This window comes from Haliotis cracherodii, unplaced genomic scaffold (assembly GCF_022045235.1).
Source record: "Haliotis cracherodii isolate W230 unplaced genomic scaffold, xgHalCrac1.p SCAF_1, whole genome shotgun sequence".
NCBI classification, from domain to species: domain Eukaryota; kingdom Metazoa; phylum Mollusca; class Gastropoda; order Lepetellida; family Haliotidae; genus Haliotis; species Haliotis cracherodii.
Window position 1 is genome coordinate 66,801,364 of NW_027266264.1, and position 144,179 is coordinate 66,945,542.

General features: G+C 38.5%; 2 protein-coding genes across 4 annotated transcripts; one reads left to right on the top strand and one right to left on the bottom strand.

The window, feature by feature from the left end:
- Window positions 1-40,961: 40,961 nt before the first annotated feature.
- Window positions 40,962-86,187, top strand: LOC139459794 (semaphorin-1A-like). Of its 3 annotated transcripts, XM_071241508.1 has the most exons (19): window positions 40,962-41,042; window positions 52,805-52,926; window positions 68,586-68,685; window positions 68,992-69,037; window positions 69,250-69,312; window positions 72,118-72,228; window positions 72,426-72,513; window positions 74,364-74,474; window positions 74,813-74,901; window positions 75,120-75,261; window positions 75,395-75,488; window positions 75,736-75,883; window positions 77,781-77,902; window positions 78,514-78,593; window positions 78,728-79,013; window positions 79,396-79,451; window positions 79,677-79,790; window positions 80,293-80,358; window positions 82,360-86,187. In XM_071241508.1, the coding sequence occupies exons 2-19, from the start codon at window positions 52,827-52,829 to the stop codon at window positions 82,707-82,709; spliced, it is 2,166 nt and encodes a 721-aa protein (XP_071097609.1). In that variant the 5' UTR covers window positions 40,962-41,042; window positions 52,805-52,826; the 3' UTR covers window positions 82,710-86,187. The 3 variants fall into 3 exon arrangements, with proteins under 3 accessions (XP_071097609.1, XP_071097686.1, XP_071097766.1); XM_071241585.1 differs by lacking the exons at window positions 40,962-41,042; window positions 79,677-79,790 and having other exon boundaries at window positions 52,544-52,926; XM_071241665.1 differs by lacking the exons at window positions 40,962-41,042; window positions 79,677-79,790; window positions 80,293-80,358 and having other exon boundaries at window positions 52,544-52,926.
- Window positions 86,188-127,798: 41,611 nt separating this feature from the next.
- On the bottom strand, window positions 127,799-128,371 carry LOC139456904 (dynein heavy chain-like). Its single transcript, XM_071238397.1, has one exon. It carries the CDS (start codon window positions 128,369-128,371, stop codon window positions 127,799-127,801), a length of 573 nt encoding a protein of 190 aa, XP_071094498.1.
- Between the last annotated feature and the right edge of the window lie 15,808 nt (window positions 128,372-144,179).

A 144,179-nucleotide genomic window follows, 5' to 3' on the forward strand; every position in this document is an offset into this window, starting at 1 on the left:
ACCTCCACACTGACTCTCGGTTGACTTGAGTAAAACATTTGACATGCAGATGTCACTGCATGGAGTTTTAGGATGTACAGATTTAGCAGCTGCTTGTTAACTTCCTTTGCTATAAATGTCCTCTGTGTTGTCAACAAGAATACTCACAAACCTATTGTTGGATGGTTATGTACTTTTGAAAGTATTCAACGTGTTCGCATAAGAAATATGTAGTTGGTTTATTGATGCCCCCATTTTAATTCCATCACCTGTCTTATCCTCATGGTTGTAGATAATCCCAGCATGGGAGGATTATGTTTGAGAGGGTTAAGCTTATGTGATTTAGCTGGGTGAAATTAGGGAGGAGGTTCACCTCAGCCTGGATAAGGGAGTGAGATATCGGACCCAGGGGACTTTTACAAGGGGCTCCAGCTGCTAAGGAATCTCGTAGTGAAAATATTGTGACACAAATTCCTAAAACAATGTAGTACAACCTGGTATTAGTGAGGGTGACATTTCTGTGTTGTGATAAAGCTGTCCTCTCAAGTATTGCCCTGTTGAGACAGGTGTGAGGCAGGGTGGTGTTCTTGCCTGGTGTTTTTTCTCACTACAGGGGCAGAATACCAGGCCTCTTACTTTGACTTCTTGAAATTCATATATCAGACATGGAAACTTCTGCATAGAAACTTTTTTTTTTTTTTTTTGACATTTTTTATTCCTTTCAAAGAGTTGTACATCAGGTTCAGAGGTTACACAGTAGGTTTAGGCAATTGTAGTGATAATACGTTACATAGATGTACATTTGTTGTGATATAAATATAGCATGCATAATTGAAACACGCACACGCACACGCACACGCACACGCACACGCACACACACAGTACATAGAAACTTTAACCATTTATGAAACAAGAGCTCTCTTTCAACCATTTATAAGAAAAAAAAGGTTCAAAGTGTTGTGCTTGTTTGTGTCAGGGTGATATTGATTAAAGACAATAACAATGATATTAAATGGGTTTTATCACTTTTCAAACAAACAGATTGGATAGCGGTGATATGAACATATTCAAGATATTTTTTATTTGTGAACATAATAACATATTCCCAAGCCATGCTGGTTCTTATTATAATATATGCAAAGTATTATTTGACTGAGCAAAAAGCACATTGAATTCTACCTCTTACTAATTACTTTAGGACATGGGAGTGAGGTGAGTACTGTGTTTTATAACAGTATTTAAGTACATTTGGGAATAATGGAATGAGTTATTTTCTGCATTAAGGGAATTCAACAAAATTATCAAAAATAGTAAATAAACTTGTCAACTGTTTCATCTATACATAAATAGCAAAAACAGATACATGCTCTTTAGAGAGATTTACAAGCTTAATGATGTTGTGACTTGCTTCAATTACTCAAGTGTCCTTATCAGGATATAATTGAATGTTTGCAGTCAGTAAAGTCTTATTTGTATGTCTTTTTGAAAATCCAGGTGTCATAATTGCTGTTGAGATAATCCATGTCCTTCTAGCCCATAGTTTGGACAGGTGAATCATGTACCTGAGATTGTCAGGTATATCCTCAAGGTGTGGTAATTGACAGCCCTGTCACCATCAATCAGGTGCTAATTTCATCTTATGGTACAAGTGTCAAAAACTCAGGCTAATGATCATTATTGTCATAGAGGAATAGCCACTTGTTACTGTCACTCCAAAACTGTAATTAGTTGGATGATTAATCACAATTAATGTGGCGATGTTTTTCTTCCTTATTGGTTTTAGTAGTTGGTAGGAATGTATCATGTTTTTTCCACATAATAAGCAGACAGCAACAAATGTTTACAGCAGTGAGCATATAATAAATATTAACTGTTCCAGTTTGTTTTAACTTAATTAAAAATTGAGGTCAGTTTGGATGGGTTTATTGAAGTGTGAACGATTTAAAAGCACTGGTTAAAATGTGTGAACCTCCGGGCATGCGATAAAATGTTAAAAGACCAGGCAAACATACTATAATTAATTATAATGCTGATAAATGCAGGGATTAAAAGTGAAAAATAAAATAGAAAAATCAGTTGATCATAAGCACCGAGAGTTCAGGGAAACCCTGGAAAGTAGTTCCGTCCAAAAGTTCAGACTTCAATTACAAAAAATTTGTTCACATCATGTAAACTTTTCTGTCTGTTCACAGGTGTGAAATATCAGATCAGGTGACTATCCATTCAGCCAATCAGCATGAAAGAAACAGTGTATACTTTCAAGTATGAAATTATTTAATCTTATTTACAATTTAAACTTAATTGCAACAACTGAAATATGAGTGGAAATTCTTAGCTTATCTTTATAAGTAATCTTAGGTCATGTTAGTAAAAGTTTTGGTAGGGCTTTTAAATTGTCATAATGCCTTTTCAAGGCAACCATATTGAAAAGCTATTCATGGCTATTACTCAGCCATGTTTTGACAAAATGTAATGGATTTAAGTGATAGGTTTTAGTTTAGTATTAATGAAGAAAGAATTTCAATACTTTGTTTGAATTACTTCTTAAACAACTTCTTTAATACTGTAAAATGTGACGTTTCAGTATAGATCCTTATACCGTTGTCAACATTCAAATTGAACATAAATGTTACTTTTAAAAAACAGAGGTCACACATATGAAAGAGTTTAAAATATAATAAGAAAATCACAAGATGCTGTCATGCATAAAGCAGGTGAGGACAATGGAATTAGAAATAGATTCAAAATGTCAATGGCAGAAAACTATCAGTCAAAACAGATTCCATTGGGCACAAAAGGCAAACTAGTGATGACAAATATATGAATGGATCACCGAAATTCAGTGATGACACCAGGTGTTTGCAGTTTTTTGTTGATGTCATTGAACCTCATATATCAAAATTTATCATACCCCAATGGCAGAATGATAAAATACTAAGTATCCCACCTTGGAGGGAAAACAAATTTTCAGCGGGAGAATAAATCAGTTATACCCCGCCATGAACAAGACAGGCTGTACATGGATTTCCGAGAGGCCTTATGCCCCTCTTCGAACAAAAAGCCTCACGCTTTATCTGAGTCAATGAAAGTCATGTGACATAGCACAAGTTAAACTCAGCTCAATTGAACAGGTGCTTTTTATCAATTTACAATTTTTTAAAATTCTTTTACAATGTCATCTGAAAACATGTTGGTAAGATAAATTTAGATTGCAGTATCACGAGGGCCTCCAGCTCCTGGTTTAAAACCTAACATGGGACTCATAAAACCACATGTACCCCTCAGGATACTGATTCAACTTGTTGTATTCACTTGCCGTGTGACATATATAGGTCATGAAAAAAAAAAACAACATTTTTTCAAATAAGGTAAATAAATACTTGCTATTCTTGAAATTGTTTTTTTTATTGTGATAGAGACACAAATATAGATATCCTTTGTATATTTTGAGGTATTTAACTGTCAACAAAATTGACAAGGGGGTAGCCTAGTGGTTGAAGCATCCACTTGTCCTGCTGCAGGCTTGGGTTCCATTCTCCACATCACTGCAGTGTTATAGTTGGAATATTGGGGGCGGTCAGATAGCCTAGTGGTTAAAACGTTTGCTCGTCGTGCCGAAGACCAGGGTTCGATTCTCGACATGGGTACAATGTATGAAGCCCATTTCTGGTGTCCCCCGCCATGATATTGCTGGAATATTGCTAAAAGTCGCGTAAGACCTTACTCACTCACTCACTCACTGTTGGAATATTGCTCAAAGCAGCATAAACTCCACTCACTCACTCACTCACTCACTCACTCACTCACTCACTCACTCACTCACTCACTCACTCACTCACTCTAGACAAAACCAGGAACACTTTATTGAAGACTCACAGAGCTGTTGTTTTATTGCCATCAGTGTGTGTAATGTACATTGGCTGGAACTGACTGGGTGTCAACAAAGAGGGTCTAACCCACACATCTGTGACAAGGGAATCAGACATGGAAGATCTAGGGATGAAAGAGCACCTGAAAAAAAATTGTTTTGAAATAATTAAGGACTGGCCTCCAGTGTATAGCTTTCAATTAAACTTGAAAAGTGCAATGTCTTGGGGCAATATTTCACAGATTCATGCAGTAATGGGGATAGTCACTTCTGTGATTGAGGGGTCAGACACGCAAAGGCGTCTCCAATCCTCGGGCTATGGGTACCCTCTTATTACCAAACACAGATTCCAGATACACATGCTGATTGTGTTTTGATGAACTCTGCCTAACTACCACTGAACTGGGGTATAGAACAACTTCAAAGCTACCTGTTGATTGTCATATTGATGAACATCAAAGATTTGTAATCCAGGTAAACCAGGTGTGACACAGGTGAGGGACAATCGCTAGGTGATAATAGGAGACTCTTGGCCAATTAAGGTGTAGGTCAGGTGTGAGGTGTGACCGCCAGGTGTGACATATGCTAATTGTCCCAACACTGCCCTCAGGTGAGTCCAGGTCCCTGTGATGCAGCTGATGGTTCCAGGAGCCCATGGTTATTGTTTTACCTTGATAAGGTGATGACTGGATTTACAGATTTCTTTGTGAGCCATTGACCTGTATCCTAAACCTTCTTCCCATCACCTCTGCCGGATCCACTACAAGAGATGAAAGTGATGGCCTCTTGTTTCAGGTGTTAACTAGATTAAAGGGGATGTCCTTTAGACAATAACTACAGGGCCAGTTGTATAGGGCTCTTGCAAATAAGAATCTGAAAAGTATTGTTACATAACGAAAATGCATGTTTTGTGCCTGCAGGACTAAACTATGATGTATGGTATTGATTCTAGGAATAATTTCAACAATACGTCTCTTCCATCTGGTACACATGATTTACCTTCAACCTTTTTCTCAGGATCATATTACATTATATAAATTAAATTTTGTCACTTAGACCATTCTGCACAAAATATTGTTTGTGATCTCCTGGTAGAGTGTTTGTCAGAGGGGCTGATTCCATCTGTCGATACTTGAACATAAATTGAGAAAGTGCCATGCATCAGGGAATATGTTTTAGTGTGTAAGCAATTCTTGTTGTTGAAAAGTTGTGTCAAAGAATTTTATTCAGAATGGGATTTTTTCATGATAGTTGGCAAGCAGATGATTGTCTCCATCTCTTTCTGAAAATTGTTTCATGATATTGGGTGTGTTAATTATCTTTTAGTGTCAATTTTAAAACTGTCACATCAAGGAAGAAAGAGTTGACTTATTATTTCAAATAATAAATATGATAACAAATATATAAATATAATAAGCTTGTTTAAAATATGTTATATTTTAGGAAGACACTCTCGTAGTGAAATACAATTTCTAGTACCTTTTTTGGCGGAGACCCATCCTGGATTTAGACCCACCCTCTCAGAATAAGGTCAGCGATCTATGTATGAATAAATAAACAAATAAAAAACGAAGAAGTCGAAATCCATAAGTCACCTTGTAGGTAAATTGTGTGCATCAATAACTAGACACAATTTACTGTAGCTTCTGTGTTCATATTGTAAGGGACATGTGAATTTTAGGATTTCATGCCAAAAATATGATCGACTCTGAATCAAAGGTTTATTTAATTTATTATTTTAGTTGTTATATATTTCTTTTATCACTGAGACTTGCCTAAACACTTACATTTTGAAAAATCTTTACTGAAGAAATTGTCAACATATATGTTGGTATATTTTAGCTTGTGCTTAATATATTCTCACAGATGCAGCTGTTTTGATTGTACATTTATTGCATAAATCATGTACCACGTGTGACAAAGTTGACACAATTTATGGATAACAGCTTCTTTAATCTACTGTTATCCCGAAGTTGTTATCCATGAATTCCCTCTATTTTGTCATCCATCAACAAGGAATGCCTGTCAAACAATTTACACCACATCCTTCGAAAGACAATAAAAGGTTGATTATGTAAAAAAATGTTTGTTAACTAAACTTTTAATGAGCTTTTGCAACTCATGTTGAAATAACATTTTGAAGAAAAATATCTGTAGTCACGGTAACTGGATTTCAGCATCAACATCACATTTACTGGATGACTTCTCTCAAACATTTACTGATACTTTATCAATAAAATGGCTCCTTATGATCTTAGTGATATCTTTCAAACAATTCAGTTCATAAACAATTCAATGGGCCGTATAATCCTGGTGTTATATGGATCAGTTGGTGCAGTATGAAGACAACCAACCATGACATGCTAATTGTTTCAGATCACTTGATCTGTATGGACTGAATGAACGGGACAATGCTAATTGTTCTTTCCTTACAGGTGCAACAAGGTGTGACCAATTGTTGAGAACATTAACAAACTGTTGGACACTGGAAAGAGGTGTGATAGGAATTAGACGTGATTAGATTAACCGCAATGTCAGCTTTCAATTGATTTGTTACTTGGCTTTGTTCTCAGTTCGCACGTCAATGTAATTGTGAAGATTTTAATTAAGTGTTTCTTTGACGCTGATAATCATTCAATTTGTAGCGGTGTAACTGTTGTCAAAATATTACAGTTGGACAAGAAGCTAATTGGAAGTGGTGAAATATTTCCAGTTTCTGTCAATGGATAGCCATTGTTTTGTTAAATGCTTTGTAATAATAAAGGTAGTTTAGTTTGCATGTGCATACTACTATACTACACACACCACCAACAATGCAGAACAACCCTCAAATCTGCTGTAAACTGTAACACACAAATGTCTCTGGCAACACTTCTAAACCTCACTAAACGAGCTACAAAACTTCAAGGCCTTATCCTTGATAAAACAGGCCTACTAGGCCGCATCTGATAAACTACAAAATCATTCGATACCATGCTAAGACCCTTAAAAAAATATTAAAAAATAAAAAGATATAAAAAATTATATCCAAAATAACACACAATCACACAAACAAAAAGTATGTCTTTAGTATTTAATCTTATTTTTATGCAATAAATGAATCTGGATTGGTAAACAAGTCATCTGACCACGTTAATGTCGCTCCAGTACAAAGTAATAGAAACAAAATTATATTTATCAAATAATATTGATACATGTTGGTTATATATATACAGTAAACTTCTGTTATAATGTAGTCAATGGGACCACTAATTCTAGTTTGATATAAACGTAGTTCATTATAAGCATGTATACAGCAAGTAGTAGGTCTATAGAAAATAGTTGGGACAGAAAGAATAAGATTATTATATCTGTCAGTTTGTTATAAGTGTGTGCGTTATTAATGAAGTTTACAGTACATTGAAACAGAACCAAAATGAGTGGTCAACAGTTTGTTGGCATTGATGGAAAGGTGTTTAATTATAAAGAAAAGCCAGTCATTAACTATTTAATACTTAGTGCTTGTCTTGAAGTACGAATTAAATCCTATGTTACATGTAACACTTCAGTGCAAATCTGCCAGAACGTAGGATGTACATATGGACCGAATCCAAACGATCTACATTGACAGATTTTAATCATTTCCATTCCCGTAAAGCACTGAATTTAAACTGTAACCTTTCAAATAGAAAAAAGTGAATTGTTTCTTAAAATATTGTAGCTAGCTCATGTGAAAAAATAATGCAGTATATCTTCAAAGGGATAGCCACAAGAGCTTACTTACTTACTTTGGAGATTTAACGTGCGCTTTCCGACTGATGCGTATTTCGCACACGGGCCCGGCCAGGCCATTTAATGTGTTTTCGAAAGGGGCGAAAGTGGTCTGTGAAACCCAAGAGAGGCCAACCCAAGAGCTTGATGCATATGTCTTTGTATGAAGGCCATGTGTGGGGGTGACAGAGATGGAAGCCACTGTGGTGGCCAGATGTGGAGAGCCACATGCCCATCTCAATATCAGCGTTGGCTGCAGCCACCAGCTGCGCTTGCTGGGTAGGCCCCATAAACATGGACAAATAATGTGTTTCCTATCAAGATGGATAATAAAATTAATGAATCATAATATTAAATGTTGGGGTCTGGTTATTGTGATGATGGACGTTTTTTGTTTCATTTATCATTATTAGAGACAAGTCTGTTTTCTATAACCACCACATGAGATTATCTTTCATTTTTGTGTGTATATCACCTCGCACTGATGACAAGTTCAGACAGATGCTAATATATCTGCATCAAGTGGTGATTGCCCTATCCTCTTCATCCAAAAGCCGCCTCCGTGTTCTCGAGGGAAGAGCATCTGCCGGAGTGGGAAAGTCGGTGGTTCCATTTCTGCCTGTATGATGCCCAAAGAGGTTAAAAGATGGTTCTTGTTGTTACCCTGCCTGGTTTCCGGCATTTAGGGGCTAAAACAAGGACTGGTCAGCTTGGAGTCAGCATACAGTGTCTGAGTGGGGCATATCTTACAAAATCAGCTTTAGTCTGGACTGGTACAAGCAGCCTGACACATGCATGCATGTTGCTACATAAGTGCAATAATCTTGAACATGACTTTCAAACCATTTCACCTCACCACTTCATCCAAATTGTGTCTGAGTGGGGATTCAAACCCAGATGTTCAACCAGCTGAAGACGACCGATGCACTGTGGTTATCTAGCACAATATGTAGATGTTCAGCCAGTGTAGATTCACTACAGGTGATGATGTTTCACTACAGGTGATGATGTTTCACTACAGGGGATGATGCTTTACTACAGGGGATGATGCTTTACTACAGGGGATGATGCTTTACTACAGGGGATGATGCTTCACTACTGGTGATGGTGTATCACTACAGGTGATGATGTTTCACTACAGGGGATGATGTTTCACTACAGGGGATGATGCTTTACTACAGGTGATGATGCTTCACTACTGGTGATGGTGATTCACTACAGGTGATGATGTTTCACTACAGGTGATGATGCTTTGCTACAGGGGATGATGCTTTGCTACAGGTGATGATGTTTCACTACAGGTGATGATGATTCACTACAGGTGATTATGATTCACTACAGGTGATGATGTTTCACTACAGGTGATGATGCTTTACTACAGGTGATAATGTTTCACTACAGTGATGATGTTTCACTACAGGTGATGATGTTTCACTACAGGTGATGATGTTTCACTGCAGGTGATGATGTTTCACTGCAGGTGATGATGCTTTACTACAGGTGATAATGTTTCACTACAGTGATGATGTTTCACTACAGGTGATGATGTTTCACTACAGGTGATGATGTTTCACTGCAGGTGATGATGTTTCACTGCAGGTGATGATGCTTTACTACAGGTGATGATGATTCACTACATCTGATGATGATTCACTACAGGTGATGATGATTCACTACAGGTGACAGGTGGTGTAAGTGCACAGCTGAGGATGAAGTCAGTCCATACCAATAAGCCATTTACCTACTTTATTCAGACAATAAACAACAAAATGATAAGGACTGATACTAAAAAAATGAATCTCAAATTTTGAAAAGTATGATGATACTAATAACATTAATATATTAATGACATCTGATATAAAGGACATATGTTTATTCTTACTCATGTGTTTAACACATGTCAGTTCAGCTCTTTGTGTATAAATGCCAGTCATGATAAACTTCCACCAGATGCTGAACTGTGTATTGCTTGTGCCATGCAATGCTTACTGTATAAACCTTGATAGTCATGATGCTCCACATCAATTTAAAACCTTCACCCCATGGTGACCTGAAGATTCTTACCTGACAGACATACAACTGGTATATATATATATAAGAAACGTGATGCCAAAGACAAATCAAGGAAATGTTTAGATGAGTGTGTGCCACATGTCCTCCAAATTCCCCCTAATGGACCAAGTGTTTGTGTTGTCTGGGATTGACATGCTCTGGCCATTTCAACTGACCGGTCAGTAGATACACTGTAGATGGACTGGTCAGCTGTATCTCAAGGGTGTTTACTCTGATAGGGAGTAGTATGTGCGTTTAATCCCCTTAAATCTCTGTCTGGTTCGTAGTGTGTCCTACAGGGAGACAGCTGACATGGATTTCAACTGTGTTATCAGTTCTGTGTTATGTTTCAGTACAGGTGCTGGTACCTTTATACAACTTTTTGAAAATATAAATAATAAAGATGTTGAAAGCCATCAACTTCATCCTACATCTTCAAAATGCCACTGAAAGATATTGTTCTACCTAGGTAATGTGACTCATGGACTTAATCATTACCTGTGCTAGTCATTTGTAATAATTATCCCCCGCCCCAACGAAGTTGGCGGGGGATATAGAAATGGGTTCCGTCCATGTGTGTGCGTGTGTACGTCCCGAAATCGTTTTCGGAGCATAACTCAGAAACTGTTAAATATTTCTCTACGAAACTTTGCATGTCTATCAGACTCATGCTGAACTGGTGCCTTTTGCTATTTAAGAATTTTATAAATTTTTATTTTTTTCGTTTCCATGGCAACAACTTGGACCTATGTTCCGGAGCGTAACTCAAAAACCATTAAATACTTTCTTACAAAACTTTGCATGTCTACTAGGCACATACTGAACTGTTGCCTTTTGCTATTTGGGAATTTTATGAATTTTTATTTTTTTACGTTTCCATTGCAACAAGTTGGACTTAGGTTGTATAGGGTAGAGTTTGTTTCTGGAACGTAACTCAAAAACAATGAAATAATTTCTTACAAAACACATACTGAACTGGTGCCTTTTGCTATTTAGGAGTTTTATAAATTTTTATTTTTTACGTTTCCATGGCAACAAGTTGGACTTAGGTTCTATAGGGTAGAGTTTTTTTCCGGAGCATAACTCAAAACCCATTCAATACTTTCCAACAAAAACTTTGCATGTTTACCAGACGCATACTGGACTGGTGCCTCTTGCTATTTAGGAATTAGCTTTGTACTTAGGCTTTGGCTTGTCACACAAGACGATGTTCAAATCCCCATGGCTGCATTGGGTGTGCGTTTGTGTGTCCTGCTGTGAGTGAGTATAGTTTTACGCCTCTTTTAAGCAATATCATGGCAGGGGCCAGAAATAGGCTTCCAACATTGTATCCTTGTTGGGAATCAAACCCGTCCTTCCGTGTGACAAGCAAACACAACAACCAGGCTATTCCACTGATATTGTTGGAATATATGCTGCATAAAACCTCTAACTCACTCCTTACCATACGGATGAATAGGAAAGAATGATAAGTATTCTATATATAAAATAGGCTATGTTTGATGGAATCCTTTCATGGTCAAATGACATTTCTGGAATGAAAACAAGACTTACACTCTGTCAGTCTTCTGTAAACAGAATGAGCACACAGTGGAGATCCCATGTAGTCCTAAGGTACCATGCGATTGTGTAAGTGCTGATTAATGAGCTTCAATACTGACTGTTATAAACCAAACAAGTATGTATAAACACAACCAGGAGTACACTGCCCTTATCACAACAACCTTGCTAAGGTGAGCTACAAAGGTCATCACCAGGTGAGCTTTAATTCTGTGTTTACTCCCTGTGCAGCCCAAATGTCTGGAGGTCTGCCCTCAAACAGAAGCCGAATGGGTTATGGCCACTTTCCTCTGGCCATCTGACTGACCAAAGTAAACACAGACTGAACCAGAGTCTCATCGTGGGCAGTGTTTACAGGGATACATCAAAGGATTATCTTGTCGGTGTGTGCAGTACTATATACTACTATATACAGGGGAGGAGGGGTAGAAGGGGTGGTGGGGGAGTCTTGGGGGAGGGGTGTTCTGTAACTGTGGGGGAGGGGGAGCTGAGGACTCAAGAGGGTACTTTGAAAAAGGGGTGTTTGACTCTTGGGGAGGGGTACAGAAACTTTGGAAAGGCAGTAGGGATCATTGTAGAGGCAGATGGGGAGGGACATAGAGTTGGGATGGAGATTTTTTAGGGGACTTGATGTGGGGAAGTTTGGAAAATGGGTGCTAGATCCTTTAGAGAGGGGCAGGGAGACCTTGGAAAGGGAGTAAGGGTCCTTGGAGAGACAGGGGGGGGGGGGGGGGGGAGAAGAAAAAAGGATGGAGGTGTGTAGGGAGATGGGGAGTGGGGGACTCATTGTGGGTACCTTGGGAGAAGGCATGGTAGGTGTGATTTATAATTGGGCATAAGAAATATGGAAGCAGTGGTTGTGTTTGTTTTAAGCATTCTTTTTTTTTTTTTTTGTCTAAAAAGACAATGCGATTGGGAACAAGTGCAAGACTTATTGCCATCTGTGTGAACCCTCTGGCCCTTTCTCCCAAACAAGCAACGGATGATGGTGTTAGGATGAGGAGTAACTGTCCACACTGGTCTTACAGGTTGAGGGGAGGAGGGGAGAAGGGATGGAGGGGAGGGTTTGACTAAGCTTTTGATAGTAGAGTTTGATTTGGATGAAGCTCAACAGAAAGAGGGGCTAAACACTGGACTTTGGAATATAAACTTAAGGCTTATGGGTCAATAGTAATTTGTAAATGGTGGTTCTTTGGATAACTCTTTGATGAACCAATTCATAGACCTTTAGCAATCATGTGAACCCTTTGATAAAGGAGATGGCAGGATGCTGGTCAGACCAGGGACTCAGATATGGCTCGGTGGTCAGCATAAACCCTGTAGACAATTTCATAGCAATCAACGAGCTGAAAGTAAAACTGTTTTTGTTTTGTGGTAAGAAATAAAATATTTGGGAAAGCAAGACATTTATCACTATTTTGGAAGTTTGAGTCTAACTCACCATTACTGACAAAACAAGAATGGAGGTCCAAACCAACAGCATGGTCACATTGCTTTACTTATGCTGGAAGGGACGATGTGGTAGTCTTGTGGTTACTGATCGGGACCCGTGGAGATTCCAGGTCAGAACAGCTCCCCAGTAACTTATGCTAGTCATAATAGGTGACCAAATGGATTGGGTGGTCAGGCTGGAAGACTCGGTGGATAGGGTGTCATCATTCCCTGGTGGCGTGGGTCATTATTCACAATATCGATCACTGGTCCATTATTATGTAACTGACACTGTCATATAGCTGGGATATGTGGGAGTGTAGTGTTAAACAACAAACAACTACTGATCTGGGTTCAGTTCCTAACATGGTTACTGTGTGTGAGCCCACTTTTTGTATTACTTTGAAAGAATAAAGACATCTATCTTTCATTGATAATACAATTTCCACATGCAACTTAAAGATATACCAAACAAAAAAGTTAGAGATCATTAATATTTTGGGCATATTTTTGGTAGTTAGGACTAAGCACACACCTTCATAAAAATATCCCCCCAAATATTCCTGATCCATAGCGTTTTTGTTCAGTATGTATATATACATGATCACAAAAGGTCAGTGGAAATATTAATATGCACATGCACAAGGCACTGACACCTTGGTATAGATTTCCCGAATGCTAATCTTTGTAGGGGATCAAATTATCAATTGTAAATTTTAAGATATGTTAGATCCCTAGGACAGGGATTTTTGTGATCAACAAGTTTCTCTATGGAAACCAGTGACATCCAATCACAATTTGAGATGCTGAGACATCAACCTATCAGCAACTAGTGTTTTCACATTGTGTCCGCTGTAGAACGTGAAACCCTGACCAGCAGGTGCCCCTAAGCTTATTACTGCTGACCGGTAGACAATTACCTTGACCAGTACTGGACAATACCCCTGCCAGGCTACCTGGGAAATGTTTCTGGTCTGTTTGCATACCCAGAATGCTTTCATCTGACACCCTCCCGAACTTGCACCTTCTACACGATGAGGTACCTGTTTTAGGGTCATCTCGGAACGCGTTATATCTCTTGGCACCCTGGGGTCCATAACACAAACCCGGGTATATTGATGACCCCTTAACTGACCCCTACAATCTTGTTTGTCTCGTAAACACAGCTAATTTAGGAGCAGGTAATGCATATCATACATTGATAACTAACTCTCTGCACTCCCATTGAAGGCAAATAACCCTTAGAAAGGGTGAATGTGACCCCTATTAACTTAAGGGCAGATGTATTGGCATCTGAGTGGAACTGCCTTTACAGTCATGTCATACAAGCTAGGAAATGTCACTTCATTTGTGTCCATATTGAAACAGAATTAACTTCGAACATTATGGAGCAGTTCCATTACCAAGGCAGGGGACAGAGTGGCCCCTACTGATTTAGCTGGGAGGGGACAGCATGGCTCCTGTTGATTAAAGAATTGTTATCACTGAACTCATCAAAGAGCATATTTTGGCAGCTGGATTTCATTATAGATAAAATACTCCTGGCAAAGCAGTTCTGAATATCAATTTCTTTTTTTAATAATGCGTATTAAAATCATTGGCATGGGATATTTAAGGGATTCATGTGCATTAAGCAAATTCTGTTATCTTTAATGCAATTCAGATATTAAACTAACCAGCCTTGGATGAACCGATTGCAAGCTTGCTTTATATGCTACACTATATCAACACTGGGTCAATGAAATCGTAGATTACCCGATACCTTTCTTTCCTCTGAGAAACCAGTTTTGGAATAGAGCTGCTAGGCTTGCTTTCATATAATGTAGATCGGTTTGGGTTTGTAAAATACATATATTCCACAGTCATGGTGCAAGGCTAATGCTAAACTATTAGTATAGAATATGTTAAGAACATATTATTCATAAATAAATAATATATGGTCTTTAATATGCTGCTAGGGGTCATGAATACTTTGGGGACTATTTCGATGAAATTGTTTGCTCAGTTCTCACTACAAACAAATATCTGCCAAAATATTTTTGATCCCTAACTTCTTTCTTCAGTAGATACTGCAAATCCAGTGAATGCACATATTAAACTTCTATTTATTTCAATGTAAAAATATATGGACATAAGATCAAATTGTTTCTGTTATATTAAGGTTATGATTTTAAACAGTGTTGTTTGGAAATATAACTCTGTCATCTGAGGCAAATATTTGACTAATGTGATCTGTTCATGCATAATTTACCCTAACAAAACACTTTATAAGCCTTTAAGTATATTAGACATTTCTTGTGCACCTATATATTTGATGTGGAACATTTTATCATCCACTGTGTGTTGTGATATTTTATGTAAATATTCTTGTATCGGAGATGTCTTTAAATAGGCACTGTGTCTGTTGACCAATCAGTTTGGAAGAAATTGTATTATTGTTTAAACCATATCACACCAATTCTTTCATAATACTTGGATGCGAAAGTGGATTTGTTTTGTTTCTGCTCCTTCAGCTAGCAGTTCTGCCCTCATAAAAGCCATATACAACTATTGACCTTGAGGACAACATCTATTTGTGCTGCCTGCATCATGAAAAAACAACTATCAGACAGACCTTATGATAATCCTGATTAATTAATTAGCCTTCATTTTTATCTGTTTTTAAAATATGTGTGACTTCTTCGACAATTTATGTCAGGGTTTTAGTACTACACTAGACATAACCTTGTCATGCACTCTCAAAGATAATGTCCTGAATATTGAAACCATTATGAGGTTGACAGAATAAAATGACCCCATGCACAATTTCTTAAAAACGGTTAATTGGAGGTGAGGTGAAAGGGGTTTAACATCGCGTCCAAGATCATTGCTGTTATATAATGACATGCATGCATGTGTGGCTGCTAGTACTAGTCCGGGCTAATGCTGATTTTATAGTGCTAGCCCACTGTTTAACATAAACACCCCACTCACTCACAGTATACTGACACAAAGCCAACCAGTCCTTGTTTTAGCCCCTTATCGTCAAGAGACAGACAGAGTAACAACAAGTACCATCTTTTAACTTCTTTTGGTATGACATAGCCAGGGATCAAACCCTGGACTGTCAGCTCTCCAGGGATTTAATTGAAGACATGAATGAGGCACACAAGACAAAAGAATCTCTTGCACAGTTGTATATGAATGTAAGAAATGGCTATCCTTCTGTAAAAACAGTAACGTCTTTGCCTTTGAAGCAAACCACATAATTGTATTTTGATGAGTCCTGATGAAGCACAAGGTGACCAGAGCTTCAGTAGTCAGCATCAAATGTTCAGCTTTGTTGTGTCACCCACACTGCCCTGAGGGAGACTCCTGTGATCCCTTTAACACACCAGCCTCTGAGCCCATTGGGACGTATTTGTCCAATTAGGACCCTAATCCGTCTACAGCAGAGATCCATCATGAAGCTTCTGTGACAATTCTACTGGTTTTTCCCTGACATATGAAATATTAATGTCTTGTGTGCGTGTAGAAAGGCTATCAGCCTGCAAATGAAAGTTTACCTTGCATCTCCTGGCTTCAGGTTCTCCATCTCCATCTTGACCAGCTTCTTGTAGGGACAAGGTAGAATCACTGATTCACCCTAAAACATCACCTTAATGATGGGAAAATGGGCAATACGGATGTATGTCTCACTTTGACAAAATTTATTTCATGGTTAGGGAATTATGCTCTTGTGATGGAGGGCTTTCATCTCTTTGTTGTGGTCATGGAGATGGCAGAATTGTGCTGGTGAGGCAGGTACAGGGGTTGTTTGTGGGTGATTTTGTGTTATGGAGCTGTGTTTTCCTGAGTATCTGGCTTGATGGAGATGAGATTGATGCCAGTATATTTATGTCTCTGCTGCATTTAGCACCATGGTCAGAATGATTTTTGTTAGTGAAGATATTTATGTTCAGTTTTTATACTGTGTGTATGTATGGTTTATGCTGTGTGTATGTGTGGGTAGTGGATGTATGGTCTATGCTGTGTGTATGTGTGGGTAGTGGATGTATGGTCTATGCTGTGTGTATGTGTGGGTAGTGGATGTATGGTTTATGCTGTGGATAGTGGATGTATGGTCTATGCTGTGTGTATGTGTGGGTAGTAGATGTATGGTCTATGCTGTGTGTATGTGTGGGTAGTGGATGTATGGTTTATGCTGTGGATAGTGGATGTATGGTCTATGCTGTGTGTATGTGTGGGTAGTGGATGTATGGTCTATGCTGTGTGTATGTGTGGGTAGTGGATGTATGGTTTATGCTGTGTGTATGTGTGAGTAGTGGATGTATGGTTTATACTGTGTGTATGTGTGGGTAGTGGATGTATGGTCTATGCTGTGTGTATGTGTGGGTAGTGGATGTATGGTTTATGCTGTGGATAGTGGATGTATGGTTTATGCTGTGTGTATGTGTGGGTAGTGGATGTATGGTTTATGCTGTGGATAGTGGATGTATGGTTTATGCTGTGTGTATGTGTGGGTAGTGGATGTATGGTCTATGCTGTGTGTATGTGTGGGTAGTGGATGTATGGTTTATGCTGTGGATAGTGGATGTATGGTTTATGCTGTGTGTATGTGTGGGTAGTGGATGTATGGTCTATGCTGTGTGTATGTGTGGATAGTGGATGTATGGTTTATGCTGTGGATAGTGGATGTATGGTTTATGCTGTGTGTATGTGTGGGTAGTGGATGTATGGTTTATGCTGTGTGTATGTGTGGGTAGTGGATGTATGGTTTATGCTGTGTGTATGTGTGGGTAGTGGATGTATGGTTTATGCTGTGTGTATGTGTGGGTAGTGGATGTATGGTCTATACTGTGTGTATGTGTGGGTAGTGGATGTATGGTTTATGCTGTGTGTATGTGTGAGTAGTGGATGTATGGTCTATGCTGTGTGTATGTGTGGGTAGTGGATGTATGGTCTATGCTGTGTGTATGTGTGAGTAGTGGATGTATGGTCTATGCTGTGTGTATGTGTGGGTAGTGGATGTATGGTTTATGCTGTGTGTATGTGTGGGTAGTGGATGTATGGTCTATACTGTGTGTATGTGTGGGTAGTGGATGTATGGTCTATGCTGTGTGTATGTGTGAGTGGTGGATGTATGGTTTATGCTGTGTGTATGTGTGGGAAGTGGATGTATGGTTTATGCTGTGGATAGTGGATGTATGATCTATGCTGTGTTACTAGTTAGCAGCAATTTGCCCTCCAGTTTTAAATGATTCTTATTTCAATTATTTTCAATGAATAATATGTGTAACAAGGATGTGTGATTCTATAAAGGTCTGTTTATTTCGGTGTCTAGTCAATATTTCTTGTCAGAGTACTACATTTCACTAGTGTATCATCTATTTGCACTCTGTCCATATCCCTGTTTAGGTGCATGTCAGACTGACAAGAAACTTCAACACCCTTACTATGTGTTCCAAATGTAATATATTATGTCAATATTTATTTAGTGCTCAACAATGCCTATAACGATAGAAGTTAACTATCAAAACAGTCAAAGTAATTTCATGCCATCCTCATTGATCTAAACAAAGTCATAATTCCCTCAACATCCCAAAAATAACAATTCTGTGCATCACAGCAAAACACACGTAAACAACATTTCCCCCTCTGCACTCTTCAGAGATTTGACAATGGGGGCAATTAAAACCATATCGTAGTCAAAACAAACCACAGTGTTGTTATCCGAAACCTCAGATCCATTTCCTTCAGTAATGGCTGTGATAACAACCCATGGTATCAACAGGGATTTAACCCGTGGTATCTGCTGCTAGCTTAACACCTTTTAATGCATTCAGGTTATAAATTTGTAATGTTTTAAGAAAGCTTTGTTGTAATCACTGACTGGCTGCTGTTTCTTTAATAGAGTATTGTTAAAGACTAATGGGATAGAACTGTGTTCATGGTGTTGGTAATTGCCTCATTAGCATCTGTGTGAACAATTACTAACGGGATCATGGAACAAACCAACCCAAACTTGAATTATTGTTTTTAGTAAATCAAACGTTAAATACTATTTTGTTATAAAACATTTGTTGTAAAAATATGGTATTTAAAAAATAACAATAATTATATAATGAGTAATCAGGTTGGGATCATGAATATTTTTGTTTAGTGAAAACAGAGAACACAATTTCCTAGAAATATCCCCAAACATATTCATGATTTCTAGCTTTGTTTTGTTCAGTATATGTTGAACTTCTCTATCAATAAGGTCAATACATATGTCAAATGATCAATTAATTTGATGTATTTTCGATTAACATGACTGAAGTTTAATGTGATCTCTAAGTGCCATGGTCTCAATGAAGACGGGGTAGAACAGATCTTCAGCAACCCATGCTTGCAGTAAGAGACAACTGACGGGATCAGGTGGTCAGGCTCGTATGTCATGTCATCGTATCCTGATTGCGTAGATCGATGCTCATGATGTCAATCACTGGATTGTCTGGTCCTGACTTGATTATTTACACACCGCTGTCACATAGCTGGAATATTGCTGGGTGTGGTGTTAAACAACAAACAAACAAAAATTAAGTGCCATGGTGCATTGTTTGATGTCTTCCCAAAAACTTGGAAAATATTTATTTTGGTAGTCATCAGTGTTTAAAATCATTTATGTGATTTCTTTAGGACTCAACAATTTATTTGGGGGATATGGGTCATAAGGATTTCTGTTTGGGAGAAACTGTTTGTGCCTCGTTTGCGCATTTTTGGAATGGCAAAAAAATGGCCCCAAACCATTCACAATACATTCACAATCCCTGCCTTCATCTGGCAAATCATTCTATCCATTAGTGTACAAAATGTTTTTCAAAGGCTTCTCCTTTCCAAAATCATGACACCTTAAGAGCACCAACCATCACATGTAATGGGATACGGATATGTTAATGGCAATAAAAAATAGTTTTTAGAAATTTAGGGGAAACTTGGTTCCCTCACAGTTGGTTTTTCTTCAGTGGACTGACTATTTACATTGATGCCACGCTGTCATCCCACAGATGGCAGACAAAATCAAACAGCCAATAGATATAAAAGTGTTTATGGCCTTCATAATAGCCACGCTTTCCTCACTGATTGGCTGACAATATCAATGCAAATATCAAACTTACAGCTTACAGCGAATATATTACTTTTCATCCATCTCGTGAGCATCACTGCCATTGCAGGTTGAAAGACAGGGAAGCTGGTATCATTGAAACATTTCAATTTATTCCTCATACATCATGCAGGCCAGAAGTAGTAGTGTGATGTTAAAGAATAAAAAGGATGAGTTTTTGTCCATAAAATGAACAAAGTTCCAAGAAAATGTGGTGAAACTAGTATAAGTGTTTCAAGCCTCTTATACAAACTCTGATCTCCAAAACTCCCCAAACTCCTAAGTGAGACTACAATACTCAGATTCCTTTCTATTATGCATAAAAACAGTTTCACCAAAAAATAACCCAATCCTCTAAGAACTGAAACTGTTATGATATGTATTTTTACACCCATGGATATAACCTGAAATGGTTTTATATGGCAGCTCTTCATATAGTGATGTAATCAACATGAAAATTCTAAAATCAGTCCACAAGTTACTTATATGAATCAAAGGTAGAAGAATGAAATAGTAGTGTTTTTGATACAATAGTTATGTTTTTGATACAATAGTTATGTTTTTGATACAATAGTTATGTTTTGGATACAATGGCTATGTTTTGGATACAATGGCTATGTTTTGGATACAATGGCTATGTTTTGGATACAATAGTTATGTTTTGGATACAATGGTTATGTTTTGGATACAATAGTAATGTTTTGGATACAATGGTTATGTTTTGGATACAATAGTAATGTTTTGGATACAATGGTTATGTTTTGGATACAATAGTTATGTTTTGGATACAATGGTTATGTTTTGGATATAATAGTAATGTATTTGATACAATGGTTATGTTTTGGATACAATAGTTATGTTTTGGATACAATGGTTATGTTTTAGATACTAAAGTTATGTTTTGGATACAATGGTTATGTTTTGGATACAATAGTAATGTTTTGGATACAATGGTTATGTTTTGGATACAATGGTTATGTTTTGGATACAATGGTTATGTTTTGGATACAAAAGTTATGTTTTGGATACAATGGTTATGTTTTGGATACAATAGTTATGTTTTGGATACAATGGTTATGTTTTGGATACAATAGTTATGTTTTGGATACAATATATGAAATTGAGTTTCTGTATTTGTTAAGCTCAAACACCACTAGCCCTGTCTTACAACTGCAGATTAACTTTATGTATTGTACATACATATTCCCCATGAATATGTTTATTAAAATTTAAAAACTGTATATCTTGTTTTCCTGGACCTTTACTTATTTAAGCAATGTTTTGCTTGTTTACGTTTCCAGATTTCGTTCATGAAACTAAATTGAGTTTGAACCATAACAAATTGTTTATAATGTTTAATAAGCAGGAACTTTTTAAATATAATAATTTCATATGTTTTTATGACAACTTGATCAGAAACACAAACACGTAGTCCATGTAGCAAGCAGTAAAGAGACATTGATTTCGAATGTCAATAGTGTATATTGTTGTATAACATGCCATACCAAGTCAATACAGTCAAATACCCAGACAGTAAGAAATGTTTGTAGATATTAGTCTTTAATGCCTTAATCATGTCTGCTCAGTCAGGGGTTCAACAAAATCATAAGTAGAAATTATACAAATATTGTTGCATATAGCATATGGGTTAGTGTCTATCTGGGACAAGGTGTCAGCGGGCTCATCCATATGAGAAGAGGATTAGTAAATATTACACCTAATACTTAACTGGGAGTTATCTAATGGTAGCAAATCATATGATAATGACTGGGATTATGTGCTTGTGTCAATGTTACACTGTGGCTAGATGTTTAGACTCTTGTGTCAGACAGATCAGCCAGGAACTGGGAGCGCTGGAACCATCCTTGACTTTCTGTAATCTGGGATAATTGTCCAAATATTGTTATAAAATGTACATGTCATGTGTCAAGCTAGCAGATGATCATGCAATAGCATTTATGGCTTAAAGCGCCAATGGACATGTTTGAATCTTGTTTGTCGCGACAAGCTGAAAGTAATGGGATATATTTAAGCTTGTATTGTTCTTCTGGGAAAATATTTTGTGATAAGTAGTTATGTTCTTTGAACCATGTAATTGATTGGGGTATAGAAACTTGGAGATGTCATGATAATATGGTCATATTGAAAAACATTATTACCAAACAGTTACTAAATGGTGTAGTTAAATGAAAATCACTTTGATAATTTAGCAGGAATTATTTGCTTTTAGATGTGGATAGCAGATATTGTAAAGTTCAAATTATATGTGTAAATGTCACTCTTTAAATAAAATGTAATAATGTTTGCAATAATTTCTATAGTACTAATAGTACTGGTATAAAGAGAATAATGAATTGTTTGTACTAGATATAGAAATTTGATTTAGGAAAAAAACAAATTAGTTATAAATAGGAAAATAATATAAATATATGTTTTGAACAACATGTAATCTATTTCAAAAATCATAATTAAATGTGATCAAAATATCTGTTTTTACCATCTTTGTATTATATGATTTTTTTTAAATGGTAAGATACAAGATTTCTTTTTATATAAGTTAACAAAAGATGCAGATGTAGACAAAATATTATTGCAAGATGATGGTGCTGCTGTGACTGTGTTAATTACAGGGGCATTGGGTGACACTTGCGCTGCAGACTGGAGACAGAGTACAACTTGCCAGTGTGAGACACGAGGCAGACAATGTTTGTTTACCACTCCCTACCCCACTCCCTGTAACATAATAAATCATTAGTACGGACTCAAGGCACTGATTTAACAGACTACAAGTAATTGGTGTCAGATAGAGCTTTAGTGTTACACCACCAGTTTTGATAATGATGTTAGTTTGTCATAGACAATGAGTGTTTAGCTTCATGGTTGTGGCATCCCAATTGATTGGCAGAAGAGAGCGATAAAACAGTATGGCAACAAACAAATAATTCATCCTCAAGTGTATATTGACTATTCACTCACTCAACAACACACAGACATTGACTCCCTTTTCATAAGTTAATGATATGCAAACAGAAATACTTTCTACTTTTTTTGTTATCAAAATATATTTTTACACTTATGATTGTAAACCTGTTGCTTCTCGGGTTTGTTTAACATTTTGTGAAACTGAAATTAAAAGTGTTTAGCTGTTAATGCAGGGGAATAGAAAATCTGAAAATGAACATTTTCTTAGACTGTCCTGATCAGAGTTTACAAGATTGTTTTGTAGACAGTTCTACTTTTACAGGGAAAACAAGTTCACAAATATGAAATGTATTATCTGTAAACATGCAACAGTCTTACATTTTGAATGAAAGGGCATTATCTTAATGGTTATCTAAAAATAGATAGATTGCCATGATTCTGCGATATACAGTCCATTTGCTATGATCGCATTATCATAAGGTGCCGTCATATAGCTGGAATGTTGCTGAGTGCGGCGTTAAACAACAAACAGACAAAACATAAGGGGGCGGTGGGGTAGCCTAGTGGTAAAAGCGTTCGCTGGCCATGCTGAAGGACCAGGTTCCATTCCCCACATGGGTACATGTGAAGCCCATTTCAGGTGTCCCCCGCCACAATATTGCTGGAATATTGTTAAAAGCAGCGTAAAACCATACTCACTCAGTATCATAAGGGGGACATGTTATCGCAAGGAAAGTCTTTGATGCTTTCTTCTTATTTTTTATGAAAAATTGTAACATTTTTTTTATGAAATATATCAGCACATAAAGGTGTATGTTTTTTGTGCAATGCAGTACAGATTTTTAGAACTTAGTATTTATATTTAGACAAAATCACCATTTATGTCTTTATCAGAATAAACATTACATAAAATTGACTCTAGAAAGATTCATTCATTGTTAGTTAAAGAAATAAAAATGATATAAAAAAAATATTCTGAAAACTTATTTATATGTTTGAAAATACAATTGAGATCCATAATTATCAAAATAAGCCTAAAGTGATTTACAAATTTTGTTTATTACTGACCGTTAGCAAGGTATTTATATAAACTTAAGGTCACTTGTAGTTATTTGAACTTATTTTCAAATGATATGTTCCTAAAGAGGTTTTAAGCAATACCACATTGTCATATACACATAGTGGCCAGTTGAGAGTAGTGTGGGAAATGTTTGTTCGAGGTATGCTAGTATGGCCTCTATGTACACACACCATATTTATTTATGTGAGGTCCCAACTCGGACCAATTACGGTACCTTGTGATGTGATGAACGCCATCAGTACTTCCACAGAGGAATAGGACTGAGGCCCATGTCTCGGATCTGTTTAGCCTTAGCTACTTGTGCAGTGAAACAAAATGGTTAGTTTAAACATTCTTTGTTACATTTTTCACATGGAGAGTTCATGAAAAGGTAACTGGATGCCTATCTGAACATCTCATATATCATAAGTTGCATTTGTGCATTAAACTGGTTGTGAACTGATCGTGTTGCATGGGGAAAATTTGACTAAATAGACTGTGCAAATTGCTGTGTAGAGTTTTGTCCCTTAGTTCTGCCAGGATACAATGACCTTGAATTGTAAAATAGGTTCAGTTTGATATACTCTGCACGTCCAAACCGGGTTCAAACATAATTTTTTACCATAATGCATTAGGGGCTGGTCATGTGACCCCTTCTTGAAATCATACCATGTGTTATAGATATACGGAAAGCTCTTGGAAATGTGCATTCGACAGTATCACTAAAATATATCAAAACCACAAAAATGTTGACTTTATAGCCATTTGAAATTATTATCATCATTTTTGGTGATTTTTTTTAACTGTCTATCAGTTACCCCTTATACTACAAGACCAATGGCGAAAACTCCTAACAGTATGCTATCTGCAGAAAGAGCAGGCCCTGGGCAGTAGGCTCAATGCAGAGAAATATAGGCCAGGGGGATAAAATGGGACAAAGAGTGAACAAAAAATTAAAAAGAAAAAAGTCCATGTGCGTACATTTAAACTGGACGAAGTGTGCAAACACATTTTTTAGATCCTCAGATCCTGTGTGATGGCGTACTAGAAATTGGTAATTTGACCTGTTTCAAGGGATTCATCAGGGTTTTTCTGATATAACCCTAATTAAAAAATATTTGTTTGACATCCCCCACCGGCTATCACATGCTCACATGTCATGGGTTTCACTGAAATGGTAACCGGCTGAGACCTGCATCACTCAGGGCTTTGCTCCATCATGGAGCTGACACAGAAAGATGTACATGTAATACTGTTCAAAGCAACGTTAGACCCAAAACACTCACTGAAGGGGAATAGTTCACTGTCAACAGAGATCTTAGTTGTTCTTATCCATACGTGTGCAAGACAGGAATTCCACAATGTTGTATTCATTTGACTGGACACTTAGTAGACTAACATAACGTTCCTGAATAAAGCTAATATATATGGTTAAATAAAAATTATAACAGTGTCTAAAATACCCACCTGTTCTAGACGGTCTATTTTGCTGTTTTATTGTTAGTTTTGAAAAGTTGCACGCCTGATGGTCTGGGAGTTAAAGTAACTAAGTTGACAATCCACCAGTTTATTCTTATTTTCTGAGAACCAACATCAAACAGTACTATTCTTATGTTTACCCTTTTTGTTACTTTTGTTTGTTAGTCTAGAAACTTCTGGACTGGCAACATTTTATCTGGTCTGGAAACTTTGCAATGTTGCCAATCCGGTTATCTTACTGAAATTTTAGGGAATGTTTTACACTGATAATAGGTAGGTATATGCTTTGGGGACTGTAAGCTGTGAAAGCCTGTTTTGATGGAAACTTAAAAGAATGGATATTGATTGTCTTTCAATTAGGGTGAGATTCAAATATGGTTGTGGGGTTTCAGTATAATGTATTGAAGTTTCTTTTGGGTTTTTTGTGGGGTAGGGAGAATGAAAGAAACAAAAAAAACAAAAAAAAACAGTCTGTCGTGGGAATAATACCAGTAGACATAGGCATGACAAGTACATACCTAGCCAGTGTTGATCTCTTCTGTCTCAGACAGTCTGTCACTTCTACTGTCACAGATGACTTGTTCCCCGACCAAACACCAGACTTTGTAGGAAGCAGACGACATGTGCAGGCAGAAGACAGAGCTGCTGGAAGAAGTTCAATATTTCTAGAGCCGCGAACATATCTGTCTGTATGCCTGACAGAATGCTGTCCAAGTTACCAAAATACCTATTTTCTGTGTAACATACTTTAAACATTAGCAGCAACAATCCCACTACTGTTCTACGAAAGACCAAAATGCTTCTCCCTATAATGATCTGCAGATGTATCTATGTTGTATGTATTGAATGTATTTAATATTCAGTTTAGAATTGATAAATACTTTTTTGTTAACCAGCTCAGCATACATACTATACTCCACGGCAACGAAGATTCATCTCCCTCAGACAATGAACACATTATAAAATCAGTTCATAATTACATCATTGAAACAAACCGCTTTACGTAAGTTATGTGTCAACTTAAGAATATAAAAATCATTTGTTATCTTGCTTTCCATTTTATTTCATTTTGTGTTACTCATTAATGTCTGCTCTATAGACTTCATTACAATCTACATGTATGATGTACAGTATTAGGAGAAGCATTAATATAGGCCTTTTTGGCCTGTTTGCTAATCCTTTTTCCATTTTTTAACGTTATGTAATATAAAATCTGAACATTAATGGAAATAAAATACTGTTTAAATCATTTAATATTCAAAAACATAATGTTCCAGATGTCCTCTTGACTGCCTTGTCATAGAAATCTTGTATTGAATGTATGTATTTTACTTATACCTAAGCGCTTTGGTGCTTTCAACTTGTATTTTATTTAGTCCTTGAAAAGTATTTAGAAATCATATGCATAAGGAGGAGAATTTATGGACGTCAGCTTCTGTATTATGAGAATCATAACATTTCAGAGCATATGCTGACTCCTTCATCAGGAGATCATCATCTGATTCACTCATTTTTGTTTATGTTCTGATTTATCAATTTTAATTTATGTTTTGATATTTTAGTTTCAATAGATATCCATACTTATTAATTTCAAATGCAGAATAATTAGTAACAACTTGCTAGAGGCATAAAAAGTCAATATGTTGGTGGTTATGCAAAAACATAACTGTAAAAGTTTTAAGTTGATATATTCAAAGAACACTGACAATATATGGACATTATTTAGAATGAATTATCCAAAAAATATGATGCATAAAATGACATATACATGGTGAATGGTGATACATTTTATGTCAGGGCTTATTTGTGTCTTTGAAAAGCATTTAGAAGTGATACACATAAGGAACAGAATTTATGGATGTCAACTTCTTTATTATAAGGGACACAATGTTTTGGAGTTTCAAGTTGAAGAAAACATTGACTTTCAGGAATCATTTACAAAAATTAACAAGTTTCCTGAAATAGCATTATTTTGTAATACAAGTAAGATTATTTATTTTTACATATTGGCTGTTATTAACAAATCCAGGGTTATTACAAACCACAAAAGTTCAAGCCAAGCCAAGACTACTCCAGACAGTTGATTGTTTAGCCTAATGTGCAGTATCACACATCACCGATCAGCTTTCAAATACCAATTCCCCCATTCGCCGGCACCATCATCATCTGATTGTCAAGTCACAAATATTTGTTCGTCGTTTGTTTGTCTGCCTCCTGTGCTATCAGTGGTTCTCTGTTTGACAGTCTTGCTGTGATTATACACTTTAATTAGTTTTAATTGAGTGTTGGTAGTAATTGTTGCATGCAAGTGTCAATTACCTGGTGGGGATTGTTAATATGGCTGACTGTGATTTCTGTTTCCAGATATTGTACTGTTACAAGGGTGTTAATTACTTTGAAACTTTTTTCAGAGACTAAGTATACTGTAAAATCCTAATTTCAGAATGTGTTGTCATATATGTCATGAATAATGAGCTGTCGTAATGTATGATAAATGTATGCATGTGAAATGTACAATTAAACAGTAAGCTTTCTATTTGGCTGATACATGTATATCAAATATATTTACTAAAAGAACTCTTTTATGTATCAGTTTGAAAAGTGTTCAGTATTTCTTGTTTTACATTAAAAGTCTTCTTTTCCTTTCAGATAGACAATATTTTGTCACTGGCATACCAATAGATAATAATTTGTAATTTGCACACAGTTAGACAATAGTTTGTCACTGACATACCAATAGATAATAATTTGTAATTTGCACACAGTTAGACAATAGTTTGTCACTGACATACCAATAGATAATAATTTGTAATTTGCGCACAGTTAGACAATAGTTTGTCACTGACATACCAAAAGATAATAATTTGTAACTTGCACACAGCTAGACAATAGTTTGTCACTGACATACCAATAGACAATAATTTGTAACTTGCAACACAGATAGTGTAACTTGATCTATTGTTCAAATGCATAAAATAGGAGAAAAGAGATAAAAGTTTAAAAATGTCAAAACATGTTAGGCAACAGCTGGCGTGTAACAAACAACAAAAGGAAATAAGATATTAAGGATTTGCATGGATGCTACTATTTGTTTATGTATTTCAAGGCTTTCACTTTTAAACACTTGAGAGTATTAGTGTGTTTTAGAAACTTTTCTAGCTGTGAAAACAGTGAGTCAGCCTGTATTAGCTTCCTATGACATCTTATTACTGTCAAGGTTTCCTTTGAAGAAAAGTCCAGATTTTTGTATTTCATATTTTACAGTAAAATATCACTGTTTGTGTTCATTTTGTGTGCAAATACGGAGGTGCAAATTGAAAAAAGTCGCACTTGAGCTATGGCATGTTTATTTGCAAGAGATCAAAGTATTTATTAAATCCCCTTGAAATCCAGCCGCAAATGAGACAACACACCTGAGATTATATTTGCCCCATTTCACTTTGTGCATATCGCTGACAAAAAGCGGGAAATCACAATATGCAATAAACAATATTTATTTAAGGTTTCATAATCAGCTGTGTGCTTGTTGACATTGATGTGCGAGAGAAAAAGAAGAGGGAATGTTTGTTGACAAAATGCTTCCCCTCTTCCGGGGAGATCGCGGAAGTAAAGTGACTTTTGAACGTCGCCTGTGCCTGCCAAGTTCCACATACAGTCAACGTTGACACCCTGGTATTGGCCAGGTTGTGGGACAGCTCAAACCGTTTCCTCTCTTTTGATGTTAAACTATGTAGGCCGCTCAACACACCTTTTATGTGTTGATTGTTTTTCCCCCACTTCCTGGTTGATGTGGAGATAGACCTTGCCAGACCAACTGACACACTTTCATATCAACATTTCATCACATGTAAATTAGCAATAAATGTCTTGAAAATGCTGTTTTTGAACCCTTTGAACCTTTTTTAACACAATGTTTCCGAATTTATAGAGTTCCCGATTACACGTTCATATAGAAATTGTATACTTGTTTACATTCTCTTGAATTAAAGGATGTTTTACTGGAATTTGGCTTTGATTAATCTTTTACGATGTATAAAACTTTAACCTTTAGCATATATATGACAGAAAACTTGTAAATGATTGAAATTTTAGTTCTTCATGGTATGATTAACATGGATCTCTTCTGTGCATTGAGTTGTTTGTTTAGATTTGTCTTATGAGTAAAGGTACCGTGGAGAGAGTGTATAGCATAGAAAATGTTAGAGCGAGGCAATGAACATGATTCACGTTAAGGTAGGTACTGACCTTGAAATATGGGTTGTCTGCTGTGATTGGGGTGCTTGTTTGTAGCTCAGGGCTTCAATTGATTTTCCTCTACTTTCCTGTATGGTGTCCCAGAACCATCACCAACAGTGTGGGTCTTTGCTGACTGGAGATGTGATTGTTGTAGTTCACTCAGTGCCTTCAGCAAGTACATGGTAGTGAGGACCTATTCTGACCTGGAATTAATGTGAGACAGACACTAGGAATGTCCCAATTACAACTGTAAGATAAGCATATGGCACTTGGGTCAGATTCTGACTCCCACAGGAGACAACCACGAGAAAGACCCATACTGACCCAGAATCCCACAGGAGGCAACCAAAAGGTAGACCAATTCTGGCTTAGAATCCCACAGGAGATTAGCATGAGATAGACCCATTTTGATCACGAATACCACAGAAGAAAGGTTTAGGATATTATAGACCTATTCTGATCCAGAATCCTACAGAAGTCAAGGTATATGACACTGTAGACCCATTCTGACCCATAACCCCTCTGTATAAAGGTATAGGATATTGTAGACCCATTCTGATCCAGAATCCTACACAAGTCAAGGTATATGACACTGTAGACCCATTCTGACCCATAACCCCTCAGTAGAAAGGTATAGGATATAGTAGACCCATTCTGACCCAGAATCCTACAGAAGTCAAGGTATATGACACTGTAGACCAATTCTGACCCATAACCCCACAGTAGAAAGGTATAGGATATTGGAGACCAATTCTAACCCAGAACCCCACAGTAGAAAGGTATAGGATATTGTAGACCAATTCTGACCCAGAACCCCACAGTAGAAAGGTATAGGATATTGTAGACCCATTCTGACCCATAGCCCCACAGTAGAAAGGTATAGGATATTGTAGACCCATTCTGACCCATAACCCCACAGTAGAAAGGTATAGGATATTGGAGACCAATTCTGACCCAGAACCCCACAGTAGAAAGGTATAGGATATTGTAGACCAATTCTGACCCAGAACCCCACAGTAGAAAGGTATAGGATATTGTAGACCAATTCTGACCCAGAACCCCACAGTAGAAAGGTATAGGATATTGTAGACCAATTCTGAACCAGAACCCCACAGTAGAAAGGTATAGGATATTGTAGACCAATTCTGACCCAGAACCCCGCAGTAGAAAGGTATAAGATGTTGTAGACCCATTCTGACCCAGAATTCTACAGAAGTCAAGGTATATGACACTGTAGACCCATTCTGATCCAGAATACTACAGAAGTCTAGACCCATTCTGACCCAGAATCCTACAGAAGTCAAGGTATATGACACTGTAGACCCATTCTGAACCAGAACCCCACAGAAGACAAGTATATGACACTGTAGACCCATTCTGATCCAGAACCCCACAGTAGAAAGGTATAGGATATTGTAGACCCATTCTGATCCAGAATCCTACACAAGTCAAGGTATATGACACTGTAGACCCATTCTGACCCATAACCCCTTAGTAGAAAGGTATAGGATATTGTAGACCCATTCTGACCCAGAATCCTACAGAAGTCAAGGTATATGACACTGTAGACCCATTCTGACCCAGAACCCCACAGAGGACAAGTATAGGATATTGTAAACCCATTCTGACCCAGAATCCCCACAAGGAGATTGCTTGGGGTATTGTTGAAGAATGCATGAAAGAATCCAATGAGAACTTCTGTCTTGCTCTACATACCTAATCATTTCATACTTCTAGATGAAGAGTGTATGTTAGAGTTGAAGGTCAGAAGATGTTGCAGAGATAAGGTTTCAAATGTCAGTGTCGCCTGCAGTGCAGTTTTCACAACCGTTGTGCTGACACCAGTTGCACACACCCTCGACAAAACCTTCCGTCAAGTGACAGTTTGTGAGTTTCGTTATGTAGATGACCTGCTACCATGCACAGCCTGACAGGGTTAAGGTATAAAAACCCTTCAGTATTTCCCTCTTATTTGGGCCAGGACACAATCCTTTATAAAAAGGTGTAGCTGAGAACTTAAAACTATTTTCATGGCTTTTAACAAGTGTGGTTACAATTCCTCCCAGTGTTTCACTACTTTGATGGGACTTACACTTCACGTGTAGGAAAGATTTTAAATGCCTTTAAACCGCAACTACTTGAAAACTTCTCCTTTCCTGTTTGACTAGGAAGATGTCAGTGTCCCTACTCATGTTTGCAATGCTGTCCTGGAAATCAAATTTAAGAAGTTACATACTTCTAGTGTTTTTAAAATGTGTTTGATGAAAAACATGTTTATAGTGTACTTATCCATCACAAGGCTAAAAAAACCAAATATGATATACTTCTCACAATAAGTAAATATGATGATATACTTCTCACAATAAGTAAATATGATGATATACTTCTCACAAAAAGTAAATATGATGATATACTTCTCACAATAAGTAAATATGATGATATACTTCTCACAAAAAGTAAATATGATGATATACTTCTCACAATAAGTAAAGGATCATCGGATTCATTCATATTACTATAGTTTATCTGTCATGCTAGTTACATACACACTGATTCTGCCATGACAGATAAACTTAAGTAATATGAAAGAATTGGGAGGTCCTTAACTTCTTTTGAGTAGTATCTGTATCAACCATCATCTGTTTGAATGATATCAGTTTATTTCATAATGCAATTTGCTTATTAATTTGCTTATTAATGATGGAATGGTTGTATGATTTTCTAGTCGACTATCTTGGTAATACGTGTTACAGGTAATACAGCTTGTGATGATAACTGGTCCAGCTGCTGAACATGTGAGCAGTTAATTGAATATCAAGAAACATAATGATCAGGTTCCAGATTATTCCATGTAGACTTTGAGATTTCTCCACACATATAATATGTGTATCTTTGTGTAGCAGTTTCGATGCTCGATTTTCTCAGGTGACTGGCTACTGACTATAGTCAGGTAGAATCTAAGTGTCTTTCTATTAGTTTTTACTAGTGTTGCAATCACAACTGATCATGTCACTCCGTCAATGAATATATTGCCATTGTAGCGGAGGTGTAGAAGGTACCATATTCACTGTATTAAGCACCCAGCTCCAATAGGCACCCCCTAGCCGCGATTAGCTGCAAGATTGCTGATGTGGCGTTAAGCCCAAATTTATCACTCACTCAATCCAATAAGCACCCTCTGACCAACTTCTAGATCTCCATATAAGGACACAAATTTGTATGATGGCAATATTTTCATGTGTATATCACAGATAGTCATATTCTTAGTGTGCGTGAGATATATTCAAGAAGCTATTTTTATAAACAAAATGCCTGATTTGGAGACTGGTTTGAAAAACATAATGTGCACCAATAATTTTCTTTCCAGATTTTCACTTTTTGTTTTACCAGTATACGTGACTTCTCATGTTCCGCATCACAGGGAAGAATAAACAGTATTGAGGAAGATATCATCGATTGTTAATAGACATTTATTACATCAATTCAAAACCAAAACAACCTCGGAGTTTCAGTGGCTAAATCCTTATTGTAGCATCCCTTCTTATTAACCCTAGTCAGCATTGCAGTGTTAGTAGTCATTTCCTTACTAGGAACACAAGACAAGTAAGAGTTTCGGGTGATGTTCTGGACTTGTGTGGCCTGATGAGGCCGGGGACGTTGGGGTAGCTTATTGGTTAAAGCATTAGCTCATAACACCAAAGACCCGGGTTCAATTCCCCACATGGGTTCAACGTGTGAAGCCCATTGTTATTGCTGGAATATTGTTAAAAGGGGCGTAAAACAATACTCACCCTCTCACTCAATGAGGGTTGATGTTCTGGACTTGTATGATGTTCTTCAGATGAGGCTGAAGTTAGACTTATGTGCTAGTTTTGTCATCTGTATTACCTTTGTGAAATGCCTGCATATTAATCCTTAGCAGTCACGCACAGAGGAACTGAATCAGTGTATATTTATAATCTGAAGTCAGGCTATTGGAACTTGTCAAGTGTTTAGACTATCATTCCTGCTGGACATCAGTTTGTCATGCAATAGCTTTCTCCATCAAAGCAGCAATTCTGCGTGTTCATATGTTTTACTTTATTTATTTCATCTGAGACAGTTAGCTTTGCCACTGGAATTGGCATCAGTGTCTCCTGTAGGAGATGGCTGTCGTGGTGTCATGCACATGGATCATTGATTATACATTTCTTCTCGCTGCTCCACCGGCAGCAGCTGCAGCAGCAAGTTCGAAGATGTGATAACGGTAATATATCGGTGGATATACCTGCATATACATCCCTGTGGATGTGTGATGTAAAGAACAATGTTCAACAATGTAACAAGTAGGAATCCATCTCTGTCTGTTGTGTATGAAATAAAATTCTATTGGTATCTCTTAGTTTGTTCCTGCAGTGAAAAGTCCTGGTGGTCATTAAATAGTCAGGTTTTCTGTATTTCATGAAAACCATAGCAATGATAAGAGTGGGAGTCGACAGTTGGAATTAGCATTTAGTCAGTACGACAATAGGCAATAATAATTTTACTTTGGCATTGGCATGAAAGGGTTTGAGATCATATTTGCCTGATAATCAGTAAAAAGCGGTACACAGAAATGTTTATTCTTGATTCTGATCTCATGTATTTTATGGAATTGATGTTTCTCAAACAGCTTTGACCAGACACTATCTCCAGGCTTTTGATAACTATGCAGTGTACATATATAACGTCAGGGCCAGAGAATGATCAGCCTAAACTATCTACTGAAACAGATTCCATTGGGTATAAAGACAACATAGTGATGAAAATGATATGAATGGATAACTGAGGGTAAATCTACTGGGTGCCGTTGTACAAAGTGATCTTAGCGCTAAGGTGATCATTCCTCCCATACTTTAACATAGACTTACAACAGTCATAGTGCTGAGGTTGTTTTGTACAACAGCACCCAGGTCTACTTCACAGTTGATTCCTGTGTTTAATTTTAACAATTAACTTTTTCATTTTTGAATTATGTTAATTTCTTACAATGCCAGTTAGAACAATGTTACACTTTCTATATTATTTTCAAGTCATTATACGCTATACAGTTACACCTAAGGAGCTGGGATAAGAATTCATCTGGGAATATAGAGCTTTTTGTATGAAGGGAAAGGAGTTCACAAGGTCTTGCTGTATTTTGCTTGTACCTATGAAGTATAGATTTCCGTCTTGAGAGAGTTGGTGAAAAATATGTTTAGCTGATCTATGTGTTATTTGTGCTGATGAAATGCTAGTCTCAATGGTTCATGTGTTAATTGTGTCTGTGTAATGGAGCTCTCAGTGTTTCAAAGTTCGGGTCAATGTAGCACCATGTATCAAAGTCTCCGAGCTCCATTTATTGTCTGCCTGATACTGTTGATGGTGTTTGGTCTAGACATGACATGGGGGGTACATCGAGTACCGGTAATACAAGATGGGAGAGAAGACAGCCTGCTTCATCTGAGGATACCGACATGTATTACTGACTGGTGCAGCTGCCAATACTGAATGCAGTCATCGAGATGATCATGATGGTTATTGTTGTAAAGATTATGATGTCTTTATTGTTAAGCAAAGGTTATGATGATCATACAGATAGTGATGGTGACATCATTATTATGGAGCAAAATATTCTCTCATTACTGAGCAAAATATTCTCTCATTACTGAGCAAAATATTCTCTCATTACTGAGCAAAATATTCCCTTTATTACTGAGCAAAATATTCCCTTTATTACTGAGCAAAATATTCCCTTTATTACTGAGCAAAATATTCCATAATTGCTAAGCAAAATATTATGATAGTGGTAATAACATCATATTTTAGAAGATGATCATGACTTATAGTCACAGATAATGATGATTGTTGTTGTAGATGGTTATTATATTGCAGATAATTAGGATGATGTTGATGATGGTCATGATGATGGTGGTGATAATAATGATGATGGTGATTTTGATGATTATGATCATGGTGGTGATGTTGATGGTGGTGATGATTATCATGGCAGTGGTGATGATGGTGGTGATGACTAGTGGTGATGATGGCCGTGTTGATGGTGGTGTTGATTATGATGGCAGTGGTGATGATGGCCGCGTTGATGGTGGTGATGATGGTGATGATGTCCGTGTTAATGATGATGATGATGATGATGATGATGATGGAAACTGACAATACAATACATAAAAGTTGCACAAGCTTAAAATGATTTGTATCTTGTCTAGCAATCTATTTTGTCTACCATTCCTCTGATCCAAACAATGGTGTCCGTTAGGACAATAATGAGCTGGAGATAATTAAGACATATGTCAGCAGCTGGCCACAAGATAACTGTAGTCCCCCAAGCCTCAGAAATTTATCTTTGTTCCGGTGATAGGCTTTGTGTTATTGATGACGGTGAAATAGATTTGGCACCACACACAGTGTATAATGAATGTCCGTCTGGAAAGACACTTGTCTTCCATAATTTTGAAATATTGTTCTTATATCTACATCAAGGCTATTCAGCTGGGGATGCATGGAGTATGATTCATTGATAGTTTATTAGTGTAGATATATATTATGGGTAACACTTCCAAGTTTCCAGTTGCTCAGGCCTTCAGACACGTCATAGGATGCTGATTGGGATCATATGTTCCTCTCCACTACTTTTCATAATTCCATTGTTTCAAGTTTAATTTTTATTAGCTCTTAGGAACTGACCACTGGATATTCAGGGCAGGGGATGCTTGCCAGACGTCTCAAAAGAACAATGTGTTGTCAAATTTAATAATTTAGCTCTCCCTTACAGAGAAAAGAATTGTTTGACTTGCTTGAAAGAGAAGGACAATTATCTTTTTTCTGACAGAAATCCCAAGCTGAAATATTCTCCCCTCGCCAACCCCCAACCCCAAACACCCAACCCCCAAAACTATATTAGTCCCACCCTTGACAGTGTTGACATCAGGGTCACAAGGTAGTGGTGATCATTATGTAAATATTGGCCACATCACGGTAATATATTCCAGAGGCTTTCCTATGGCATATTTACTGACTCATTTCATCAATTCATTACGCCTGATGAAATATTATTTCCAGGTCAGAAATTATGTAGTATGACATCTTGAAGGTTAATATGACCTCCTGGCCGTCCACTCAATACGACATAACCTTTCATGTAATCAATCAAGTAATTAACTGTTATTCCAGGCATCCCTGTGTAGGGTCTATAATTCATTTGGCATCTTCTTACATGCAAACAGATCTCGGCATGGGCATATGCCATCACTTAAAGGTAGTAAGTGCCTGCAGCTTGGATGTGCATTACTGGATCAAAGTGTCATCATATTGCCATTACAACTAATTATTATATGTATCAGATTGCTGCATACCGAATTGATTAGGTTGGTGTGCTGCAGTGCATTAACTGTCCTTTGTCCTTGGTAATGTTTTTGAGACTAACTGTATTGTGAGCCTGTCACCTTGACTACCCCTTGCTACTGGTTGGGACGGATCTGTGTAATCCTGGGACAAGGGTGTCCCAGTCATCAAGGCACTGCATTTGTCTATGAGGTGATGGTCTCCTTAGGTGTACCAGAAGCCTATGATCGTTGGTTTGAATCCCAAATTCGTCTTGATTATGTTTCTAGGTTTGTCAGCACCATACCTGTGCTTGTGGGTTTCACCAAAATGGTTAATGTGTAAGACCTGCATCAATTCAGGATTTCTTCCCACATCAAAGGGACATGTATGTGATGTAACTGAAATACTGTTCAAAGCAGTGCAAAACCTCACTCACTCACTCACTCACTCACTCACTCACTCACTCACTCACTCAACCCACCCACCCACCCACCCACCCACTCACTCACTCACTCACTCACTCACTCACTCACTCACTCAGATATATTCTTAGTTTCACTGTAAGATTGGGAGGCAGGTATGATTCAATGAGGTTTTTCTTCAGTTTCTTCTTTACCTGATAAAAGCTTCATGTATGACTACAGTGTTGGTTTCTCACAACATACGCCTTATACTCAAAGGAATATGTTTCGTTTGAAGAGTTACACTTTAAAAGTGAGTTTTCTTACAGACCTCAAAGTCTGATTAATTCCAAGTCACACTTTAATATTATGGATTGAGAGCAATCGCCTCGTTAAAACTGGAGGCTGTTTGTAAATCTCCACATGAAGAGGAAGGATCATGACACGCATACACTCGCCTGGAAACTCCATTACGTAAAGCCCTGGACAGAGGGCGATACAGCTCGTACTGTTACAGTATCATACAGCATGGCGTTTACAATGTAGGTGTATAAAATACAAGCTGTGATGTGACATTCTAGAGGGAATCAGTTAAATAGGCAGTTGATGTCATTACTTTAAGGCTGATCAGGTTATCATACATTTAAGAAAAAAGGATATCTGGTAATTTAGTTTATTACTGACTGCTATGTATGCAAGGCAAGAGCTGACTAGTTGGGAGGAACTGGGGAACAGGATTAGAAATGCCTTGTTCATGTTAGGTAGTTGTAATAGGTTTGAAATATTGACATGCAAAATACTGTATGAAATGCAAGATTTTAATAGAAAAAAAAGAAATGCAAGGTAGTTGCTGAAATACAAAAATTCAAAGTTGTTGCTGAAATTCAAAAATTCAAAGTTGTTGCTGAAATACAAAAATATAAGGGAGTTGCTGAAATACAGAGATGCAAGGTTGTTGCTGAAATACAAAAATGTAAGGTAGTTGCTGAAATTCAAAAATTCAAAGTTGTTTCTGAAATACAAAAATATAATGGAGTTGCTGAAATACAGAAATGCAAGGTAGTTGCTGAAATACAAAAATGCAAGGTAGTTGCTTAAATACAGAAATTCAAAGTAGTTGCTGAAATGCAGAAATGCAAAGGAGTTGCTGAAATGCAAGAAAGTTGCAGAAATACAGAAATGATGGTTGTTGAAAGACAGAAAGATAGTTGCTGAAATACAGAATGCAAGACAAGATTGTTGACAAATGGAACTGACAGTCCATGTCCATGTGTTCGCACACTCCTGGTGAGCTGTCCTACCAGCCAGTGCCAGTACAGTGTGATGGCACCAGGTGTTCGCACACTCCTGGTGAGCTGTCCTACCAGCCAGTGCCAGTACAGTGTGATGGCACCAGGTGTTCGCACACTCCTGGTGAGCTGTCCTACCAGCCAGTGCCAGTGCACTGTGATGACAACAGGTGTTTTCATTGAATCTGCAGCCTGACTTCCAATCAGAAACAATAAATAGTGAAGTGGTTTCCACCACTGGTCTCAGCAGGAGATGACTAAGTGTAGGTCATATATGTAACAAGCTGCTAAGCAATGGCCAATTTGTAAGTAACCATAAAACCTTCCAGCACTTTGATTATCTCTTGTTTTCTTTTATTGAAGACAATCCAGCTGCTCTGTGAGACAGAAAATCATGTTGTTTGATCCTTCACTTGTCTCGCGTTGTCCTCTTCTCAAATGACTAATAAGAAACATGTCAGATTGTATTTCAAAGAGCATTTTCACTTTTATTTTCCAAACCCAGCTGTTCAAAACAAAGTCTCATGCTCTTCCTGTTGCCATGGAAATACTCAAATGAGAAGAAAAAAAATTAATTAAAAATCATGTTGAATCATTTGATTCAGTTTTGTAGAAATTACAATGCTTTGTCAGATGTAATCAGATATGTTCAGCATGAAAAATGAATATCAAACTGTTAGAATATCCAAGCAACTATTCTCAAGTTTCTTAATATGAATGTTGTTGGCAGAATTCTTATTTATGTTATGCCTCATAAGAAACAGGTCGGATAAATGGGTCTTAATTCAACACCTTCCACACAAAGAGCCATGGTGTAGTATCATATACCCCATGTAATGTACAAAATGCTTTAGTAAAGATTCCATGTATCGTTTCTCATACCAATAGAATATTTCTAAGAGCCTGGCTACGTGTGGTGACAATGTCGCACATGTTTATTGCGTTCTTTACTGTACTGCCTTCACTTTATGCATGACTTCTCTTGGCAAACAGCCGATCTTGTATCTTACAAGGTAGTGGTCATGGTTGAGTGCCCCCACTTACAAAACAGCTCTCTGCAATTGGGCCAAGTCTGTTAGCGTACAATTGGATCACAGGCAATGCCTTTTGCAGCAAACTAGCTTAGCGTTGCTCTCAGTGCGGTGTTGTCTTTGATAAGTTACTTAAAGGTTACGATTGCTAGTAGGGAGCTATTTAATTAATGGAATTGGGGGATGAACAAGTCAAATAGGCTCCATTTATTCATTTGCTACATCATCACTTAATGGGCTTTAGCAAGATTTTCTTAGGGGTAATTTTTAATGCTAATGGGATTTTGTACGGATTTTGTCGCTTGCGGATACTATTGTTAGAATGCAAGTCTGTCATTTGATCATGTGATTTATTTCAATCAAATCAATTGAAGTTATATAAAAATCAAGTCATTTTGTTGTACATGGCTTACCATGAGAAAAGCTTATATAATCACATGCCTATGCTACTTAGGACATTTATATGTGTTTATTCAATGGATGTCATATTTTCAGTTTGTATGATTTATTATGGTAAAAACTCCTCAATATTTCATTTAGTTTTTGTTTCAATGCCAGCATTGTTTCCAACATATTTTTGTGTTGTGCAGGTTAATAATTAAACTTCTTATTGCTGTAGGGGAGGGAATATATTGGACATGTTATTCAGTGCAGGTTTCTGTTTAGCTGAAAATTATGTTTGTTGTTTGTTGTTTAATACCACACTCAACAATATTCCAGCTATATGACTGCGGTCTGTAAATAATCGAGTTTGGACCAGACAATCAAGTAATTGATATCATTAGCCTTGATCCACGCAGTTGGGATCAATGATATGTATCAACCAAGTCAGCGAGCCTGACCTCCTGATCTCTTGAGTAGTCTCTTACGACAAGCATAGTCGCCTTTTATGGCAAGCATGGGTTGCTGGAGGCCTATTCTACCCCAGATCCTCACAGAAAATTATTAAAAATATTAGCTTTCAAAATATTATGTGCAATGGTCATATTTCACTACACATTTCATCATATATATTTCAGTATATTCGGAAATCATATTCAATGCAGGTTTCTATTAAGCTGAAAGATATGAAAATATTAGCCTTCAAAATATTATTGCAAATAAATGCAATGGTCATATTTCACTACATATTTCATCAAAATTTATCCTTGTAGTATACTTCATATACAGCAATAAAGCTGTGAATAGTGACCGACGCTTCGAGATAGGAGCAAGTCTGAACAGCCAGCTCAGGTGATCTGGGGTCGTATTATAAGGTATCGTGAATCCCCAGTGTCTCCCCTTGTTTGGGTGGCAAGTCGAGACCTGGACACAAGTATTGGGCAGCTTGCCAAACACTGAAGCCGCCAAATTTGTTTACTCACCAAGAAACCAATCAAAGGCTACGATGACAAAGCCTGGTGTGTTCTGATTGGTTGGAAGTTTACAACCACTGTTACTACACTGTCATCCCAGAACCAGCTTCTGTACACTGTCCTGCAATGCTTCCCTGGATTTAATTATTTATAATAATCAAGGTATGTGCAGATTTATTTTTGTATTACTTTTTAGTTGCTTTGTTTTTGAGTACAATTTGTTTAAACTAAACTTTTACTAAACTACATAGCGGTTATATAGGTCAAAGCTAGCTATAGCTACCTGAGAAGCTTGCTCACCTGTGGAGAATATCTGCAAATAACGAGCTTCCAAGCTGACAGGTGTGTAATGATATACAAAGTGCATACATAATGCATTTCCAATTGCATAATATCACCTGACAGTAACATTCTCAGGTGCTCTGATGTTCATATTAGGAAAATCCTATTTTAACTTACCTGTAATTTTCCATTTACCTGACATTTGATATGTTTTTATATCTACTCGTTATTGACTACATTTTTGCGCCAGATGCTCAGGTGTTAGCATTTTTACCTGCACAACTACACAAGGCCTTCATTTACTCGGATGTGTGACCGGTAAGCCAGGTCAACCACGCTACCTGGCCCTCTCCCTCCCCCCCCCCCCCCCTCCTCTCCTCATATCCCCCTGTCATTCCCCTGTCCAACCAACCACTGTGCCTTCAGTAAACATGTCCGACCTGAAATTGTGCACCCCTCATCTACCCTGTCCCACTTAGCTTTCCATTAATTCAGCACTGCAGTCTTTTAATCAGTGTTAATGTTTACTATAGAGAGTGGGAGACCCAGCTTGGACTAGAGTAGGGCTCCAGTGGGAGACATGTAGATTGGCCAGGGGGTTGGAGAGATAAGAGTATGACTCACCTGCCCAGGTGAGAGTGTTACCTATGTACATATACATGATTGACAAGTCATACCTACTATACCTCACGTTCCTGGATGATTATGCATGGTTTGAGCCAGGCAACGAGGGAATGCAAGGAAATGAGTTTGTTTGAGGTTGTAGGTTTTAGGAAATCTAGAGGTCATTTTGAATGTCATTATCAAATAAATTTTAATTAGTTGTAAATTATTAAGCATTTAACCGAGAGTGTGCAGTTTAAACTAATATGTGAGAATATTGAATATATTTTCAATATGGTGTATGTAAGCCAATGCATTTTTATTATTTTGATATTTCATAAATAATTTATTTAGCTTCTAAAATTTAATTATGTAAATTTGCGTTGACAGGTATGTTTTTTGCATTAATGCAACAAATGAATATTGTTGGACCACTCAATGAGGTAGTGTGTATGTGTGTGAGTTAGTGAGTGTCGGATGTATCCCAGCTGTAGAACAGTGTTCTGTAAACAATCAAGTCTGGACCAGGCAGACAAGTGGTTGACAGTATGAGCAATTATCCATGTCACTATGACACACAGTCCCATGCACCGTACTAGTCACCCCCTACAGCAAGCATGGGGTCCTATTGGCAACCTGTTCTCCCTAGGAATTTAGGGCCCTTGAGGGCAGACAAAATGCACTTGAATACTCTGTCTCAAAACCAAACCAAGTTACTTGATTGCAAAGGTAATATGCCAAACAACCAACTTTTTATTATCAATTTCATATTAATCATTAAAATGCATCTATAAACTGTACCATTTCTCTTTGATGTCTGCAATTTCATTGAAATCAGACGTTGTTCTCGGATACAATACGTCTTTATGTGAGGATCTGAGAACACCAACACAGTAAGCCTCTGGTCATCCAACACGATCGAGTACCACTTTTGGGAATCAGACTGTACATGTTGCTGACACATAGATAATAGCTTAGATGAAATAAAAACTGCAAAACGCATTGTTCTTTCTTTTTTTAAAAATGTCATATCCTTTGTAATTTTATTCCCCTTTCTGATTCAGGATATCATGCAGCTATAAATAATCAAATCCTGTTTCGGTTGAAAGATGTGTGTCAACAAATCCAATATCAAGATCAGGTTTCAGCGTCACAAATGGCCACTAGACCTTTTTACATCCTGCTCCCCTGGAAAATCTTGGGGATTAGTGAATTTAAAAATAGTGCACAGGTTGCTTAGAGTCATAGCATCATATGTCAAAAATGACATTTTAGACAAGAGTATTTATGAAACAGAAAAGATCTGAAGATTTAGCTTTGGGATTGTTTATTCATATCAGTAGTTGAAACTTTCTCTGATGAGTAAAAACCTTTGAAATATCAGAACCAGATACATATATGTATATATATTGAAACCAGAAAAGGATACCTGAAGTCCGGTTCGTTTCGTTTCGTCACATGTCCGTCCTGTCCTATTTAAATCCAATCTTTCGAGGAAATTGAAAGTTAAAAAGGAAGGCAAAAAACAACTATATCTTTTGAAAGAAGGAAGTGGCATGCATTAATTTGTGTCAAATGTCGTAATAGAAATCTTAGGTTACAGTCGATCTTGGTTGTTTCTGTTCGGAGAAGGTGAGTCTATTTATCTAAGGGGGAGAATCTTTCTTGACGTGTTGTTCGGTCTCGTGTAATTGTAATATGTAATTAATGATGTAATCAAAAACAGACTAGGAATTAAGAAGAAAAAAAAGAGTTTAAGTCTCTCCAAAATGTCTCCTTGTGTATACTTATATCTCAATCATAAAGTCTATGGAAGAGAATTTAGAGATGTCAACTTTATAATGAGGAAAACAACATTTCAGAGTATATGCTTACCCCTTTATAATAAAGAAGTTGACATCCATAAATGTTCTTATGTGTATCTGCAGTAAAAGGCGACTGTGCTTGACGTAAGAGGCGACAAATAGGATGGGGTGGTAAGGCTCGCTGACTTGGTTGATGCATGTCATCGATCCCAATTGCGTTGATCGATGCTCATGATATTAATCACTGCATTACCTGTCCAGACACGATTATTTACAGATCGCCGTCATATAGCTGGAATATTACAAAGTGCGGCATTAAACAAACAAACAAACAAACAAACAAGCAAACAAACAAACCTTATGTGTAACACTTCTATATGCCTTTCAAATACAGAAAGTTTATGTCACACTGCTTGCAAAAGGGGTACTAGATATGCTCGGTTTGCAGGGATGTTCAGCAAAGTTTTGACAGGTTCAAATATCATACCGGTGTTGAAGATAGATAATTAGGGACAAATTATCAGGATATAAAAGGATTGTTGCCCAAAACATTGTGAGGCCAAGCTGTCAAACAGCCATATAGATATCCCAGTAATGCACTTCACAGGTTATCTGCCCGTCACCAGAAAGGCATGTCAAACACTTCGATTGTAGCTGTATCTACTTAAAAAAAAGTATAATAAACAGCCAAACATACCACTCAAAAGAAGTTAAAGAACACCCAATGCTTTCATATTACTCTAATTAATCTGTCATGCAATCGGGTGTTCTTTAAGTTATTTGGAATAGTATATCTTATTTATTGACACAACACACTCCTGTGAAATGTACTGGATATTTTTGTACTCCGTACAATCAAATGTCATTAACTGGTCAAGAACCTGTGGTTCATTGAATAAAGATGGTCCTCTTCAGTGTGGACAAACAGACCTGTTTTACATAAGTTATCGCCCATCACCATTCTCTGTGTGATGTAACATTAGGTGAGGAATTTACAAGAACATCTTACCAACAAAACTAGTTATCTACCCCCACTGTCTGAAGTAGACAGACGAAGGTCCCAAGGGACCAGGGCCCCTTTTAGGGATTTCCTTAGATCCCTATCCCCTTTGAAGCACCTCATAGATCCCTAATCTTCCTTTCTGCACCTGTAATAGACACCAACATGTGTCGAAGCAGTCTCTCGGTCAGTCAGGTGGATATAGATAAAGCATTGATAGAATTAACAGTGAATAATAGATGCTGTGCTGCCCCATAGGCAGGATACCTGCCAGAGGGCATGTTCCCCGGTTATCTTCAGTATTAGAGAGGCCATTGCATTGATACATCAGCTGATAGGGCCATCAGAGGAGTGTAGCATTGTGGAGGTGATTGGTAAAAATGTAGATAAAGATATATAGGATATATATACCACTCAGGTGCTAAATGCGTACCTGAGGAAAAGCATTAGTTTGACTGGGATGGAGACTGGGTGATGAAGTCACTGATATAGCAATATCGTTAACAGTTGTTAACCTTTGTTCTGAATGGAATTTGTGGACTAGATTAAACATGAAATTAATCAGGCTCATTAGTCATATTATCTTGCAGTATCTAGAGGCATTTCATGGGTAGGGATATATTTTTATCAAATTTTAAAATTAATTTAAATTTTGACTATGTAAACAATGTGTTTTGAATATTTGTGACAAATTATATCCAAAGCTGTGTATATAAATAGCTATTAAGGTAAAAAAATCACCTTATCTGAACTTTGCTTTTGTTAACCTGTAGTGTGTCACGTTCTAGTCATTGTTATCATCCATATGTCTGTCGTGATATAAAACACATAAACTGATCTAGTTTGTCTGTAGGATATAGAAAATATGCATGTTTGAAACATATTGATGGACTTAAACAGAACCTTGCTTCCCTGTATGACCAGGAAGAATGTCCTGGGAGCTTGTAATGAGATCTCTATCAACAGCTGTGTATATGAACACTGTATATATACATCTATGTACGACATTGTTTGCATGAAAATATATATAGCACAATTTGGTTACAAAAAACAAAGAATATATGAAAAGATATAATTTTAACCGATATATTGATAATATTGTTTAAGAATCAAGTCTTTGAAAGGCATTTAGAAGTGATACACATAAGGAAGAGATTTTATGGATGTCAACTTCTTTATTATGAGGAAAACAACATTTCAGAGTATATGCTCACTCCTTCATTGGGTGAAATGATGATGGAGTAAGCATATACTCCGAAACATTGTGTTTCACATAATAAAGAAATTGACATCCATAAATTCTCATCGTTATTGTTTAAAAAATGTTATTAAAGAAACTCATACCAAATATTTTTATTAAACTATTTTGAAATGCAGTTTAAATTTAATTACATTCAAAATTATGACCTTAAATATGTCAATAGATTTGAAACTGGCTTTATCACAATGACAGTCTCAGCCTTTATGTAAGTATTCAGGTCACAATTTCAATAACACAAAATCAATTTCAGTGTCAATAAAATAGCCATCTATCAATAGCTATAGACTTGATAAGTGCATACAGGAAAATGCCATCAGGTGCATAAGATATATACCACCTACATCTTGTTGTTTACCAGTTATCACCAATATAACTTGCAACACTGTGGCCTTAGAGTCATGTACAGTGTATAAACCACATGTGGCAAAGCCATACACTGTATGGACAAATGGGTAATTCATACTAAGTGTACCAATTACTTACATACATGATGTCAGCTTATGAACCAAGTGATGTTTCAGAGTATTTCATCTGGCACACACCGTAGTGCAGGTGCACATAACTATATGCCAATTATACCACATTAAGGATGAAGGGATGGAGCTTCAAGGAGAACAATATAATTGGGAGTATGTGTACTGTTTAACCAGCAACTCTGTTGCATTATGTATTTGAATTGATTTATGATTTATGACATGACAGGCTATACTTCCTACTTGGGGTGAAATTTGTTTCAGTCCACGAGAGTTGCATGGTGATTATTTAATGGAAATTTTTCAAAGGGGATTTTTTATGATATAGCTATGCACTGTACATGCTGCTAGAACAGTGGTATGTATATTATGCGTTTTTGTTTGAAATGAGGGCATGCCATATGAGCTAATCCAGGTTACTGATAGGTATTGCAATTGACGTCATTGCATGTTTCTGTCATGGTGAAAACTGCACGTATACCATTCCCAGTGTAGTGCACTTGTTCATCATATCGTACCTTGATTTATCGACAGTCGCGAGGTGACGACTTTATCAAGATTGGCGGACACTGATAAACTATTGTCATCCTGATGAACTTATCAACAATTGTCTTTCCTTCTTCACAAGTGACACTATGGATTAACAATATGTACGTGAGGGTTTGGGGGTACACAGTGCAGAAATAACAGAGTTCATTTATCAGGACATAATTGAGTGAAATACTGGGAGGAAGAACGTGTGTGTTGTATTGTATGCGCTCTTCATAAACAAGAAGTGGCAGTAGATGATAGTTATAGATATCACTCCACATCATTTGAAGTAGAAGTCTGATCGACTGATGTTGTTCATTTGAGATACAATCAGCATTTTAATAAATGCAGAATGAAAAATAGATGTACAGTTAACTACGGTTATAACGAACACGCTTATAACAAACTAACGGATATAATGAACTAACGTTTTAGTCCTGACTATATGCTGTAGTTATGCTGTATATATTCTTATAACGAACTACGGTTATAACGAACTAAAATTAGTAGTCCCTTTGAGTTCGTTATAACCGTAGTTTACTGTAATTGATAATATGAGTTTTGGTTAAAATCAATTTGTAAAATGTGAATTATGTATGTTAAACTGTTCATAAGTGAATATTACTAATCTAATGTGTTTTATATACAGTAGTACCTGGATTCTGGGTTACAATAGGTGGCCTACCGTTAGAATACAGTAACACAAACATTCATGCACTAGGATTGGGGTTGGGGTTAGGGGTTAAGGATCGTCCTCATGAAAAGTTGTGGTACTGTATTCTTAAGGTGCTCCGAATAGGTCCCTTGCAGTCTATGCTGGTTGTTGGAGGCGACTCATTGGATCAGGAGGTCAGATTGGTGACTTGGTTGATGGTGTATCATGATACCCTTACAGTGTGGAACATTGCTCACAGTATCAATCACTAGATTGTTGGGTCCAGACTTGATTATTCACAGGCCTCCGTCATAATAGCTTGAATATTGCTGAATGCACATCAAACAACAAACACATTTCATGTACAGTGACACCCTGTTAATCCAGAGACACCACATGCCAGACAATTTCTGGTTGCATTGTCTGAACAGAACTAAGAGAACATTGATATGTATAAATGATTCCTTCATGTGGACACTTGTCAATCCAGATGATGTCACTGTGAACATTTTCGTCCTCATTAAGGGCGTTCATGTATCTTTTCAGGAAAATGAGTGCTATGCATCCTTGATCCTTAATCTAAAGACAATCTCATACAATAGAGATCTGTATTTGTTCAGTGTGGTCCAAACTGATGTAAACATACCGACCTTAACTAAAAGTAGCAATTTATCTCCATGCGTCAATGACTTCCTTTGATGTACAAGAACCAATGAACATAAGTTTGACTCAACAATTACATTATGTTTGAGTACTATTGATCAACCATGCCTCGTAAGCATATTTTTACATGGTTCACTACATTCCTATGTTAAAACTTGACTAATTTCTGGATGTTCAGTATGCTTCGGTCCCATCAAATTTGACTAGAGGCTATTGAATTAGTGTGAACATTCTGCCTCCTTTCATTACATCACACACAGGTGTTACAATCAACACGTAGGAAGTGAGTAACCTTGATCCCATGCAGGTGAAGCCTTGGTATAGCCCTGTGTGTAATTCCATTACAATCAATCTCGATTTTTAAATACCAAAGACTAATCCATGTTTATTTCAACATTGCACCTAAATCTTTGTGTCTGATTGGGATCAACCCTATTGAACCTATTACCTCTGATCCAATTTTGCCTGCTGGCTCTTTATCTGCGTTATGTAATTTGTTAGAAGGGGATTTCTATGCAACTTACTTTAATGCTGGGTTAACATTTAAGAATATGTTCTTTTAAAAATCAACTATATGTAGAATTTTTAAAAATATTTCTATGTGCTGTATGTGGTTCGGTTGATATGAAAAGATTGAAATGCAATTTACTTGTTATCTAAATTGCAGATGGAAAGTAATATCAATGTGTTAATATTTATGGCTGGTCATTTCTTTCAAAATGGCCAAAATAACAGAAAACAAACAAACTGATAAACATCTGTATCGCTTTCAGAAGTACTCCAACTCAGGTGTCGGTACGATCAGGACAAAAACAGCAACAAGGGAAAAAGGATGTTTCTTTTAAATGTCAACCCTACCTCCGTAGGATAGGTGTTTTTTCAAACTTAACCTTTTCAGAGATAACAAAAAAGAAATGGCATCCTTCACAGGTGACACCAGGATAAATGGATTAGTACAATTTGCAGTATTTACCAAAAGGTGTTGGGAGGGTGTGTGTTTTTTGTTTGTTTTTTAGATATGAAGTGAATTTTCATTGAATTAAATGTCAACTTTATATTGGCTCCATCTGTCTAGACATTATTTTTTATTTTGCTATCATATTTAGTGTCACTTTCGTCTCTCTCTCTCTTCTCACCTGGGCTGTGCTCGTTAGTAGCCCAGCGGGTAGGCACCCCCAAGAGAGCGGAACAATACTAGGATATTATTGTTTGCTTAACAGGTTCATAATACAATCAACAATACTATCAACAATAGCCAATAGACATTGGTCGTGTAAGTGTCAAACTTGGGAGATTTATGTTAGAAATATGAATGCGCACAAGAAAGTGACCTCTTGGCTGGGGTCGTTCCTTTACAAACTCAAAAAGGTTTGATTACTAATCAAAACGAAATTGATGACAGCTATTTGGTGTTGTTAGTACATAAACATTACCATGTTAGAGGGTAAATAGACCGTGCAATGAGCTGTTTCAGACTGAAAAGATTTACATCAATTTGTTGGATTGTTTATAAATCAAGGTTTAGTCATTTTAGTAGATTTTGAAAGTGGAAAATACCTTAAAGTTAATGGAATGATTTGTTTTCAAATTGCAAATTTATATTATCTTATAAATCTCCATTTAAATCTTTTGGGTAAACAAGAGCTGCCTCCTTTAAGAATATACTGTGTGAGAAATGTGAGAGTGATGTATGCCTGTCCTTTGTAAGCTGTGCACGCTGTCGACAGTGAGACGGGATGCACTGCTGTTGCTGTAGACGTAGCATCCTAAAACAGCGTATGGTATACAAGCTGTGTACCACATGCCTAGCAAGAAGTGTGGCAGTAGTATTTGTTATACCAGTAGTGTCCATAGATGTTTTCCTCCTAGTAGTAGTAGTAGTAGTAGTAGTAGTAGTAGTAGTAGTAGTAGTAGTAGTAGTAGTAACTATGGTAAGTTCAGTTGTCAAGATAGTAGTAGTAACAGTAGTAGAAGTAGGTGTAGGGAAACAGTAGAAGTAGTAGTTGTGGTAGTACCAGCAATGGTGGTAGCAGTAGAAGTAGTAGTGGTGGTAGTACCAGCAATGGTGGTAGCAGTAGAAGTAGTAGTGGTGGTAGTATCAGCAGTAACAGCAGCAGTAATAGTTGTAGTAGCAGCAGCAGCAGCAGCAGCAGCAGTAGAAGTAGTAGTGGTGGTAGTATCAGCAGTAACAGCAGCAGTAATAGTTGTAGTAGCAGCAGCAGCAGCAGCAGCAGCAGTAGTAGTAGTAGTGGTAGTATTAGCAGCAGTCGTAGTAGCAGAAGCACAGCAATACTAGTAGTAGTAGTGGTGGTGGTATTAGCAGCAGTCATAGTAGCAGAAGCAGCAATACTAGTAGTGGTAGTGGTAGCAGTAGTAGTAGTAGTAGTAGTAGTAGTAGTAGTAGTGGTGGTATTAGCAGCAGTCGTAGTAGCAGAAGCAGCACTACTAGTAGTGGTAGTGGTAGTAGTAGTAGTAGTAGTAGTAGTAGTAGTAGTAGTAACTATGGTAAGTTCAGTTGTCAAGATAGTAGTAGTAACAGTAGTAGAAGTAGGTGTAGGGAAACAGTAGAAGTAGTAGTGGTGGTAGTACCAGCAATGGTGGTAGCAGTAGAAGTAGTAGTGGTGGTAGTACCAGCAATGGTGGTAGCAGTAGAAGTAGTAGTGGTGGTAGTATCAGCAGTAACAGCAGCAGTAATAGTTGTAGTAGCAGCAGCAGCAGTAGTAGTAGTAGTGGTAGTATTAGCAGCAGTCGTAGTAGCAGAAGCACAGCAATACTAGTAGTAGTAGTAGTAGTAGTAGTAGTAGTAGTAGTAGTAGTAGTAGTGGTGGTGGTATTAGCAGCAGTCGTAGTAGCAGAAGCAGCAATACTAGTAGTGGTAGTAGTAGTAGTGGTAGTAGTGGTAGTGGTAGTGGTAGTAGTAGTAGTAGTAGTAGTAGTAGTAGTAGTAGTAGTTGTAGAATCAGGAGTTGAGGTATGTGTAGTGTAACAATAGAAGCAGGATCTGTATGGTCTGTCCAGTCCACATGAGCCCGACCCCAGACAGTATAGATCTGTAACTACCAGTGTGTGGCTTCAGTGTTCAGGGATTTAAAGCTGGCTGTGGCAGCCGTGTATTGGCAGGTTACGTAAGAGTCCGCCATGGCCTCACACCGTTACACAACTGACTGAGCTGACTTCAATCATTCATGATCTCACCGTACAATTGTCTAGCATGTAATTGGTTTAGGCTGCATCATCTGAGCACATGGGTCTGTTTGGGACTAAAAATTGATTTTATAATTTAATTTCCTTGATTGTCTGATTCAGTAATAATAGGTTTCATTATTCAAATGTCTGTCTGGTGTGGAGCAAGTGTACTCTGTGTGTTATTTATGTCAATAAATACACAATGCATCATACAACAATAGTGATTAACCAAAGAAATCAAATGTTGAATTATTTATAAAATTTAACAATAACTTGTTCGTGTTTAAACAATTGAATCAAGCTAAATGTGGAATTGATGATAAATATCCCAGAAATCATTGTAAATTCCCAAGAAAGATTTTTACAAGAAAAAAGATTTTCTTCCTGTTATGACACAGTGGAAAACACATGAATCATTTTGATTCAGGAGAAATGACAGATTTTCACACATGGAAAGTCATTCGATTGTTAGATTTTTTACTTTTAGCTGCGTCACAGTTCAGTGAAAATATGAGATTGTTACATTGCTGTGATAAACCAGCTAATAAATGTCTGAGTCATAGCTTGGCTTCCTCAACAAGTGGTTGACCCCAGGGGTCTATAAACATAACATACGACCCAGGGGGTTTCCTACAGGTGTGTAAAAACAAACTGGAATCTGTTGACGAAATTGTATGCTATGTGACGTAGATTTACAAGATTTATTAGCTTATGTCATTTTTGTTTGTCTGTCCTGACCACATAACAGTATTTACCATTCAGAAATGTCATAAAAAATGTGGAATTAAATAAATACAAATTATTATCAGTGTATAAAAGTTCTGGTTTGGGCAATAATCAGTACTCAGTGTGGTGTTTGGAAATTACACTGTAGACTCTGGTTGTTCAAAGACAGCTATCTCCTGAGGCTTGCTAACTGAGACTAAGGCAGGCAGAATGGTTGTAAACTGACATCTGCTTGAGTGAGCAGCTTATCAACCATACAGTGACCACTGGGCTGGCCGGATCCTGACTGGTCAGTCTGTGAGCATTGTTTATTCAACCCCCAGCCACTGGTCTTAATCCCCAGCCTTACCTGCCTGTTTATTCATGCCTGGCTGCCCCTGAATAACAATGCATATTCATGAGCCCAGTCAGCCAATCAGCACCCAGTAGTGTTATCCAGTGGGGAAGCTGTAGTGTTTAGGCTCAGTTGACTCTAAGCAGAGCTTGTAACAGGAGTTGGTTGTGAGAGCATGTGTGGATTTCTCGAAATTACACTTACATTGTAAACTCCTGCAATATTATTGCACAAAGTGAACCATTTGGGATTGGATATACTATCAGAACTTAGCACAGCACATGAGGAGGAGAGTGTTTGATTGCGTGACAGCTGTGTTGATGGTCTAGCAATGCATGAACAACCATAACAGTCTCTATTGTAGTGTGTTAACCTAGCTCACTGATTGCCTCTGTCTTACCCCAGGACTAGCTGAAGGACCTACGCTATGGAGATATTATTACGTGTTCTTCTGGTGATATCGGCAGAGCTGACCCTTGTGGCCAGTTGGCCAGATTGGCAACCCAACTCTGTTGTGAAGATTGAAGGTGAGAAGCTGATTCAATTCTCTAAACACAGCGTGCCACATGGTATTGTTCACTGATGTGACAGCTATTTTATGGCCTATTTTCTCATTTATTTTATCATGATCGCTAAAAACAAACTGCTAAAGGTTAGAAAGATTTGTTTAAAATCAATTTGAAGTAATTTTGATCATGTTTGTTTACATCACAACCAACACCTGTCCATACAGGTATGGTAATTATTATACCATTTGTGATACACAAAGATGAATGTGTATCGAACTGCAGCTATTACTTGTGGCACGCTGCGTTGTTGATGATCCTATACTCAGCCTAATGACAAATTGACATTATTACAAAGATCTGCAATATACACCCATCATAGACACAAGTATAAACGTATACTGTTGTGTCTCTCTGTGCATCATTGTTATGTGGAGTATTGTCTGACGAGGCCTCTACTGATCCCAGCAACAATATAGGCCACGTATTGTGTAGACTGCCACAGATATCTATAATACCTCACCCAAGCGGAATTAATTCTATTTCCCTATGCACATGTGTCTCCCTAGACATGTGCTGTGTTTTTTTTAGCTCAAGGACATTCTAAATTGTCCGCTTCAAGCTGACATGTGAAATTCTTCCGTTCATAAGATTCCCTACACAAACAGAAAGATGATATTTTTGTCCTGTGATAGCCCAAGTATTCATTTTTGAAATCATGAAATTAAAACAATCTCAAAATGGATAATAGAAATTCAGATGTGACAAAGATTTGTTTAAGTAAATTGCTAAATTGAATATAGTAAGAGATTTGGAATATTAGCAACACAGGAATATTTTGGCATCCAGGGAATTAATCTCCAAGCCAAGGGCCCTGCCAGCTGAAGGCTAGTGTCAGCTTAGCCAGGCGACCCCCAAGCTGTTGTTTCACACCTCAGTGTCAATAACAGGCCTTCAATAGATTATTACATAACCTAGCCTGATCACTCAAGCCGAACATTTACTGTCCAGTCAACCTCCACTCCCTCTCTACAGCCACAGCTCCTGCCAATCATTCATTGCTCTGTAATTGTAAAAATTATGAAGTGAAAATCACTTCTGACCAATTTAGTTGAAATGCTATGTCCTAAATACTATATGGGTTGGCCATTTTCTAAATTTTGCTTTTTTTCCAAATGAAGCGTTTGTAAAATAAATGTTAGGATTTAACTCTTTGTCCCAAATTTTTGGACGCTAAAATATTTGTCTATGTATGGTTGTCACTATTTGGCGGAATTTTTGAATGTGGCACATTGCGATAATGTGAAAAAGTGTGTCTGTATAGAAGTTGTATACTACATTGACCTGATACCCTTTGGGATAGGTTACGTACTGCTATGCATCCTGGTAGTGCCAACTTGTCATGGCAAGCGATACAACTTGTTATCACACACAAACACGATCAGGGAAACTTATACCATCAGACTTCACAATTTTCTCATTAAAATTTTCAACAAGTGTGTATGGATATCAGATTCTGATGACTCACTGAGCGTCAACAGGGAGCAGAAGGGCAGCCCCATGACTCTATGAAAAGGTCAACAGAGTTTCAACTAGCTTTGCACAAATACTCCAGTGGCCAGTGTGGGGACAATAGATTTGGCGGGAGTTTGGGGGATGTCCAGTCGTTGATCTGTTCCCGTAACCGTCGCTTAAATGTCTGTGCACTGAGCTTGTGTGGACTCACACTGCCTTCTGAGCATGCATGTTTGTCTTGTCAGTTTGTCAACTCGAATATTTGCCCATGGATGACGGACACAGAAAAAGTTGTCCAATCTTCATTGATTTTGTTCATTTGTGACGTTAAAGCCTTGCAAATCATGTCTTTATAATGTTGATGCTGCAAGTTTAACATTAGTTGAAATAGTGCCAAATTCAATATATTTTTGAGGATGTCATAAGCAGTATTGTCAAATGAAGATGAATGTGTTTCAACTCAACTTATTTCGGACATAAGACACAGATACATTTACAAAGCAATATGTAATTTGTAAATGTTGACCTTTTTATTTAGTACTGTGTATATCCAGGACTGCTTGAACACCATTTAGTTGAAAAGCATAATTGAAATACAGACTTGCACATTTGTTTCACATTGGCCCGCAATGCCCCATTTGAGGTGAGAGTTCACTTGGGTCCAGTGTTGAAAGGTCGTCTGTGCATCAGAGACTGACTTCAGAAGATAAACAGCTTTGATCTAAACACATGTAATCATGTCTTGGCCTCCTGCGTCTGCAGCTGATTGTTTCAGTTTAACTGTGTTCAAGGTAAATCAAAACCAGTTTATCTCTGCCGCATGGCGGAGGTGTATGCCTAGTCCTATGGTTGTAATTAAGGAAAAGATGCGTTTTCTTCGTCTTGAAAGATGAGGTATGGTTCATTTCATAAACAAATTATGTGCCTATGGGGCTCAAGAAGAATATCCACATTGGTATGGCAGGAAATCTGTTCCTTCGAAAAAGCTACAAATAGCTAAAAACAGTACTTAAGACTATTCAAATTCTCCTTGATCACTAACAGCTTTGCATCTTTCAGAAGTTAAGGATTATGACAATTCGCACTTTTCGTTGTCTTCAAACGGTATTATGTTTACAAGGATGCTATATTTTGTCTTGGAATTTAGCAATTATGAGACAGAAGTGATAAAGTGAGAGGAGTTTGTCTCTTGAGAAGGCTAAGAGAGTGTTGTTTGTGCGTGAGGTAGAGCTGAGGTGGGCAGGAGGGCTAGGTAAACATGGCGTCTGGGAAACACCGTGCTGTCACATGTCCCTACCCCCTGTCACTTTGCAAGGCCAAAGGTCACTAACTGACCTTTAACCCTACTGGACATTTGAAACTAACCCGGTTGTAGCAAAAGGTAGGTTAATTGGCTGAGAAAAAATACAGACCTCAAATAAAGTATTGAATTATGTGTCGAATGTTATGGCGTTATTTGTACAGATATTGCCGCAGTGAACATATTGAGATGATTCCAGTTATTTGCCTATTGATTTACCAATTGAACATATCTTTTACACTCTGGCATCGTTACCAGCATAGGTTGTTACATCGGTAACACCGAGCGTACAATATTCACTCAGATGACTCACCAAGATTTACCCCCTGTATTTGTTATTGTGATAAAATGACCCCAACCTTCCATCCCATATGGAGTTTTTATTGCATCAGTGTATTGATTTACACAACTAGGCGGGGAAAGGATGGACCCCAGGATCGGTGCCAAGCTACAGAAACCGTTCCTACAGCTCCTCAATGAAAGATTCTCAGACTCTAATGGCCATTGATTCAGAAGTTGAGCCAGGAAATATTACGCCCCGAAGAACTACCACTTCAACAGTTCAGACATTTTCCCATAGAAATTGATTAATTGCAAACCTCCAAATGATTGTAGGTTTCGGTTCTTACTACTTGGGTTTAAACCCAACAATAACGATCTATGATAAAAAGTGACCATTATTCGTAAGAAGATCTCGGTTCCTTTTAATAAGGAAAGATGGGATCTCGAGAGATGTTTTCCGTGGTGAAGCTGCACTCAGTCAATCAGACTTCAAATCATTTGTGAATTTCCTTAAAGGAAATGTACATTTCCTCCAACATCAGCCTCTCATTTAAGATCCCATTTAGATCTGGGAGCTGCTCTATACACACACTTCACAAAATCAAAATATTCAGAGTTCAATATTTATATAATCAGAACATTTATCAATCTGCTTGCTGTATTACTTTCAGGAGCATAAGTGTGATAAGGCCTTTCTTATTGAGAATCACCCATATGTTAAAGTCATAAATCAATTCTTTCACACCTAGCTATGTCGTCAGTTATGCATGAAAGACGGATCAGTCTCTGATCACAAGCAGAAAAATCTATTAAGTCGCCTGAGACCTGACAGTATTAAAAATAGATACCACCAGAATAGAGAAGGGGAGTTCGTTGGCATTTGTTCTATTCACCGAAAAGACACTGAAAGACCCTGTACACAAGCATGGGATGTGCTGTACATTCAAATCAGATATATTTGGGATTAATGTGCCTGATGTGTAATTCTGTATTGAAAAGTGATCCCTCCAAAGTGTAATATTCTCATCAGTATGCATGGTAAGGGTCGTAATTAAATTATTTCCTGCCCTCGTCATGGCTTTTCATGGTCTAATAGTTGGTGCAGAGAGAGTTAGATGCTAGTTTCAGCACATCCCGTAACGCCGGTTTCACAATTGTATGGAGCACACATCTTGTTGTTTTATGTGCGAGATTGTCTTGTGTAGGGGGGAAGTGAAGATTTAAGGAAGATGTGCAGACAGCTGTGGTCGCAAATACTGGCTTGAATCTATTTCTGAGTGGAACATCTGCAGGCTGTAAATGATGCATCAGTGTTTGTGGCGGTGTTGGGCAACTCAGCTGTGCCAGGATAATTAGTCGGAAGTATCAACAACCCCCAGACACACTTACACAATAACTGTCCACGGATTGAGGGGGAGTCAAGCTCACATCACTGGGAATTTTAGAGAAACCTCGTTAACTCAGAGTTCTGGGGACTTTTGAAAATATATCAAGTTGTCCATAGTTCAAGGCAGTAAAGTGCCTGAAACCTACATTTAAAAATCAGCCTTGTCTTGCTTGCACCATGAGATTAATAAGTCTGGTCTTGCCATAGTTAAAATTAGCTGAGCCTGACATTTTCTGCTCAAAAGTTAAGGTCCACCTTATTCTTTCATATTACAATACTTAATCTTGTAAAAATAATATGAAATAATCTTTTAGAAAACCTGGGTAGTTCTGAACTTCTTTTGAGTAGTATATTTATGCATTTGCACCAGGTTTGAATATTTGGTATATCCGTAAATAATGTCTTTCCGCGTAAGTGTTCTCTTACAACAATATGCCAATAGCATGTATTCCAATTAGCTTTTGGTTGAAGATTGGGTTATTAAGTTGTTCGTAAGCAAGAACACTATGAGATGACATTTCAAAGGATGTGTTCATAACCTGCAGCCCTATTTACAGCATTATGAGGAGACAATTGTAACGTGAGCCAGCCTTCCCGTCATGATTATACCACAAACTGTGGACACTTGGATACATGTAGGGAGATCAATGGTCAATCAAACAGCTAGAGGATATATTGACCATTTACTGACCAGAGACAATCTGATTGTCTAATTGATCTGCCTTAGGCCATGGGTCAGTAGAGCTTTCTGAAATCAAGATACGTCTGCCGAGTGATATTGACTGGGCTGGCGAATGTAGAGACCTGGATGGACAGAAAAGATGGATGAATATAGAACAAGACGTTGGGGCCTGTCACTGAGCTAGCTCAGATATTGTAGTAAATCAAAAGTTGAGTGGGATAAGTTGAAGTGAGGAAGGCTTGTCTTGTTATATATTACTCAGACATCTTAGTTTAGACATGTATGGTCAGGCGGTATATTGAAGTGGTTCAGGTTAAACATCAATGGATCTGTAGTATATTGTTCATGAGATTAATTACATACCTTGAATGAAAGGTTATTTTCTTTATTCACAGTTGCTGTATATATGACAGTTGTGTGTGTAAACTTCTTACATATTGGGAATCACAGCCTTGAAAATCTATTTATTTTGAGTGGGAAGCCACTTGAAGTCTCAGCTTCAACCTGTTTTCCTGAATCGAGGGATGAGGGGAGTTTAAGTATCTAAGGCTAAGCGCGCAGAGGTATTAATTAAATCCACTGTTAAAGCAGACTACTTCCTGTGGTGATGGGGAGGGGGATACGGCAATTTGCCGATCCCGTCTCTGACTGATGAAGCTTGTTACGTGTGGGATGTAGTCTCATGGACATCTGCCAAAGGGTTAGGCTTTCGGCTAAAAAAACTGACGTGACTCGATACACATTCACGTTTGCCAGATACTCATGAATATTGGTCAGCGAGAACACCGAATACTTATGTGTTGATGTATGTAAATGTGTCATGTTAGTGGTGTATCAACATTTTGTTATGATGGCTTAGATGATGGCTAAGATGAAGCAGACCGCAGTCTTGGATGCCATCCAGAATTCTATTGCGATTCATCAAGCACAGCGACATGGCAATCCTTCCTCTGGAGCTTGTCCTTAGTCTGTCTTACAGACCCTGATACAAATATAAATCAAATACAGCCCATGCAAGTCTAATGTTTGGCAAGTCTAGATTACTGCAGCACCTGAAAATGAAGAGAATCACTGGGCTCCCTTTTTATTATATTTTTATTAAGATAACTGAACAACTGTTTTTTCTGTGCGATATGTTCATTTCAGAGCCTAGATGTTAGTCTAGCTTGTCCTCAGAGTATGCTGGTGAAATAATATAGGACTAAATTTGTCCCGACAATTTTAATTTGTTATCAACAATAAAGTTGTATGTTTCAAATTAATCCAAGTCTCTTATTTGTATTGGTCATTGGGAGACAATATTCAGTGAGTTAAAAGCAGATATGACGATCAAAAGCATATATAATGATCTAAAGCAAATATGCCGATCAGCACATGAAGCAATTAAGCTTGCGAGGTTGTCTAGGAGCATGGGAAAAAAACAGCAATTTGACATGTGTTGAAATGGCCAAGTATCAATTGCACTTGTTAAATAATTATATTTGAAAATAGTAACCATGAGAGGTGGTCCAGACCGTTGATTTTCATTCATCTCATGCTCCACATGACACCTATTTCCCAGCTGTTGATGATGTCATTGTTCAGTACTAGCGAGAAGCATCATCGCGATATAGTAACATCCTGTTGTCCAAGCTATGTTCAACATCATGGAAAAGTGGTACCGTCATCCTATCCCAACTGTTGGTGTCATTAAGTATAAATTAGTTTAAACATTTGGTATATAATCATGTCAGACAGTACATTGGTCGTAGTTGAGAATTATATACAATTTTGACACTTGTTGTGAAAGACACACCATTCTTGAATGACAGATATGAAAAGCTTCCTGCGGTAATTGATGGTCACACAGTGCTTCTAAAGATCAAAGGTGACCATGGTCATAAATTTGTAATGAATCGCGATTTCATTTGATTATAATTAATTGATATGTTGGTTTACCCTTGCATTGAGATTCTCACTTTGGAACCCTTCTTTGTGTTCTTGTAAGTGTGGGAGTGTGTTAAACCTTATACAGTCAACTCTGCAGGACTGTGATCTTTTTATGACTCCAAAACAAAAGAGTTACACAGCCGTAGACACACTAGTCTTTTGATGTTGGAGATAGGGCCCCTGGGGGAAGTTTTTGCGTGGTCCCAAATGACCACTAGAAGAGATGAGAGTGGATGGTTTAATCTGGCTTTACACTGAAGGAACAGAAAGCTGGAAGCAACAGTGTGGAAACTGCATCCAATAGACAAAGATTTGATGTCTTAAATTGAAAATAATAGACCAATTAGAGTAACGTATCAGTGAGGCATGTATTGTAGAACAATGTTATCATTGATCATATAAAGAATCGGTCATTACTGTTGGAAGGTAGTTTGTTTTTTAGTTGAGTTGAAAATTTGTTGGACTGATAAACATTAATCAGTAATAGCTAATGTGATCTCCAATTCTCCCATCTCTGTGTTTAATGATTTCACTGCAAAGACTACTTAACATTCTTCCCAGGGTATGTGTCCATGTTTTTCCCTCACACTTTGAATTAATTTTCGGCCCTATGGCTTTGCCCAGTGTCACATATTCATGACATTTAGGACAAAGGTCAATTAAAGGTCAGTCTTCAAAATAAATACTTAAGTGAAATAAAATCAGTCATTGTGTTAATTGATGGATTGTGTGGCTGTCAGCTTTGTCACTAAATCTGGATCATTATTCAAGTGATTATTTAAGCTGGTTCATCGTTCTTGTGTCAAACCCCTGGAATTACAAGAGCTGCTGCGTTCAATCAGCCAGTCTTGTGGTAGATGTTTGAGTAAACACTGCTGTTTACTGTATAGGTATGCTGTTGCGAAAGGTAAAGAAAGCCCGCCTCAATACCTAGTCGTACTTACAAATGATCATGTTTATTTTCCAAGGGGTTTTCTGCCTTTAAGATGATCTTGCTTGAAATAGGGTTGGGCCGAAACCCGATCCAGCTTTTGTATGGAAAGGTGGGTTTTATGTATGGCTATTCAAGATGGGTTCCCATTCTCTGCCTTGAAGGTCCCAGGGCTGTATCTGAATTGACGAAATGGGTCAGTGGTATTGAGGAGCCTTTATTGTAAGGCATCCCCCATGCACCTGTGGGATGAAAGCTGCTGATTCACGACTTACAAAGCTGCAACCTACGCCATAGCCTTAGGCCTTGGGACGCAATTAGTCTGATTCAGAGAAAACATGTCCACAGGCCAGCAGCATGAGAACAGCGACTACCTGTAGATTAGGGAGCAGCTTCAGCTGCATCCATGCTTCAAAATGAGATGGCATGAATGGGATTACATCCACAGTAAACTGCTTAGTAGTAGGGATACAACACATCTGGGACTTTGAAAGTTGAATATCGTCCCTCATACTGACCTTGGAAAAAAATTATCTGAAAAGTCCCAAGTCTACTTTGGCAAATCTAGATTGCTTCAGTTTCAGGAAAGATCTTCTCTAGGCCCTTTTGTATATTAGATTACAATCTAATACAAAAATCTTTAAAAGTATTCATTTCAGACACTAAGTGTTACATATTTTTATGTTTATTCGAGAATTTTCTTAAATGATAGTGATTTATAATTGGGTGCTTATGATATAGTAGGAATGATACAATGGACTCAGCTTTTAGCAAAGATTTCTTATGATTATACAACAGACTCTTATTATGATGGAAATGGTTTAATTGCTTTTAATAAACCACCCTATCTATACATGCAGTTCCCAGGAAAGCATTGTCACAGAATGGCAGTTGTGTAACATCCTGTTGGGCCCTGCAATGTGGCTTTGTGGAGGTAACCTTGAGGATTCTAGGCAACAAAACAGACTGTGAAGTCTACCCTGGCAGTGCCTATGTCCCCATGTCAAACTACCCTGTTGAACGCAGGTGGAGCGGAACGGGGTCTGGTTGGTGGACTGCTGTATGGGCTGTTGATGGGCTATAGTATTCTGTGTTATTGGCAACCTAATAGGACTTGTCAGCTTGAATATATGGTCCTGTCCGTGGCCCAGGGTGGCTTGCTGCATGCTGTTTCCGCGAATGAGATCCCAAGACCCTGTAAGTCGCCACCACAAACACAATACAATGTTCTTACGCTTGAAGGAACACTGAAAGAAACTGCCGAATCATCCACCCAAGAATTCAGAATATCATTTCGAGGTTGAAAGGTTAACAAAGGTGATTTCCAAACTTATGAAAACACCTTGGTATGTGCTGAATAGTTTCTGCTAGGAAAGTGAGGTGTTGAGACTGGAGATGAATGTGTCAATTCAATGAAATCCACCAGCATGGCTTCTGGAGACTTATGTTGTCAAGGTTGTCCAGAATGGTCAAGCTACTCAGCATCAAGAAATGAACAATCTCTTTCACCAGTTTGTTGAGTAGATTAACTAAATCTTCAGAAATACCATTGCCTGAAATATCATTAATTTCATAGGAAGCATTTTAAATGCAACAGTGTGAAAGTGAAAGAATTCTCTCTTTAAGCATCTATTTTCAAGAGTGAAAAAAGAACATTTGGTAGATCACAGGTAAAAAAATTGGAATAACAGGATTCATTGGCATGTTAATATGCCCGTGGTGCAGTTGATCAGTTTTTGAGCTGGTTCTTCCTGTTCTCGGCAATCAAGTGTAGTGGTTGTTCCGTCCCTCACTTCCCGCCAACAACTCTCCTACCACATTTACTTCCCTTCACATGCACACTGTGGGTTTCGCCACCTAGACGACTCCACAGCCGTAGGACGTGATAGGAGACGTTTAAACATGACGTGCACAAATTAAACATGGAGCTCTCGAAGCTGTTGGTTTTTCTCGGTGTCACAGGGGCCATCTTTGCTTCCAAAGTCAAGATGGCCGACTGTGAACACTGAAATGGTTTTTGACTTTCAATACTATAAACATTGAACAAACCAGACGACCTGAAAGAATAATAATTCGGAAAATACTTTGGAAACACATCACATGGACTAAAAAAAAGTCATATCAAATATGGTTGTTCATATGCTCTCCTTATGGCTGGTTAAAGAGATCAATGTAATTGGTTTGACATGTCACATGCAAGTAGTACATTTAGCTCTGTCAGTGTACAATGTGTAAATATCATGAGACTAATTTAATAGTTCAGAAAATCTATCTATAGAATCTCCTTTTTCCAAGAACCACAATAGCTAATATTTATTCAAGTTATCTGGGACATTTTAAAATACAGTCTGATACTAACAGAGGCTAGATAATCAACATTCATATGTTCTCCTATGTAATTCTTTCTACACCTGTACGTTTTATTTGCGTATCTTGATGACATTACACACATCTTTGTACAACATCTTTTTTTAGAGCTGAAGTTATGTATAGCTCACGATTAATGTAGATCGTCAATGAGGCAGTAAAAGTTAAACATTTATGGCAACAAATCGGGCCTGTGTTTTGCTACTTCTTCAGCTTGAGGCTAGTTTGATAAAGTGGGTGATGTGTTTGTGGAGTGAGTCACACAGGTGAGTCACATGCTACCCGGATCACCAGAGGCTATGATCATGAAGATCATGACAAATTGTCAATTTCATGTCACATTTCTCCGTGGTTTATATCTACAGCAATAGTATTACTTCTTGTGAATTTCATGGGATATTGGAAACTCAAATTATGTGTGATTGATGTCACAGAATAAATGTCATGATTGGATCAGAAGTTCACATCTTATATTGCAGTTTACTACAAAATATAAATCTCATTAAGACTTTGATTTGATCTAAATTGATAAAAATATTATAATGTTGAGTTAATGAAATGAGAAAGTTTTAATGGCATTAATTGGGTATAACAAACTGTAAAATATTGCCATCAATTATATTTGTGAACACATTGATAGATAAACAGACTTGGAAGGGAAATATGTCCTTAGTATTTATTGAGCTGAAGCCAGAGGTTTTCCTATGAGAGGATGTGGTGGTAGAGATAGTTGACATGTATGACACTGTTGTATTTGTTCATCAAGTGTGGCTGAAGTTGGTCCTGCTTCAGAAACTCCAGGGCAAGTCCGACTACAGAACATGTGAGCCAGATACTTGATAGGGGAGCGTAATAATCGGGGCAGTCATGGGGGACCATCAAGTAGACACTGGAAATTAGCGGGTATTCATCATCTTGTTGGGAATGTAATGATTGTGTGAATATTAGTCCAGCAATAATGGCTTCGGTTTCGTGAGAGTTTTCATGATGTTGTACAAGGTTGTTTGAAACTTTATAAGCTGTCAAATTGCTATAAAATAGATCTTGGCAAGCTGTTGCCGAGAGAAATTACTATTGCTTACATTTGATCCAAAGACAATAAAGATTTGTAGGCCATACGGTATGGTGAGCATGTGTTGGCATTTGCAGGCATTCTGGCCGAGTCTCAAGTGCTGGGAGTTGTACTCCCGATTCTCCTCCGTAATATAAACACCGTAATTCAGTAAGTGTAACATTTAACAAGAATCGGTCAGGGACAGCTAACGTGCTACAGTACAGCCTTGGTGTATTTCTTATCTTCGTCACTACGTGAAGCCTCGAGAAGCACCCCAACCTGAAACACGTGCAGTCGCGTGCTTTAGCTTACGCAAATACTCTTGAGAGGTTATCAGTTAGGAAAATTTGCCCGTTTCTTTAATAGCTTCTCAACCCATTTACAGTTTTATCAGGGTTTTAATTTTACGCAATTTGGCAATTTACGCAATGCGAGACAGTGTTACATTGTTAGGAGTGCAATAGCACTAATCTTACCTCCCCAGATTGGGTATCGTATTCCTCTAAGGGATAAGATTGGGACGAACATGTGTTGTGTGATGTTGAGAGTACTCCCAGTTAGTTCAGTATGTTAGAGCCATGGAGGTGAGGGTTGTTTATAAACTATAGGTTGCCATGTAGCTTCATACTGCACGTGGTGGACAGCATGGGTAGATAGGCAGATGGTGGCACGAGGGTTTGGGGGGGGGAGGGGGAAAGGGGCCAAGAAGAAGGGGAACGGGGTCTTGTATGGACAAATATTTTGTTATAAACCTCAGTCAAGCAAACATGATGGATATGATATATCAATCAGTACTGTAACCAAGTTCATCATATTGTTATTTGGATGGTGGATGCCTACATCACTCATCATGCTGAAGACCAGGGTTCAATTTCCCACATGGGTAAAATGTGTGAAGCCCATTTCTGGTGTCTCCAGTAATATTGCCAGTACAACATAAAACAATACTCACTCACTGGTAATTTTTATCTTTTTACAATTTTATAAACTTTAACATATCGTCATCTGAGTATTTATGACCTCATTCTTATTATGATGACTTGGAAACGAGTTGTTTAATGCCTAAGGGATAATTAATTATTCACAACTTAATTTTTCATCATTGTTCATTCCCCTTGAAATGATACTGACTAGTAAACTTAAAAGTGCCTCGATGTTATCAAGGGAAGCTGAAGACTTTTTAAACATTGATTACGCTGTGAAGCCTCCGAAACATGCCCGTCTTTGCTCCACTTACTAGATATTTGCTCCCATAACAAAGGGGAGGCATCACAACAGCTGGTTGCCCTTCTAAGAAAAATCCAGCTATTTTCAGCTTTACTATTGTCCAAGCTGCTGTCTCTGTTACACAATAGTGAAACTCGAACCGATACATATGGTAGGCTTCAGCCTTGGGAGGAATAGACAGAATTCAGCTCAGGGGCAAAGAGCAGAGACAGATTCACTTGATGCTGCTCTCAGACCTCAGGAACATGCAACATGCAGATAAGGCTATCTTAGATAGCTCTTGCCGAAGTCGGCCATCTTAAGTAGGTTGCATTTTAAGGCAGAAAGCTTATAAAATCTTTGAAATGGGTTAGGTGATATGTTTGAAAGGCGGCTTATCATTGATGTTTTGTAATATGAATTTTTCATCATTTTATCATTATGATATCATACATGAATTGATTATTTCGTATGGAGTGAGGTTTAAGTGATGATGAAAAACGTAAAAGACAAAAAGCTTTGAAGAGAAGATGTGTTTGGCTAAAGATTTGTTTTATCAGCACTTAAAGCCATATTGTGTTCTTACTTGTCGGCTAATGAAGTGTGTTTTGTTTGCAGTATGTGCATATCAATATTTGTGAAGTTGAAAGCAATGTATTCAGGGGCTCAAAGGGTTTCTGGGACATATTTGTGGAGTGTGCCATCTCCACCACTTCCTGCCAGGTGGCGTGAACCTCGGTAGATGGCGCTGTGGTTTTAACATGTTATAACACTATGACACGCCATCAATATCACGCGTTCAAAAACGTTGTAGCATGACCAACATACATTAGCTTGTCTGGGTATTTATAGGCGGTCATTATACCAATCAGGCAGCATAGAATCTTTTGTTGTGGTAGTTGCAATGGTTAAATAATGTCAAATAAACGAAACAATATTCTCGCATTAGTGCATCGTGGCAGTTAAGGCTTGTACCTGCACACATATTCATCTCAAATTACGTGGGTTGAAATGGTAGTCAGAATTCAATTACCATCAGGTGATGAAGTAATGGAATTTCAACATGCTCAGAGTAAAACGGGAGGCAGCGAAACAACAGATTTATCTTCGTTGAAAGCAGAACAACTTGGGATTAAGTAGAAACATGGAGCCAGGAGCATATGGGAGCTAATGATGTTCAGCTTCTCTTGAAAGTGACGTTTGAGAAGTCTGAAATTGAGACTAACCAGCACAGTCTATAGTTGGGCTAATACACAAATAAATCAAAGTATAGGTGTTGATCCATTTTGAAAGAACTGGCTAATTTTGTTTCTAAGCACTAAGCCTCCTAGTCCCACCCTATGTAAGAAATGGTAGGATTTGATTTGATGTCAATCCTTTGCCTATCTGAAGCAATAACCAGACTTGACTTGAGCAATGAGTGGATTACAGAGATGACAAGAAACAAGGATAGGTTGTCAAGGGATACGAGGGTGCCAAGATCAAGGAGACTGTGATCGTCCATCTTCCCTGCCTGGTCCTCAGGCCCGTCCCGCCCCCTGGCCAGTAACGTCCTTCTAGGTCCTCCATAGTCCTCCATTGGCTTGAGGGTCACGCTAGGTAATCTGGTCTCCCATTGTTCCTGTCAACACAAAGATAAACCTGCCATGGACATTGATTTCTGGTCACATGGTCTGAAACAGTGTCTCATATTAACCATTTTTCTTAGATGAGTTGATAAAATATAGACAGTATGGATTTATCTTTGTTGACCTTATATTGTGAACAAACTGAAAGGGAAAGCGTCCCTATGATAAATACTGTATACTGGGGCGCTGTAACTTGTTTATGATTCACAGTTAAGGTCAAGCATGAGATGAAGTAGAAACAAGACTATCATTAACTAAACTAAAGTGCATAAACTTGAGGTGGGCCATCAAGGAACTTGTTTTGACAACAACCATCTGTCTGCCATGAGGACCATCTTTAGGTATTGTCATGTCTGCTTGCCCAACAATGGTCTTTTCTTCAGCCACGATTGCCATCTTTATTTCTGTAATTACACATCTGAGAGGTGTCCCCATCTTAACCTGTGCACAGATAATGCCGAGAATGCTTCCTGAGACATATGTTTGTGTTCAACACTGCTTTGCATGGAAGTAGGGTACATTTATTGATAATGTACATGATGAGGTTTATTTTTTTCAATGGAACAATGGAGGACTGTTTTACTGTGAGTTGATGTCCTGCTCCTAATACAGTACAATGCTCAGTCATGTGAGAGAGTGAACTTCTGATGGCAGTGGAGAACGCACACAACACATGATATAGTGTTTGTCTGCCCAGGGGGTCTAGCATTAACCTTTTGACTGATAATTCACACATATCTCTGTCTAACAACTAAATTTTGTAAATTAAACTCATTATATGGTAATTTAAATGAATCAGGACATTTTGTTCTTTCAAACAAATACCCACATGTGGTCAGTTAAAGTTTTATTTTAGAAAGGTTTCAGAATGAAGACATTATCTTTTGCACCATACTGGGTTTGTTTCAAAGGTTATAAAACTGTGCTTATCATGAATATTCAGCCATTAGATGCGTGATGTTTTTCCCATAGGTTATACCCTACAACTGATAATGTTGCAGCAACTAGAAGATTTTACAAACAAACCAAACCAGTTTCAAATCAACTTCTGAGAGAGACACGAATTTCCCTTTCATCTGTAAATCAGAAAAAAAAACACTTCAGCAATGTAGGGAATGTATGCACAGAGAGCCACGTAGTAACACATCTAACTAGTCTGCTGGCATGTAGTACAGAGTGGTGAATAAATAGTACTAGTTGAAAGGGCAACACTATACTTATGTTTACATTCAATTACATGCTAGTAGATGTATTAGCAAAACACTTAGATGCCTTATTGTCCAGACAATATGAAAATCAGACTTTGACACCTATGTAAACATGATCTGATGGTATTGTTTCAGAGTGAAACACAATTTAAACACACAATCGTTGACATTATTTTTTTTATCATTTCTAGAAAATGATGCAAGCTTGGAGAAATTTGCTGGACGAATTGATGAAATTGACCACTTTAGACTCCTGATGTCTGATGCTTCTTCCATGTTGTTAGGAGCAAAGTAAGTATATTTGTTAGATAAATCAAAAATAAACAAAGTTATATTTACAAAGCACATCTTTTAATTAAGTTTGAAACTTAATTATTAGCATTTCTGTCATCTTGATCATTTGTTGAAGTACATAGGTAATTTGTTTCTGTATTTTGATATGGAAAATTGTAAGGTATAAGATCTTTGGACTTTGGTGTTGCCACCGTAAATGTAATTAAATACTGCCTCACAGATGTGAAAAGTGTTTTCACGTCTTTGTATTTGTTTTACAAGATCAGCCTGACCCAACAATAATGATGACATTTTGTGTTTCAGAAACGCTGTACATAATGTCAGTCTCGCTGACCTAAAGGAATTCTCGGTAAGTTTTTGATGCATATTTCTCTACGCCCTAAGTGATGTGAATATTTCCTTCCATGAAGCTTTGGAACTTGTTTAATTATAACCATGGGCAAACAACATTGTTTTGAAGCTCCCTGAGAGTGATGTTTCTACACTCATGATGGCATAGGTGTTTCTCCATACTTGAAAAGTATGTGTTTCTATTCTAAATTATTTGTTTCATGATTTCAGAGAATAGACTGGGAACCTCAGGCATCAGACATTGAATTATGTACAAAGAAACAGAAGACCCCGGTAAGTACTATTTAATTTTTATTTTGAGACATCAAAACCGAGGAGCTTCAATGCCCTCTTTGATAGATCTATTATGTAGGGGAAAAAATCTCCTCAATCACTGACACTGTTGGCATACAGAGAAAGTATTGTGAAGGTTAATTTTCTATTTCCTCCATTTAGTTTCCCTGGTTCACTGGTAGTATGGGGTGGTGGGGTAGCCTAGTGGTTAAAGCCTTCACAACGGTCTGGGTTCGATTCCCCAAAAATGAAATTGCTGGAATATAGCTAACAGTGGTGTATAACCCAACTCACTCACTCACTCACTCACTCACTCACTCACTCACTGAACTACAGTCAGTTGGCTGAGGAACATATGCCCAGGTGATGTGAGTCAGCCAGGATGATGATTAACCTGGATCTCTAACGAAAGGAAGGACTATGGAAAGTGTAAAAAAGTAATCAAAGGTTCTGTATTTGGCGAAGTCATCAAGATACCTGAAGATGAGACCGACCTAACCCGACTGGGCGGTAAATCAATTTCCGAACCCTTCACACTCCCGATGAAGACTCACAAATGATGCAGCCTGAATTAGCTGGGAGCTAGATCTGTTTCAAGTTGAACAAGTGTTTGACTTGCTCCTGCACACTGTACAAGATTCTGATCAGTGAGGAAATCTATTTGACAATGGGATTGTGTATGGCTGCATCAATGAATAGGATGTCTTATAATATAGAAGCTGACAAAACTAAACTTGCTTCCATTGTCACCGATGGCTGATAATAAAGATGGTTGGCTAGACAGGAAGGATTGGAGAAGCACAATTGATAAAGTAAACAATTCAATTAGATACACGGAAATGAGACTGAGCTGTGCATGCTTGTATGAGTGGATGAGATCTTGTAGAGCAAATACTTACCATTGTGCATCAAGAATTGTTTGCCACACAATACTCAGGTCAAGGTCACAGGTCAAAGGGAACTGATCGGCTTTGTGGATCTTGCTGTCTTCTGTGTCACAAACTGATGCATAAATCAGTCGGAGACTCACTGTAGTGTACAGTATGCTAGGAATGATATCAGCAAAAGTGTTTTCACTATATTCTAAATGCTCCTTTCCTAATTTGAAATTCTAATTAGGCCCATGAATTTTACTGTTAAGAAAACTTGAAATTAGATTTGAATGGTGGTTTGGATTGTTATTGAAAGGAATCCAGTTTTCTATAGGTTTGTTGAAGGGAAAAGCAATTTAGATCTTAGTGACAAGATTGATAAAAGAAGATGTGTTACCCATAAACTAGTTGTCAAACATACAGTGTCTAAGCTGGTATCCTATGCCTTGGTAAACAAGCATGTCAGGCAGAAGGAATTCTATTATCACATGCTCTTATCAATGTGAAAAGATATTCCACTCCCATCTTTACATGAATCTCACTGTATGGAATAGATACAATGGAATAACAAAGTATGAAGCAACATTCTGGATAGGTTTTGAAATTAAACTATGAAATCTGTCCAAAATCATGCTGAGTGCTGCTTTGGTTAACAGAGTAATTATCAACTGACAGTTTTGAAAATACATCATGTGATGTTGGCGACAGTTTGACGTCAGTAACAACTGAACATGTCATGGAAGAATTAGGTGATTTCGTGGCAATAGATTTGTCAGTGTTGCTTGTTGATGAGTTAAGTCACGTCAGTGTTGACACAGAGACCAAGTGAGATAACGAGGTATCTACCTGGTCGCCACACCTGTACACGGTTCTCCCTCTATCTCCTCTTGACACAATCTATGCCACAATTCACAGCTACCTGTTGCGTTTGTCCTCTGTGTACTGGGGCTCCGTGGTCTCTAGCACGTTTGTGACTTCGAAAATAGAGAGTAGCCCTCGTCCTTCTCAACTCCGGATAAGCGATGTGACCATTCAATCTGTTATGGGATTTTGTATTACAAACACATCAAGCTGGAATATTTATTGTGATAAAAACATAAAATCACCAATTTTGGACCACTTGTCCCTTATCAGACAGATGTATCAAGTGTCCTTATCATGTTTAAGTTTTCATGCTCTGAAGGAGACGATATGGGTATGAATATAACATAAAGTGTATTTTCATTTTGTTAAATGTAATTGTGCACACCTGACTGAGATTTCCTTAAATCAAGAATATACTTAAAGGGAATCTTTGATTTACATGTTAAGCATAAAAAACATCAATATGTGAGGCATATGCTTACATCAATGAGGTCACACAGTATTTACGTTGCATGAAATTATTTGTTCAAAATAAGAATTTACTTAAAGGGAGTCTTAGATTAAGCGTAAAAACATGTCAATATGTGAGGCATATGCTTATATCAATGAGGTCACACAGTATTTACTTTGCATCAAATTAGAGTTGTGTCAAACACGCAGTGGAAAAGTTCAAATACGGACTTGTTAATTCCCTGCTCGGTTTGTTTGCTTTTCACGTATATAGACAAAAATAAACATGGACTGTACATAGGCAGAAACAAACAGAACATGGAGCGTTTGTGTTGACTGAGTCCAGGAAAGCCCGAGGTCCACGTAGATGTAGAGGTGGCATGGGTGGCTGACCTCAGTGTGGGCACAGCAGCATAGTCAGTTGCTGAGTTCCCGACTTGCTACTCTTGTAAAAAGGCATATACATTTTAATACATGTCAATTATTAAAATATTCTTATTATGCACTCACCCCAAACATAAGATGAAAATGTCTGATATTTTGTAAAATTTTGTATCATCACATAAATATTTTTTTGGCTGCGCTGAATATTTTTAAATATAAATGATTTATCTTTCAGGAACAATGTCAGAATTACATTCGTGTCATTGTGAAGAAAGATAACAACAGGTTATACACCTGTGGAACAAATGCTTTCCGTCCCAAATGTCGAACGTACAAGCAGAATGGGGTAAGTGTCTTCATGAAAAAGTTCTGTTTTTTACAATTTCAAGACACAAGATTGAACAGTCATAATAATTGTAAAATTATCTTTCAAATGAATACCCAGAGTAATATCTTAAGATTGCTCAGTCATGATAACCATATGAAAATGGTCAATTATTTTGTGAGTCATGCATCTAACATATGCTTGTTATTATCCCACAGCTCAGTGGATATGAACGAATTGAGGAGCGAGATGGTGTAGCCCAGTGCCCTTATGATCCTGAACAAAATAGCACAGCCATTTATGCAGGCAAGTACATTTAGCATGGCATAGATTTTAAATTAGTGAAATATTTCTCTGAAATCTGAGGAATATTTATGATGCACAATTTTGATTGATTATTCAATTTGTGACAATTTTGTCCACATAAATCAGTGTTCCATGATTGATGGCTGAGCCTGTGGTTGGTAATATCCTGGTGTGGTCAGACCAGTTTGACCGGGAGATTACCTTTGAGGGCAGCTGACCACTCATTAAGCACAACAGGGTCAGTTCCAGTAGCATCATTAGAAATAGGACATGCTTGAAGCGACCCTCATCAGCAAGTGGCAATTATGGTCCACTAAATTATCAACATTGTGAGATAGTTGAAATATTATATTGAGTCGCTTAACAAAATTCTAATTTAGTCCATAATTATTCCAAGTAATTTCAAGAAAATCTGTGAATGATGAAAATTTGAAAGCCCTCAGCTTGAATGTTAAGATGTGAATCACAGAATTGTTAAGACAGTGAAAGTGATCAATTTGCTTGCCATTGGCGACACTCAAGAATAATAAACTGCTTTCACACAAAGGCACAGCAGTAGAGGTCCAGGAATTCTGCTAATGATGTGGTAGGAATCACACACATCCGATTCCCTCTGGTGCAGTGTGTGGAGCTTAGAGGGAACCGCTGTGTGGATAGTTGGAATAATAGCTTCTGTCTGCATGGCGAACCATCAGTGAGGGTTCATGGGGTAGGGGAGGACATCTTGCCCCATCCTTTCCCCTTGGGTGGGGGGAAGGAAAACTGATGATTGGAGCCAGATATGAATTATGTGCCTGTCAACAGAGATCTTGATTATGGCCTGATGGGTTGCAGAAAAGTACTTAATCTCCCCCTGAAGATTACAAGTTCAATTCATCATGTACATAAGTTTGACTTTTGTAAATGGTTTAGACTATGTTGACCTATTGAATATATATGTTAGTTTTATGGAGATTTGAGTGAGGTTTGGAAGTCAGTCAGGAAAGGTTCTACATGTGATTTATTGTGGAGCATGGGATAACATTGTATCTGTAAATGCTCAAGGATACTTTCTGTGGTGTCAAAGAGGATGAGATAAACATGGTAAAGAGATAAAACATCAAGATATGGGTTCTGTAACCACAGACAGCCAACACCCATGTTGCTCTCAACCACAGCTATCAACATTTAGAACCAATAAACCATAAATCACCATACATGTTCTTCCAGGCCTTGCCAAAACTCAAAACTGACCTAGAAAAAACATGCCATCCAATATGGCAGCTATTAAGATGTCAGTGCTGCTGCCACTAGGTGGCCAAGTGAGGAACTACTTTCTTGTCCTCTATTACATGTATTTCTACTCTGCTCCACATTGGTGTGTCGAAGTGTAACTTTATGACAGATCAGGTTTGGTGACTTCCTGAACTTAACTAGCTCGCGTCTCGAGAGACATGGAAAATAATTAAACGCCAGTGATAAAGTCTTTGTGAGGAAGCATTTAACTGTGTCCTGTCGCTGCACTCTGTCCCTGGGGTCATGCTTGGAGAAAATGGTCCAGAATTAGTCGAGATTTGGACGTCTGCTTGCTGAACTTGCAGTGTTGGATATTTTTTGAAAAATGCAAATTCAGCAAAAATATTTCCTGTAAGTCAATAAACCTCTAAATATATATCAAGACCACAATTTGCGGCTAACAGTAGCATTTACTACAATGAAACCTTGATACATCAGACCCTGTTAGCCAGGAAACAGATTAAATAATATTGACCTTATCATTTTACGTTCTTTTACAGGAGTATTCTGCTCTTGATCAATAATTCAATGAGGACTGTAACATGAAAGATTTAATTTTCCTTTATTTATTCCAGGTGGCAAGCTGTACTCGGCTACAGTGTCTGACTTCTCCTCACGGGATCCTTTGATCCTTGAGACCAACAAGATGATCCGAACAGAGCAGTACGACTCAAAGTGGCTCAATGGTAGGTTGGGTTCAATTAGCCTGCTATCACCATTATCTCATCTGGACATAAGATAATGATAAATAATTACACTGTTAAATCTGTTAATGAGGTCATTTACTTTATTTATCATGGTAATGTTAACTACTAGAATGGTTAGAAATGAAATAAGAACGTGTTGAGAAATATCTCAAGCCTGATCATTTCATTGCTTCTATCTTATGAGGAGTGAAAGGGTTATGTTGATCGGGTGATAAGATAGCGCCAGTGCAGGAGTTAGAACATATTCTGGCTTGACACCAACAGTGAACAGGATTTATGCTCAGTTAAAAAATGATGTATATTATCTCTGTTTCCAGAGCCCAATTTTGTAAGTTCCTTTGAGAAACAAGACAAGATTTATTTCTTCTTCCGTGAGACTGCTGTTGAACATATCAACTGTGGCAAGGTGAGAAAAATAATTGAAAAAAAAATGATAATTGAGAGTGATTATTTAGTTTTAAAAGGCTACAAAACCAAAACAAGTTCCATTGAAACAATATACAAATTTTATGTGTAACTGAAGTATATATATGAACCTTTCTGTCATTATAAGCACACTTTAACATACATACAAATGAAACGTAAAAAGAATATTTATATTTATCTCTTTGTTGTTTCCTTCAGGCTGTGTTTTCTCGGGTCGCTCGCATCTGTAAGAGTGACGAGGGAGGCCAGATGTTGCTGTACAACACTTGGACGTCCTTCTTCAAAGCCCGACTCAACTGCTCCATCCCAGGGGATTTCCCATTCTATTTTGATGAAATACGTGAGTTTTCAAATGTCATTTGTTATTGTTACTTTTAACACTGAATTGGGATTGTTTTAACAGATGATAGAATATATAATTGTACATTTCAGAAACCTTGTCCATTGCTTATATTTCATTATTGTTCTTTTAGAATCAACATCCGATTTTGGCGAGGGTAACTTCAGACCAGTGATTTCCTCCGGTAGTAGATATGACATGGTTTATGCTGTCTTCAACACACCACAGTAAGTTTCCTAGCTTGTCAACATATCATCGTCATTGTCATCATCAGCAGTTTCATCAGTAGCATTAGTATTATTATCATAGAATAACTCCTTATGATGAAAGAAAGAGAAAAGAGGGAGCAATATTAGTCATTCAAATAGTCCATACTATTATCATCTTCATCTTCATCATTGTTATATTGTCTGTGATATTAAAGAATTCCTGTCAAATGAATACACACAATAACCATCTCTGTCTGTCTTGCAGCAACTCCATCCGTGGATCTGCCATCTGTGCATTTAGATACACTGACATTGTCCAGACATTTGAAGGCCGGTTCAAGGGTCAGGAGTCTGCCTGGCACAACTGGCTGGCCGTGCCCAGGGAGAAGACGCCTGCTCCCCATCCTCAGAAGGTAAGACTCTTAACCTTGTTCCATCCACTGTCATCTTGTTCCATCCACTGTCACCTTGTTCCATCCACTGTCACCTTGTTCCATCCACTGTCATCTTGTTCCATCCACTGTCACCTTGTTCCATCCACTGTCATCTTGTTCCATCCACTGTCACCTTGTTCCATCCACTGTCATCTTGTTCCATCCACTGTCATCTTGTTCCATCCACTGTCACCTTGTTCCATCCACTGTCATCTTGTTCCATCCACTGTCACCTTGTTCCATCCACTGTCACCTTGTTCCATCCACAGTCATCTTGTTCCATCCACTGTCATCTTGTTCCATCCACTGTCATCTTGTTCCACCCACTGTCACCTTGTTCCATCCACTGTCACCTTGTTCCATCCACTGTCACCTTGTTCCATCCACTGTCACCTTGTTCCATCCACTGTCACCTTGTTCCATCCAATGTCACCTTGTTCCATCCACTGTCATCTTGTTCCATCCACTGTCACCGTGTTCCATCCACTGTCACCTTGTTCCATCCACTGTCACCTTGTTCCATCCACTGTCACCTTGTTCCATCCACTGTCATCTTGTTCCATCCACTGTCACCTTGTTCCATCCACTGTCACCTTGTTCCATCCACTGTCATCTTGTTCCATCCACTGTCACCTTGTTCCATCCACAGTCATCTTGTTCCATCCACTGTCATCTTGTTCCATCCACTGTCACCTTGTTCCATCCACTGTCACCTTGTTCCATCCACTGTCATCTTGTTCCATCCACTGTCATCTTGTTCCATCCACTGTCATCTTGTTCCATCCACTGTCACCTTGTTCCATCCACTGTCACCTTGTTCCATCCACTGTCACCTTGTTCCATCCACTGTCACCTTGTTCCATCCACTGTCACCTTGTTCCATCCACTGTCACCTTGTTCCATCCACTGTCACCTTGTTCCATCCACTGTCATCTTGTTCCATCCACTGTCACCTTGTTCCATCCACTGTCATCTTGTTCCATCCACTGTCACCTTGTTCCATCCACTGTCACCTTGTTCCATCCACTGTCATCTTGTTCCATCCACTGTCATCTTGTTCCATCCACTGTCATCTTGTTCCATCCACTGTCACCTTGTTCCATCCAATGTCACCTTGTTCCATCCACTGTCATCTTGTTCCATCCACTGTCATCTTGTTCCATCCACTGTCACCTTGTTCCATCCACTGTCACCTTGTTCCATCCACTGTCATCTTGTTCCATCCACTGTCACCTTGTTCCATCCACTGTCACCTTGTTCCATCCACTGTCACCTTGTTCCATCCACTGTCACCTTGTTCCATCCACTGTCATCTTGTTCCATCCACTGTCATCTTGTTCCACCCACTGTCATCTTGTTCCATCCACTGTCACCTTGTTCCATCCACTGTCACCTTGTTCCATCCACTGTCATCTTGTTCCATCCACTGTCACCTTGTTCCATCCACTGTCATCTTGTTCCATGCACTGTCTATTCTAATTTAAACTACAGTTATAATGAACTCAAAGGGACCACTAATATTAGTTCGTAATAACCGTAGTTCGTTACAAGCATATATACAGCATATTGCCTGGACTAAGTATTAAGTTCATTATATCGGTCACTTTGTTGTAAGCGTGTTCAGTATATACGTATTTTACTGTATTTCAAATAATTCCAATATGATACCATGAAGCCAAAATGAAACGTTCCTGGTTACATCACCCACCCATGACTGTACATGCCACACCTATGTTTTTGTCAACTCTGTAACTAGTTGTCAAGCGAACCTATTTTGAATTATGATATTACCACAAATAGTTTTGCCTACATACTGATCTGTATGTTTATCCATGCAACTCTAGGATGGTTGTTACAATAGACCTTTTATTTCCAGTGCTCCAATAGTAGTCAGAGGCTTGAGGATACAACCCTTAACTTCATCAAGACCCACCCATTGATGGACAGTTCTGTCCCTGCCCTAGGTGGCGCTCCACTCTTCATTCAGACAAGTTTCACGTAAGTCCCCTTTATGCTGTTTATTATCACCACAGAGCCAGTCTTTGAAGCTAACTAGAAAGGCATAGACACAATTCCAGTAATTTTGTCCTGCAGTGCAAGTGGAAAATCCAGCTAGTTATCAATGGATCATCTTTCCAGCCAATTCTTTGATACAGAGCAGTTTGTTACAATTTGAAATCTAGCACTGTCACAACATGATTGTCCCCACCTTTAGTGTGCTGCGGCTAAATAGCCTCTAGTTGTGTCCCAGACCATCTATGCCCCCTCTTGCTTCAACGATTACCAATAGACCATGAGTATTTTGTATGAAAACAATGGCTGGCTGTGCATGGCGCCTGGCAGCTCCCAGTTTTCTTTACTTATCTGTGAATCTTGGGGTGAATTTCAGACTGACATGTCCCCTGGGGCAGCCATCTTTGTTTATGGGATGCAACATTTTGGTGGTTTCCTGAAGATGGTGGGTTAACGAGTGGGTGGTCTGGGAAATAATATGCCAGCGGAGACCAAATTAGACTTAACCTTTACTCTGTATTATCCATATGTTTATGTTTGGTTAAAAATAATCGGTTTTGTTGTGGCATGGTTTTTATATGTATGTTTTCTTACAGGTCCCGCTTCACTCAGATCGCAATTGACTGGCAAATCCGTGGAGTTGATAAATACCATGACATCATGTTTATCGGAACAGGTAAGTTGAGCAGTGGTTTCTGCTTCATATAATCATGTTATTACGGTCTGTTTTGCAATAAGTTATCATCAACATATAAAACAAGAATACTTTTGCCCCTTTTCAGTGTAATTTATTTAATTTTGATATTACAGATGACGGAAGAGTCATTAAAGCTGTAAATACCCAAAAGGGTCCGAAAGACAAGATCCACACCGTTGTTATCGAGGAGATCCAGGTCTTGAAGAAGAATGAAACGATCGTCAACCTCAAGGTGTACCGCCGAGATGGTACTGAAAAGTTGGTGGTCGTCTCCAAGGACAATGTGGTCAGCATCCCTCTCCATCGCTGCAGCCACAAAAGCACGTGTCACTCCTGTGTGGGCCTTCAGGACCCGTATTGTTCCTGGGTTGATGGTCGGTGCTCCAACACTAACAGAGGGTAAGGCATCAACATGCATATTCAGCAGATTTTGAACCTATGCTATAATCTTTATTCTGAGCCCTCTTCTACAAAGCGATAGTGCCAAGACTTGTAATGTGGAGTTGTATGTTGAAGTATGGAAGTAACAATTGTGTTAAGACCACTAGTGGGCCATGTATTGGAAGAAGTTAAATATTTAAAGCTCAGTAATGTTAATATCAATTTTTAAAAAATATTTAGTCATTTTCAAGTTTGTATAATACTTTGTTATTACCACATTCCATGATTGTAGTGCGTAGTGTGTTTTGGTCTGTACATATGGTCAAATCTTTACATGTTGATTATTTTTTCTTCACATTTGTTGTGTGATTGGTGTTAATGACACAATTTGGCTGTTCAGACTTCAGAGTGTCACAACTGGCAAATCTTCCGGCTGCGGCGTGGAGATCCTTGACGGTGAGTTTTGTTCTGTTCGTACTGTGTAGTCTACTTTATTTATTGCTGTGGTGTTGTAAATATTATGTAGCATTTTTGTTTGATGTGAGTTATAGTTCGATGTGAAGTAATATGATTTTATTAAGTTCCAGTTGGTAAGAATACTTATGAATATTTTGAAGCATTTCTTTACCTATGTCTTTTTTCTGCTTTGCTTTACGGTTTTGATTTGTCTTATTTTATAAGAATCAACCAGCACTACAACAACTCCAGCCACGGCCACTGTGCCACAAAAGTGTGTTTGTCCCCAGGTCACGGATCCTATTAAACCTGGGGTGGAAGAAGTCATTGACAATATTGGTTAGTTTATGTCCAAGGCATCAACAACATATCAACAATTGCTTTAAAAAATGAAATAAGAAATAAATATCACTGGTCGCTCAAACATAAAGTTACAAAAGAAAATGTGGCATGAACCTTCAATATAATCAAATAATTTGAAATTTGTCCATATTTCATAGTGTAAAAGCATGTGTTGAAATAGAAATTTAGATACTGTAACATAATGGAATGTAATTTTATGACCTGAAGTGTGCTGCAATCTATTACACTAACACACGCATGCCTTCCCTTCTTAAGGCCACCACTGTAACACGCTGGAGAAAATACTTGTATTCGATTATAACTTTCTTTTTGATGTTTGCTGTTTTCATGCCTCAGTTGCTTTTTAAATGTTATTTCAACTTTCATTTTCTTCTGTTAATTGTCATTTGAAATTTCATCCTAAATATCATCATAACAAGAGGTGAGAAATATCCCAGATTAACCTGTCATCTCATTCTCCCTGTGTTTGTCTCATCAGGACCCAATATGGCTTCTACAAAACAACCCGCTCCCAAGACAACCTACCCTGAAGCTAAATATGACGGTAAGGCACACTGCATCTGTCTGATAGCTCTTCACGATGGCGAGGCAATCCTCATGTAGTTCTGCTTGCTTAGTTTGCTTCTAACCGCTTGCTTACCCTAGTCTCTCACTGCTTGGTTCGGGGTGTTCCTCCTCAAGTAGCTAGTTTACCTTGCATAGACTGCTTGTTGTCTCCAGACTCTTGTGCTTGTGTATGTTTGTGTGTGTGCATATGCATTGCTGTGGTGATTCACATCTTTCAACTCTTTGTATTACCTACATGTCTGTCTTTAGTTGACCATAGTAAGTTCTTTCTCTTGGGGCCTGGATGTTCCAGTCGTCTAAGGTGCCGCAATTTCACTGCTCACAGTTGTGTCACTTAGGCGAGCTGCCATCCTATAATCGTGGGTTCGAGTCCCAGATTTGGTTTGATTGTGATTCTGGGTTTGTCAGCTCCAAACCCGGCCTCATGGGTTCTCCACAATGGTAAATGACCTGCATCACTTTGGGCTTTCCTCTCACATCATGCTGACATGCTGTGATAGCTGAAATGATGTTCAAAGAGATGAAAAACCAAACACATTCTCTTTCTTTTTCTCCAGCAGCTTTTGGGTAGCCCAGTAGTTAATGTGATCACTCATCACACATAGACATAGGTTCTATTCTCCTCAAGGAGCTTTTGACTCTGCTGTCTCTTCCTCTCCAGAATCCAAGATGGGAAGCACACTTCTTCTTTCTCTACATCTTTCTTCATTTCTCTTTCAAAGAATCTGCTAATAATATTATTTGTATCCTATTTGGTTTGTTCAGTTTGGTCTTCATTCTTAACTTGGTAGCTGACTAACATTTTGCCATTGTGAAAAGACTACTAGACGATGCAGTCTGTCTTAACCATGCCATGGACAACTAACATGAATGTAATAGATTAGTCTAGTGAATGTTGGATAGCTATTGCATGTGGTATTTGCATTTGTGTTAGATAGAGACCTCCATCTTTGTGTAGCAGATGATTTATAATCCAAAACATGTCCCAACGTCTAAAACTGGCAAAATAGATGAGTTCCTTCATGCATTCACAAATTGTATACCTGTTTATCATACAGACAGGATCATAATCAAGTCACAAGCAAGAAATATTGCATTTAGGAGTACACTGCTGTTGAACCAAATCTTGAATTGCAACTGAGCACTGAACTCATCTCAATCATGGAACTTTGTTTTGGCTAGTACTGTACAAACATCCCTATGATCTGAACTGAACTTTAATCACTCAGGCCGCTATTAGCATCATAGAGGTACAAAAATATGCATCTACAAATATGTGCACACTTTACAGTGGAACATAGTGTTCTATATCCCGCACAATTTGACTAGTACTGTACAAACATTCCCAAGATTACATCAGTGGAACACAGTGTTCTATATCTAGTTCTGGCCATTGATACAGATTATTGAGATTGATAATAACTTGATATCGATCAATTATCGATAAGTAACTTTAAGCAAATATGGGAGAAAGTCCCAAAAGAAACCAACATATTTCCAGAACTTGTGAGCAATGACACGTTTATACATAATTTTGTGGACATTTGAGATGTAACAAAAGTAGTTGCTTTCCGTTTTTGACAATTGACATTATTGACAGTAACACGTCTGTCTCAGTAAATCTAAACTTTATTTCATCACAATAGAATATGTAAGTTTTTGATGACAACAATTTCACATTGATCATAATTAATAGTTCCTCACATTGACAATAATTCCAATTAACGATCTATATAACCAGCCCTATCGATATCAGACACAATTTGACCAGTGCTATACAAACATCCCCATGCCATGAATTGTTCTGTCCCAGTTGAGATCAAGATGGAAGGGGGGTTTGTTTTGGAGAGTAGTGTACGTGGTTGTCTGATGCCTTGGATATGGACTTGAATAACCATGTTTTCTTTCTGCAGATGGAGACTCAGTGTAGGCTCAGTCCTGTAACATATGACAACAATGTTTTCTTTTCTTTTTCCAGGAGGTCGTATTGATGCCACTCATCAAGATCCATCAGGAGTTAATACAGCGGAAACCCTTGCTATCGCAATCGTTGTCTCCATCGTCCTTTCAATGCTCGTCGGATTCCTCATCGGTTATAAAGTAAGCTCGTGCAGAGCATCACGTGACATAGACACTCCATATCATGAGCGCAACATCTCCCTGAGCAAGAGATCCAACAGACTTTCTTCAGGGGACCATACGTATTTCACACCAGAAAATCCATACAACAAAAGTTTTAGTTACGTTGTGAACGTTAAAACACCTGGGAAATTAAATACAAGTGTGGAAACCAAACCAGTGACTAAATCCAACAAGGTTTACTTATAGCAAGCGGGAAACAAACATTGACTCATGTTTTCTGTGGTGCTGGGCTTGTGCTGGCCTAGGTCAGCTAGAAAAGCATATGGTTCGAAGTGAAAACTTTGACCAACCAGCATGTCTGAGATGCCCACACACCTGATGAGGCGACGTGGTGACCTCTACTGATGCCGTAGCTGGGCTACAGGCCATCAAGAAATAGTGCTAACAGCCCCATGGCAACCTCATGGGCAGGTCCTGTGTCCTGGACAAACTTTTAATTTCCTTCAGGTGTATTCCTAATAGCCAACGTTATGCTTAGTTCATTGCTGGTCTAGTAACTGTGTATTTTGGCTATGCAATCATGCTATCTTCCAGGAACACCTACAGTGTTGTGCTGAAACTGTAACCTCGTGTCTGGTGAAACCAAGAGACAGAATGGCGACTTGTGTTGTATCTGCAATCAAACTGTTTGCATACATTCCAAGCACTGTGCAATACATTATGGGAAAATGGACCAATATTCTGAAATATATTTATATGTATATCAGAAAGAAGTCAAGACATGCTATATTGATACTGTGTTATCAGACATTTGGTTCGCTGTGGTTATCAGAAACAGAACTTCTCTGTGTGGGTCAAACATCGAATGTTCCATGAGATGTTCCATGAGATGTCGGCTTGCACTGAGGGAGATAGTGATCTCAAAAACATTCAAATTAAAGCATCTAAATTGATACAATGCGAAAGTATTTGTGGACGATACTCAATTATGTGCTCAAAATTGTCATACGGTGCTGATGTCGTCAAGGTAACCAGTGGTTACCATGGCAAGGAAGGTCACAATTTACCAAATTTTCATCAAGAAGCAGGGATATAGCTTTAGTTATGAATGCAGAGCTAAGTGTTTTTCTGTGAAACGATAAGACAAGTCTTAGTATAACAGTGCTTGTAGTAATAGTCATCCCTGCATCTTATTGGTATCATGGCATTAATTAACCCTGATTCCAGCACGTTTCTCACGCCATTTTCAAAGTGAACACTTCAACACTGAGGTGCATTTAGCAGTTATCCATCTTGAATAATCATGTGACATCAACACTCTTGGAGCATATCACTTAAATCTCAATGGTTGTTACCTGTTCTGTACAGTACTCAAATTATCTATGTATATAAAAAAAATATACAATCACATGTTTATAACAGTTGGTTCAACAACAAGCTTCAAATATTTTTTTGGATCTACATTCTTCAAAATCACATTTTATTAATTAATCACACATGTCATTTGTTCCTGAATTGTTATCAATGATGTTTTAGCATTGTTGCTTGATAAAGACTGTTTGAATCATGTTGATGAAACCAATACTTATATATTCAGTGTAAGTGTTCCTACAACCTACAAGTATTGACTGTACATAAAAGGACTACATCGTGAGTTTAGCAAGGCCAGTGATAGTTGTTAGCCTTAGAGGCATTATTCTTCCACAGAAGTCATCTTTTTGCTTGGTAATATTCTAGGAGTTTATATTTTCCAACACCCCCTTGGGACCATTTGCCAAATTTTAATATAAAACATTTTTTATAAAAAGAAAAATATTATTAAAAAAAATGTTTTATTCATTTTTAATTGTATCTTTAAAAACAAACAAATTTTTGGTCACAAGGTATAGGTATATATTTCATTTGTTTTCTCACATGTTCTGGGAGCACCTGACAGAGGTAAACATTGCGTCACCGTAGCGACGCTCCCATATTGACGGCCATGTTGACACTATGGGTAGCTCCCCAAAGCGAGTCACAGTTTACCAAATAGGCCTCTGAGCACTTACATTTGGCTTTCAAAGAGGATTGCCCACATTTCCACGTGCAAATTGTAGTCAGTCCCAAGTGACACTAGTGTGAGAGAATGAATGGAATCATTATACTGTTATATTCATATCTGGGTCAATGCATTATACACGTATTATACAGCGAGCCATACTGATATCATTTCTTCTGATCTGGATTAGAATGTGTTTTTTAAATCTATTTAATTCATGAATATTCATATTTTTGTTAAGAAAGAGGTGTGAAAGAATTTTATGATCTAAAATTAGAATTATTAATTTAATTTCTTCAAAATTGAAATAAAAATCAATGAAGCATACCAAAGTATGTTTATTACAAGATCTCTCAACCAAGAAAACCATGCTTGACAAGACATAATAAAAGAAGGGAAGAGCTCAGAAGTTTAGCTGAATAATCAAAATTACATAATAATTGGGCAACATTTTTATGTTTTTAATCGGAATATTTATAGGGCAATGCTGTGGTTGTTTTGTGTACAAATGTATGTACAGCCTGAAACATCATACCTCATTCTTGTGTTCAGACAAGGATTGAGGCCTGATGTTATGGGCTAAGTTAAAGGGAGCTTACTATGCTTCTGTATGATATTACAGCAACTGTGATGGATTGCCAAAGATTTTAAGAATCAGTTGTATAGTTGTCACACTTAATCTTCCATCTTTTCTTCCATGAAATATTGTGTGTCATTTTATTTCATTGTAAATAGTGTACAGAAAATCATTATGCCATGTTGTCTTGTATAAATGCTAACAAATATTATTTTTTTACCGCTTCATGTCTGTTAATAATGGTATTGAATGCAGATTGCAGTGTTGACAGTGAGGTTAGGAAAGCTGGAGCAGCTCAGTAGGTCTTGGAGGGGGGGAAGGGGGAGGGGGGTCCATAGGGAGAGGACATGGTTGTACTTTAGGAGAATTTGGATGCACTTTTGGGGAATGTAAATATCTGTCTTTGAAAGGGAACCTTGGGTTGGTAAAATTGGATAATTGTAGTTATTGAATGTAACTGTGAGATTAGCAGTGTTACTGACTTCTAAATTTATATTATTTTTTCTTAAGAATTCATTGTACGCAATATATGATATAAATTTGAAAAATATATGAAAATGTTAATTTTGAAATTTGATACTAAAATGGTAGGATTGTGATAGGGTGTAAGGGGGAGGGTAAGGGGGAGACTTGAGCTGCGCTAGTGTAGAAGGTGCTCAACAGTATTTATGACAAACCATTCCATAACATTATGATGGAAAGACGACTAATGAGAAAATGAATAGATAGAACAAGAGACACAGAAAATTCGGATTTTCATGATGCTTTTAACTTGATTTTAGACTTTAATTCCGCTTTTTGAGAGAAACTGTATAATTTTACAGAAATAGACCATATGGAGACTAGATTTCGTGTTTTTAGTTTTAAAGGAGCTTTAACAGTGAATGAGGTTGTACTTGTACTTGAGCTTGGTGTTGATGTATAAAGTGTATTCTGTAATGTGATATAGCTGCACTGCCAGTGTGTGTATATATGTATATTTGTCCAGTGTCAAGTGCATAGTAAAAAATGCAATGGAATGACACTAACAAACTAAATAAAACAAAAAATAATTAATATAATGTTCTTTTTTTGTTATCTGTGTTAACACCTAATCCTCGTGTAAGTTGGTAAGTGGAAGAGTGGCGGTGTCCGAGAAGCCCTGTGGCGTTTGTTTGTTTGGCTTAAGTACTGGGTTTGATTCCCCATGATGGGTGAAGTCGATTCTTTGTGTGGATATCACCTGAATATATTAGCTATGTAAGACCTTATCTCTTATGTTTGTTTGGTTGTTAACTCCCAATAAAAGCTTCACCTAAGATAGGCAGTTATAAGTTTCTGTAGCATGATTTGTTTGGGTCAAACAACACTGAGATGTCATGCATCCCCGGTCAAACAACAAAACAAACATATGTTTTCCATGTATATCTAAAATGATATCATTTGTTATTAATTGTCCGGTGAATTAAACAATTTAAATTAAAACAATTCATAATTGGTTATATTATGAATACGTAACAACTTGTAATGTGTGTGAAAAGTTGTACTAAAATACGCTATTTGAAGGGGGCGTGGCCTAAATGCAAATGTCCGATTGGGATTTTATATTTTCCGGACCCCTGCTGAGATGTCATGCATCCCCAGTCAAACAACACTGAGATGCCATGCATCCCCGGTCAAACAACACTGAGATGTCATGCATCCCCGGTCAAACAACACTGAGATGCCATGCATCCCCAGTCAAACAACACCGAGATGCCATGCATCCCCAGTCAAACAACACTGAGATGCCATGCATCCCCGGTCAAACAACACTGAGATGTCATGCATCCCCGGTCAAACAACACCAAGATGTCATGCATCCCCGGTCAAACAACATTGAAATGTCATGCATCCCAGGTCAAACAACATTGAAATGTCATGCATCCCAGGTCAAACAACATTGAAATGCCATGCATCCCCGGTCAAACAACACTGAGATGCCATGCATCCCCGGTCAAACAACACCAAGATGTCATGCATCCCAGGTCAAACAACATTGAAATGTCATGCATCCCAGGTCAAACAACATTGAAATGTCATGCATCCCAGGTCAAACAACATTGAAATGTCATGCATCCCAGGTCAAACAACATTGAAATGTCATGCATCCCAGGTCATACAACATTGAAATGTCATGCATCCCAGGTCAAACAACACCAAGATGTCATACTACCCAGGTCAAATGCTTGAACGTCCTATTCTCAGTACAGTTGTCATTTCCATAGGTACTGGGTATCTATTTGGCCAAGAATACCTCAGGGTTGGTTAGGGAGTATGAAAGTTTTGATTGACTTCCAATTTGGATGTCCCTGTGAGGATTACGTTTTAGAATTGGTCCCCAGCAATCTATGCTGGAAGTAAGAGGCGACGTAGTGCATCAGATGGTCAGGCTCGGGGACTTGGTTGATGGTGCATCATCGTACCCCATTGGTATAGATCAGTGTTCTCAATATCAATCACTGGATTGTCTGGACTTGATTATTTAGATTCTGCCATCATAGGGCTGGAATACTGCTGAGTGCGACTTTGAATATACATGGGGAGGTTTTACTTTCAAGTAAGATCCGCTTTGAGGTTTTATTTCTCTCAAGTAAAACCTGCTTTAAGGTTTTATTTTTCTCAAGTAAGAACCAGGGATGTGAAATCTCTGCAGAAATGCGGAAAATCGTGTTTTTTAAGACAGTAGTCCTTGGAAAAAATGATCTTCTGCGTAGAAATATAATCAAAGATTTAAAAAAAACGCTCCGAGAAATGTTATCGAAAACCGGACAACTGTTGCGGATTGTCCTGTTTTTTATTAGAGCTTTCAGCAGCATCATAGGTCTTCGGACATTATATGTTTTCTATCCCGAATACTTGCACTATAACGTGGGGTGTGGGGTCACACAGAAATTGTAAATACTCAGATGATGGCTTGTTTTTAAGATAAGGTTGTCTTTTAGCCAATAAGTGAAGGAGACTTTTTACAGTTGTTCATGTGATTAGAAAAAGAACTGTGAATGTTTCTTCAGCGCCCGTAAACCCATAACACAGGGATATATGTTGTATTTATGTCTTATGTTTGCAATGGAGTATTTTGTTGGTTTTTTTTCAACAAATGGTAAGTAAGTACAAGGTGAGTTTTTTGTCAGTATGCTTCAACATGAGGAAAGGGTCAGAGGTTGCACGCTTGTTACAGTTGTCCTTGTGTCTGGGGGATAGTGGGGGGAAGTTTATGGCAGTATTGCTCCCAGACCCGGCTCCCAGATGCACGGAAGCTATGCCCGATTTTTTAAAAGTACTGATTGAACTTCGAAATATAACTGCATCCGCCATCTCTGTTTATTTGACTTATTGACTTTTGCTATTTCTGGGTGTGAATGTTGTCCAAACTGCAGGAAATTGCTTAAAATGCAATCTAATGCATTAAAAAACATTCTGAGGGGGCATGCCCCCAGACCCTGCGAGACGTTTCCTCTTTCATCTGGAAAACCTGCCCACATCCCCGAAGATCCGCTTTGAGGTTTTATTTTTCACATGCAAGACCCACTTTGAGGTTATATTTCTCTCAAGTAAGATTGCCTTGAGGTTTTATTTCTCTCAAGTGAGACCTGCTTTAAGGTTTTATTTCTCTAAAGTAAGATCCGCTCTGAGGTTTTATTTCTCACAAGTCAGACCTGCTTTAAGGTTTTATTTCTCTCAAGTAAGATCTGCTTTGAGGTTTTATTTCTCTGAAGTAAGATCTGCTTTGAGGTTTTATTTCTCACAAGGAAGACCTGCTTTTGGGTTATATTTCTCTAAAGTAAGATCTGCTCTGAGGTTTTATTTCTCACAAGTCAGACCTGCTTTAAGGTTATATTTCTCTAAAGTAAGATCTGCTTTGAGGTTTTATTTCTCTGAAGTAAGATCTGCTTTGAGGTTTTATTTCTCTCAAGTGAGACCTGCTTTAAGGTTTTATTTCTCTAAAGTAAGATCCGCTTTGAGGTTTTATTTCTCACAAGTCAGACCTGCTTTAAGGTTATTTTTCTCTAAAGTAAGATCCGCTCTGAGGTTTTATTTCTCACAAGTCAGACCTGCTTTAAGGTTTTATTTCTATAAAGTAAGATCCGCTCTGAGGTTTTATTTCTCACAAGTCAGACCTGCTTTAAGGTTTTATTTCTCTAAAGTAAGATCTGCTTTGAGGTTTTATTTCTCTGAAGTAAGATCTGCTTTGAGGTTTTATTTCTCACAAGGAAGACCTGCTTTTGGGTTATATTTCTCTAAAGTAAGATCTGCTTTGAGGTTTTATTTCTCACAAGTAAGACCTGCTTTTGGGTTATATTTCTCTAAAGTAAGATCCGCTCTGAGGTTTTATTTCTCTAAAGTAAGATCTGCTTTGAGGTTTTATTTCTCTGAAGTAAGATCTGCTTTGAGGTTTTATTTCTCACAAGTAAGACCTGCTTTTGGGTTATATTTCTCTAAAGTAAGATCTGCTTTGAGGTTTTATTTCTCACAAGTAAGACCTGCTTTTGGGTTATATTTCTCTAAAGTAAGATCTGCTTTGAGGTTTTATTTCTCACAAGTAAGACCTGCTTTTGGGTTATATTTCTCTAAAGTAAGATCCGCTCTGAGGTTTTATTTCTCTGAAGTAAGATCTGCTTTGAGGTTTTATTTCTCTGAAGTAAGATCTGCTTTGAGGTTTTATTTCTCACAAGTAAGACCTGCTTTTGGGTTATATTTCTCTAAAGTAAGATCTGCTTTGAGGTTTTATTTCTCACAAGTAAGACCTGCTTTTGGGTTATATTTCTCTAAAGTAAGATCTGCTTTGAGGTTTTATTTGTCACAAGTAAGACCTGCTTTTGGGTTATATTTCTCTAAAGTAAGATCTGCTTTGAGGTTTTATTTCTCACAAGTAAGACCTGCTTTTGGGTTATATTTCTCTAAAGTAAGATCTGCTTTGAGGTTATATTTTTCACAAGCAAGACCTGCTTTGAGATTTTATTTCTCTCAAATCATAAGTAAGACCTGCTTGAGGTTTTACTTTTGAACAATATTAATTAATTGATTTTTGACTGGTTAAAAGCCTTTATTGTTTCACATGAAAATTCCATGACTTCTTACTTTTTCACCAATCCCCCATCAGGTCTTACTACTCTCACAAAGACCTCATTATCAGTCGTAAACCTTCGTACATCTAACCCCAGTCCAAGGCTCACTGTACATTCAAAGCATTCTCAGCTCTCAGTTGGGCACCCATAGATCCTAACTTAAAATGATTAAGTTCCCATAGAAAAGAGACACTTACCTAGCTTAGATCCTAACTTAAAACAATTAAGATCCCATATACAAAAGACACTAATCTAGCTTAGATCCTGAATTAAAACGATTACAATCCCATAGACAAACAACTCTAATCTAGCTTAGATCCTGAATTAAAATGATAATCCCATAAGCAAGGAACACTATTCTTGTTTAGAATCTAACTTATAACGATTAAAATCCAATGGAACAGGAAAATCATGGCGTCAGTAGTCCAGCTACCACCAATCTAACATAAAAAGCCTAACTTAAAAAGTCAGAGATCCCCTAGGCCAGGGACACCAGTCTAACTCATATCCTAAGTAAAAAGGACAAAGATCCTCATCAAGGGGCAGCTTAGATCCTGACTGAAAAAGTCCACCATCCCACCACTGGCAAGACAGTCTTACTTAGATCCCAACAGAAAAAGACGAAGACCCCACGGGCAAAGGAAACCAATTGCTGTGGCCCTTGAGTACAGCCAGTGTTGCAGAAGGCTGCACAGCTGATGATGTGCTGTAGTAGAGTGTGTCCTCTGCCCTCCAGCACCACCAGTCTGTAGCAGCCACTTTGATCCAGCCCTGCCTGTCAGTGACACTTCCCTGCTCACTAGCTTTCCTGGCTCATGGCAAACGCACACTCAGATCCCTTGATTACAGTACCTTCGTGCTATTGCCGCTCAACTGATGCAATAATTAATCTCCTCACCTCGAGTTACTGCAACACAGTGATCTGAAGCTGAGTATAGGTTGTAGGGTTTTGAAGATAGCAAGGTTGGATCTGTACCTGAATACTTTGCACGTATACATATATATGTTTGCACTGTACAGACTGATACAGTGACATGATGGCTAAGACTGGAATTAGGCTGCTACATAGGCAATGTCCACAGAGTGTAGCCTGTCTGTTGTGATCACTTTAATCTAGGACCTGCTCAGAGTGAGGACAGGTAATAGATTTGGCTTCACCAGAAAAACGTCACACCTTATCAGTTTCAAAGTACTGGTATTGTAGGGTTCTTTGGTGAGATGCCACTGTCAGTTAAGTCCAGAGAGACAATCTAGATGGTGTGACAATAGGGATTTAGATCAGTCCCTGCTCAATAATTAATCTGTATCAGCAGGACCTGTTCAATGATAAGGTTGTCAGTTGTAGTTTTTTTGAAAATGAGTGAGGAATTATTGGCCTAAACAAAATATTCTCCATGGAATGGGTAATGCATAAGACTGTCAGTTTGTGCGAAACACATTGTGTGAAAGTAGCATGTACAGTTTATGTCTTGAAGACAGAGTTCACTTATGGATTTCACTTCCTTATTTCTTCAGTGCAACGTTTCAGGACAGATAGTAATATGTTTACCAAGTTTGTTTGTTTGTTGTTTAATGCCGCATTTAATAATATTCCAACCATGATGGCGGTCTGTAAATAATTGAGTCTGGACCAGACAATCCAGAGATTGATATTATGATCATCGATCCACGCAATTGGGATACAATGACATGCATCAACCAAGTCAGCGAGCATGATCACCCAATCCCGTTAGTCACTTCTTACGACAAGCATAGTCGCCTTTTACGGCAAGCATGGGTTACTGAAGACAGGTCTTATCAAGTAAATGCCACTTATAGATATAGTTTATGTCTTCATACAGTCAGGTATGTGTTCAGATTGTCTTCAGTACCTACAATATAGTGGACCTGTAAAAGGACCTGCTAATGAGTGAGTGAGTCGGGTTTAACGTCGCTTTGAACAGTAATCCAGGTCAAAGATGTATATAGATATGTCTTTACCCAGGTAAATCACACCAGGTCAGCTTAATGTGGGAGGAATGCTTAGTGTGATGCAGGTCTCAGACGTTTACCACTTTGGTGAAACCCACAAGCACCGGTATGGTGCTGACAAACCTAGAAACATAATCAGGGCGAACCAGGATTTGAACCCATAATCATTGGATCTGGCATGCAATACAACTCTGCACAATGATTTGTGGCACCTGAGACAACTGGGAACTGCTTATGAACACATTAAGAAATATCTTGTTACTGAACTTAAACTCTACTATGTACATCTCAAACAGCTTCATCTGTTGTCCGATTCACGCACTTGCTTAGCTCGAAAGCCAAAGGCAGGTCTTGCTTAAATGTAATAAAACTGAGCTTTCCTCCTCCAGTCTGATTTCAATGAAAAAACTAAGTAGATTCTTCTTGCGATCATTTCCTCCCTCAAGTTCAGAAATCCTGTTTCCGTTTTCAGATTCGCTATTTTCTGTTTACATGGTGGCCATCAATGACCTTATCACCAGAGGCTGACTCTGGGACAGAGACGAGGATCAAACACTCCCACTGACCCAAAACACCAACTTTCAAAAAACGGAAAAATTACATCCGAAATCTTGGTGAATCTGGATTATTGAGAGCGATCAAAGCAACATTTTCTGAATCGAACGTGAGTTAGGATGCGAGCGGGATGGACAGATGAATTATTCATGTGCAGAATCGTCAGATAGAATCATGTTAGCTTCATCTCCCCCAGCCCCCAGCCATGGCACTACCAAATGGGCAGGCATACCTCTGAACACTGAGGGGTAAGCTAATTAGGATGCATTAACCTTATGTATGCTAGGGGCAATACATGTAACTTGTCTCAAATGTCTCCGTAATACTGTAATCATATATATGCTTGCTTCATGATCAGGGTTTGCTGTAGGTCCCCTATGAAGTGTTTATTAGTTGTTTTATGCTGCACTCAGCAATAGACCCATGTGATGGCAGCCTGTAAATAATTGAGTCTGGATCAGACAACCAGTGATTGATATTATGAGCAACAATCCAACACATGACACATAACAAGCCAATGCTTTAGCTCACAGATGTTTTCAACTTGATACAAGAACAGATAAATGTTTTCATTACATAAAAGTGTATCTGTTCATATCACGATAATGGTCCGGGAACCAAGTACAATTTATTATGAACGTTATAGATCGCAAACATATGGCTGAATCGATAAAATTTAAACAGCCATAAATAGCTGACTCAGCTATTAATCAGTTTCATTCGCTCATCACTTCCTACAAAGTTCATCCCATTTCAATACAACATTTATTGATGCATCATTTCACAACTTGAAAGGAGAAGCCCTCCATGTTGCCAGCTCTTTCAAATAGCACCACACCATCTTAGGACCGCTCTAATTGGCCGACAGGTCAATTAGCTAATTCCACTGCCCAGATCACTATCCCTCAGTGGCTATATCCGACTTACAGTACAAGGGTAAATTTGCCACCAAGCTGTTGATGGCCTCCATTTAATCCTAATCATTCGGCTGTATATGACACACTGCCTGAGATAACTAGTGGCTAATGTCTGCTGATGATCTGTTCTCCTTCATGGTCCTCAAAAAATCTAACCCAAGTATAAAACAACCTTTATATGACTTCCTTTATCAATGATAAGGTATATTTGTTATATGACTTCTCTTGGTTCAGCTTTTCATTTTTTAGCAAATTTGTAAGATTTTCTTAGTCATATCACACCAATCACTTAGCCATGTCACAGCACTCCCTCAGCCATGTTACACCAATCTCTCAGCCATGTCACACCAATCTCTCAGCCACATCACACCAATATCTCAGCCACATCACGCCAATCCCTCAGCCATGTCACACCAATATCTCAGCCACATCACACCAATCTCTCAGCCATGTCACACCAATCTCTCAGCCATGTCACACCAATCTCTCAGCCATGTCACACCAATCTCTCAGCCACATCACACCAATATCTCAGCCACATCACACCAATCTCTCAGCCATGTCACACCAATATCTCAGCCATGTCACACCAATCTCTCAGCCATGTCACACCAATCTCTCAGCCATGTCACACCAATCTCTCAGCCACATCACACCAATCTCTCAGCCATGTCACACCAATCTCTCAGCCATGTCACACCAATCTCTCAGCCATGTCACACCAATCTCTCAGCCATGTCACACCAATCTCTCAGCCATGTCACACAGATCTTTCAGCGACATCACACCAATGTCTCAGCAACATCACACCAATCTCTCAGCCATGTCACACCAATCTCTCAGCAACATCACACCAATCTCTCAGCCACATCACACCAATCTCTCAGCCATGTCACACCAATCTCTCAGCCACATCACACCAATCTCTCAGCCATGTCACACCAATCTCTCAGCCATGACACACCAATCTCTCAGCCATGTCACACCAATCTCTCAGCCACATCACACCAATCTCTCAGCCATGTCGCACCAATCTCTCAGCCATGTCACACCAATCTCTCAGCCATGACACACCAATCTCTCAGCCATGACACACCAATCTCTCAGCCATGTCACACCAATCTCTCAGCCATGACACACCAATCTCTCAGCCATGTCACACCAATCTCTCAGCCATGTCAGACAGATCTTTCAGCGACATCACACCAATCTCTCAGCCATGTCACAGGGATTTTTCAGCCACATCACACCAATCTCTCAGCCATGTTACACCAATCTCTCAGCCATGTCACACCAATCTTTCAGCGACATCACACCAATCTCTCAGCCATGTCACACCAATCTCTCAGCCATGTCACACCAATCTCTCAGCCACATCACACCAATCTCTCAGCCATGTCACACCAATCTCTCAGCCATGTCACACCAATCTCTCAGCCATGTCACACCAATCTCTCAGCCATGTCACACCAATCTCTCAGCCATGTCACACAGATCTTTCAGCGACATCACACCAATGTCTCAGCAACATCACACCAATCTCTCAGCCATGTCACACCAATCTCTCAGCAACATCACACCAATCTCTCAGCCACATCACACCAATCTCTCAGCCATGTCACACCAATCTCTCAGCCACATCACACCAATCTCTCAGCCATGTCACACCAATCTCTCAGCCATGACACACCAATCTCTCAGCCATGTCACACCAATCTCTCAGCCACATCACACCAATCTCTCAGCCATGTCGCACCAATCTCTCAGCCATGTCACACCAATCTCTCAGCCATGACACACCAATCTCTCAGCCATGACACACCAATCTCTCAGCCATGTCACACCAATCTCTCAGCCATGACACACCAATCTCTCAGCCATGTCACACCAATCTCTCAGCCATGTCAGACAGATCTTTCAGCGACATCACACCAATCTCTCAGCCATGTCACAGGGATTTTTCAGCCACATCACACCAATCTCTCAGCCATGTTACACCAATCTCTCAGCCATGTCACACCAATCTTTCAGCGACATCACACCAATCTCTCAGCCATGTCACACCAATATCTCAGCCATGTCACAGGGATCTTTCAGCCACATCACACCAATCTCTCAGCCATGTCACACCAATCTCTCAGCCATGTCACACCAATCTCTCAGCCATGTTACACCAATCTCTCAGCCATGACACACCAATCTCTCAGCAACATCACACCAATCTCTCAGCCATGTCACACCAATCTCTCAGCCACATCACACCAATCTCTCAGCCATGTCACACCAATCTCTCAGCCATGTCACACCAATCTTTCAGCGACATCACACCAATCTCTCAGCCATGTCACACCAATTGCTCAGCCATGTTACACCAATCTCTCAGCCATGTCACACCAATCTCTCAGCCACATCACACCAATCTCTCAGCCATGTCACACCAATCTCTCAGCCACATCACAGCATTCACTCAGCCATATCGCACCAATCTCTCAGCCATGTCACACCAATCTCTCAGCCATGTCACACCAATCTCTCAGCCATGTCACACTAATCTCTCAGCCATGTTACACCAATCTCTCAGCCATGTCACACCAATCTCTCAGCCATGTCACACCAATCTCTCAGCCACATCACAGCATTCACTCAGCCACATACTGCAATCACTTATTTAGATCACTGTAATCACTCATCCAAGTAACACAAACATCACAGCTACCTATCAGACAGACACATCAAAACAATCTTTCAGCAATCGCTCAGGTAAGATGGCATATTGCACTGAAAGTTCAACTAAAGATGTCCCTATGCAAAAATAAAGCATGTTTCTGTCATTGCAACCTATTACTCATTTATCCATGATAAAAAACACCTGGACTAACATTTAGTCTCTGAAATCTTATATTACACAATATCCTTCTTGACTCTAAAAATAATAAAAAATCCCTATGCTGATTTCATGTGGAATAGAGCTAGCTTGAGCTGGCTAGACTTGCTTTTGTATGTATTTCTAGATTTTGTTTTTTCATTAAATTAAATATATTCCACGGTCATGGTGCGGGACTAAAAAACACCCTGCAACTCAAGATAAACATAACAATTTGACCTAATGAACCAATGTGAACAAATTGGATAATTTCGTGGAAGACTTCTCACGGGATTATTGTTAACACAAAGCTACCTGATCATTGTACAAGTTACGTCATCTCCTACATTCCAGCAATGATTGGGCATAGGCGCTTTCAGCACTTTAGTGGTTAAGATTTCATATCACACGCACAGCTGAGAGTTTGTTGTAGATCCCCCTGGCTGAAACCATAACCTAATATTACTGTCTTCCATAATCAGTGGTGGTGAAAATATCTCCCAAGGCAGCCATCAATAGATTATTTCTGAAACATAGTGTCAACTGGTCATTTCTTCAGTGCCTATAAATGTATTATGGGTAATTGTCAGTGAAATTCCTCCTCTGGTGGCACTTCCCCATCTTTGTAATCTCACAGCAAGCAATTCATTTCATAGCTGTTGGAATTGCAATTCGGCTATTTATTTTTAACACATCATTTCCTGTATATTAATGCAACAGGGTTGCCGTAATTTGTTACAGCGGAACATTTGGAAATTAAAGTATTGAACCAAAAGAGCAAGTGAAATAATTTAAATTACACTTTGAATTATCAATAGGGCTTTCTGTAAAAAACATAAATCAATGACCCTAGTTTTAGACTGTCAAGTTAATTGGTTTTCTGCATGTACGCTGTTCACCTTGTTAGCAAAATTTCAGTCTTGAAGAAACAAATTTTCAACCAATCGAAGATGGGATAAGGAAGATCCAGAGAACATATTATGGTGAAATGACGCAAAAGGTCTCAAAGATCCCAGTATTACTTTGTGTATCATTTATCTGGACTATACATCACAAAGCAATTTCCCCATCAACTCTGTGTAGTGAGTGAGTATGGTTCTACGCAGCTTTTAGCAATATTCCAGCAATATCACTGTGGGGGACACAAGAAATGGGCTTCACACATTGTACCCATGTTGGGATCAAACCCAGGTCTTCAGTGTGACGACCAAACACTTTGACCACTAGGCTACCCGACCGCCCCCTTCAAGTACATGTGAAACAGATGGAGGCTTACTGCTAAGATCCTCTTATTCAGAAAACTATACAAAGGTTACTCTGGATCATGGATGTGTAAATTTATTAATCTGGACAATTTCTTTACTTTAAATGAGAAAAGAAATATGACCTCCCAACATGAACAAAGGGTGCCAGCATGGGGAAATGTCTGAGGTCATAGGGGGCGGTCGGGGAGCCTAGTGGTTAAAGCGTTCCCTCGTCACGCTGAAGACCCAGGTTCGATTCCCGACATGGGTACAATGTGTGAAGCCCATTTCTGGTGTCCCCCGCCGTGATATTGCTGGAATATTGCTAAAAGCGGCGTAAAACCTCTCACTCACTCACTCACTCACTCACTCACTCACTCACTCACTCACTCACTGAGGTCATAGACTGACAATACACTGGGCAAAAATGACTTTTTCAATATGGCTGCCATGGCGCCCATGATTAAAATTGGATTGGAAATCTGTGAGCATGTTTTAGTGACACAATAGCTGGGGTCATTAACACAAAGTTTCAGCTACATAGATAGACCTGGTAGTTTCAGAGCTGTCGGTTCACAACAGACAAGAAATATAGAAGATGGACACCATACCACTAAAGGAGCTCATATGACTTTCAGTAAGGTGTGTTAAAATTCACTTCATATGAATAATCAAAATGATCATTATAAAACAGGGAGTTTACACAATTTCAAATTATATGTCCTTTTAACCATGAGTCAGTTACGTAAAATTCTATTTCATAGTGTCAATAATGCCGCGATAACCTCGAGTCAGTGACATGGAGATACAGGCACCATCAATTATTTATACCATGCAGTTCAATTAGCATGACCTTGACAGGTCAGAGGTCAGTTAAAAGACATGGGGTGCAAATTCAATTTCCTCAAAAAAAGTGTTTCCAATTGCTTCAGCTGATTCAGTTTACTTTAGAAAACTGGAGTTGTGAGCAACAAAAAGCCCACGAGGAACATACATTTATCCATGGGGGGAATTCAAAATGAGCATGGCTCCGGTATCCCCAGGGCATGTTAGCACAGGGATTAACAAGGCTTGCTTCGGTGAGATTACATCAGCAATTTGACTTTAAAATTGTAGTTTGTATTCAGCACGTATACAATTTGAACCTGTGTGGAGGGTCCATGTTAGGCAGTGTAAACAGTGAGGTAGATGTTGCTGGAGCTGTGTACTGGCTGGAGACCTGAGGTGGCCTCGTTACAGTCTGGAGGACAGTCTGGTGAACCTGAGGAAGAACCTTCAATGTAAACTGTGTTGGGGTAGGTCTGAGTGAGAGGGGCGGTCGGGTAGCCTAGTGGTTAAAGCGTTCGCTCGTCACGCCGAAGACCCGTGTTCGATTCCCGACATGGGTACATTGTGTGAAGCCCATTTCTGGTGTCCCCCGCCGTGATATTGCTGGAATATTGCTAAAAGCGGCGTTAAACAATACTCACTCACTCTGAGTGAGAAAGGGGAGTCACGGACATGTTGGATGGAGTAGAAATGGAGTAAATATATAAAGGTGGGTGGGATATATTTGCATTAAAAGGGGATTTTAGGGGTCAAGTGAGTGTGGTATATAGCCTGATATGAAGGCATTTACTTCTCAGCACCAAATGCTAATATAATATGATATATATCCTGGGTGCCGTTGTACAAAGCGATATTAGCGCTAAGGTGATCGTAACTCCCACACCTTAACATAGACTTACGACAGTCGTAGCGCTAAGGTTGTTTTGTACAACGACACACTGGACTCATTCACCACCATAAGTTTGTTTTCATCTTGATTCGAAATACATGTGCACCATCACCATCCAATCAAAGAACCATATTACCTTGATTAAACACTTGGCAGCAAATAAGCATCAGGTAGTTTTCATACACAGAATTCTACTAATTATTATCTTTGCAAATAAATACCAGGGTAAAGAGTACTAGGGCCTGAAAGAATTACACACCAGGGCATTTATTCAAGGAAATATGGTGAGGTCATGAGAGAGAAATTCTGTGCTAAGTTTGTGATAAGGGAGCTGTAGATATGTCCCTTTCGAAACAAAGCTTTGGTGGTGAGTTTGGTACAGGGTACTTAACCATGATAATAGCTATATAATACCCTGGGTTAGCGAGGATGACTTGGAATACATGGACTTTATATCATGAACAACACCATGATGGTGTATAGAATAATCTGAATGAATTAAAATGTGATATGTTTAGCCATGATACACATTGAGTCAGACTGAGGTGCTGAACTCTAGGTCCACATGAAACTGATTGGTCGTTCAAGCTGACTTCACTTAATTTTATGTATATTTGGCCAATATACTTTACTTCACAAAATTTTGGGTCATTTCAAATATGTTTTGTGTTCTGAAATGACAAATGCAAGTACATAGTTGCCCTGGAACGTCGACATCGAACTGAGAGGAGGTAAACCTACCATGTCAAAACACAAAGAAATACTTTCTAAAATTAAAATATTATTTTTTATCTTGCATTGTAACTAGTTCCATACTTATAATACACACAGAACATTTTATAGTTTATTTGTTTTGGAAACTATACCTTTTACTTGAAGTGTTCATTTGGTGTTGATATTTAGGCTTTCATGTATGAGCAAAGTAAATAATATGGTCCCTATCCCTCTATGAGAAGGGGGCACGGGTGGCCAAGTCGTCTAAGGCACCGCCATTCACTGTGCAGAGCTGCGTCCCTTGGGCACGCCAGAAACCTATGATTGTGGGTTCGAATCCCGGTTCTCCCGATTATGTTTCTAGGTTTGTCAGCACCATACCCGTGGGTTTCACCGAAGTGGTAAACGTTTCTATGAGAAACCTTCCTCTATGCTGGTCCCTATTTCTTGAAGACCTCTATCACCACTCCTGTTCCACCCATTTGTGCTTGTACCCATTTAATAGAGCAACCAACCGACAAGGCTTTGTAGCTCACCTGACACCGTAATATTTGGATGACATGATATTATGGCACAATTACCTAGCTGAGTTGAAGAAAAATTGGTGCAAAAGATATTTGGCTAAAGTGAAGGATGGACGGACAAGGGATAATGTCCATTGACCTAAGTTCAGTCAGGTGAGCTAAAAATACCAGAAGGGCCATAGTACATAGAATTTAAAAACTGTTCAAAGTAGCTCTGAGCAAATCTTATTCACTTGCCCTAGCAGTAACAAGCAAGTCAGTTAATTTTAACATGTACCGTTACTTTGCAGACCTGTGCCCTACAAGTTCTAAGGTGACCGTCTTCTTTTCTCATTTCTACCATATACTTCCTGACTATGGTGGCTGCAGTCAGTATTCCGAGTAAACCCACGAAGTTCTGGAGAACAGGAAGCCATCTACAATGTTTCCCAGGCAAATCTCATTGTTATTCATCACCCATTACACTAGTGATACAGTAAATATACACCATGGCGTGAGAAATTAAACACTTGCCCTGTGAGTGATCTCCCCTTAGTTTGAGCAGACAGACTGTCTATATGTACAGACACTGACAAACTGAATAATCTGCAATTAAACTGGTAAACAATTTGCGTGCTGTGTCATAGGCTGATGACCAACTGGTAGGAGACAGGGACTAATTAGCATGCTAGTTTCCCAAACACCAACACCCATCACCAGATTTGCCAAGTCAACAGTCAGCCGAAGTAAGCACGCACTCCATCAAACAAGTATTTGCAGAAAATGACCCAGTCGCAAAAATCATTGCTCAAGGGATCACTGGTCATTGCAGTATATTAGCCTCTCACAAAGTGATATCCTTGGAGCAATCCGCCTATAATATGCTATCGATGTCAGGCCAAAATCCCACAGCATACTATTTCAGTGGGAACATACCAAGGACTGGGCGGTTCTAATGAAATGAGGTCTGCTTCCAAGTACAGGGTCATTGTTGTCCAAACATCCCGAACATGACACAGATCAATTCCTTAATATGATGAGTTGGCCATTGGCGGGATTGAAAGCAATGTGATTGTGATCAAGTATCTTTCATCTTTCTGTCTTTTTCTTGAAACAGGTTATTAGTCATAAGGTTTACTTCAAAAGATTCGTCCCCTTGCCAAGCTCAGAATTAGGCTAATTTGACCAGACACTGCTATTTTTCCCAAATTCTCATGAGTATAAAAATGAAAATATTATTCAACTAAAAAACTTTAAAAATTGAATGCTCGATCTAATTGGCAGTCATTGAAATGCATGCCCACAGCTGACGACTCTAATGAGGAATATGCGCATCGGGCAAAGGCAGGTGATTCAAAGTGAGAGATTCACAGAATTATCAAAGACAGTTTTGTTAAGCAATGCTAAAATATCTATATGCCATGACATCGGACTGCTAAATCTATCCTACGTGACTGCCTCTTGTTAGCATCCCATGATATATACTTCTATAGAGGTAAGGGTGGCCATGTGGTTTTGGGTGTAGCAATTCACTGCAAAGTTGCATGTCTCACTAGGGCCAGAATCAACTTGTCATGGGTTTGACTCCCACATTCTGATTCATCCCTACTTATGCCTTATTGTGTGAGGGGGAATGGATTCTCAACATATAAGATGGATTTACTTCCCCTAGTCTGTCATACAGACCCTGATACAAATATATCCAATACAGCCCATGCAAGTCTATAATGAATGGCAAGTCCTCTTGGCTCCTTTTTATTATATTTTTATGAAGATAATTTAACAACTGTTTTTTCTGTAAGATATGTTTATTTCAGAGACTAGATGTTAGTTTATTATTACCCCAGCTACCCCAACAGAGGATATACATTAAATAGTCTGTGTGAGCAGCTGTGACAACTCTTTTCCACTTCCACAAGATTCATGACATTCCTCCTGCCCTGTTTTTCCACAGATAACCACATTTCTGTGGAGGTATCTGTGTCCAACCCTCATTTATTTCCGAAGGAACAACACTGTGATAATTTAATGACACGGATCACCAGCTTCCCATCAACTCCAGGAGCGAGGTTGTCCCCGAGACAAGAGGTGGTCAGCTGTGATTTCCCTGCAGACATTCAACACATTACCTGGTAATAGAATCATGGATTCAGGGACACACTGCAAGCTGCCAGCGACCACGAGATGTATGGTCATCAGGTCTAGTGGTCATTACATGGCTATATATCTCCTCTGGGTGCTCTGGAGGGGATTAGTCGGCATTAAATAAGTGGGCACTATAGGTTCTCAAACTATGAGGCATTTGGTCATTGTCCATCTGGACACATTATAGTGTCTGTGGTTACGGAAACAGTTTGTGGGCGTCTGGTCAGCTATGATAGCCAGTAAGTCTTAAAGGAAGCACCATAGTGTCTGTGGTCAGGGACACAGTTTGTACACATCTGGTCAGCTATGATAGCCAGTATAAACCATAAATGTGCAAGATCAGAGTTTTAAGAAATTTTAAATTAAAATCCCAATCTTTTGACAAGAGACAGATAATCCACGTATTGAGTAGGTTATTCTGATTATAATTATTATTGATAATTTAAAAAAGATAATGAAGATAGAGATAAGTTTGAGTCTTGCACTGATTTAAAAAAGATGGCCCCAAGTTAAGTCACATCAGTTGGACAGAATGATGTCCAGGATCAAATGACATGTGTTGTGATGTCATTAAAGGGGAAGTGTACACTCAAAAATCACTTTCTTTCTTTTTCTAAACAAAACGCAATTTTAGAATTAGTTAGTATCTGTGTTTGAAAATATACACTCATTTTTTTTCACAGTGAAAGTAGGAAGCTCACAATAGTGTGAAATTGATATGCCGTTATGAGGCCTTCGTTATTAATATAAATCGTTTTAGTGCAAAAAATATGTTAATTAAATATGATGTTTTTATATTTTTGTCTATGACACTTCTATGTTAACACTTTTAATGTGGAAAAAGTACAAGAAAAAAAGGTTCATTTCCGTGTGAACTTGCCCTTTAAACATTTCATCAACAGTGATGTCTTAACTACATCAGTGATGCTCTCTTCATCAACAATACCATCGAGCATGTGGAATCCTTATTACACATGTGATACACATGGCTTTTTATCAATAACTCTTTTGAAACACATGGATAAAAAAAGAATTATGAAACATCAGCAACTTCATGGAAATGAGCCTATTGTTCTGATGTTATCAGGTGTGTGGGAACTCAGGGAAATAGGGTATTAGGCACAATGCAGTACTAAATTAAAAAAAGAAATTATTATAAAAAGTGTTTTGATTATAATTTCCTTTATTTCTCCCAGCGTTAGGCATGTTTGGTAAAAAATAGTGTCTGCATAAAACAAGAAATTAAATTGTTCTGGCCTAAAAGATAAAATTGAAATATCAGACAGTTATTAAATGTTGTCATTCAAGCTGTAGGCATTATTGAATGTTTGTCACTATGGCTTTGTATGTAGTCTGAAAATCACCATGTAAATAAGTGTGTCTAGAGACAAACTGATCCGGTAGCACTTAAATACTGCCTCACTTCCTGTACATAAGAGGAAAATCAGACCAAATCATTTCAACAAATATAGAATAGAATATAAGGCAATCTTGTAAAGCTCCTAGTCTCATCATGTAGTCCTAAGATCTTATGATCAGGCTATCACTGTAACAGAAGAAGGCATTAGCAAGGACAAACAGGATACAACTGTCACGTTGCCGGGACAGGCTGGTCGACACACTGGTCAAGAGGTCGTGGGTGTTGAGAGATGGAGCCACCACTGAATGGGTAGACTTAGCCTTGCTCCAAGGCTGTACTGAAAGGAAAGTCCATGGATGTGAAATAATTCTATCCTTCTAGGCTAGTCTCCAGTCTCTTATAGGGACAACTTGTTCTTATTATTTACATGATAGAGAAATTATCATTTAAACTAATAATTACCGTACTACCGTAGAGACATGTGCAAGTCTAGGGTAGACTAGACAGGCAGAGACAGCTGTCATTGTGTGGGTCTTCCTCTGTGGATGCCAGGCTAGAATCGCTGGCTAAGTGCTCTTCCAGCTTCCTGGACAAGGCTGGGTAGTAACTGCACCTCCATCAGATTGTCTATCATTTATTCATATTGGTGAGTGTTTTGAGAATTTGGAATTATTTATTCCAACATTCAGAAAATATCATCTTCATATTTAAAGGCCACGAGACAAGGAGTGTTTTTATGTTTGAATAAAAATGCATGTCATGGGGTTAAAGTTCATCAAAACACCCAGACACCATATAATCTATTATAGGGTCTCTGATACACCTAACCATTACTCAATTGCTTTTAAAAGTTGAGATGTTAAATCAGAAAAAATCATATCATGTTCTATAGTTTTTTAAAGGGTTGTTGGATAGTGTAGTGGTTAAAGCATTTGCCCCTCATGCCAAAGACCCAGGTTTGATTCCCCACATTGGTACAATTTGAAGCCCATTTCAGGTGTCCATGATGTGCTGGAATATTGCTAAAAGCAGCATAAAACCATATTCACACACTCACTCCACATTTTTTATTTTGAATGTATATTCAAAAAAGTTAAAATATGGTTGATTTTGAATCAAGATTTCATAATAAGAATAATCATAGGGCCTATATATCTCCCTCATTTAGCAAATATCCATATTTCTTGATTTCAAATCTTAAGGATTCAAAGGATATTAAACTAGTAATTATAGTAGAGTATGAACTAATACGGCTGCAAATTCACCAACCAATCCTTGAGAAGCTTCACCTTTATGTAGCAGGGTCCCGTTAACATGAGAGAGTGAACACAATCTCAGTCTATTACAAATATTTCACTATGACACAATCACTTTCCGCACATAGATTAAAGGGTGCCTCCATCTTCACACAAACAGGTATTGTTTCGGAGTAAAAGATCTGATTTGAATGAGAATGAACTGATTCATCTCACATTGACCCATGCATGAGTGAGTGAGTGAGTGATTATGGTTTTACGCTGCTTTTAGCAATATTCCAGCAATATCATGGCAGGGGAAACCAGAAATGGGCTTCACACATTGTACACATGTCGGGAATTGAACACGGGTGTTCGGCGTGACGAGCCCACGCTTTAATCACTAGGCTACCCGACCGCCCCGACCCATGCATGAAGGGTTATCAAGTGGGATAAAACTAGTGGAAGTTAGTGTGAGCAGCAATTGCAGATGTTCAATTATATCATATCATGATGTCCTGTAAACAGTCAAGTCAGGACGAGACAAACTAGTGATTGATATTATGAGCAAGCAAGTCACAGCATCTGACCATCCAATCCATTAAGTCATCGGGTATGACAATCATAGGTTGCTTGGGACCAATTCTGACCTGGAATCCCCACAGGGCCTGTCCCAAGCACTAACTACACTTGGCAGCCATTTTGACCTACTGATCATCATTTTAGTAGCATAATATGAGCAAGTGTGACACATGCAATTCTGGAGGCCTTATTCTGCCCAAGGATCACCACATCCTTTCCCCTGAGAATTATGAAGCACGTGCTATCTCTGATTAGAAAATGACAGGAATTAGACAGCTGAGAGCACCTGATTCCCAGACAGGTCACATCACAGTTGCAGATGTGAGTCATGCAGACAAAACAGAATCATCCTAGAAGCTGCAAAAGCCTTATCACATGCAAAACATGCTCTCAAGGAGCCACACAAACCTTCTCACATGCACCCTTGGAGCAGACCCTGACACAGGATAGCTAGAAATAGTCTCTTCATGTGCATAAATGATTCTCCTTTCCATTCAAAGTCTGTTTTCTGTTGGTGATATTCTATTTCACGATCTCTTTATATTCCTAAAGGGTCCATGAATATTTACCAAGGGATTCTGAGGAACCAAACTATACATCAGTTGGTATAATCACACATTCAAGACAAGAGGCTTTGTTTATACAAGAGTTCAACTTGTCAACTCAATCTACCTTATTGAAATTTGGTCAGAATGTAACAAAATATGTTTGACTTGTAATGTTTGTTTGTTTTTTAACACTCACCAATATTCCAGCAATATGATGGTGGTCTGTAAATAATCAAATCTTGACCAGACAATCCAGTGATTGACACCATGAGCATCAATCTGCAAAAATTGGATACGATGACTTGCATCAACCAAGTCAGCGAGTCTGACCTCCCAATCTCGTTAGTCGCCTCTTACGACAAGCATGGGCTGCTGAAGATTGTGAAGATTGTGATTTGTAATGAATGTGATTTGTCATTAATAACAGTTGATGGTTAGTTTAATATAGTGTTCTTTCTTCTAGTGAGGTAGGCTTTAACCCACTTTGGGGAATATTCCAATGATATGATAACAGGGGAGCCCAGAAATGGCCTTTACCCATTGTACCTTTGGGGTAATTGAAGAAGGCCTTCATCATGACGAGTTGATGCAACAACCACTAGGCTACCCCACCTCCCCGTTCCTTGTTCCAGAGACCATGTAATTGATAATATGGTCTCTGCTTGTCTGTAGCCATGGTAACATGATGATATGAATACAGATGTACCAAATTTGTAACGTGAGGAACTATTATATGTCAGTTGATATCATTGTGAAGGAAATCTAAGCTTTGTTTGTTTGTTTGTTTGTTTACCGCCACACTCAGCAATATTCCAGCTATATGACGGCAGTCTGTAAATAATCGAGTCTGGACCAGACAATCCAGTGATTGACATCATGAGCATCAATCCACGCAATTGGGATACGATGACATGCATCAACCAAGTCAGCAAGCCTGACCATCCAATCCCGTTAGTTGCCTTTTACGACAAGCATAGTTGCCTTTTAAGGCAGGCATAGGTTGCTGAGGACCTATTCTAACCCGGATCTTCGCTGATCTTGTTCTAGGTCTTTGCGATATGATGATACAGTATTCCAGCAAGACAAAGATGTGATGGAGGGAAGGTTGAAGGTGGTGTCTGTATTTCCAGAGATATCACACAGAAACAGTCACAACCACGTGCAGTGGTCAACAAATAGCCTACCATTGGTCTTAACATTGTGTCTAACACAATTAAGTATCTCCAGAAGCACATCCAAGTACTGGCTCGTTTCGTGCTTCCACTGTTAAACCATGGCACAAACGTTATTAGTGATTTCATTTGCATCAATGGGAGAAGGATTTCTATGGGAAAATTTAACCAATCAAATTATGGTTCTTTCTATTAAGCATAGCAATTGTGTTAGTGGTGAATAAATATTCAAATTGGTTGAGTACCATAAGAGAATAATAGCAGTTGCTAACTGTCTAGAATTTGTAAACATATCAGCTAACTGGTCAGATGGTGGTCAAGAGACTACTCACTACTGTATCGAATTTCGTAATATATGATCTAATTGGTCAGATGGTGGCCAAGGAAGAACTGCCTTGAATTTGCAAACAGATCAGTTGATTGGTCAGATGGTGGTCAAGGAGGACATTTGGCATATTACAAACTGGTTCAACTACCAGCAAGCATAGACTCGCACAATTGTCCTAGCTAATGTAGACTTGCTCAAATAATAACAATAAAAACGTGTGTGCTTATATTGCTTTAAACTCCTTCCACAGGGTGTATACTCAAAGCACTAACATTATTACCCCGGTCGATTGATCAGTGTCCTCTTGAACATTTCATTCTCAGCTCCCTGGGGAGTATACGACCTAAGGTGCCTGTGAGGCCCTAGAAGGTTGACAGCAAAATTACCATCTCATCCTACCAGGTACCCATTAACTGCTGAGTAAAGGGCACATGATGAACAGAGTCACTTGCCTAAGGACACCACTTGTCCTATGCTCAATTGTCCCAGCAAGCATAGACTGGCACAGTTGTTACAACAAACATAGATTGGCTCAATTGTCCAAGCAAACAGTCTGACTCAGCTGTCCCAGCAAACAGTGTCTGGCTCGATTGTCCAAGCAAGCATAGACTGGCACAGTTGTTACAACAAACATAGATTGGCTCAATTGTCCCAGCAAACAGTGTCTGGCTCAATTGTCCAAGCAAGCATAGACTGGCACAGTTGTTACAACAAACATAGATTGGCTCAATTGTCCAAGCAAGCATAGACTGGCACAGTTGTTACAACAAACACAGATTGGCTCAATTGTCCCAGCAAACAGTCTGACTCAGTTGTCCCAGCAAACATTGTCTGGCTCAATTGTCCAAGCAAGCATAGACTGGCACAGTTGTTACAACAAACATAGATTGGCTCAATTGTCCAAGCAAGCATAGACTGGCACAGTTGTTACAACAAACATAGATTGGCTCAATTGTCCCAGCAAGCATAGACTGGCACAGTTGTTACAACAAACATAGATTGGCTCAATTGTCCCAGCAAACAGTCTGACTCAGCTGTCCCAGCAAACAGTGTCTGGCTCGATTGTCCAAGCAAGCATAGACTGGCACAGTTGTTACAACAAACATAGATTGGCTCAATTGTCCCAGCAAACAGTGTCTGGCTCAATTGTCCAAGCAAGCATAGACTGGCACAGTTGTTACAACAAACATAGATTGGCTCAATTGTCCAAGCAAGCATAGACTGGCACAGTTGTTACAACAAACACAGATTGGCTCAATTGTCCCAGCAAACAGTCTGACTCAGTTGTCCCAGCAAACATTGTCTGGCTCAATTGTCCAAGCAAGCATAGACTGGCACAGTTGTTACAACAAACATAGATTGGCTCAATTGTCCAAGCAAGCATAGACTGGCACAGTTGTTACAACAAACATAGATTGGCTCAGTTGTCCAAGCAAGCATAGACTGGCACAGTTGTTACAACAAACATAGATTGGCTCAATTGTCCCAGCAAACAGTCTGACTCAGTTGTCCCAGCAAACAGTGTCTGGCTCAATTGTCCAAGCAAGCATAGACTGGCACAGTTGTTACAACAAACATAGATTGGCTCAATTGTCCCAGCAAACAGTCTGACTCAGTTGTCCCAGCAAACAGTGTCTGGCTCAATTGTCCAAGCAAATATGGACTGGCTCAATTGTTACAACAAACATAGATTGGCTCAATTGTCCCAGCAAACAGTCTGACTCAGTTGTCCCAGCAAACAGTGTCTGGTTCAATTGTCCCAGCAAATATGGACTGGCTCAATTGTCCCAACAAACATAGATTGGCTCACTTGTCCCAGCAAACAGTCTGATTCAATTGTCCCAGTGAACACAGTCTGGCTCAACTAGCCTAGTGTCAGACCCTGTTAGCCCAGACACAATGTTGAAACTAGAAAGCATCATCCACAGATTATGAACATTTGTGTTTATTGCGTATTTTTCAGAGAAATATTGAACAAAGTGATGGATATCATGTAGTTATATATGTCATTAAATCATTAATGTACAGTTCTGATTGCAAATCAGATTAAGAGTATTATCTTAAAATTATCATATTCATTCTTTTCATTGAGATCTAAAGTCAGACTAATCTTGCAAAGGTGATTTTTTAAATACACTTTACACTGGACTCTATTTTAATACCAGCCATTCAAAAGCTAGTTATGTAACCCTGTCCATTGAGTGTGTCAGCTCTGTCAGTAAGGTCAAGGCCACTGACCAATACCCAGAAGGCTTTGGTCAGCTGTCACTGAAAGATGATGGCTTATTTTCAAGAAAATGGAAGTGTCACCTACATAACTGGTTGGCGAGAGGAAGGTCATGTTTGGGTCACACGGGAGTTGTAAATACGGACCTGTATCCCTAGTTTCACAACTTCATAGTTGTTTAATTTCCTGGAGTTTCCCTGGAGATCTGCACTGGAAGAAACTATTGTTGTACCGCCTGTGTCTGCAAACATGGGCCTGAAGCAATAACACTGGCCGACATATCGGGTCAGATATTGCTTCATCTGCCAAATCTTTTATCAACTAGAACATTTCTAGTTTGTATGTTACACACTATTTCCTCATATTGAAAGCTCTTCATGCAACACAATATATCTTCTCATTTTTTTTAAGATGAGCCATGAACATTATTTTTTAAATGGAGGGGGGAAAAGGGACAACAAAACTATCTATCCTGTCCCCACAGGGGCGGTCGGGTAGCCTAGTGGTTAAAGTGTTCGCTCGTCACGCCGAAGACCCTGGTTCGATTCCCGACATGGGTACAGTGTGTGAAGCCCATTTCTGATGTCCCCCGTCATGATATTGCTAGAATAGTGCTAAAAGCGGCGTAAAACCATACTCACTCACCTGTCCCCACACGAACAACTCTAACATTTTAGCCACATCCAGCTAAAAGTAATTATTTAATTCCCAATTTTTTCACCTCCTTCAAAATCTTAGACCCCATTGGCATTCTGTGTTCAACCTATCCTTGTCAGAAGAAAATGGATCTAAATGGATCGACTGGTCAGGCTTAGGGACTTGGTTGATTGTATGTCATCGCACCATGGTACGTGGTACGATGCATTGTTCATAAAGTCGAACACTAGATTGACTGGTCCTGGTGTCATATAGATGGAATATTACTGATCGCATCATTTAACAACGAAGAAATCTTTTCTCCATTCATAGGCCACAATGATTATTTTATGGTTGATTAATCTTTCAGCAGCAAATAACTGAGCAGTGTAGGCTTCTGGTACTTGTTCTATGAACTGATATTTGTAAGCATCAGTGAGTTCCTACAGTTAATGTGTAGTTTCATCAGCAGTAATTTGATGCATTTATTGTTTACACCAGCAGGATAAGTCTGTCAAGGCACTATGACATTTAGTATACGCACATTGAAATAGTTTTATTTTTAAAAATTCTTCTTCCTGTCATACATATTCTTAAGGATCTAAATGTCGAACGTTAAGATCCTTGCTAATCTTTATGTGTTGTAAGACAACCATGTTGCCTCAATTAAATGCCCTGCGTATATTTCTTTAAGAGAGTCTTTTCCTCTGGCTTTAAATCACAGAGATAACAATTCAGAGAATTCAGTGCAAAAAAATACCAGGTGTTTAACTAAGGACCTGCGTTTAATCGAAACCTCAGCGTTCATACTGTTTCTGGTGTTTATTCAAGGTCTAGCGTTTAATCAAGGAAATATGGTAGATGGTTTATCTGTCATCAAGTAACTAAGTTGCAACAATGTAATTTAGTCTTCAACAATGTAATTTAGTCTTCAACAATGTAATCTAGTCTTCAACAATGTAATCTAGTCTTCAACAATGTAATTTAGTCTTCAACACTGTAATTAGGTCTTCAACACTGTATTTTAGTCTTTAACACTGCAATTTAGTCTTCAACACTGTAATTTAGTCTTCACCAATGTAACATAATAACTGTGTAACGGTGTTGCCATACCCCAGCCCTGACAAAGACAAGCACAATATGATCTGATATGAAACACTAATAACAAATACAAGTCCATATAAAATGAGTTCACTGGGACCATCAACATACATTTGTTATATCCATAGCTTGTAATCCATACAAACAAAAATGTACATTAGATCTCTTAGAGGATTAGAATTTTTATTGGAGATTATTCCCTATATCCAACTTATTATTCCTGTGGTTGACTTAATACCTATATAGTGAGTGAGTGAGTATGGTTTTACACTGATTTTAGCAATATTCCAGCAACATCACGGCGGGGAACATCAGAAATGGGCTTCACACATTGTACCCATTTGCGGAATCGACCCTGGGCCTTCGGTGTGACGAGTGAAGGCTTTAACCACTCGGTTACCCCACGGCCCCTTACCTATATAGATTAGCAGATAGAATATAGTGCCAGCTTCTTTCTGAATATTTGAAACAGTTTTTTGTTAAGTGATCCCATCTTCTATCTGATTATGTGAAACAGGCTTGTCATGTGACCCACGTTTCTATCTGACTATGTGAAACTGTCTTGTCAAAATCTTCTCTTACTAAGACCCCACCCGAGAGATCATGTACATAAAGTTTTGGTGAATTCCACTTACCTTGACCTTCAATGTCATTCATTCACATTTGATTGGAAAATGTTTTGAATATTGAAATTTGAGCCATGTTCCTTGATGTGACCTCAATTGACCTTATATGAAGGTAACCCAATATTTAATGCGATCAACACACTGTCCCAGAAATCATGTATACCCAGTTTCGTCTCCAGTGCCATCCACTCACATGTTGCAAACCTGGGTTGTTTGTTTGTTTGATTGTTTGTTTGTTTGTTTGTTTGTTTGATGTCGCACTCAGCAATATCCCAGCTATATGATGGTGGTCTGTCGAAATCAAGTCTGGATCAAACAATCCAGTGATTGACATCATGAGCATCGATCTACGCACTTGGATGGTATTACAATATGACAATACTGCCTGAAAAAACTATTTACTAGTCATGAAATGAGTGAATTGTCTTCAAAGTGACCTTGACATTTGCTACAACTATGACATATGACAGGTAAATTGATGTAGCTACTTAGAATCTATCATAAATGATTGGAAAATGCTTCAACTTTTCATTAATCCAAAATGTCATAAAATTTAAGCCATGTTTCATAATTTGGCTTCTAGTGACCTTTACCTTACACTAAGGTCACCCAAATGTTGATGTGACTGAGACTCTAGATCAGGTATACTACTTTCAAATCAAATTTCAATCAAATTTCAATTTTATTATTCACAAACTTTTTGGACACCTTAGTCACATTGAGTGACCTTGACCTTCAATATCATCCAATCAGGACTTCTATCAAGCATGAAGTCTCTGACATCTGTCATAAGTGTGTGGTTGAGAAAAACAACTACTGGGGGCTGCTTAAATAGCTCCTGGGTATTTATTAATCTGGTCTTCAGCAACCCATGCTTGTCGTAAGAGGCGACTAACTGGGCCTGATGAAGGAGGGTAGTTGAAAAGACCGAGGGCTTCTGCAAATGATAATGCCCTGAATAATAGCATTACGTTATTATAGCTAAAATGGATGGAATTTGTTATCAAATAAAAAGAAACAACAATATCGGTTTTGAAACATTTACTGCAATCAACACGAATGTCACTGACCCACTTTTAAAAATATGGAAATGTCATAGAACAAACCAGATGACGTCCCTATCCTATGACGTCACCTACCAACATGTATGATAATGGCCCGTCATCAAGCAATATGAGGGCGTTATCAAGTTACAGTGGCCCACTGATTTCTGATAACATGTGGGCGGTTTAATGATAATTCTATCCATTTTAGCTATAAAGCAAGTTAAATTGCTTTTTCGAAATGTTGTGTATACCTTTAACTGAAGAATTTGTTGGAAGAAACTTGGCAGTTTGAATACAGCAGAGGTCAGTGTAGTCTGACATTGTGATGTTTGGCACACGCCATGCCATGCTGTCTACCATGCTGTTTAAGGGATAAACACTCTGCCGTTGTTGTGAGTTTACACCTTGAAAACAGCATTACAGTATCACAATAAGTCATGATCACATACGGATCATATGTCCCAAGTACCTGAGTATTGACCATATACATACAAAGACTGTAGCAGAAACACTTGATGATCACAATGGAATTGCATTTGCCCATGTTATAGGATTGATTTAATTTGTGAGTCAAGATTTTCTATTGTCAAGGCAAAATCCTTATAACCAGCACATCACTTGTCTCAAACCACAAATAGCTCAATACATTTGGTATAATGCTCAAAGGTTTCACTGTACAGTTTGTTTCTTTCTTTCTCATTTTTTCCTCTTTTTTTATTTTTTCATTTTAATTATTTTCTTTAAATTTAATTTATTCTTGATTACATAAATTGCACATGATTCTATGGTTTTTGATTGGCTAACCATGCAAATTTTGTGTTTGTTTCCATAAACAAAACAAAAAATAGGCCATGCCCACTAACGGACTGCTGTTTCTTGATTGCTTGATAATAAAAGGGTGGAGTTGCATTAATGCACAGAAAGATGTCGCTGATTTCATGCTGTTGTCTGGGGGCACCGGTGGCCCAGTCGTCTAAGGTGCTGCAATTCACTGTGCAGAGTTGCGTCGCTTGGGCACGTCGGAAACCTATGATTGTGGGTTTGAATCCTGGTTCGCCCCAATTATGTTTCTAGGTTTGTCAGCACCATACCCGTGCTTGTGGGTTTCAACTTCAGAGACCTGCATCACTTCAGGCTTTTCTCCCACATTAAGCTGACATGCCGTGATATAACTGTAATACTGTTAAAAGCAGTGTTAAACCCAACTCACTCACTCATACTGTTGTCTACATTTTCTTTGGTGTTGATAATTTGATAAACAGTCTGTGGAGTTATTGCGCAACACAGATTTATACAGTTTTCACACTGTTTTTTACGTTTATAGCTCCATAAACACAAAAAATATTGAAGTCAGTTGTTAATTAATTTATTGGTCATTTTTTTATTCATGTTTTTTTTTCTGTTCTATCTTATTCTTCAAACAGATGATAAAAAGCAACAAATCTAGTCCATTATTGTTGTTTTTTCTACTTTCTTTCAACTATTTTATTATAACCATTTTGTTTTACTTTTTTCTTGTTCTATTTGATCTTCAAAAGAGATGATAAAAAGCAATTAATTCAGTCCATTGTTTGAAGACACACATCAGCTGGATGTGTATGTACTGTTGCTCCAGGGAACTCCATCCATTGCCTCTGTGCCACTTCCCTGAGGTCCAGACCAGATTCATATGTCCCGTCCTGACATCCAACTCATCAAAAATTAATTGTTTTTAGCAGAGAACCTTCCACTGCTTCCACTGCTTCACTGCCTCCACTGTGTACATGGCCTCTGTTTGCCCTAATTACATCTCTCTGGAAATGATCAGCAGCTTCGCTCTCTACCACCTGGGCTCAAGGATGAATGGTTAAAAAATCAAATTTGTTGGAAATTGCAGCAGAAATTGGTGTGATTAATGAATGGTGCCTTACGTCACTGGTTCATTATGTTACTGCTGCGACTCTCTTTATCCATGACGAGGACTTGAACCAACATCAGCATCAAGTTAAACAGACATTATGATGTCTTTGATGATCATGTACTGATCCTAACTCAATTAGTGTGAATAATATCCCCTGCTAATGATAGTGAAGAAAATATTTAGACTTCTAGAGATATACTGGAGAATTCAAGTTTTCCCCACAGCAAAACTGGTCCTGACCTATCATTTATCATTGGGATGCACACAGTAATACAGATCCACATATGTCAAGACAACTTTTCAGACTGTGTTTTTAATATCATCTAGATAAAGTTATCTTGTACCAAACATAAGACTGGCACACAAGTATCCTGTATATATACAGGGATTTGTGGGAGGAAATGCGAGGGTGACTTCAGTGCAACAGCAGAGATGCTCTGAGGAGGTTGTTTTTTCATGTTTTCTTTTAAATTCTGATAAAGCATTTATTACGTTACATGCACGATTTATTTAACATTTTGTAAATATTCTCACATCCATCCTCATTCGTTTATATGCACCACCAATCAAAATGTCAGTTTAATGTATACACACATATCCCTTGTCTCATCACCGAGATTTCTTGTCCTTGAGATTACTGTCTAACATGTTCCTGTCTGTCTCAGCACTGATATCACTTTGTATATAAAGACAGCTACCTTTTTGCAATATATGTTTAGCTGATAGCTCTACTTAAATATCAAGTTTGCATAGAGCATTTTTGTCAAACAAATTACAAAGAATTCTCTTATTTAACAGAATGCATAAAAACATTTGATCACCAAACATTATGCATGTAAAATAGTACATAACATGAGTGAGTGAGTGAGTGAGTGAGTGTGTGGTGGGTGGGTGGGTGGGTGAGTGAGTGAGTGAGTGAGTGAGTGAGTGATTGAGTGAGTGAGTGAGTGAGAGTGAGTGAGTGCATGCGTGCGTGCGTGGGTGGGTGGGTGTGTGGTTGGGTGGGTGAGTGAGTGAGTGAGTGAGTGAGTGAGTGAGTGAGTGGGTGAGTGAGTGATGCTTTGAACAGTATTTCAGCTGGTAGTTTAATGTGCTTCAAAGGTTGCATGCTTAGAAAACATATTCTGCTAACAATGTAACATAACAATATGAATAGTTCCTTTTTTTAGTACCTGTTTATATGGTTATCTATCGTGTAGTTGTCTAATTATATCATTGTGTATCAGCTGCCTACAGTGATGCACATTTTTTATGTTTCTGATCTAGAGGAATCAGGAAGAACCAGGATTCGAACCCATGATAATAGGATTCTGGCATGCCTAAGGGACGCAACTCTGCAAAGTGAATTGTCGACTGGGTCTCTGCCTGACAAACAAGCAACTCAACTACCATCTAACCCACAGTGAATTTTAGTGAGTGAATATGAATTTATGAGTTTGGCATGATTACCAAACACTTTTACCACAAGGCAACACCACATCCCCAATGAATTTTAACTAAATCCGCTATGACAAAGATCTTAACAGCTTATGCCACAACTATACCCTTTTTATCCATAGTGACAACCTCAATGACTCCTCAACACAATCTGCTGGAACAACCACTCCGACTGCCAAGATGAGTTTAACATCATGACAACTGTATTAGAAACTAACATTTGCACAGCACATGGTGTCTGCTATCTCAGTTTGAAACCTGACATTTATCACTTATCACCTCATGAAACAGCCATAAAGAATCTCTTTGCATGAAGACAATGACAGAATCAGCATTCCTGATATCTGATCGTTTATAAGTAATTCCAGATATTAGCAGTGTTTCCACTCAGTATCGGACATACAAATGAGGGTATGTAATTATTCCGCTAAGCACAAGAAGACGTTATGTTGAAAGACGCAATCTTCGCATCACTAGGGAATATGTTCCTCATTAAGATAAAACACAGTCTTTAACAAGTCAGTTGTAAGAAACAACCATTTCATATTTGAGGTATCTGGGAGAATTATGTTATTATATTATTACTTTGTGCTTTAAGATATACATTTCTTTCTCTGAAGTGAGTGAGTGTGTTGGGTTTAATGCACCTTTTAACAGTATTCCTGTTATATCTTGGCGTGTCAGCTTAGGATGGGAGGATAGCCAGAAAGTGATGGAGGTCTCAGATGCTGTGTATTGGTATGGTGCTGACAAACCTAGAAACACGATCAGGGCAAGCTGGGATTTGAACCCATAGTAACATGTTTCAGGCGTGCCCAAGGGATGCAACTCTGCACAGCGAATTGCAGTGCCTCAGATGTCTGGGGTACCAGTATCCACTTTTTCTCTGAAAGGAGGGGGCGGTGGGGTAGCCTAGTGGTTAAAGCATTCACTCGTCACGCCAAAGACATAGGTTTGATTTCCCACATGGGTACAATGTGTGAAGGCCATTTCTAGTGTCTCGCTTCATGATATTGCTGGAATATTGCTGAAAGCAGCTAAAAACCAAACTCACTCACTCTGAGAGGGAGAAACAAACAATGTGTTTGAGACCCAGAACACATAATGTTGCACACCTTCCAGCATGTATAGGTCCAGTCAGTGATTATTTTATTTCGGCAAACCTGAGGATTTTTTTCGAGCATTTGCAGAAACAGATTACTTACAGCCAGGCATGCATGGTAGCATAAGAGCTCTTTCACTTGTGGTAATACTATTCTGAACAACTACACAACTTTAATTTTTTTAAATATACCTCAGGGGTGCTCTTATGAAGCATCCATTTGATTTTGTTTGCTTAATGACCCATTCTATAATATTCCAGGCCTTTAACTAAACAATCTCATTAAAATCAGATCTTAGCTCTCATTACTGCTAAACAAAGATCTGAGGACATCCCATTGCGGGTCATGTCAGATCGACTTTTCATCTGACCAATCAGAACATCGCTTATCAGATCATGAAAGTGACAGTTGGAATGTGATTTTTGATCGTGCAACCTCGAACAATAACACACAGGGTATGCCAAACAACACGTATGGGCTTTATGTCTGTATTCATACAATCTAGACCATCCATTAGCCATTCCAGACTGTTCTTTTGTTCAGTTTTTAATTTTTAAATCGAGTATAGGTCAACATATGATTTGAAGCGTAGTCGCCAGTTTGAATCTTGGCCATAAAGTTCGATTAAGCTGCCTTCTGATTGGCTATTGTCGACTTCTTGTTAGTCATGCCATTGGTCGGTCAAAGTTTGCGAAAGGTGGGCCTGACATGACCCGTAATGCGATGTCCTCAGATCTTTGTTTAGCAGAAGCAAAAACTAAGATCTGAATTTAATGAGATGGTTAAATAAATGAACTGAACCAGACAATCTACACCATAGGGGTTCAATGACATCAACCAAGCCTGCCCACCGACTGATCCATTAAGTCCCAAGACCAGCATAGGTGGCTTTGGCCTGTTCTAACCCAGAATCACCACAATTTGAGGAAAGATCATGTCAAAGAGTCAACGTGATTGGTTGTTTAAGTACAAGAGTGAGAGATATTCTGTGCTGAGTAAGTGATACGAGACATGGAGGTGGTGACTTTACTAAACAAAGCTATGGTGGAGAATGGGCCCAGGGTATGTACATCATGGAGATAAAATACACTGGAGAATCAGGGATGATGAGTGTTACATTTCTACTTAATACAGTGAATCTACCTGTGTGATCAGAGCTAGAATCAATGTGCATACATCTTTAAACTTTTAGGCAGAAATTTCAAGTCATGCTAACATTCAAGGTTCGTTTTTCTTTTTTTTCTGAATATTCGTAAGTTCTTGAAGTTTTTAACAGACCAAATAACAGCTATACAGTCTGTACAGGAGTAGCAGACCAACACAAACTATCCTCATTGCAGGTCTTGTGCCATATGTTCTGTGAGGCACCAGAATTCTGGGAAAACTATAACGGCTGAAGAAATACTGAATTCTCAGAATTCTGGTCCTAAATAAAAAATCCATTTTTTAAAGTCCTGTCAAGAACTACATGCATTGGTTTGTATTTTGTGTAAAGATGACATGCTTGACATTAACACCATCACTGTTTTGTGTGACGAGGAGAAGTGTTCCCTTGGAGATGCTGATATATTGACAGAGTATGCATATTCCAGCTTACAGCCCTGGCTGATGAATGGTCCACTTCACCTGCACAGAAACCTGACTACAACAGACAGAGTATAGGCATTTCTAACTCAGTCAGAACAAAGTTTGGAAACATTTCTCTTTCGTTTCCCTCTCGATAGCAAGAAGCCATGTTGTCTATCGTGTTATAAAGATGGGAGAACTTAATGGATTCTCGTTTATCTCCAAGCAGTATTTTGTATTCTGATTTTATGGTTAATCTTTCCTGATTAAATGTTCCGAAACATTCTTCTTAGGTTATCAGTTGTAAGGAGCACAGTACCAAAACTCTTTAAGGTGGAGTGGGGTGGGGTGAAGAGGGGTCTGATGATGAAGTGTGGCAGGGTGGCGTGGAAGTGGAGCTGCAATGGATGCAGGTGGAGTGAGTGAGTGAGTGAGTGAGTGAGTGAGTGAGTGATGCTGCTTAGAACAGTATTTCAGCAAGAAGTTTTGTGTTCAGCTTTAGAGGTTGCATGCTTAGAAAACATGAGTGAGTGAGTAAGTGAGTATGGTTTTATGCCGCTTTTAGCAATATTCCAGCAATATCCCGATGAGGGACACCAGAATTGAGCTTCACATATTGTACCCATGTGGGGAATCGAACACGGGTCTTTGGCGTGACGAGCGAATGCTTTAACCACTAGGCTACCCGACCGCCCCTTGGTATGAGTGGAGGACGATGATGGGCGAGTGCCATAACTGAGCTCCCATATCAAATCCTGTTAGAATTGACTCTGAAATACTTCAAATACCTTCAATTTATAAGTAATTGGAACTGAAAACTAATTCTATCCCCTCTGATAAGGCATGCTAATTTAATTAAACACAGTCTGTTTTCGTGCTGATACCTTGGTGTGAGTTAATTCCCCTGCAGATGTTGCAGTAGTCGAAGGACAGTGTTTACACAGACAAGAGGGGCTATATCCCCTGTAAACTGATGTAGACGATACATGATGAAACACACTCTCCCTCCGTATCTCCCAGACACAGCTAATCAAAGATACCATTACCACCAACAAATTTCACTGTTGGATATGTTGATAAACTCTGACCCCATACGATAGCTTTTAAGGATTCATGTATTCTGAGATTATCGCCTAGTGTTTGATGCTTTTCATACAAGATTGGCAAGTTCGCTTAATATTTAGACATGGCCATGTTGTGGCTGGTGTGTGTTTAGACCCAGCATGACATTTCCCAAAACAAAACTGCATTGAACAGCCTGCATATATCAGAGATCAGGTTGACTTTACTGGAAACATAAGGTGATTAGGGCGGAGGACTCAGAATCCTGTTTCCATGATCATTGCGCTGAGACAGCTGATGTCAAAATGTTAACATGGTAATTGAGAGCCTTATTAGACATTATCAGAATCATGCATATGTCATCACAACATGATCCTGTCCACACACTGCAAGTAAATAGTGTTTAAGACAGCATTAACTTCCACAGCTAATATTAATAATCAGAAACTGCAACTGCAAGTAAGCTTATCATTTCTATGATAATATGTATGGAAAGGGTCTTGTCACTTTTATTTTCATTTTTTGTTTTCATGCATTTATATTACGTATTTATAACCATTGGATATGTTCTCATCACTGTGCCATATGTAAGTGTTATTTTCGTACCAGGCCCAAATGGACGTTTTAAAACAGAAAAGTTATTGATTCTTGACTCATTTCTCATTAAGAAAACTAAATTCTACATTGTTTCCAAAATAAAATTGTCAAATGCTGACCTTTAATAAAACCTTATCAAAATGTGTTTTGACATAACATGCCAGTACTATTACGCATACCGTGTTTGGTCTAGAAAGATAGATTTTACACAACTTGATCAGAAGTATAGTAATATACAATATACACAAACAATAATAGGTACAGTAATATAGAATAAACACCATACAACAACAGTTATAGTTAGAAAATACACAACTTGATAAGAAGTATAGTATAATACAATATACACAACAGGATAACAGGTACAGTAATATAGAATATACACCGTATGATAACAGTTATAGTAATATAGAATATACAGAACAGGATAACAGGTACAGTAATATAGAATATACACCATATGATAACAGTTATAGTAATATAGTATATACACAACAGGATAACAGGTACAGTAATATAGAATATACAGAACAGGATGACAGTGATAGTAATATAGGATATACACAACATGATAACAGGTATAGCAATATAGAATATACACAACATGATAACAGGTATAGCAATATAGAACATACAGAACAGGATAACAGTCATAGTAATATAGAATATACACAACATGATGACAGGTATAGCAATATAGAATATACACAACATGATAACAGGTATAGCAATATAGAACATACACAACAGGATGACAGTGATAGTTATATAGAATATACACAACATGATAACAGGTATAGCAATATAGAACATACAGAACAGGATAACAGTCATAGTAATATAGAATATACACAACATGATGACAGGTATAGCAATATAAAATATACACAACATGATAACAGGTATAGCAATATAGAATATACACAACATGATAACAGGTAAAGTAATATAGAATATACACAACATGATAACAGGTATAGTAATACAGAATATACACAACATGATAACAGGTATAGTAATATAGAATATACACAACATGATAACAGGTATAGCAATATAGAATATACACAACATGATAACAGGTATAGCAATATAGAATATACACAACATGATAACAGGTATAGCAATAAAGAATATACACAGCACAATAATGACATGGTATTGCTGCTTCATGCTGGGGTAGAGAGCTACGTACAGACTCATTCACATATTTCACGTTTTTTCATGCGTGCTTCATGTTAAGTTTCAATATTCTTTGGTCTCTCCATTTTGTTCCAGATTCAGCCATATGAGAATGAATGAATGACCAAAAGTCCAGCTTTACCATAGCAGCCTGTAAATATCAAGTCTGGACTTTGTGACCCAGAGGTTGACAGCATGAGCATGACTCCTCCATGTCAGGTTCAGTCAGCCAGGTCTAACAGTGTAAGGGTCTAAGTGATACCTCTAGGTATTAGATTATTCCATTTGTCATACATGGAGGCTATTTAGATACTCTATCATTTGTAATACAGAAAACAAGCACTGAACCAAAGTTCTGCATGGCTTTAGCTCACTTCGCATTCAAACACGTATATACAATGGTCTTATTAATATAACCACCCAATTCTCACCCTAGCTGGACCTTGTGACAAACCACGGGTGCTGGGGGCCTATCCTGTCTTGGAATCCACACAAACATCAACTTTGGGGCTTCACTGAAGTAGTGAATTTTATTCCTAGTGTTTCATTTTGTTACCTTCATAAGCAGACCCTGAAGTGTTCTCAAACATACTTCCCTTGAAAAATTGATTCTACACAAAACATAGCTGGGATTCTTGTGCTGCAGGAATGTGATTCTTGTGTACTTTAAAAAAAATATTATTCTGCAATTTTATTCTTATTTTGATCAAGGCCCTAGCTATCTCTATGAAAAGCAAAATCTGTAAGAAAGTAATAAGTGAAACAGGCCTCACTTAGACTCAGATCCAGTCAAACACAGTATAGGGAAAACATTCACAAACTGACATGTGTTTTCCTACATGAACTAAACCAACAATCCATCTATATTCAGGCCTGTAGGCACTGATTTATTCTTTTATCAATAAATCTTTACAAGGAGAAATTTGCTCAACCTGTCGACCCAAAGACCAACATCTTCATACATACAGGGTATATGCTTCCATTTTTGTGGAAGCCTCGGTGGCTGAGTGGGTTAGATCGCTGACTTTGTGTGCTGGCGATTAGGTGCCTCACTCTGGCAAGTGTGGGTTCGAATCCCGTACGGGACTCAACCCCAAAAAGTACGAGAATCTGTCTAAATGGCATTGTGTATTCATAGATACAGATGTTTATAATTAATAAATACCGTATTCACCGTAATAAGCGCCCAGTGCGCTCTCAAAATTAGAATTAGGGGGCTCTCATTAGAATATAATTTTGGTGAAAAAAAACCCCAGAGTTGAAAGATTGTAAATTTCATGGTTTATGCTGACAACCTGAAATGATACAAAAGAAAAGTCTGTGCGTATTATACACGACAGATATATTTTCCAAAATTTAATTGCCCATAATTAAGGGTGCATATAACACACGAGTGCGTATCATACACGAATAAATAAGTCTTGTGTACATTGATCAAATGGAAGGGGTGATAATTGGGATTGTTCACTAGCCAATATATTAGCAAATATCGCCTTGGGCTTATTAAAGGCAGAGACCATATACCGGTATATGGTCTCTGTTAAAGGGGGACACTTATTATGTCGAATACGGTATGCTTTTTAATGTTGTTTTTTACTTGTCCTTCGTGAAGAATCTGAATCAGTGCCTTGATGACAATGGACAATGAAACTTTAACATGGATACCCCCTCCCATCCCCCTATCCCTGCCCACTGAGCTACGACAATGAAAGTTTCCGCTGGCTGCACTCTGAGAGAAATGCTCCTTCAGGGACTGATATTACCAACTACTTGTAAGACGGCCCACTGAGGAAATATGTATTTCTTGGCTCTTTCAATGGAGGAACATTTGTTGCTGTCTCCTGTACAGGAAAAACTGACAAAACTGTCTGGATACATTAACATCAATTTTCTATATAGCACTATGAACTCTTTGGGGAGAATACCACTGAATACATGAATTAAGACAACCTGCTCTTAAGTAGGTATTTGCTGTGATGATTGTGTCACAGTGGGATGATGCTGGCTTAATGTTCTGTCTCTCCCAATAACTCTCAACACCCTGGGGAGTGTACAACTAGACACATGCTCTCATCAGGTGGTTCATCTTAAGTAGATATTTGCAATGCTGGTGGCTTTACAGGAAATTTGGAATGAAAAATGATGTATGTTTTTCTTATATGATTTTTCTGGGAGCAACTGGATACATCCAAACATGACCCAGGGGTTACATGGAAAAATAGAATGAGTGATTTTTATTGACAAAAATGAGAAAGATGATGGGTTTTTTTTTCCGCTTTTCTGGGCAACACCAAAAAAGGGTTCAAACCATGAGGAATGGGTTACTCATGTGTAATTTAGAGTGAGTGAGTGAGTTTGAGTTTATGTTCCTTCGAACAGTATTCCAGTTATAATGTCCGTTTAATGTGGTAGGAAAGCTCAAACTGATGCAAGTCTTAGATGTTTACAACATTGGTGAAACCCAGGTACAACAGTGTAATTTAAAAGAAACATTTATAATATTACTTAAACCAGACCTGTTTGATTATTTGTTTTATTGCCTTTCATTCCCAAATACCTAAAAACTGATACAAATAATAATCACATTTTTAAAAAAAAATGGCAGCGATTAAATTTATGGGTGAGGTGAAATGGGGTTTAATGGGGATTATTGCACTTATATAGCGACGTGCATGTACGTGTGTGTGTTTGTGTGGCTGCTTCTACTAGTCCGGACTGATACCGATTTATAGTGCTAGCACACTGAGATACCATGCCACAGTTTAACATGAATATCCCACTCAGACACAGTATACTGACTCCGAGCCGACCAGTCCTTGTTTTAGCCCCGTAATGCCGAGCGCCAGACAGGGTAACAACAAGTACAATCTTTTAACATTTTTTTGTATGACGCGGCCGGGGATCGAACCCCGGAGCTTCTGCTCTCCGGGCGAACGCTCTACCACTAGAACAGGGAGGCGATAAAATTTATGGCTTCATAGAGTTATCATAGTTACGTGTGTATAATGCATGCCTCAGTTTTGTGACACAAGATTAGTAGACACTGAAATTGCATGTGAAAGGTTAAACAGTGTTAAGCATACTTGTATATCTGATACCTATAGCAGTAATTTCATTTGTCTGGCTTTACAGTATAAGAAGAATGATGAGATCAAATGCAGGAGTTAATGGCTGGTCTTCTGTCAATGTGACGACAGACATAATGTGGACACCCAGACGTGCATCTGCTTAATTACACCATAAACACATTCCCGACTGGCCAGGAACCTGCAGCAAAACACACATGAAGGTCAGTACTGTTGAGATATTGCACATTAAGCTGATGTGCATCAGAAAAAGGGATAAAGACGCATCTGTTTAATTCCTGCTTAACGCAGCGGGTCCACGCACCTTCATGATCTTTCTGTATTCAGTGAAGAGACACCTACCCATAAATGGGTTATGAACAAATTGATCTATACAAGTGAATATGGTAATGGTTGGAGAAATGGGGTAGTCATTTTTTTCTGTCTCTTCTTGATAGCTGTTTGTGTCTGTACGGCGGCGTGACATGATATACCAGCAGGGATAGGATTACATCGGTGAGTGACTTTTATAAGTTGTTGCGAGAATTAATGTCATTGATTTCAATAAAGAAAACGACATCCGTGACTACACCTAATAATTTGATATCACTGGGTTTTTTAAGAACTTGTCAAAGCATTCATATTGGTTTTAACATTTTTACGTTTTTATGTCAACAGCGCTGGAACTTTAAGATATCTGTCCAGGGAGTTAAAAGTTTATTTGCGTACAAGTTCCAGCTGAAAAACTGTGAAAGGATTCGAAGAAGATGTGAATTTGTAAAGATTTGAGCAACGTGTGTTATATATTGTGTATGTCATTCTGTAATTCTCAACACGATCTCGCTTTGAATTGCAAGCAACATGGTGTTGAAAGTTTACATTTGTAAAGGTAGGCTCATCTGTTAATCTTCATACAAGTGGGCCATTCAGGTGGGTGGATGGGTGGGAGAGAGTGAGTGAGTGGGGGAGTGATATGAGTGAGTGGGTGGGTGGGTGGGTGGGTGGACAGGCGGGTGAGTGGACAGGCGGGCGGGTGGGCGGGCGAGTGGGCAGGCGAGCGAGTGAGCGAGCGAGTGAGTCTTAATGTCTTTCAGTTATATCCAAGTGTGGGAGAAAAGAAGAAATAATGCTGATCATGAATGTTTACCATTTTTGTGAAACCCACCGGTATGGTGAGGACAAACCAAGGATCACAAGCAGGGCTAATCAATTGAGTAATAGAATACAGAAAAGAAACTACTAAACTGAAATACAGAACATTATTGGATTATACAGAACAGCAGAAACATCGAAACGAATATGTGGACAAAATTAGGATGAGAAATTCTTCTTGATGAGTGGTTAAACATATTTTTATGCCCCTCTGTGCAAAAAAAAAAAATGGGGAATCAAACCCATGTACCTGGTCTGACAAGCTAACACTTGAACCACAAGGCTACCCTACCTCCACTTTTTTATTGCTAATTAAATGGAGAGGAAACAGGGATAAGGAGAACAGATAATCCAGTACTAATTGTGTGACGGCAATCAAGGCCTTGTTTTAACACATGCAGGAATAAAGAGAGGGTTTAAGTGTTTCTAATTAACATGGGAGACAGATGTTGGTGCTCTATTCAATTATTGTTCTATGAGTCAGGTAGGGTTTCACATGTTGAATACAGACTTGACTCACTAAAAATGAATCATCCATTTGTGAACATACACATAGGAAATATCTCAGAATGGAAGAATTCCCCATGTTTCTGTACTGCAACTAGAAACACAACACACAGGACTATCCCTGCAAAGTCCGGCACCTCTGTCAACACTGGAGTCACAGGGGGAATCTCAATGAGGAAATATATCCGTCAAATACTAAATGTTTGCTTTCACACTGAGTCACAGATCAAGCAAATATCAATAATTTTTTCTTGTAGCTCACCTGATTTTGATAAAGATTGTTCAACTTGACAAGTCATAACAACTTGGGACATTCCTAAAATTCACACGATTGCTCAAAGGACTGGGTTGGGTTTTCTGTTTTTATAGTTTTTCATGTGCATGGCGAGTTGATGTGTGATTATAGCCCTGTGTGACGCAAGCCGCATACTGCCTGCACATTCACAAATTTAGTGATGAAAGAGCAGTCACAAGGGACACACCTCTGCAAGGCAGATTGTAGTGTAGCAGGCAAGTGGACCAGGATAACCTTTGTTGAGGTGACTCCTCATCTGTGTTTTGAAAATTGTGTGTTAACCAAAAAGTGAAAACACCTGCACACTGGGCCTAAACACATGAATACTGGGCCCAAACACATGAATACTGGGCCCAAACACATGAATACTGGGCCCAAACAGATGAATACTCAGCCCAAACACATGAATACTGGGCCCAAACACCTGCACACTGGGCCCAAACACATGAATACTGGGTCCAAATAGATGAATACTGGGCTCATACAGCTGAATACTGGGCCCAAACACCTGCATACTGGGCCCAAACACATGAATACTGGGCCCAAACACATGCATACCTGGCCCAAACACCTGCATACTGGGCCCAAACATCTGCATACTGGGCCCAAACACATGCATACTCAGCCCAAACACATGCATACTGGGCCCAAACATCTGCATACAGGGCCCAAACACCTGCATACTGGGCCCAAACACATGCATACTGGGCCCAAACATCTGCATACAGGTCCCAAACACCTGCATACTGGGCCCAAACACATGCATACTGGGCCCAAACACATGCATACTGAGCCCAAACAACTGCATACTGGGCCCAAACACATGCGTACTGGGCCCAAACACCTGCATACCTTCATGATAAAGGTGTAATACTGTTGACTAAAGTTCAGAGCCAGAGTTGCTCAAATAACATAGCAAACTATAGCAGCACAATTACTTGAACAAGATTTTATTTACTGTTCATTTTTTCTTTATTTTGATGGCCTACATAAATCTGACATGATCATGCTAACCGACCTTGTTTATGTCGCCCCTCTCAGACTCCCATTATTTCAAGCAGCATCCAGCAAATAAATGATGTAAAGGGAGCTTTACGGAGAGATATTAACCTATTAAGGAAGATGAATGTTGAGATTACTCCACAATATCCCCTGTTTTATCCCATCTGCACCCATTGTGTCATGTGATTCTACATCACAAAGGTATATAGCCCTTTTATTGTAAATAGTGTATAACACGTCTTGTGAAAACGAGCTGCAGTTATTGTAAGCAATGGGAAATATACTTGAGTCTGTACGCTTTGCTGACTACCAAGAAATGGGTTTCGGTTAATTTTTATTTTGTCTTTGTGTTGGTGAGTTACTCGGGTAGAAAATAATGTTGGGGGATGTTTTCTGTTGAGAGTGAAATAAGGCAAGAATGTTTGCGTTGTATAACCGGAGCGTAGACAATTGCTGGATCAACTGAGCGGAAACAGACACACAATCAGCTCTCCCGCTAACATTCATAAAAAAATGCTGAGAATTTTTATGAACATGTCCTTGAAAGTTATGGAAGAGTAAACATACAATTTACGTGAAATTTACAACCAAGGAGTGAGTGAGTGAGTGAGTGAGTGAGTGAGTGAGTGAGGGTGGGTGGGTGGTTGAGGGAGTGAGTATGGTTTTACATCGCTTTTAGCAATATCACAGCAATATCACGAGCAAGTGAGTTGAGTTTAAGGCCACTTTGAGCTGTTTTAATCATGGTGTGTCGCCTGGCTCACAGAAATGCATAGCTATATTAACTCATGTATCCCACTTTGGCCCTGCAGAATATATGGGTCAATTGTTTTAATATTTTAAAGCTATTTATCCCTGTGGGTTGTTTAATGTTGGAGAAAAACCCAAAGTTATGCTGATCTTTGACAGTAACCAGTTTTGGTCAAACACAAGGGTTGGTTATGGTGATGAAAAACCAAGAATAATAAACAGGTTGAATCTGAGATTCAAATAGATTAAGAATTTCTATTTGCTTACAATGTTGTAAAGTTATTTATATTGATCTGCGACACAGTTGATACCTACAAAATATGATTATGTTCATCCAATAATTTCTTTCCAATCCATACTGCTATGTGTCTCTTCATTTTCGGCCATTCTTAATTCTATTTCTATAAATATATTTTCATCCATTCTTATGGCTAAAGAGCATACTATCTGGCCATTCATTTTCAGCAATTCTATTTCAATCAATCTGTTTTCACCCATTCTTTCAACCAGCTATTTCAATTAGGGCTGGGACGAGTCCAAAGTTACTATCCGGGTACCCGACACCCTATTACCTGGCCCTACCCGGACCCGCTATAGGTCTAAAGAGTTGGGTACAAACCATGGGTCCGGGTAGTCATGTGTGTACCCGGGTCCTCCTCAGGATCCATCCGACCAGAGTACCCGAGCTACCCGTCCCAGCCCTAATTTCAAAGCATCCATCTTAATTCTACAAGGTATTTTCCTTTGTTCTATTGCTATTCCTATCTATTTATTTCAATTCATCTATTTTAACCTCCATCATTCTATCTGATTCTATATCTACCCATCTGTATCTATCAATCCATCCATCTTTTCAACCATCTTTCTGTTTATCTGTTTCCATCCCTCCATTATCTATTCTCATCTACCTATCCATCAATGGTGAGTAAAGTATAGGAGCAAAGACCGCCCTGCTCCTAACAATCAATGTTTTATTCTGATGTCTAAAACGATGCTGAGCTGAGACAGTTTCTCACAAGTTGGGCCCATCTCATGCGGAAATAATCAGCACACATTCCATGTTTTATACCTTGACTGAAACTAAACCCTCGTCAAACGAAGGATCACGTTTCTGTGTGTCTGAGCGTATTGGGTAACCAGCACATCCTAACGCTTGCATCGCACATCGCTGTCCCCGTCTCCTTGCTAGACAAGCACGCAAACCAGACACAAAATCATTCCTGCCAGTTTCCTGGCAAAGTTTCAACTTTACACATGTACCGAGTTACCAGTGCAGAGCGTCACTTCATGCTCTCGTGTGACACCTTTTTGTTTCCATAAAACACCATTTTTGGATTAACGCAAAACCCTGGCATCACCCGTAGCTGTTTGCAAATTGAGCTCGCCTGACTCATTTAAACAAGTTAGACAATAGTCACTTACTGCCGTGACATGGACCAGTCCCCTTCTCTCAAGTAATCTGTTTACCTAATGTTTCTTGTCATACACCATGTTTAACATCTACGGAAAGGCTGATTTCCGAACTTGAATTATTTGTTCTTGATTCTCTGCAGTGAAGTTGTTGACACTCTCATGTATGACCAAAGAGGTGATGATCCATAGGTATGAGGAAGAAGGCTCTGAAACAACACTGCTTCTGCCTCATTTCCGGGATAAAATTCCAACCACAGATTTATCATCGATTCAATACTGAAGGTGGTCTTTTCTTTCATAGTAATTTCCTGGCTAAATATTATCAAGATTTTAATCTCGATTTCCTGTTTGTATTTAAGTACATGTATTTTTAGGACCACTTGACATTTACCCAAATCAAAGATTTTTATTTATGAGTTTTCTTTATTGCATGCAAGGTAATGCTTTTTTTTCATTGTTAGGAATTATCAGAATGCTTTTAACTGAAAATGAAGTGCAGGTACGGTTTCAAAATATTTATTTGAACTTATTTCAAACACTGAATAATTTAAGGATAGGATGAGTACAAGGTATTTCTGGTGGATAAAGCTGGACTGACAACCTCAGCTGTGATGTCTGATGTGTGGTTCATGCATGGTGATTACTATGCAAGTCTCCATGTAGATGTCGTCATCCAGCTGATGTGTGCGTGTGTGATGTATAGAGGCTCTAGATAAGGTGTGTGTGATGTATTGAGGCTCTAGGTAAGGTGTGTGTGATGTATAGAGGCTCTAGGTAAGGTGTGTGTGATGTATAGAGGCTGTAGGTAAGGTGTGCATGATGTATTGAGGCTCTAGATAAGGTGTGTGTGATGTATAGAGGCTCTAGATAAGGTGTTTGTGATGTATAGAGGCTCTACATAAGGTGTGTGTGATGTATAGAGACTCTAGATAAGGTGTGTGTGATGTATAGAGGCTCTAGATAAGGTGTGTGTGATGTATAGAGGCTCTAGATAAGGTGTGTGTGATGTATAGAGGCTCTAGGTAAGGTGTGTGTGATGTATAGAGGCTCTAGATAAGGTGTATGTGATGTATAGAGGCTCTAGGTAAGGTGTGCATGATGTATAGAGGCTCTAGGTAAGGTGTGTGTGATGTATAGAGGCTCTAGATAAGGTGTGCATGATGTATAGAGGCTCTAGATAAGGTGTGTGTGATGTATAGATGCTCTAGATAAGGTGTGTGTGATGTATAGAGGCTCTACATAAGGTGTGTGTGATGTATAGAGGCTCTAGGTAAGGTGTGTATGATGTATAGAGACTCTAGATAAGGTGTGTGTGGTGTATAGAGGCTCTAGATAAGGTGTGTGTGATGTATAGAGGCTCTAGATAAGGTGTGCATGATGTAGTCCTTGAGGTGATATTTCTATATGATGTGTCAAGCATGTTCTTCAGAAATGTATGCTCATAAGGTGCTATATTTATTTTTCCATTCATGATTGAGAAATCAAAAGAGTATACATAATATAACAGCATTCAGTTGATGTCATAACCACCAACTACTTCATGTGCAAATATGAAATACATTCTGACTGGTGTAATACAATTGATTAATTTATTGCACATATTCCTTTCAAATTCTCAAAATCAAACAGCTTATTCCATGTGTCCTGATGTTCAGTGAATGTGATTAAAATGTTTATAAGATACCGGTATTGACTTTTCTAAGATAAAAAACAACAACTGAAAGATGGTCCCCTTTTCAATAAGAAATCTTTTCTGTAAATCTCCAGGAATGTTCAGTAATTCAAGTTCTTTATCTGGCAAAATTAGATTTCGAAAAAAAATAAAATTTAATGACAACAGATGCTGAAGCTACAAAAGTAAGCATCATTTTATTTTTCACTAACATACATCACCTAATTCTATTACTTACACTAGAAAACACAGTAAAATTGTTTTATTAAATGAGCTTTTTTTCAATTTTGCTTTCCAAATTAAATTGAGAAAGCCATTTGAAGTAATTTAGCTCTTTCACATGGCAGCATAACTCTTGATTGCTTGGGGAGATTTTTGTGACTGAACTACAGTTGTGGTAAATGGATTTTAAACAGCTGGTTGAAAAAGACAGAGCAGATGAAATAACTTTCTTCTCAATTTACAGTGCTCTTGTTAGTTCTGTGCTAAAAAAATGGTTCTTCTGCTAATCTTTGAAACGAGAATCCTATTGCCGATACATTTAACATAATTCCAGCTTATGCAAGACTGATAATTATCACATTGTGAATATAACTGTTTCAAAATGAACTTCTTTGGTGTCTGGAGATATCCTTCATTAGTGTCTGAACATATCCTACAATATTGTCTGAACTTATCCTACAATAATGTCTGATCATTTCCTACAATAGTGTCAGAACTTATCCTACAATAGTGTCAGAACATATCCTACAATAGTGTCTGAACTTATCCTACAATAGTGTCAGAACATATCCTACAATAGTGTCTGAACTTATCCTACAATAGTGTCAGAACATATCCTACAATAATGTCTGATCATTTCCTACAATAGTGTCAGAACATATCCTACAATAGTGTCTGAACTTATCCTACAATAGTGTCAGAACATATCCTACAATAGTGTCTGAACTTATCCTACAATAGTGTCAGAACATATCCTACAATAATGTCTGATCATTTCCTACAATAGTGTCAGAACATATCCTACAGTAGTGTCTGAACTTATCCTACAATGGTGTCAGAACATATCCTACAATAGTGTCAGAACATATCCTACAATTGTGTCAGAACACACAAGCAGCTAGGGTTACTGGTTCTCATTGATACAAATGCTATCCATACTCTAGTGACTGAGGAATATACCAGTTCGAAATTTGTGTCCCCAAGCTGTACCAGGAGGAACTAATTTTGGGTATGGATCCAATATTCTCCCTGATGACATTCTTGTTCTACGGATCTTCAGGAAAGCTACTTTGCTTTGCAAGAAAACATATTTGGGGAAAACTTTGCATATGATTTCCATTGTTTTGATTGTGTTTTTCAGTAAAATCAATGTAAGCCATAATCATACCACAAGAAATTAAACATGTTCTTTTTATGACCAGTGTATGTAAGGATTCATCTGACAAGTGTAAGCTATCGCTGGTTTAATAAACACTGACCTAAAGTAATGAGAAGAAGGATGTCCTTCACTCCATTATTTATTTCAGATGTGATCAAGTCAAACAAAACGAATCTTAACGATTCCCTTTATGTACCAGTAGTTATTCACATGAACAGCAACTTTTAGGTATAACGAATCGAATTCATCATGTATCATGATGACTGTGGTATTATGTTGTAAATAAGTAATAGATTTCATTATCAGATCAATTTAAAGTTTTCTTGTTTTACAGAGATGTCTCTACTCAATTTTCCAAATATAAAAAAGAAGCAAAAATAGATGTTCATTGACCATTTCCTTACAAAGAACACCTATTGTTTGTCTATTTCTTAAAATTTTTATTTCAAGAAAAGATTTTTACTCAATGTAAAAAAAGCCAGATATTTTTATTTCAAGAAATATTTTTTTAACTCAGTGTAAAAAAGCCAGATATTTTTATACTTTTAATGTTTCTTCTAGGGATATTGACCAAGAAAAAGTGGCCAACAAGAGCCCCAAGTGATCTGGCCTTACAATCAATTGTTGTCCAAACTATCCTAACTTAAAGCTGTGTAGTTCCAACAGAGTTACCTATACATGCTGTGTAGTTGTGTTTACATGTCCGATTGTGGCCATTGATAGGTCTTAGTGCCCCCAACATCCTCTTCTCTCATCTTACAACCTTCTGTAAGCTCCGTCTTACCCCTACCCTTAAAATAACAATCAAGCCAATGAAATCGTTGCACAACAAGGGAAAACCTGTTTGTATTGACCAGCTGCTTGTCCAGTATCACTATAAGACATGTAGTTCGGTGGTGCTGTTTTTTATCTTGTCATTGTGGCAGGTGAAACCAAACAACCTTCATCCTCAGCAAATAACCATTACAAACTCTTCTTCAGAAATACGCTCAAAGGTCTCTGCTTCACAGTAAATATTTTTCTCCCTTTTTCTTAAAGACTTCTAACACTTTGTGTTACCACAGAACAAAGGGGACATAACTATGTTTAACAAACAAATTGTATGATGGGAAATACGTTGTAAATAAAGTCTAAATTTTACATTTCACCGACAAATTTCTTAATTTCCTTGCTTAAAGAGAAGAATTCCAGATATCTCTGGTGGCAGATGATTTAAGAGAGTCTTCTTCTCCTACAAAACTGTGAGTATTCTCCAGTGCATTTAAAGTCTAGAAGCTGACAAAAAGAACATGTCAAAATGTGAAAACTTCATTTAGTGCTTCATTTGGTTTCCAATATCCTGGCAACAACTTATGCACACAATTAGCTGAAAATTGGCTCCGAGTCAGCAAGATTGCCTTCTTCATTTGTAAGATTGGCAATGTTGGTGCTAAATTTTGTGGATTTCTACTAATCCAAGGAAAATGCCATCTCTCTCTACAATATTTGCTCTCTAAGTGACCTCTGTACTGCCATGAGATCAGTTGGTCAGAAGCTAGATTGAGAGAGATAAATATCTTACCATCAAGCTGCATGGTGTAATCAAGATGTTTATATCTAAATCCCTTTTGCATGAAGCAATTTTCACATTACACCTATTGCGTTTCTTTAATTTGGTGAGGGAAAGGTTCAGATGTCCGTGCACGAAGATTGCCTACCACCTTTAAACTTCAAGAGTCCTCACAATCTTGTTGCATAAAGCTCTTGTTAGTGTTCTAGAAGTATTCCCTGTTAATGTGAAAGAACATTTCTATCAAAATTATCAAAAGTAATTTTATGAAAACAATATGTGACAGACACATTTGGAGCTGATGTGAGGAGTTGTTTTCACCGCTATTTTGCCTGCTGCATCCAATAGAACCAGTTTGGTAGATAATTGAGACTGGTTATTCTCTGGCGTTGACTTTATCTATTTACTTATGTATATATATTTATATCTCCAGAACTTTTAGATTCATAGATCCCTTTTTCTCTAAAAGGACTTTGAACACAATTTTTCTCTCCAAACAGGAGACTATGACAGGTTTGTGTGAGTACACCAGAATTTTGAACACATGTACAATGTTATTGAGGACAATGTGATTGAACCACAAAAGGATCTTTACAATTTTAGCAGGCCTAATAATTTGGTTTCGTATTGGAAATCTTTATGGAAAGCAGACATCTAAAACCCTTGGACACTTTTTATCATGATTCTCTGTGCTGGCCAATGGAATAATCTACCATCACAAATGAAAATACAGCATTTATAAAACGAGGGATGTATTTTGCGATCACAAGTTAATATCATACATGGGTGTTCAGTTTATTTGTTCGTTCATTGTTTTACACTTCACTCAGCAATATTCCAGCTATTTACGTCAACCTGTAAAACATTTATCAGGACCAGACAAACCAGTGATTGATATCATAAGCAACAATCCAAGCAGTTGGAAAATGTTTACATTTACAGTTTTGTTTTATTTACAGACCACTGTCATATAGCTGGAATATTGTTGAGTGCGGCGTAAAACAACAAACCAACCAACCAATCAAACAAACAGCCATACTGTTTGCTGTACTGATGACACCCAATTCAGTTCAGTTCAAATGGACCCATGAAGATCTGGAGTAGAATAGGTCTTCAGCAACCCATGCTTGCCATAAAAGGCGACTATGCTTGTCGTAAGAGGCGACTAACAGGATTAGGTGGTCAGGCTCGCTGACTTGGTTGATGCATGTTACCGTATCCCATTGCGTTGATCGATGCTTATGATGTCAATCACTAGGTCGTCTGCTCCAGACTCGATTATTTACAGACCGCTGTCATATAGCTGGAATATTGCTGAATGCGGCATTAAACAACAAACAAAATGAGTTCAAATATCAGTCAAGTTCACTTTGCCTATGTATAAACACAAACATTGATGTCAAACAACTTGGGCTGTTGTTAATCAATTTTCCCTTGTGGTTAGAGTTATGTAAATCTCTGTCTAAGAATCACAACATCTTTTGGACCCACCTTATATTTTTAAGCACAGAGGACCTTGTGACTTAAGTTGAATTTGCAGAGGACAATTTCTCACATTTCAGGTTCTATGTCAGAAAGATATGAATGTACTACTTGATAGAACATATCGATATTTCAGACCTGCATGTTCTCGCTGTGAAGTATCACATAAATGCATGCGATGTTTACTGTTTGAAGTCATGAAAGACATAAAGGTTTCGAGTGCACCGTATTTGACGTAATAAGCGCCCAGGGCGCTCTCAAAATTAGAAATAGGTGGCTCAAATTTAAATAATATTTTGGTGCAAAAAATAGAAACCTGTGATTGAGGGTTCGAATCCCAGTTCACCCCGATTATATTTCTAGGTTTGTCAGAACCATACCCGTGCTCATGGGTTTCACTGAAGACGTAAACATCTGAGACCTGCATCACTTCGGGCTTTCTGCCCACATTAAGCTGACACGCCGTGATATAACTGGAATACTGTTAAAAGCGGCTTTAAACCCAACTCACTCACTCACTCACTATTGGCAAGTTCCCAGTATGAATTTTGACATCAAACAAAATTTAATGTTTTAGTGTAATGAAACACTTTGAAAACACAATTTCATGTTTCTGTAGGATATGTTTATGTATTATTCATTGGGTAATTGTTTCAGTGAGTGAGTGAGTGAGTGAGTGAGTGAGTGAGTGAGTGAGTGAGTGAGTGAGTGAGTGAGCACCTCTTTGATCGTGATTTCAGTCATATCAGGGGATGTCAACTTAGTTTGGGAGGACAACATGAAATGAGGCAGGTTTCAGACACTTGGTAAAACCAGTTAGCATCGCTTTGAACAGGCTTTCAGTGACATTTAATGTGTGAGGGAAGCCAGAATGATGCAGGTTTTAGATGTTTATCACTTTCATGAACACCACCAGCATGGGTATGGCTCTGACAAACCTAGAAACATAATCAGGGAGAACTACGGATTCAAACCCATGACCACAGGTTTCTGGACTGCCTAAGGGACACAACTCTGCACAGCAGATGACAAGGCCATCTGTTTCCCCATTTCAGTTATTTATTAAGGAAGATGTTCACTTGTTTACACATGGTTACAGCTGATTTCAGGTTATGGGTCCAATACTCACCATATCATAAGACAGATTTCCAAAAGAGAGACATTTAATACAAACAAAATTATAATTATTTCTTTAGCATCTTTGACATTTCACCTTTAGCTGCTGAATGTCTAGCACACTTCTTAAGTCAGCCGCCTGGATATATTTCAGCAAAAAATAGGCAATTTCAAACAGTCGGAGCTTCATTATACCAGGGGAAAATAAACCAGCAATTCGAACATTTGTTCTTAATAGAAAAATACAAAGGATATAGATATGTCCTGAATTTACATACAGAGGTTAAGATCACAGTGAACAAGTAATTGGAATGAAGTCCTACCAGTGAACACAAGAACAGTCACAGCCATTGATAAAGAAGAATTAAAGTATATATATGCATTGTCAAAGTCATATTGAAATACAAATGTTTGACCACCAGGTAGGGTAAAAAGTGAACTGGTTGCACAATGCACCTCCTTGTCTCATATTAGGTTCAAATGTAATCTTTTGGGGCTGCCATGACAAACAATTGAGACTAAAATGGTTCTGCACAATGTTATCAATCTTTTTAAGTATGTTTTCTTTTCCAAGGTAAGTATTGACATGAATAATTTCAGGAATAACATTTATCCTTGTTCACTAGATAACTGGTGAATTTCAAACCAATTTAAATTCTACATCATCACTTACAATAAAATCCTTTAAATCTTTTTGTCAAAGAATGCTACAAAATGAAATTGAAGTTCTCTTTCCTAAAGCTGCAATGTCCTCCTGTGGGATAATTGAGTTTTGTCATCAGCAAACACAGGGTGATATATCTGGCACTGTCCAACAGGAAGTGGAGCAGAGACAGGGATTGTGGGTAATTCTTTCATCTCAGAGACACTGAGGATGCCATGTGCAGTTCTCTCCCAAAATGGGAATGCCCTGTTACAACTGGTTACAAATCTTCAAAACACTCTCTATATTAATTAACTTCATGTGCAACTGAAACAATCAAGCCGTGATCTGCTGTTTTAAAGTCCTAATTCCATTAATCACTGGCTAAATCTCCACTGGTCTATCAAGTTCTAAACTCGGTAGTTCTGCAAATCTGCACATTTGATCAAAGTGGATGTTTTTTGTCTTGACGGAGAATAGAAATTAAAACTTTAAAAAAGCTTGTGCAATAAGAACAGAGAGAGCTGCATCATTCCTTCCATCTGAATGCCACAAAAATCTCTACAATTACTGACGGCCATTTTGAACTCCCTGTTTCTCACGCAATGTCACATTCCCTAGACTAACATTCAGTCTATGAAATCTTATATTACACAATGCTCTTCTCACCTCTAAAACTAAAACTAGAGCTGGATAGACTTGCTTTTGTATACATACTTAGATTTTATTTTACATAAAATAAACATATTCCACAGTCATGGTGTAGGACTACACATTCCCCTTAACATGTATGAAGTGATGAGCGAGTGAGTTTTCACACCATGTGGGAGCAAAGTGATGCAGGTGTTGGATGTTGCTGAGTAACCTAGATACATAATCAGGAAGCCCTCGGAGCATAGGTTCCTGCCATGCATAAGGGACACAACTGTGCACCAGCTTTAAAATTGGAACTAGTCCTATAGTCCTTGCCAAACTGCCCAACAGTTATGGTATCACAAGGACTTGTAGAAATTTGCCCTTTTTAGGAGTTTTGCTATAAGTTTTCATACTAAGAACTCGTGGACTAAAACTGTTAGTTTCTATCACTCATCTTCCCGAGGCAAGAGAGTTAACTGAATGTAAAAGTCCAGTTTCCACCCTTGCTGAGCTAGGCTGGAATTCCTGGGCTTGATCGTAGCGCCACCAGTGGCTATTGCGAGAAATGTCCTTTCTATGCCTCTCCTAATCAGATTCAACCTCTTGTATCACTTGCATTTGCTTCAAACAAAACGGTGGCGCCCAGTCAAGACGATCTGATCGATAATCAAGATCTATATTGTGATCAAACGAGTCTTACATCGCGAAGTGTATCAAATCACATGAGCACCTTGATTAAAAACATGAAAATATAAAGAAAATATTTGTTGACAACGAGTTAGCGGTGGACATGCTTTGCAAATCCTGCAGTCGACCGAAATCTGCATGACACTTTACGAACCGGATTTCGATTTCGGTGCGCGATTTTGATTGGACTATGCATAGACTTGTTAGTCCAGCCAAAATGTAACTCCATGATACCAGCCTAGTTCGGCAAGGGTGGGAACTGGACTTTTATAGTCAGTTAACTCACTTGCCTCGGGAAGATGCTATCACTGTGCACTGCAAATTGGGGCACCTTAGATATTCCTCCAGTGGGATGTCTAATGCAAGACAACTTCAGAACAGAAAGTTCTGTGCTTCTAAAAACATATATTATGCACAGTTCCGGTTGAATGATATCACTTCTCATCTGAGAAAATGCATGCCATATGGATGATGACTTAGGAGCATCAAGTTCCATCCCTCTAGCTACCTTACTAGAAACTTATATACACTTCTGGTTAATGACCTTGACCCTCTTTTTCAGCCAATCACATGCTTGATTATTTCTCGTTGAAAACATGGGCACTTGCTTTTACAGAGATCTCATGCAAACACAGAGATTGGTTGAAAACACGAAAAAGCAGAACTACCTCATGAGTGACAATTCCAGTGAAGTTGACTTTCAATAAAAGTAGCTCAAAAGTTCACCAATTCAATACCTGACTCGATGAACAATGTATACATGAACTGCCTTTCCTGTTTTCGGTGATGTGCCGATCCGCTGAGGCTGACTCCGGGAAACTGCACATACCACTCAGATAATGCTTTAACGTCTGTTGGTTTGTTGTTTGATGCTGCACTGAGCAATATTCCAGCTGTATGACCAGACAATCCAGTGATTCATATCATGGGCATCGATCTACACAATTGGGATCGATGACATGCATCAACCAAGTCAGCGAGTCTGACCACCCGATTCCGTTAGTCGCTTCTTACGACATGCATAGTCGCTTTTTATGGCGAGCATGGGTTGCTTAAGACCTATTCTAGCCCGGGTCTGATACACAATCTCATTAAAATCAGATCTTAGTGCTAGCTACCTCTACAGTGTAGCTGTTGTAATGGCAAGAAGCACTAATATCTGATTTTAATGAGATTGTTTCATATATATATATATATATCTATATCTTTAATCATACATTGTAAAATTCATATTAAGGTCAGCAGACAAACCAGATATGTGAGTGAGTGAGTATGGTTTTACGCTGCTTCTAGCAATATTCCAGCAATATCACGGCAGGGTACACCAGAAATGGGCTTCACACATTGTACCCATGTTGGGAATCGAACCCGGGTCTTCGACGTGACAAGCAAACGTTTTAACCACTAGGCTACCCGACTGCTCCTAAACCAGATATGTAAACTAAAGAACAGGTATTACTATATAGCAAAATCTAAAATCCAGCTAAAGGTTACTTAGTCTGCTCCCTGTGTAAAAAAGTATTTCCTCTCTGCAGTTATACTCTCAGATATCCCCATTCTTTATCACTCAAGTGGAAGATGACGTACATGGACTCACTGTTTGTTTGCACATGTTGGAGAGAAGCATGTGATATACCGCTGGTCAGTAGATATCTCAAGTACATAAGTAGCATGTTGTATGTACGTGGCCAGTCCCTGCGGTGGTCAATCTGATTAGTGATAACAGGACATGATAAGTTGACAGGTGTCAGGTGATACGTGTCAATACTACCCACCTGACAGGTGTTATGTTTGATTGTTATTCAGAGAGGTGTTTTTCATCCACTCTAGTATGTATTCAGTTAATGTTACTGGAAACTGATTGTGGAATGTAGAATTGAAATTTGACATTAGGAATAACCAAATTATTGTCTTATTGTTTTAGATTTAGAGAATAACCAACGAGCTACATGGAAATACAGATTATTTGTCAATAAACTTGCAATACAAAATATATTTCGAGTGGAAATTACAGCATTTATTCACGAGGGACAGATAATCATCATCCCCATTGTTCTTGGTGCCTTACGTTTGGTACCTCCCAATCTTCTGTTGCCTACATCAGGGTATGACGACACACAATCAACCAAGTCATGGACCGGACCACTACATCAGGGTATGATGACACACAATCAACCAAGTCATGGACAGGACCACTACATCAGGGTATGATGACACACAATCAACCAAGTCATGGACCGGACCACTACATCAGGGTATGATGACACACAATCAACGAAGTCATGGACCGGACCACTACATCAGGGTATGATGACACACAATCAACCAAGTCATGGACAGGACCACTACATCAGAGTATGATGACACACAATCAACCAAGTCATGGACAGGACCACTGCATCAGGGTATGATGACACACAATCAACCAAGTCATGGACAGGACCACTACATCAGGGTATGACGACACACAATCAACCAAGTCATGGACCAGACCACTAGATCAGGGTATGATGACACACAATCAACCAAGTCATGGACCGGACCACTGCATCAGGGTATGACGACACACAATCAACCAAGTCATCAACCGGACCACTGCATCAGGGTATGATGACACACAATCAACCAAGTCATCAACCGGACCACTACATCAGGGTATGACGACACACAATCAACCAAGTCATGGACCGGACCACTGCATCAGGGTATGACAACACACAATCATCAAAGTCATCAACCGGACCACTGCATCAGGGTATGACGACACAAAATGAACCAAGTCATGGACCGGACCACTACATCAGGGTATGACGACACACAATCAACCAAGTCATGGACCAGACCACTACATCAGGGTATGACGACACACAATCAACCAAGTCATGGACAGGACCACTACATCAGGGTATGATGACACACAATCAACCAAGTCATGGACAGGACCACTACATCAGGGTATGACGACACACAATCAACCAAGTCATGGACCAGACCACTAGATCAGGGTATGATGACACACAATCAACCAAGTCATGGACCGGACCACTGCATCAGGGTATGACGACACACAATCAACCAAGTCATCAACCGGACCACTGCATCAGGGTATGATGACACACAATCAACCAAGTCATCAACCGGACCACTACATCAGGGTATGACGACACACAATCAACCAAGTCATGGACCGGACCACTGCATCAGGGTATGACAACACACAATCATCAAAGTCATCAACCGGACCACTGCATCAGGGTATGACGACACAAAATGAACCAAGTCATGGACCGGACCACTACATCAGGGTATGACGACACACAATCAACCAAGTCATGGACCAGACCACTACATCAGGGTATGACGACACACAATCAACCAAGTCATGGACCAACCACTACATCAGGGTATGATGACACACAATCAACCAAGTCATGGACCAACCACTACATCAGGGTATGATGACACACAATCAACCAAGTCATGGACCGGACCACTGCATCAGGGTATGATGACACACAATCAACCAAGTCATGGACCGGACCACTACATCAGGGTATGACGACACACAATCAACCAAGTCATGGACCAGACCACTACATCAGGGTATGACAACACACAATCAACCAAGTCATGGACCGGACCACTGCATCAGGGTATGACGACACACAATCAACCAAGTCATCAACCGGACCACTACATCAGGGTATGACGACACACAATCAACCAAGTCATGAACCGGACCACTGCATCAGGGTATGACGACACACAATCAACCAAGTCATGGATCGGACCACTACATCAGGGTATGACGACACACAATCATCCAAGTCATGGACCGGACCACTGCATCAGGGTATGACGACACACAATCAACCAAGACATGGACCGGACCACTACATCAGGGTATGATGACACACAATCATCCAAGTCATGAACCGGACCACTGCATCAGGGTATGACGACACACAATCAACCAAGACATGGACCGGACCACTACATCAGGGTATGACGACACACAATCATCCAAGTCATGGACCAGACCACTGCATCAGGGTATGATGACACACAATCAACCAAGTCATGGACTGGACCACTACATCAGGGTATGACGACACACAATCAACCAAGTCATGGACCAGACCACTAGATCAGGGTATGACGACACACAATCAACCAAGTCATGGACTGGACCACTACATCAGGGTATGACGACACACAATCAACCAAGTCATGGACAGGACCACTACATCAGGGTATGATGACACACAATCAACCAAGTCATGGACCAGACCACTGCATCAGGGTATGATGACACACAATCATCCAA

What these genes read in the sequence shown, in the direction of transcription:
- LOC139459794 (XM_071241508.1), top strand. Translation starts at nt 52,827, where the DNA reads ATGGAGATATTATTACGTGTTCTTCTGGTGATATCGGCAGAGCTGACC. An exon ending in TCCATGTTGTTAGGAGCAAA is followed by an intron (nt 68,686 to 68,991) that starts GTAAGTATATTT and finishes TTTGTGTTTCAG; the next exon opens with AAACGCTGTACATAATGTCA. An exon ending in AACATATCAACTGTGGCAAG is followed by an intron (nt 74,902 to 75,119) that starts GTGAGAAAAATA and finishes TGTTTCCTTCAG; the next exon opens with GCTGTGTTTTCTCGGGTCGC.
- LOC139456904 (XM_071238397.1), bottom strand. Translation starts at nt 128,371, where the DNA reads ATGCAGGTGTTTGGGCCCAGTACGCATGTGTTTGGGCCCAGTATGCAG.